Source organism: Akebia trifoliata, chromosome 6, assembly GCF_017979445.1.
Source record: "Akebia trifoliata isolate Shusen 1 chromosome 6, ASM1797944v1, whole genome shotgun sequence".
NCBI lineage: Eukaryota > Viridiplantae > Streptophyta > Magnoliopsida > Ranunculales > Lardizabalaceae > Akebia > Akebia trifoliata.
In genome coordinates, this window is record NC_141380.1 from 28,359,448 (window position 1) to 28,495,264 (window position 135,817).

The 135,817-nt window shown below is 33.7% G+C and overlaps 6 protein-coding genes and 2 long non-coding RNA genes across 16 annotated transcripts; 4 read left to right on the forward strand and 4 right to left on the reverse strand.

The window, feature by feature from the left end:
* The first annotated feature begins 10,855 nt into the window (after nucleotides 1–10,855).
* LOC147400632 (protein argonaute 4B-like) lies at nucleotides 10,856–23,683 on the forward strand. The gene is made up of 23 exons (XM_086446401.1): nucleotides 10,856–11,027; nucleotides 11,868–12,095; nucleotides 12,832–13,037; nucleotides 13,124–13,348; nucleotides 13,762–13,898; nucleotides 14,954–15,051; nucleotides 15,141–15,238; nucleotides 15,657–15,822; nucleotides 16,341–16,457; nucleotides 16,556–16,663; nucleotides 16,746–16,808; nucleotides 17,049–17,162; nucleotides 17,258–17,423; nucleotides 17,522–17,634; nucleotides 18,473–18,607; nucleotides 18,674–18,801; nucleotides 19,418–19,483; nucleotides 20,736–20,799; nucleotides 20,921–21,032; nucleotides 21,261–21,334; nucleotides 22,639–22,733; nucleotides 22,822–22,853; nucleotides 23,296–23,683. Exons 2-23 carry the CDS (start codon nucleotides 11,871–11,873, stop codon nucleotides 23,469–23,471), a joined length of 2,718 nt encoding a protein of 905 aa, XP_086302527.1. The 5' UTR covers nucleotides 10,856–11,027; nucleotides 11,868–11,870; the 3' UTR covers nucleotides 23,472–23,683.
* Nucleotides 23,684–26,754: 3,071 nt separating this feature from the next.
* LOC147400633 (la-related protein 1A-like) lies at nucleotides 26,755–45,668 on the reverse strand. Of its 4 annotated transcripts, none has more exons than XM_086446403.1 (14): nucleotides 44,987–45,667; nucleotides 39,967–40,528; nucleotides 39,577–39,736; nucleotides 39,172–39,262; nucleotides 38,594–38,665; nucleotides 37,827–38,434; nucleotides 35,698–35,767; nucleotides 33,408–33,512; nucleotides 32,938–33,254; nucleotides 32,649–32,789; nucleotides 31,897–31,960; nucleotides 29,677–29,822; nucleotides 29,301–29,405; nucleotides 26,755–27,312 (listed from the first exon to the last, which is right to left on the reverse strand). In XM_086446403.1, the coding sequence occupies exons 1-14, from the start codon at nucleotides 45,344–45,346 to the stop codon at nucleotides 27,078–27,080; spliced, it is 3,036 nt and encodes a 1,011-aa protein (XP_086302529.1). In that variant the 5' UTR covers nucleotides 45,347–45,667; the 3' UTR covers nucleotides 26,755–27,077. The 4 variants fall into 4 exon arrangements, with proteins under 4 accessions (XP_086302529.1, XP_086302528.1, XP_086302530.1 ...); XM_086446402.1 differs by having other exon boundaries at nucleotides 32,649–32,798; nucleotides 44,987–45,665; XM_086446404.1 differs by lacking the exon at nucleotides 26,755–27,312 and having other exon boundaries at nucleotides 29,297–29,405; nucleotides 44,987–45,668.
* An 8,858-nt stretch (nucleotides 45,669–54,526) lies between these two features.
* On the forward strand, nucleotides 54,527–59,784 carry LOC147400634 (UBP1-associated protein 2B-like). 4 transcript variants are annotated; one of them, XM_086446408.1, is made up of 3 exons: nucleotides 54,527–56,170; nucleotides 56,722–56,740; nucleotides 59,448–59,784. In XM_086446408.1, the coding sequence occupies exon 1, from the start codon at nucleotides 54,644–54,646 to the stop codon at nucleotides 56,156–56,158; it is 1,515 nt and encodes a 504-aa protein (XP_086302534.1). In that variant the 5' UTR covers nucleotides 54,527–54,643; the 3' UTR covers nucleotides 56,159–56,170; nucleotides 56,722–56,740; nucleotides 59,448–59,784. The 4 variants fall into 4 exon arrangements, with proteins under 4 accessions (XP_086302534.1, XP_086302535.1, XP_086302533.1 ...); XM_086446409.1 differs by having other exon boundaries at nucleotides 54,527–56,158; XM_086446407.1 differs by lacking the exon at nucleotides 56,722–56,740 and having other exon boundaries at nucleotides 54,528–56,170.
* Nucleotides 59,785–75,790: 16,006 nt separating this feature from the next.
* LOC147400635 (arogenate dehydrogenase 2, chloroplastic-like) lies at nucleotides 75,791–81,957 on the reverse strand. Its single transcript, XM_086444618.1, has 2 exons — nucleotides 80,748–81,957; nucleotides 75,791–76,300 (listed from the first exon to the last, which is right to left on the reverse strand). The coding sequence occupies exons 1-2, from the start codon at nucleotides 81,864–81,866 to the stop codon at nucleotides 75,881–75,883; spliced, it is 1,539 nt and encodes a 512-aa protein (XP_086300744.1). The 5' UTR covers nucleotides 81,867–81,957; the 3' UTR covers nucleotides 75,791–75,880.
* A 2,494-nt stretch (nucleotides 81,958–84,451) lies between these two features.
* Nucleotides 84,452–87,085, forward strand: LOC147400636 (uncharacterized). The gene is made up of 3 exons (XR_015179454.1): nucleotides 84,452–84,652; nucleotides 85,436–86,065; nucleotides 86,715–87,085. It is a non-coding gene; the product is annotated as an uncharacterized LOC147400636 (long non-coding RNA).
* Nucleotides 87,086–87,873: 788 nt separating this feature from the next.
* On the reverse strand, nucleotides 87,874–90,219 carry LOC147400637 (cell division topological specificity factor homolog, chloroplastic-like). The gene is made up of 2 exons (XM_086446410.1): nucleotides 90,020–90,219; nucleotides 87,874–88,862 (listed from the first exon to the last, which is right to left on the reverse strand). Exons 1-2 carry the CDS (start codon nucleotides 90,043–90,045, stop codon nucleotides 88,271–88,273), a joined length of 618 nt encoding a protein of 205 aa, XP_086302536.1. The 5' UTR covers nucleotides 90,046–90,219; the 3' UTR covers nucleotides 87,874–88,270.
* Nucleotides 90,220–99,739: 9,520 nt separating this feature from the next.
* On the reverse strand, nucleotides 99,740–103,235 carry LOC147400638 (uncharacterized). 3 transcript variants are annotated; one of them, XR_015179456.1, is made up of 8 exons: nucleotides 102,979–103,235; nucleotides 102,790–102,870; nucleotides 102,508–102,662; nucleotides 101,907–101,998; nucleotides 100,384–100,543; nucleotides 100,167–100,258; nucleotides 99,894–100,030; nucleotides 99,743–99,782 (listed from the first exon to the last, which is right to left on the reverse strand). It is a non-coding gene; the product is annotated as an uncharacterized LOC147400638 (long non-coding RNA). The 3 variants fall into 3 exon arrangements; XR_015179457.1 differs by having other exon boundaries at nucleotides 99,740–100,030; nucleotides 101,907–102,012; nucleotides 102,979–103,234; XR_015179455.1 differs by having other exon boundaries at nucleotides 99,741–100,030; nucleotides 102,979–103,232.
* Nucleotides 103,236–112,323: 9,088 nt separating this feature from the next.
* Nucleotides 112,324–119,284, forward strand: LOC147400639 (uncharacterized). Its single transcript, XM_086446411.1, has 3 exons — nucleotides 112,324–112,830; nucleotides 115,532–116,047; nucleotides 118,890–119,284. Exons 1-3 carry the CDS (start codon nucleotides 112,579–112,581, stop codon nucleotides 119,118–119,120), a joined length of 999 nt encoding a protein of 332 aa, XP_086302537.1. The 5' UTR covers nucleotides 112,324–112,578; the 3' UTR covers nucleotides 119,121–119,284.
* The last annotated feature ends 16,533 nt before the right edge of the window (nucleotides 119,285–135,817 follow it).

Below are 135,817 nucleotides of genomic sequence, written 5' to 3' on the forward strand. Positions count from 1 at the left end.
CACTATACTCATTTCAACAAGTTGCTTCAACAACGACCTCCTCTCAGCTTCAACAACTTTACATACAGCTTTTCCAATAGACCATGTATCTCTCCCCCATGATTTAAAAATAAAGTTGATATTGGCAAAGCAACTTTTACTTATTACACCCCAATTTCTTAAATTATTTATTGCACTCTAATTAATTAAAATAATTAATTAAGATTAAAGAACACTCAATATCCATTTCGAGCATTGAAAATGACAAAATTTCAAGCTCGTTACACTGTTCATTTTAATTCCCAAAACATGTTTTTCAATGAATCCGTCACTTTTATAATCGTGATCTCGCTGATAAAATATTTGCAAACTTGTTGTTAAAAATATCAAGGGTATTTGACTTTAACATTAACTATGATTTCATTGGTAATTTACCAATGAACTTGTTGATTATAAAAGTCACTTCAAAATTGTTTACGATCTTGCTAGTAATTTATCAATGAATTCGTAGATTATAAAAATAACAAACTCGTTAGAAACTATGTTTTGGGAATTGAAATGTGTTGGAATTTAGAGAGTTGAATTTTAAAAACCTTTAATATTCAATGGGTTTAAACCATGGGGTATGTAAAATCCCGAGTTTTTTATTCGTATCTCGAGAAAAAATAAATAATGGAATTTTGAGAAAATCATAAAAGTAAACTTAGGGATAAAACTTTAGGATGTTTCTGATCGTTTTTAATTGAATATGACCTCACCATTAGATTCAAAATTATCGAAAAACATACTTTAGCCTATAAGCACGCTCAAATACCAGTCCGAACAGAAAAGTTACAAAATCCTTGATTACCGAGTCGGACTAAGCTAAAATAATGACTTTTTACAAGAGTAAAAATTATTAAAATTCGATCATACCATTTGGTTCGTAAAAAATTATAGAAAATAAACTATTTACTTATCAATTTCGGAGTCCAAAAAGTCGAATTATCGTAAAAAATGAAAACGACGTTAATTTTAGGGTCACATCGGACTAGAAATATAAATTTTTGTTAGAGATATAATTTATATAATTTGATCATACCATTAGATCCGGAGCGAAAAATTAGACAAAATAGAATATTCATTCGTCACTTTTAAAGTTTGGACGGTCAAGTTATCGTCAAACGAAACAATAGATAAAATACCGATTTCGTCCCAAAAATTTATATAAATAAATTATTTTTTTTAAAATCACTATTCATCTTCCAAAGTCGTCCAAAAATTAGCCAACAAGTTTTTTTTTTAAAAAATTTATTTTTTTCTCCAATTTTCTACCTCAGATTCATCGCGATCGGGTCACCGTTGACTTCCGCAGCAGAAGAGAAAAAGGTCCGCAGCCTCGACATCTACAAAACTCACCCAACTTCTTTTCATTTCATCTTCTCTTTCACCTCTTATCATTAAAAATCAGTTGTATATATATACGGAGGTTTCGTAACTTCAACCTCAGATTTCGCCTGTTTCGGGGTCAAATCGTTCTCCATCGCAGAAGGGAGAAAGGACGACGACGTCGAGATCTTCGAAACTACCGGGTCAAATTCAAAAAACAGCCATCTCGAAGTCCGATCTATCTCTATTTTTGTGCTAACCATCTCAATTTTCGCGCACGCACTTTAATCATTTTGTATAGAGATTGTAAGGACTCTCAATCTTTATCGGTAACTGTAGATTTATAAAAATTGCATTCAGGATTTTATCGAAAATTTGTTATATATTTCTAAAATATAGAATTCTTTTTCGTTGTTTGAAATTCACGTCATAACTTGTATATTTGATATATTTAATTGTATTTTATAACAAATTATACGTGGATAAGATATTTCACTGGGTTATTTCCGTCAATTGGGTCCTATACACTACTCAGACCCCGTTTTGATCTAAGTTTTGTACTTTTTTAATGTTATTTATAAAAATGAATTTCATAGTTGAAAAAAATGATTTAATATTCATTAAACTCATATGAGTTGATGAATATCAGAAAGTATATATTTTGTTTGAGATATTGAAAACTGTAAAAAATCAAAAAAAAAATATATGAAATGGTAAAATGTCAAAGTCACATCCGAGGGGTGATGTCTGCATTTTACATTGTTGTGTTGTGTGTAGGTTGGTGAACGGATATCCAGGGTTAATGTTACTGGTTGCATGTTTATTTACTTTCTGTTAGCGCGAGACGTTATTTACTTTTTCGTTCCGTTATTTATTTTAGGTCGGATGGCCAAAGTTGCATGGTAGGAAACTGGATATCCATTCTCAACATTGTATTGTTTTATATATATATGTAGTTGTTTTGTGAACTGTTAAAGTATCTGTGAATGCTTGAAGGGATAGTGCGTCATATCATCTGAAGTGGTGTACTATCTTGGGATGTACGGTAGGGACCACCAAACTCATACGTGGTATGAGACGCGTATGAGAGTGGATTCACAATTGGAATCCTAATTTATTCCTCTCTATCTTTATCAATGAACTTGTAATATAAAGGTGATCGTATACGAATGATTTGTATATTTGAGAATCTCATGCATGCCTGATAAACATAGACGAAGATGATTAGTCAGTGATTACTAACAATCTATAGTAGTCGAACGTTCTGACACATCGAAAAGAGACCCATTGCTTACGGTCACCTCAAACAACCAGCCTGAGCCGAATAAATAGTCCCGCAAGTGTGGTAAACAATGACCAGCCACAAAATCAAAAACTAATACTTTATTATGAAACATCATGTCCCGACTGGGAGCGATCCAGTCGTGAATTTCAACTCTCTAATTCTACTACTCCACCATTGTGTATTATGTATCTATTGCCTTATTTTGATAGATAAAATGAAATGCATGTTTAATATTTCCATTTGGTCAATTAGATTTATATAAAAAAAATGCTATAGTGGGTACTATTGATTGATATAATGTGAGTTTTAAAATGTTTAGTTGCTCATCCCTAGATATATATACCAGTTAATCGTATTTTCTTCTATAAAACTTTGCATATTTTAAAATGATTCAGTATATTTATTCATTCATATTAGGAGAGGTTATTGGTAGAACTTGTTTGATTCCCTACTGGGTAACCATTGTTACTTACCATTTCCTTCTCTATTTTTTTTAGTTTCAGATCTAGAACTTGACAAGGCAGGTGTAGAACACGAGTGAAGACTATCTGGTAGGTCAGATAGATGACCTAAGTCCGTTACCTGGTGAGTAATAGAGGTATATCCCCTAGTGATGAATGTTCGCCTAGAAGTATTATAGATTCTGTATTGAATGTTAGGACTTTTGTTAGAGTAAGAAATTTTTGTATAATCTTGTGTTTTATTTATCCTTTCGAATTCTGATCTATCGTACGTTATTAAATGTATATACGTGAAAGCACCCTCGATCCGCAGGGTGTACATATCCGCTTTTGATTTTTGAGGTTTGGGAGTCGCCACCTAGTTATTATAGTTTAGGAACCAAATATTGACTCTAAATAGATGAAAATAACTAATCTATGAATAAAAAGAGACTATGATTCAGGGATCACGTTACGGGGGTTGGAAGGTGTTAAGCACTAACTTCGCCCGGCAAACGCCGGTCTCTACTATTTTCCAAAAAAAGGATTACATTGCTAAAAGACCTAAAATAAAAAAAATAAAATACAAAAGTAAGAAAATATACCTAGATGATTGCAACGATTTGTTCCCTCAATACTAACAGGAAACATCCTTATACGAGTTTCCTTGCTTTTCCTCTGTCACTAGATCTGCTTCAGATCTTCAAGTTAAGGTGTATTCTTCTTAGATCTAAGTATTTTTTATATTTTTTTGAGAGTTTTTGAAAATTTTTGAAGGACTTCTGGGTGTTTTTTTAAGTAAAAGCTGGGGTTTGGATGACAGGTAGAGAGTTAGGACTTCAAAATTAGGGTTTGGATAATGCTAAGGAGACTTTTTGACCTACTTTTTCTATAGTTTATTTCGAACTGCGAAATTAGGTTATGGAGACTCTTATTTATAGATTTTTTTGGAAGAATTGGTGTTTAATTAGGTTTCTTTTAGATAAGGTGAATTAAGGTTTAATTAGGATTTTGACTTAAGTCTTATTTGATTGACTATGTCTCTTTAGATTAGAGTTTTAATTAAGCTTTTGACTTAAGTCTTATTTGATTGGTTATGTTTATTTAGATTAGGATTTTAATTCTTACGTACAATAAAATAATATATTTTTAAGTTTTGTAGAAAATCCCCCTTAATTATATTTTAATTCTTTAGACCCTCAAATGGATCGGTCTTTTAATAAATATCAGGGGCTCCACTTAAATAAGTGGGCAACAATCAACAATTTTACCTGAGGGTTTGATTGATTAATTTTCTTAGTTCAGATTTTTAAATTAATTTTATTAAAGTTTCACTTTACGTTAATTAATATTTTATTTATTAATTTTGAAATTTTAAAATTAAAAAATTACCATTTTGTCCCTAAAGAGAACTTTTGTGTTTCAAGTCGTTTTTTGATATTCCGGGATGTTTTGGAATCGGTTTTTCTTAAGGAATTCAATGGAATTATGGGATTGTGTCATTTACACATTTTTTGCATGAAACGATTGTGAATCCTATGAGGGGTATTTTCGTAATTTTATCGAATTTGGTGAAAATTAACGAACTGATTTATTTAGTTTCATTTTGTTATTTTATGTGTTCAAAAGGATTTTCCTAAGCATAAGGGGGGACTCTAAGAATGTTTTGATGTTAGGAGTATTTTGATAATTTGATCATTTTTAGTGATTTTTATCATAAAATTTCTTTTTATCTGCAAAATGATAATTTATATATTTTTGGGGTTATATTTTCCTAGCGTAGCGTGATTTTTATAGTTTTGTTAGTTTGTGATACTTCATCCGAATTTTTGAAACATATCTAGTAACAAAATAGAGCATTGAAATAATCATCTATCATTGAAAACCGTTGCAATCAGGTTGACGAGTTGACTAATCAGGTGAATACAAAAATGACGTGTCTACAATAGGTTTTCGCTAGTATTATATTCTGTATGCATATATGCAGGATAATGTATGTCGTTTATCAGATGCAGATTGAACACCTTGGAATACTAACATAAACAGAGGAGACTATGTTGAAATTTTGAGATGCTACTTAGTGCCTCGCGATCTGACATGGGATTTTCTGTTAATGTTTGACAGGGTGGCACAGGGTAAAAAATCCAATCCTAACTTTATGCTTTATGTTTTTTTACTTTTGTTTTATGTTTTATGTTTTAGTTGTTAGTATTGTTTTTGCCTTGTGTAATTTTAGTCCAACATCGATTAGGATAATAGTTGATTTGCAATTCTTAAATAGTTGTACTTCTATTAGCTTTAAAGTTGATAGAAGTAGTGGGCGGGCTCACGCGTGCATACAAGACCCAAAAGAAAAACTCAATGTTTCAATTGGGATTTGGATCCATCGTTCCGAAAATCTTAATGTGTATGCGCAGAGAGTGCAAAATCTCATATTTATACCTCACGTGGGTGCGCGCAAAGGCCTGTTTTTTTACTTTAATTAACAAGACTCATTTCATTTAAAATTTTAGTCATTCTTAATTTGTTTGTATTGGTGTTTATTGTGAATCAGTGTTATATGTCTGTTTTAAAACAGTTTGTGACTGTTTTAAACAGTCACTTTCTCTTTTATTTATATGTTTCTATTTAGTCGATTTAAACTCAATTTCTCTTATCTCTTACTTTAAAAAAATTATGTTGTTTTATCACAATCAATATACTTATATTCTTCATTGTGAGAGCACATAATATCCTCAAGTTCAAAGTTACATTCCAATTGTACCCTCTTGAAAACGTGAGTTTTTTGTATTATAGAGAACGAACGCCTATATATTGTGATATCGTAGCAAGGGCAAATTTCATTTTAGGATAGTGCTTTATGCATGCCTTAACCATTACTTTTAGGTAAAGTATTTATGTTACATTCAATCCATAAACCATGAATTATTTCAAACTTCTTATCTCTCTTTCCATAGGAAATTAGTACACATTTAATAACAATCTAAAATGAAAATTATTAGTTACTAATTTCTATAGAGATAGTCTCCAATTTCGTGCATAGTGAAAACACTGAAAAATTTGATGGCAAGAGTTTTAAATTCTAACAATAGAAAATATTATTTTATTTAACAACATTACGTTTGACTCATATCATCACCTAAGAAGCAGTTTCTTTGGATGATAATGAGGAAGACCAAACCAAAAAAGACAAATATCAGAATTGGGAACACTATAATTTCATGTGCTCAAATTATATCATAAATGGATTAAGTAGTGTTTTCTACAAAGTTTACTCTTCTGTTGAACCTACGAAGACTTTATAAGAAAATATTTAAAAGAAATATACTCTAGAAGATGCTGACACAAAGAAATTTGTTGTTGGCATTTTTTAGACTTTAAGATGGTAGATTATGAGTCCATAGTATCACAATCTGAAGAGCTTCAAATTCATATTCATAAGATTCATGCCGAAGGCATGAGTATAATGAAGGATTCCAAGTTGGATCGATAATTGAACAATTATCACCGTCTTGAAAAGACTTCAAAAATAATCTGAAATATAAAAAAAAATGGAACTCGAGGATCGAATGGTAAGACTTGGAGTTGAAGAGGATAACCAAAAAAATGAGAAGAAGAATGAGACAAATTCTATGATTTTTAAAACGAATGTAATGAAAAAAAAAAAGAACCTTCTAAATCTACTAGAAAATTCAAATCTAAGTTTTAGAAAAAGAAGGTAGAAAAAGAACTTGCATAATCCAAAAGTCAATATCTAAAAAATCAAGAGAAATTATTATTTCTGTAATAAACCTGAACACCGTGTCAAGGACTGTCACAAGAGAAAAAATCAACAACATCATTAGAAATAAAAACAACCCAATGTAATTGAAACTCAAAATTTATTAGTGATTATTTCAAAAATAAATCTAATAAGAAATACCAATAATTGGTGGTTGGATACGGGAGCCACCAAATACATATGCTCTAAGAGAGGCATGTTTTCCTCTTGCAATAATGTTGGAGATGAAAAATCATTCATGGTAAATTCATCCACATCCACTGTGATTGAAAAAGAAAATTTGAATTTGAATTTCACATTTGGCAAGATTCTAACTCTGAATAAAATGTTTCACGTTCCATACATTTGAAGAAACCTGATTTCGGGTCTTCTTTTAAGTAAGAGAAGTTTCAAAATGGTTTGAGTCTGACAAATATGTAATCACAAAAAGTGAAATGTTTGTTGGCAAAGGTTATCTACGTGATGGGTTATTCAAATTCAATGTAATTTTTGATTTTATTAATAATAATATTATTTTTTACTTATGTTTTTGAGTATTTGAATATTTGACATGTTAGATTAGGCCATGTTAATAATAGTTCGGTTATTAAATTAATGAATAGTGATATGATTCCTAAAATGTATATAAATATATTAAAAAAATGTGAAATTTGTGTTGAATCAAAATTTGCTAAAAATTCTTTAAAAAATGTTGAAAGATCTACAAAACCTTTAGAATTAATACATTTTGATTTATGTGATCTTAAATATGTTCAATTTAGAGATGGTAAAAAATATTTCATAACTTTTATTGACAATTACACTAGATTTTGTATGATTTATGTTTTAAGTAGTAAAGATGAAGTATTAAAAATGCTTAAATTTATAAATCTAAAGTTGAAAATCAATTTGAAAAGAAAATTAAAATTTTAAGATCTGACCGAGGAGGAGAATATAAATCTAATCCTTTAATTGTATTTTGTCAAAAAAATAAAATTATACACCAAACAACTATTCCTTATTCTCCCCAACATAATGGTATAACAGAAAGAAAAAATAGAATTTTGAAAAACATTGTTAACTCTTTACTTGTTAGTTCAATTGTATCTCTAAATTTATGGGTAAAAGCCCTTTTGACATCTAGTTATATTTTAAATAAAATTTCATTAAAGAATTCTGAAAATTCACCTTATGAATTTTGGAAAGGTAAAACACCTACACATTCCAACTCAAAAGTCCTCTTTGAGGGTAAAGTGGTAATTTTTCAATCCTAAAATTCAAAAATCTAAAACTAATAATTAAAATATTAATCAATATAAACTGAAATCTTAATAAATCAAATTATTATTTTTGAATAAATAAATTCAATTAATTAAGTCTATGGGCCAAATTTAAAGTAGTGACTCATTTATTCAAGTAGGGTCCACATGTTATTTAATAAAGAACCTCCATCTGGGGTTTTAAAGAATTCAAAATAATTTAATAAAGAACCCTCCATTAGGGGTTCTCCAAAATTTAAAAATTCATTTTATGTAAGTAAAAATAAATAAAAATAAAATATAATTGAAATCTTATCTGAACCACTTAAAATATTAGTTAGAGATAAGCTTTATCTTTAAGAAACCTAATCAAACCCTAATCTTATCAATAAAATTCTTTAAAATAGGAACTCTATCACATAATCTCGCAGGTCTAGAGAAATCTTAGGAAATAGAGATATAAAACTCTTCAAAACTTATTCAAAACCCTAAATTTGGAGTCCTAAGTCAAAACTTAACCCCAAACCCTAATTTTCAACCTAAAAGAAACTCAGAAATCCTAAAAAAGTCAAAAAATATTCAGATCTAGAAGAAAAAAAAATCTCATCTCAAAAATCAAGAGTAGATCTAGAAACAAAGATAAATCTAGAAGATTCATACAAAAAACACTCACCGCTAGTTTCTGAGGAATAGATTGTCACAATTATTCAAGTAAAAACAAATGTAAATTTTAATTTTTATTCAAGATTTAGACTGTTTTTGCAATGTAAATCTTTGAAAAGAGTAGAGATCGACTTTCACTTTACGGGATTAGTGTCTAATATTTCTAATCATGTAACATGATCCTCGTACTCATAATTTCTTCGCAATTCTGTCTTTCTTGTCTATTTAGAGTCATTTTTTATTTCTAGACCATAAAACTAGGTGGCGACTCCCAAAAAAGAAAAATCAAATCCATACCAGCGGATCGAGATCGTTTTCATATACATATACATGTTAATAATGAAAATCTATATGTCAACAACTTTATTCTCATTTTTAAACTTTCCATAACTACCATCTAGTTATTCAAGGTTCATGTACTACGAACAATATAGAAAAATGTGTAAATCAAGAGAATTTAAATAAAAAGTATATAAAGAAAGACTAATGATAATTTGACGTTCTTTTCAGATGTCCCCCATATACTCCATGACTTGGCAGTTACAGAACCATAAATCTTTTTCTTGTGTATCTCGAAAAAAAGGATTTACGATTCTGTGATGGGGGCATCTAAAAAAAAGAGTGTCAAATTATCACGACTCATAAATAAAATAAGAAATCTTCCTAGAAAACACAATATTTTTATTTGATATCAAATCTTAACAATTACGGCTTTGAAGTTGGTTTTGAGACAATTCATTATTATTAATTATATACATATTTTCTTATCTCTCTCTCCAGTATTAAATAATAAAACAACCATTTTTTTAATAAGGAAATGTTTTATGGATTGCATTGTTTGTCGCCAACCATCTTTATTCACATTCCATATTTACCTCCCATCCCCTCTAGATTTATGTATAACAATCAATATAGGAAAATGTGTAAATCACGGGGACATGAATAAATGTGTATAGAGGGTAAATAAAAGAATTAGGAATAATATAAGGTAATTTTCCTTGGGTTCCATTTCCATCTCCCAATTATACCCTTGAGCTTGATTTATAGTAAATCCACTATTGCCTCCCCCGTACATATTTATGTAAAAAAAAATTTAACAAGGAATACCTATTTATCAACTACCTTAGTTAAACGTGTTCAAATCGTCTATCCCCCCAAAGTTCTGGTGTTAAAATTAATACAAACAAATATAAAATCAAGAGAACTTGAATGAAAAGTAAAAGGAATAAGAAAAATTGAGAGAAAACATGAAATATTTTTTAAAATTTTTGATGACTACATATTTGAACTTATCTTAGAAGCAATCTATTATTACTAAATACATATTTTCTTACCAACATTTTCCATTATATCAATCAACAATTTTTATTTCTTTTTTAAATAAGGAGAGCCCATTCACATTCCATAACTATCATCCTTAATTTACCAATTTACACCCATTTTTCAAAACTATAATGGGATTGGACGGTTGTGATCTTTTATAAGGTTTAGAAAGTGGGCCCTCCATTACTCCATTAATGACTTCCTCGACCCCACGATCTCTGGTGGGTCAACTTTAACCATCTATCTAATTTTGAACCAGAATCGAAAGTGGCTAAAACCGGTTACAAAATTAAGGGTAATTTCGTCATTTCATCTAGAATATAAGAGGGTGCTGATCATAAGTCGTTCAACATTTACCCGATGTGCATGACAAATCAAAATAAAGCACGTGGAAACAATAAACAATCTCGAGACGACTTAGCTTTCAGATTAAACATGTACGGTTGAGATTTCTTCATTCTTGCACATTAAAACTATCGGGTGTACGCTTCACAGAAACAGCGTCGACCGAAAGTAGAAAGATGAGCTGTAATCCTGTAAATTATTTTTTTTACTTTACGTCATCTAAGGGATATTTTCGAGATTTCATACTTCATTTGGAAAGAAACTATTTAGACGAAACGAGAAATTGATGTTATCAGCTACGGTAAACCATCATCCCAAATTCAGGACCGCTGGATGATAACCCCATGTTGGAAGAAACGAATCTGGAGAAAAATAAAATACGGCAATTAAAGATACGTGAGATCGGAGAGATATAATTGCATGGAGGATGTCCGTACGTTTCAGTTAGCGAGTATATAGGAGGAGCGCAACTTACAAACAACAGCGCCGAGAGAGAGAGAGAGAGAGAGGGAAATCGAAGCGATTTGAGTAGCAGAGAGAGAGAGAGATTGAATAGTGATTTAGGGTTTCGAACATTCGATCTTCTTTTTGATTGAGACTCAAAGGTACGTTCGAAGGCTTCCCTCTGTGTGTTTTTAGATTGAAAACTTGGTTTAAAGATCTCAAGATTTGATTTTTTGCCCTTATCGATCACTTCTGAAAAGATTTCAAGTACGTTAAGATTTCAAGTCCATTATCGACAATGTCTCATAATTTTTTGAGTTTTTTTTTTTATATCGATTTTAGGCAGATTCTTTAGTTTTTGTATGTTCAAGCGCTTTATCGGTGATCTTGAGATTGAAAGTTGAATCCCTCTATTTATGAACTAATTTAAATATTTGTTTTGGATTTTTCTATGGTTCATCGACGCTGGACAATGAGAGTAGAACGAATGGATGAGATGGGAAGAGTTTTCCTAGGGATTTCCATGGATTACTATTCTAGCAAACTTGTATTTCTCTTCCTATCTCAGACGTTGAACCCTAACGATCATCGAGTGTTCTTGTATTTCTCCTTTTATCTCAGTCATCGTTGGACGCTCAATGTCCAACAACGTTGGATACTAGAATTTGCTTTTAATGGAAGGACGACATCTTCCCCAAAGTACACCCCTTGATGATGAGTTGATGTTACCCTTAGTTAGATTAATGTTGAACGCATCTCGAGGATCATCTAACATTGTGGACAGTAGGGAACACATCCTCCTTAGCAGTAGTACACTTATACGCGATAATGTATCTTTTATGATGTTTGACATTTGAGTTCTTTAGTTGTTGGTTTTTTTTTATATCTAATAATGACAAAGGTTTTAAACTCGGAAGAGTTGGACTCGGAGGCAACCGAACTATGACTCGTTCACCTTATTACTGACTCATTCGATATTTTGATTTACTTGGCTGATTTAGGAGATGGACTCTTCTTCTCATCCAGAAAGAACAGAGGTGCCCGAGGCTTTGCCACCACCACCACCTGTCCCAGCCAATGTAGTTCCATTGCGAGCAGAAGCAATGAAGCCCAAACGTGTCCCAATGGCGAGGACTGTTATTGGACGAAAGGGGCAAATGATACCATTACTAACTAATCATTTTAGAGTTGGTATTACAAAAACAGATGGCTACTTCTATCATTACAGTGTATGTATTTGCATTTCTTTAGTCCTTCTATTTATTTATTTTTTTCAATCATATTAATGTATGTATGATTTTGAAATTACTGATCCAGACAGTTTTTAAAAAAATATTTATCAAAAAGGGTGCATGCCCATTTTGGTATTTATACATTTTTACCACAGCAGCTACCTTTTGTACTTTCATTTTTCTAAAATTACCATTATACCCTTGTTTGGAATGGTCTTCTATATGGGATTCACAAGAACAGTATAAAACAAAAGTAAAGTCATATAAAATCATTCTATTAATGTATGTATCATTTTACTAAAATTACCTTTATACCATTGTTTTGAAAGAAGAGTATAAAATAAAAGTAAGGTCATGAAAAGGTAAAAGAGTGGACATATGCCTTTTTCAATAAATATTTTAAAAACATGTCTGGCCAGTAATTTATGCAGAATACTTGTCTGGTTTGGTAAAATGCCCTTGTGTGTGAAGGGTTTATTTATAGTTTAAAATATTAATTAAAAGGTTACTTTGAAGATTACATTAAAAAAATGATATTTTTTATAATTTTGAAAACTACCAAAAACATGATCTTAGGGACGTGTTATTGTAATTTTTTTATCAAAATGACACTGATTATGTTAAGTTTTAAGTGTTAAAGTGAGGGCATTTTTGAAATCGAAGCTTTGGTGTCAGAACCACTTCTACTTCTCTCTTATAATGGTAAAGATGTATTTATTTTCCATTGGAGCAGGTTTCCATGTCTTACGAAGATGATCGTCCTGTGGAGGCGAAAGGTATTGGAAGAAAAGTGATGGCTAAACTTTATGAGACTTACAGTACCGAGTTAGCTGAGAAGAGATTTGCTTATGATGGAGAGAAGAGTCTGTTTACTGTTGGTGCTCTGCCACGAAACAAACTTGACTTCATTGTTGTGCTCGACAATGTCTCATCAAAGAAGTAAACATTTGATTTATGTTTGGTACTTTACTCCAAAATATCATTTTGGATCTACACATGAATTTAACGTGTGATTTTATGTGTAGAATTGCGGGAAAGGGAAGCCCAAATGGTTCTGAAAGTCCAAATGAGAATGAACGGAAGAGGTTCAAGCGTCAATACCAATCCAAAATATTTAAAGTAGAGATAAGTTTTGCTGCCAAAATCCCAATTCAAGCCATTGTCAACGCATTACGTGGACAAGAAACAGAGGACTCCCAAGAAGTTATAAGAGTTTTGGATATCATCTTAAGACAACACGCTGCAATACAGTAAGTTGAAGTCAATGTTACCTTGACACTTACCATTAACATGGTAGAACAAGTTTTTCTTAATTTTTGTTTAAAATGAATTTACATTAAGAGTGACTTGGGGTTATCCTACTCAAAACTTTCTCTGTGTCCCAGTCCGGCCCACACGTTTGCGGGTGTGTTGAGTTTAGTACCACATCAGACACTCATTGCCTTGTCCCTCTCTATTATAAGCTCTTGGGCCTCTCCACTCATTGCCAATTGGTTTTGAGTTGTACCTCCAAATTTATCAATTACGAGATTATCCCGCAGAAGATCTGTTGTACACAAGTTAATATTTTCATGTCTCCACATTGGTTGAAGTTATGTTTGGGATCTTTTGATGAATCTTGATTTATTTGGCTTGTCATTCCACACTCGCTCTTTCTGTATAGGGGTTGCCTCCTTGTCCGACAATCTTTTTTCCATAATGAGCCAAGGAACTTTACTGACCTCGGAGGTGGTGTTCTGGGATGTAGAGGGCTTCATTCCAGTTTTAGAGCAACACAAGGGGGCTTATCTCTAAATATTGGTACATTTATTTTTCTTTTTCTTTTATATTTTTTTTTGGTTTGGGGGGATACAAAATGGGAATGATAACTCCAAAATTGCTGGCCTAGAAGTTTTTAAAATACCTATCAAAAGGGAATGTACTCATATATATGGGTCCCGTTCCGCACCCTACGTGTTTCGTCCTACATGGGTTAGAAGTTTTGGAATAGATTGGTGAGGATGATCTCTATGGTGAGGAGATCATCCTCACCAAAAATCAGCCCATTCCAAAACTTCTAACCCCATCAAAAATGGTTTACAAAAAATGGACGGTCCACGATTTTTATTCAGAATGGGCTGATTTTTTATGAGGAGGATCTTCGACCGTAGAGATCATCCATACCACAAATCAGCCCATTCCAAAACTTCTAACCCATGTAGGACAAAACACGTAGGATAAAGTGTAGGGTGCCGAACATATATATATATGTGTGTGTGTGTGTGTGTGTGGGTGGGTGGGTGGCGTTCGGAGGCCCTAAAGAGAGCCAAACATTTTTTCAATCTATGGGTTAGAAGTTTTGAAATGGGCTGATTTTTTGTAACCCCTATTTTGAAAAATGTTTGGCTCTCTTTAGGGCCTCCGAATACTTCCCTATATATATATATATTTATGAGTTAGGATCCAGAACAGTGTCCCGTTCCTACAATAAAGGTATGGTATCTACATGGCATGTTTGTTGGTGTTTAAAAAACCTAGGGCTCTTGACTAAGCCATGCATGAAGCCCGTTGTGTTTAATAAAAATGTGACACGTAGACACCATACATTGTTATAGGAACGTGACACCGTTCTGGATCGCGACTCTTTATTATACCAAAACAGGTACCATTGTATGGTTAGTTCATCATGTTTCTCTTTACACTTGTTTTGAATAGTCTTTTATTTGGTATCAAATATATAATTATAATTATGAATGACCGTATAGTGGATACCTTTCATGATAAAAATAAATAATTACCAAACGAGTACATACACCTCTCCCCCTGCTTATTCAATTGTTACTTATGGTTAATGGTTCTGTTACCGTCAAGTGCAGACGTATCTACTACAATGATTATACGGCCTGGACCCGTTATTGATTTTCTGGTGGCTAACCAAGATTTGAGGGATCCCCGGGATATTAAGTGGGACAAGGTAAGCAATTTTTATGCTCAAAATTTTGTCATCCTGTGATAGAACCATTTCTCACATCAAAAGCTTTTGTTACTTGTCCGTATCAACAGGCTAAAAGATTGCTAAAAAATCTGAGGATAACAGCAAGTCCCTCTAATGTGGAATATAAAATCACTGGATTGAGTGATTTACCCTGCAACAGACAATTGTAAGCTTTTATTCCTTTATTTAAGTGCATATACTCATTTTAGTATTTATTTATATTTTTTTTAGAGCTGTGCTAAACTGACTAAATAAAAAAGACACTCAAATAAACTCAACTGAGTTAGAATGTGCACAGAACCATAGATTTTTTCCTCGAGATACACAAGAAAAAATCTATGGTTATGTGCACATTCCACGTCAATTGAGTGAATTTGAGGTATATGACCATTTTCATGAATATTAAAAAGAAAGAATAATGCTGCTTCAGTAATTTTCATAAAATACATAGCTGTTTTAGTAATTTCCTCTTATTGTAATTTTCTTTGAATGTCCTCTGTTAAATTGGTAGTATAAGTAAAAGGGGGATGTGCTTTCTTTGAATGTTGCATTTTGGTTATTTTGTCTTGTTTTTCATGTTGTAGGTTTACTTTAAAACAAAAGGGAAATGGAGGTGGAGAGGTCCAAACCATTGAACTGACAGTGTATGACTATTTTGTTAATTACCGCCATATAGAACTACGTATGTCTGCAGGGATGCCTTGCATTAATGTCGGGAAACCAAAGCGACCAACTTACTTTCCAATTGAGGTGTAGTTTATTGATTTTTAATCGTGTTTGCTTTCTTGTGGTACACATGGTTTTTAAACTTATGAGTGGACTTGAAATTCCGCTGAGTCGACTCTACACATTGGATTTTGATACATCTCAATCACAATACTTGGTGGAACAACTCAAAGTCTCATCAACTCGGTCGAGCCAAGTAGAAAATACCTTGAATTGGGTCAGATCTCTATTGAGAGATACACAACATATCATTGAAATACATGTTTTATTCTGATTGTTGGATTTTATGTTTTAACGATTGGGATTTTGTGCTTTCACGGGTAACAATATTTATAAATATTAAAAAAAAATGTAAATATTATTATTTTTGTAAACTACTAAAAACCAATTTCAAATATTTATAAAATTAATTAATTTTTATTTGAGTTGGACATTGATTTGACACAACGTGATGGACATTAGAGCCGAGTCTAGATTTTGAGTTGTAAAACAATTGTGGTACGTACCTATAAAGATCAAATTTGCTTCCTGCATGTTTTCAGCTTTGCTCGTTAGTTTCCTTACAAAGGTACACAAAGGCACTATCCACTCAACAGAGATCCTGTCTAGTAGAGAAATCGAGACAAAAGCCCCAAGAAAGGATGAATGTTTTGACTAATGTACGTTTCTGCTCGATGCTCTTCACCATTCTAGGTTGGTTTGTTTTGATATAAATATGTTCAAGTTGTTCCTCTTAACATTGGCTCTCTTTTGGCAGGCTTTGAGAAGCAACAATTATGATGCGGACCCAATGTTTAGTACTTGTGGGATTTCAATTAATTCTCCCTTTACTCAGGTTGAAGGACGTGTTCTATCTGCCCCAAAGGTATATCTATTTGTCTATATTTTATTTTTCTGATGTACCTTGGCAAGAAAGGCTTTTGTTAATATGTAAAGCTTTGCATTAGTTGAAAGTGGGAAATGGAGAGGATTTCTTCCCTCGGAATGGGCGGTGGAACTTTAATAACAAGGTGCTCTATTCTATTTCCACCATATTTATTTTACCAAAGTGTGCAAGTATTTTGCCAAAATAGCTGACCAGAAAGTTTTTTTAAAAAAAATCTAAATATAATTATAATATTTATGAAAAGTGTATATATCTGTATGAAGTTCAAAGTTAATTTCAAAATCATATGTGCCCATTTTTGTTGTTTCTTCATATTTGATGGTGTTGGTCCTCCTGGCAAGTAATCCATATATGCACCGTGTAGAAACTAGTGAATCCCATAAGGATTGAACGTTGGGCTGTTGTAAACTTCTCGGCTCGATGTGATACACGTAGTCTTGTTCGAGATCTAATCAGATGTGGACAACAGAAAGGCATTGTAAGTTCTGTCATTTGTGTTGAATCAAACATTCCCCCTTCAAGAATATTTTTTTTTGCTCAGATTTTCTGATGTTTTATTCATCTTTTTAACAGTTAATAGATTCTCCATTTGATGTACTTGAAGAGAATCATCAATTAAGACGGGACTCTACCACTGTTCGAGTGGATACGATGTTTGAACTAATAAAGTCAAAACTTCCTAGTGCCCCTCAATTTCTTCTTTGCATTCTTCCAGAGAGGAAAAACTCTGCTATCTATGGTTGGATCATTTTAAAAAAAATACTTTTTCTTCCTTCGTATAGGTAAGTATATCTCTAATTTTAACATATGAGATATTGTTTGATGATCCCTTCTAAGGTCCTTGGAAGAAGAAGAATCTCGTGGATTTTGGAATCGTTACTCAGTGCATCGCACCTACGAGAGTCAATGATCAATACCTTACAAATGTTCTCTTGAAGATTAATTCCAAAGTAAGCTAAAGCTTTAATTGAGATATTTCATCTGTGTCTTAGTTGACAACAGTCAATGGATCATATCAAACCTGAAATACGATCCAATTACTTCAGACATGATAACCTATAAATTGGTTCTAGTTTAGCCACGATCTGATAGGGGACCCTACCCAATAAAATGTGAGTAATTATGTATTATGTCATGGGTCGGGTTCCGTATACCCCTATTACGACTCACATTGCGACACACCGTTTTGTCTTATATGGGAAAAAATGTTTGGAATGGGCTGATTTTTTGTGAGGATGATCTCTATGGTGAGGAGATCATCCTTGCCAAAAATCAGCTCATTATGAAATTTCTAGCCCCATGTTTACAAGTTGAAAATTTTTAGACCGTCCAATTTTTGTAAATCAATTTTGATGGGGTTAGAAGTTTTGGAATGGGATGATTTTTTTGCCATGATGATCCCCTTATCACAGAGATCATTCTCACAAAAAATCAGCCCATTCCAAACATTTTTGCCCATATAAGACAAACGGTGAGTCGTAATAGGGGTCGTAATAACGCCATCCTTATGTCATATTTTAGTATGTTTTATTTTTACCAAGGCGTGTTCGATGTATGTCATTTTAATGAATTTACCCTTGTACCCTTGTTTTTGAACCTCAATAAAAGGCCATTTGTATGAAATTCAAAACAAGGGTATAAAAAACAGTAAAATGACTGTACAACCTGTATCCATTTTGGTAAAAATTAATAAATACAATAAATGATATTTTGTACGTTCTTAATTATTTTTTACAAAGTGATTTGCCATTTTCTTATCTTGTTTTGTTTTTTCTTAATATATTACAGCTTGGCGGGATTAATTCATTGTTGACTGTTGAACATGCTTCTACCACTCTTGTTTCTAAGATTCCTACTCTTATCATTGGGATGGATGTCTCACATAGTTCTCCTGGCCAGTCTGATGTCCCATCTATCGCTGCGGTAACATACTTGCCCTCTTTGTTCATAAAAATACATAGCTGTATTTTAATCTGGTGAAATTATTAGGTGGTCAGCTCGAGACAATGGCCATTGATTTCTCGCTATAGAGCATCAGTGAGGACACAATCACCAAAGGTTGAAATGATAGGTTCTCTATTTAAACCAGTAGGCAATGTGGATGAAGGCATAATTCGGTAGGTTTTACTGCATAAATACTTCAATAATTTATATGTATTATATCATAATTTTATTTAAATATATCATGCATATGAGGCCTACACTTTATGCCTCAAAGGTTTTTTCAACATCTTGAAACAATGACTGAGAGTGAGTCATATCTACAGTCATTGTCTCAATCCAAATTCTTTTGGTCGGGTCTTCCTCTTGATGGTAATCAGCCTTTGTGGAACTCAATACTGAAATATGATAAATTAAATATAATTATAATATATAGTATGAGTCGGGTACCCTTGACTCAAGAAACAACACAGGATCTTGACCGTATAAACAAAATTTCCAACAGTTTGGATTGTCTGCATATCCTAGTAATACACATCCGTATGTTATGTATCTCGAGGATAATTACTAACCATTAGATGTTGTGTTTAAATGGTCAGTATCATGTATTATTTCTCGAGTCAATGGAACCTAACCCATGGTGTAATACATATTTTAGAATATGTTGCATTTCAAGACTCTTGAAGCTCCTGTGTTAGATGGGGCAGATTGTTAGATATATTTCCTGGAATACTCTTACTGATTCAGTTATCATGGTTGACCAAAAGGGCTATGATGTTCTTTCAATTTCAGGGAGCTTTTGATTGATTTTTATTCGAGTTCAGGGCAAAGGAAGCCTGAACAGATAATCATTTTCAGGTATATAATTGCTTTTCTTCTTGGAAAGTTTGAAGGAAATTTTCATTGTTTAGGCCTTCATAGGTTTGAGGATTTTGCTATAGCTGGCCTGGACCCCTTTAAAATAAGGTGCCACACTTGTTTTTAAATAAATAAGTTATCGTTTTAACTAACACAATACGCCTGATGCACGAGACCATTTCTTTAAGTTAATAGCTTCTTGGGTATTTGGAGACAAGGTTGGTTTGGCTTGTACCACCAGAAGTTGCTTGCTTTGCCAACAACGTGAGTGAGTAGTTCTGCATGATTTTACAGTAAATCTAAATTTTTTGTAGAAAATTGGGTATGAGGAAAAATGGTTACAAATAGAAAAATACACAAATCAGACATTAAGAGAGAACATGACACAAAAACTTATATGGGATCCTACTATTTCCCTGAAAAATCAGGGTTACTCTCAACAGTTTCAATTCCTCTATAAAAAAATAAAATAAATAAATGAATACCTGAACTCAATATTAAGATCCAAATCCGATCCATTAACAATCAGGTCAGACCCTTACCGGATCGATTTTTTTCCGGAACTCATTATTAAGATCCAAACCCAATCCTTTAACAATTGGATCCAGCTTATATACTTTCTAACATATTATCGGATCGGGACATGGTTGATCCAAATCCGATCCAATAAGATATCAAATCCTTATTGGAATCCAAAACATCAATCCAGACCCGATGTTATTCAGAACAGATCGGATTTCAGGTCTGATCCTATCGATTCACAGCCCTATGAATTTATTCCCCTAACCGTTCCTGGTGGGCAGTCCATTCTGCCAACATAATACAACCAATAGAATAGAAACAAGTCACAAACATAACAATTTTATTTAGTCTTTCTAGAAGGTGGCATGTGCAAACACAAATGTATCAAAAGTGCTTGCCTGTAATTTAAAATATTGATTAGATTACTTATTAAAAAGGATATTTTTGTAATTTTGAAAACTAAGGAACGTGATTATACAGTGGTAGATTGCATTTTTTTACCACAATGACCCTGATTATATTAATATATTAAATTTAAATATGAAAGTGGGGGCATTTATGGCCCCTCAAATTTTGGGTCGAACCACTTCTACTCCGCCTTCTCTCATTATAAAGATATCTCATCCCATCTTTAAAGGTTGTAATGTTGTATAATAGCATTAATCGAATCAATCTACCTTCTTTGCGCCTTTTTTCTCTTCATTATTCATTTATTATGCATTCTTATCAGGGATGGTGTAGGCGAATCACAGTTCAACCAAGTCTTAAACATGGAATTGGATCAAATCATTGAGGTTATCTTGCTAAAACAGAAACACTGCAATAGCAATTTGGATTAAAAGTTATTTTTTCTGTTTAGTACTTAGAAGATGTGCTATTATCAATGTTCCTTTTTTCACACTTTTGCTGGTACAGGCCTGTAGGTTCCTTGATGACCAGTGGAATCCGAAGTTTATGGTGATTGTTGCACAGAAAAATCACCATACAAAATTCTTTCAGCCCGGATCTCCTGAGAATGTTCCACCTGGTTAGCCCACTCTGAACTCCTTCATCGGTAGATGAAATGCTAATTAATTTACGTGAGATTTTATTGCCACACCAACTTTTGACAAATGCCACCCCAATTCGAATGTAAGTCACCAAAGAATTATTAGCACACATCTTAGGGTGGTGTTAGCAAAAATGTTAGTGTGGCAATTGAATCTCTCTTAATTCATGCAATGTAAACTTTTTTCTGTGTTTTTCATGTTTGCAGGGACAGTTATTGACAACATAGTTTGCCATCCTCGAAATAATGATTTCTACATGTGTGCCCATGCTGGAATGATTGTGAGTTTTGAAATATATATCATTCATCCAACGTTTAAAATCTCATTTCGATGCAATGTTTTTGGTCAAGATCAAAACTGAAATGGTATGAGCCGAAACATTCTGAATTCCCTTTAACATTCAATGTTTCAGAGTCAATCGGATTTGTTCTGGTTTTGGCCAAATCTGGAATTTTCTGTGGAAACATTCTGAAATGGCTCAAGATTTGTGCCATTTATTTTTGTCAGAAGGCCTTTTTTTTTGGTTATTCAAATATTGATTAAAGGAAAATTATGGATTAACTTCGTTGGACAATGCGCTTACGTGGCAGTTGTTTTTTTTTTTTTTTTTTTAACTTGTATCTCAAGAAAAGATATCTATGGTTATCTGTGTTGACAACCATTTGCCCCAAAAGACCGATCTGATGGGGAAGGCGAAACTATGAATATAAGAGGGTCATGGGCACGATACGTGAACACATGACGCCCGGGAGTGGAGGCGGATAAAACAACACTCCCCCTCTCACCTATAAGGGTGGAAAATTCCTTCGAGGAGACTCGAACCCATGGCCTAAACAAACCTAGCGCTCTGATACCATGTTGACAACCATTTGCCCCAAAAGACTGATCTGATGGGGAAGGCGAAACTATGAATATAAGAGGGTCATGGGCACGATACGTGAACACATGACGCCTGGGAGTGGAGGCGGATAAAACAACACTCAACTGGTTGTCAACAATCTGTACACTGCCACATCAGTGCAGTGTTGAACGCAGTGTCCAACAAAGCTCTTTATTAAAGGGTTTTGAAGGATTACATAGTAAAAAAGGATACTTTTGTAATTTTGAAAACTAAGCAACGTGTCACAGGCTTAATCTTAATGTGGTTTTTTAATTACCAAAATGACCCTGACTATATTAAATTTAAATATAAAGTGGGGGCATTTATGATCACTCAGATTTTGGTGTGGAACCACTTCTATTCTACCTTGTCTCATTATAATAGACTAGACTACCAAATCTATCCTTATTTTTGGGTTAAGCTATGCTCTCATGAGCGTATGTATACATAATATCTATATGAATGATAAAACACATCCGTGGGTCCCACAATTACTACAGTTATGGAGGATAAGCATCCCATCTACCTTTTGTGTGGACCTCACTTTATTGTCGTTCCTCCCCTTCCCTTTTTTCATTAGTACCCCTCTAACTACTATTTTCCTCTTTTAACCCTTGTAGTGCATCTATATTGTCCAAATGCATGAGTGATATCCATAAGTTATTATGTTTTTGTTGACTAAGGACCCCATTTTTATTGTATAGGGAACGACTAGGCCAACACATTACCATGTTCTATTAGATGAGATTGGCTTTTCTTCTGACGATCTTCAGGAGCTTGTGCACTCTCTATCCTATGTGTAAGTAGATTTTATACCTAACCACTTATGTGAAGAATGATGTTTGGATCTGCAATATAACATGGAGATGTGTCTTTGGACTTTGCAGGTACCAACGGAGCACCACAGCCATTTCTGTAGGTAATGAGATTTTCTTCAGACTGTTTTGTTTTTTGTGTTGTGGGGACTTTCATCATTCTAAGAACAATAGTATATGATGCTCGGTTTTGATCTGATCCATGACAGCCCTACACTATACAGCCAAGATCATTTGGTACCCAGTAATAGTAGTAAGAATCAGGATCACATATGGTATCTACGTGGCATGTGTTTGGTTGGAGTTTAAAACACATCGGAGTCCTAAAAAAGCCTTTTTTTCTAAGCGTGCACAGCCCGATGTATTTATTCTACAATAAAAATAGTGCCACATAGACACTGTAGGTTGCTATAGGGTAATCGGTGAAAGGTAAATGATACCCGTTTGGTGCGGTGTCTTGAGAAATGATGAATGTTTCACTCTCTCAAAATTCTTGCAAAAAATAAAAAATAAAAAAATTGTAAACGTATGGTGTGTTTCCTGCAGTTGCTCCAATTTGTTACGCGCATCTTGCGGCAGCGCAGATGTCTCAGTTTATGAAGTTTGATGAAATGTCAGAGACTTCTTCAATTCCTGCTGGGCTGACTTCTGCTGGGCCTCCCTCAGTCCCTGAACTTCCCCGACTGCATCAAAATGTTTCCCACTCCATGTTCTTCTGTTAGTCAAGAGGGGGGATATTTATTTTTCAAATCCTGATTATTTTTCTTGGCAACTTGGATTCTTTTTTCTTTTTTTAAAAAAAAATTTATGATTGGTTCATGATTAGTCTTTGGTTGGATTTTGAGAACGTTATAATTCATTTGATTTGATTTGTTAAGATCAACATTGAATTGTTAGACACAGAAAAGTGAGTCAAATATTTGCAATTTTTTTGATGTGTTGTTAAAAATATTCTTTTAATCTGCATCAGTACTTAGCAATTTTGAAGGAAAATAGTTTTCAATGTCATCATGAGACTCTGTCCAATGAACAACTGAGATTTGAAGATATGTCCTAGGGATTCCCTAGAAAATGCACAGACTATAATATGTTAAGGTTCACATAATACTGAAATTGGCAACCAAGAGATGATCAATTTTCAAGGTTTGATCTCGGTCTTCTCTTATTGACTAATACAAAAGGACCTCAATTCCTTCATCATTTTCAACCTATAGGCAAAATCCCTTGGTTTTTTTCTTCCCAAAAATCTGTAGTCTTCAAGCTCTTAAACCACAATGGTAAATTATTTTCATTTTATTTAACCTCATCTTTAATCCACATTTTCTTCCTCTCCTACCCAAAACTCCATCATAATTCTATCTTGTTCTTTATACTTGGAGGTTGAAAGGAAAAAAATTAAAATGGGAGATGACGATTAAATCTTGCCTAGGATTGAAGATGACCATAATTAAGGGTTTTTAGTTAGGAGGTTGAAGAGAGGGATATTAATGGGGCAATGTTCACCAACCGTTGGGGGTTGTCGTAATCACATTTTCAATTTTTTTTTTTTAATTTTAATTTTTTTTTTAAGTGGGAGGTTATGTGCTTTATTAGAGATGTCTTATAGACTTAACTACCCCTATAAAGAAGAGTCTGACCAGTCTTACTAACTTAACAAGATTTCAACTCTTACTAAGGATTGTTGACCTTGTCGAGGACAAAATTCTATGAACTTTTGGAAAAAAAAAATTCAAAAAACAATTATTGTTTACCATTGAATTTTAATTTTAAATTTTGGAGTTCCATGGAAGTTCAGTAGCTATCTATTATCAAAACCTTGGATGAAGCCCTATTTATCTATTTATTATTATTTATTTTTGCTATCTGAGTTTTCCATGAAATCTGGAGGGTTGTGGTGTTTGATTGCCAATGTCGCAAATCATTTTAGGAACAGGACCCTTGATAAGACTTAAAATCTTCATTGGTAACTAAAGTGGGTTTTCTATTAAAAGAGCCTGACTAGCCTTACTAACTTAGTAAATCACCTTGTGGCATAAAAAAAAACATGATCTGATCCCACAGGATTGTAGCGGACAAAATTCTATAGACCATGAAAGAAAAAAAATTAAACTCTTACTGAGTTAGGATGGAAAGTGTTATTATATGAAAAGAGTACAACTAACCTTACTTACCACTGAAGTTCAATAGTCATCTATTTAAAAAACTTTGAATCAATCCCCATTTATTTATTTATTTATTTATGTGATCTGAGTTTTCCATGAAATCTAGAGGGCTGTGGTGTTTGATTGCCAATGTCCTAAATCATATGCGCAAAACCACCCTTTGTAAGACTTGAAATCTTCTTTGGTAACTAAAGTGAGTTTTTTTTTTTTATATATTAAGAGTGATGTTAAATGCACATTGTTTTTTGCCAACACCCCTGAAGCCCTTTTCTCTCTCCTGCCCATAGTGAAAAAAGCAAACTTTCTGATTTAATCACCTTGTGACATTCAAAAACATGATCCAATGTAATGGAGTTGTAGAGGACAAAATTATATGAACTTTTAAAAAAACAAAATTAAAAAAAATAATTATTTTTCATCGTTGAATTTTATTTTTAAATTTGGGTCGGTGGCCGTCCACTTTCAACAACAGGGATCAAACTCAAAAAATGATATTTTTTTACATTTTTTTTTTTTCGAATATGAATATTTTCATAAAATCTAAAATGCTATGTTGTTCGATTGTCAATGTGATAATCAATGTGGGCCCAACGACCCTTTTCAAGATTTGAAATCTGAAAAAATAAATATGTGGGCAGAGGGCAAGAGAGATGCCAATGTACCACATGTCAAATGCTTGTTGGGTTGTGAGCCAACACGTCATAGGGTATCCTAGGCGTTTGGCCAAAAACGGCTCTCATTTAGCATTTCTTTTTTATTAAAAGAGCCCGACTAGCCTTGCTAACTTTTAAGAAATCACCGTGGCATAAAAAAAAATGATCTGGTCCAACAGGATTGTAGAGGGCAAAATTCTATAGACCATGAAAGAAAAAAATTAAAATCTTACTAAGTTAGAAAGGAAAGTGTTATTATACAAAAGGAGTCCGACTAGCCTTATTTAGTAAGATTTCAATTTTTACTATGGATAGTTAAACTCACATTCTATTGACTTCGAAGGGAAAAAGAGTTCCGTGGAAGTTCAATTGCTGTCCATTTTTAAAACCTTGAATCAAGAATTATTTTATTTTATTTTTGTGACTTGAGTTTTCCATGAAATCTAGAGTGCTGTGGTGTTGGATTTGCCAATGTGATAATCCATTTGAGCAAAACGGTCCTTACTAAGATTTTAGACTTAAAATCTTAGTAAAGTATTTCTATAAAAAAGAGTACCAACTTAGGTTATTTGGTACGATATCTCAATTCTTTGTAAGGAGGTTATGACATCCAAAAACATGATCGGATAAAAAAATTGTTTTCAATGTTAGAATTTTAATTTTAAATTTGGGAGTATAGATGGATTGACAAAAACAAATTTAAGCATCATCATAACTCATCCCCAATACTTGAAGAAAGCTGCATCAGTCCCAATTCACTACTCAATCTGTCTCTCAAAGTCGTGCATCTTCATATTTTTAGAAAAACAAATGGGAAAAAAAAAAAAACTTACATGCGGTGGGGAGATCCTCGAAACAAAACACATGAAAAGGAGCATTTCTATGCAACTATCAATGATTCCATCATTTTAGAAATAACAATGAAATCTTACTAGCTTTAGAAAAGGAAGAGAGATGGATTGTGAAAAATGCAATAAGATTTAATAAAGAGGACATGGGCGGACCCCATCATAGTTCCTTTTAGGGTTAACTCTTGGATCAGAAAGAGTGTGTTGCTTTTGAGAGGTTTCAAAATTGTTCCTTCGACTCCTCCAATTTCAAACACTCCAACGATCAACTAGATTGTAAATAGCCTAAACTACAGTGGGAGAGGACAACAGCACAAGGAAGGATGATTTAAGCCCAAAAAGTAAATAAATAAAATGACATCACCCAGCAAACACAGCCAAGTTTCAGTCTCTTATTTCGTCAATTTCAACCAATTCCAGATACAGCCACCCCACCTTTTTTTTTTTTTTTTTGGTTTTATCTTATGTACAGTGAAGAGAAAAATTGAACCACCTCTCTAAGCTTGCAGAGAGCTCAAAAATCTGCAAAAAAAAAAAAAAAAAAGGGCGAAAGAGACCGAAAACGAGAAGGTTGTTGCAGTTGTCAAGTTCGATCGCCCAAAAAAGTGCAACTATCATCCCAAATACACAACCCACCCAACTTATTATGGCCTGGGTTGGGTTACTCACTCCAGCTCCCTAGCCAAGTTAGACTTGGTTTTAGTCTTCTGCCCTAGAAGTGAAATCTCTCTATACTGTCGGTCAGCAGAAGGACCAGTATTACTACTGCTAACCTCTTGTGATGCTTTTTCTTTAGCACGGAAGTCATCTAAGCCATGATATTCTTCCCTCAGCAATCTCTCCAATTCTGAATGCTTCTTCAGAGGTGCTGCTTGTTGGTCCCGATAATGATGGAATGCCCTGCCACATACATAACTCAACAAGGATTAAAATGGCAGCAACGGTTTCAATGGTGAATATTATTTATTATAAAGATGTGTGTGTATCAACCGTATCCCAAAAAGAAATTAATGACCAAAAATAAAAATAAATAATATTATCAACACTTGTATCTACATCCTCATTCACTATATCAGTACCCATCTCGCTGTAGTAAATAGCAGGACAACAGAAGTCGTAACAAAGGAGGTAGCAGGGATGGTTGCTAAGGGCTCTTTGGGGAGCCTCTATTTTGTGCTAGTGTATCCATGAAGATTTCGAATAGGTATTTTGAGGTGTACGTGCCAACTAAGAATTTTAAGAGAAAAAAGTTTTGGGAGGGGAAGGCTGTGGTGTCTAGGAGGTGATTTCAAAGTAAGAAGATTCTCATTTGAGAAGCTGGGGGAAGCGAGGCTTTGTACCAATAAGAGACTATTTGGCGAGTTCATGAATCGAGATTCGTTAGTAGATATTATGTTATGTGGGAAATCTTTGACTTGGCCCAATAACTAGAGTAGACCGACCTTGATCAGATTAGACAGGTTTTTTGTTTCTAGTGAGTGGGTAGGGTCGATTGTGCGGGAATCTATTCCAGGCCTGAGCCTGAATCATTGCCCAATCTCCCTTGTTGTTGGGTTTCCTAGGAATCGTCCCCTCCTTCCGGTTTGAGAATATGTGACTTCTTCAAGAGGGTTGTGTGGAGTTGATTCGGAAGTGGTGGAGAGACTTTTACTCATTGGGAGAGTGGAGTTGAGGAAGAGGGATACTCTCAACCAGTTGGAGGCTATTGATGGGAAGAAAGAGGTGAGGTTAACAGACGAGTAAAAGGCATCCAGAATTAACCTATTTTTGGACAATTCCAGAATGTGTCTCTAATGGAGGAGGTAAACTGGAAGCAGAAATCTTGAATTAAGTGGTTGAAGGGAGGCAACAAGAATTCCAAGTTCTTTCACAGGATAGCAAATTATCAAAATCGGGCGAATTTTATCTCAAAGCTTAAGATCAACGGGGAGTGGTTCCAAGAGGAAGAAAACATCAAAGGGCATTGTTAAGTACTATAAGACTGTATACTGAAGAACATTTGCTTCTAGATAAACTGGCTTTTATTACAATCTTGTTGAAGGATAAGAGGTGGATTGACTTTTGAGGAAGACGAGGTCTTCCAAGTGATCTCAGCCTTGAGCAGTGATTAAGGCTCCATGTACAGGTGGCTTTTCTATGGGTTTTTTAAAGCTTGTTGGCAGGTTGTGAAAGATGATTTGATGGCTATCTTATTGGATTTTTTTCCACAATGGTGTCCTTGACTTTGGTTCTAACAACACCTTTGTGGCTCTGATTCCTAAGAAAATCAGGGTGAAAGACATTTTCGACTTCAGGCTGAAGGCTAGTGGGAACCTCATATAAGATCATTTCAATATTATCTAGAATAAGGACAGTGATGGAGGATGATATCATTAGTCCGGCTCAAAAGACATTTGTGAGAGGAAGACAGATTTTGGAAGGTATGTTGAATTGCTAACAAGTGTACTGATTCAGGGCAGAGATCGCAGTTGCCAGGGGTTTGCAAAGTTGATCTAGCGAAGGCTTATGACCATGTTAGCTGGAACCTTTTGACGTATTTGTTCAGCTGTATGGACTTTGAGCAGAAGTGGATAAATTGGATAATGAAATGTGTCTCTTCTCCATCATTCTTGATCTAGTTCGCACATTGGGTTTTTCAAAAGTTCTAGGGGCTTTAGGCAGAGAGATCCATTATCTCCATTCTTATTCCTCATTCCGGAAGAGGTTCTTATGAGAATGGTGTCTAACGCAGTAGAAAACAAGGGCATTTCTGGCTTTGTGGTTAAAGAAATGGCACATGCCCACCCCAAAAAAGCAAGTGGAGGCAGCTCTATAGTAAAAAAAAAAAAGCTTGGATATTAAAAAGATATAGAGGGGAAAAAAGATATTAAATAAAAAAAAAGGCTTACCAGTATTTCTCGAGACCATACAAATTGCCCTTATTGTAAAAATCAAGGGTGATATGTTCAAAATCCTCGTACAGGTCTTCTCTGAAATGCTTCTCCAACCCGTAGCTAGAAAAGGTACAAAATCAGGACAGACCAGCAATAACATGGAGCAAATGTGGAAATTAAAGTAGGGTCAAAATTTAAAATTCCCCCTTCTCTATAGTGCACCATTAGAGGGCCCCTCTAGTAATTATTTTCCTTGTTTAATGAATTCTCACCCTGACAAAAAATGCCAAAAACTGAAATGCCACTTTTAACTTTTCTCTTGAAATAATTAAGAGCTTAACATGTTCTCAAAATTTTAAGAGCTGGAAACTGAATGATTAGAGATAAATACCTGTAAAACCTGAAAAGGCATTCTAAGCCATAATTATAATTAGCAGCTGCATCTTCCAGAGCTAATTTCTGAAACTCATTGTACATTGAAGGAATGAACCTGTTTCTAAGGAAAAATGACCAGAACCAGTATAGTGTATTCATTTCCTACAAGTAAACAATAAACACATCTTTCAATGATATTTAAAAGTTATCTATCAAAATAAATAAAGAAATAATCACTGAAATAGACCAAGAATTGTAAGCCACTAAAAAAAGGTAAACATTGTCTGTAATGGTAAATTATAAATTTGAAAGAAATTAAACACAATTTTCAAGTTATAATATATGCTAGATGGTACATAATATACGGAAGCATGGCTAACAAACATGATCACTAGATGAAAACAGGCTAAAGAAACAACATGATGCTGGAATTTAATTTTTGTTCAGTCAAAGAGTTGATCCCATAACCACTAACCCCTTACTTGCTTGGGAAAAAAAAAACAGAATGTAACTAGAAGAAGTATATAGTAGAGAACAGCAATATGGAAAGAATAGTAACATATGACATTCTTTCATGCGCCGATTGTCTCCCATAAAGCTATGAGCCCTCCACGGATTGTGTCAATAATCTTGATGTCTCTATGGCAAATGAGGTGCCAAATGTGTAAACCAATGTTTTCAGACACTGGAGTGTGAGACAAGGCGCTTGATTAGCATTGAGCCTCGAGGCATAAAGTGTAAGACTCACGCTTGATATTTTTAAATAAATAATATAACATATAAATAAGTATTATTACACAATTGAAAATTTAGGATAGCCACCACATATTCTCAAATCTCCAATCCACATAATTGAATATTTTCTACCCAACAAAAAATATTTTATATAAGAATAGTTAAAATTTCTACAATAAATAACTATTTTATGTTTATTGCAAAAATAAAAATTAAAAAAAAAATTATGTTTTCAATAACTTCCTATACACAATACTAAATACCACGAAAATTTATTTATAAATCAAATCAATTTAAAAAAAAAAAAATTCTTTGCATATATAATTACTTTGTATTCAAATTTAATTCTAAGTACTCCAATTATGTTGTATGCTTACACCAAAGAAATGGAAGTAAATAAGAAATGTATAAATCTTACTTACTTATTAAAACAAAGAAGTAAAGAAGAAAGAAAAGAAAAAGAAGGGATAAAAATAAATTACTTTAAAAAAAGAAAAAAAAATAACATGAGGCATAAGCCTCGGCTAAAAGGAGGATGCCACAAACTGAGGCATGTGCCTTTGCGAGCCTCTTGGTCAAAGGTGTAAATCCTTAGCTGCTTTTAAGTTTCAACCTTACAATTGAGGGCCTTTCTAATGAGCCTCATCGTAAGACGTAAACCTCACACTCCTCTAAAAACATTGGTGTGAAAATATCTTCTAAAGCATTGCCAGAGGAGCATAGTCACAAAGTCGGAGTACGGGTTTAAAATGGCAAGGGAAAACTTTGAAAAAAAAAAAGATAAAAGCGGGAAAACAATGGGAAAAAAACGATAACATATAAAAATAAAAAAAATATAAAAGATTATCAATATTTATCATTCATTATACATTTATTTTATATCATCTCTATCATCCAATAGATTGAAGATGATTGATTTTGGAAGGAGAAAATCAAGGTCTTTTTTCATCAAGTAGAAATTTTTTATTAATCTATAAGACAAGATCAAGATCAAGGGGACTCTAATCAATTTTTTAAAATGTGGCGAGGCCTTTCATAAAAAAATGTAAAAGTTGATGTGGACGTTTTTTTGTAAGCTGATTCAAGGGTACTTCAGGTGTTTTATTAAAAAATTAAAAGTTGATGTGGTCCAGATTTTTTGTAATGGTACTTTTTAGTAAATATTTTTTAAAAATAAGCCTCCATGGTCATTGTTTTGTACCTAAAAGAAACCACAAACAGAACTGTACTTCTGTGTTTATCAGCGTGTGGGTGTGAAAGTAAAAAAAAGAAAAAAAAAACATAAAAAGACATTTTGATGAGAAATTGAAAATTTCGATCTTTCAAAAAATTGAGATTTTCGCGATTTAAACATTAAAATAGAGTTTTTTTTTTCAATGTTTCACGAATTTTTCAAAAAGTAGCATTTTTTTAACGTTTTAAACGGTTGCCTTATTAAACACGGCTTTTGTTACCATGCAGAGGAGATGATCAATGAAAAAGCTCAAAAATAAAGACTTACCTTACTGCAGCCAATCCCTAATTTCTTTCGATCATTTAGGCAACGTTTGTGGTACTTCAGGTACCTGAAGGAAACAACCACGACATGAGACAACCTTCATGACATAGGGAATCCAATGCCCCGATAATGTAATTCCTCTTTCACATTAAAATTGTGTTCAATAAACGTTGGTTCTTATTCATAAATTTACATAGAAAACTGTTTTTCAAGTGTTAAATGTTTTAAGTTATAATTAAAAACACATTTTTTTCACCTTGATTTTATTACAAATTTCCCAAAACGCTCTAAAACAATCGTAGGTACCTCCAAAAATGGCATTTGATGAATATGATGTTAAAAAGTTCATTTTATCTGATTAAATGAAACTTAGAAATTATATATCTGCTTAAGTTAGTATCAAAAAACACCAGTGACCTAATGAAAGACATTATTTTTTCCCCTGTAAATATTGATATATTTAGGTATGTTATCCAAAACATTCAAATTCCAGTGAAAGATCTTTTTTGTATGCACTAAGATGATATGCTTCCATTTGTTAGGCAAAATATTGCAATAGACGTGAAATTTCCAAACATAGATCGATGTTTTATTCAGTCATGTCCAAAAACTGGAAAGTTTTGGCTGAACATTCCAGAACAGAACAAAGTTTTGAACCGTTTCATGAGCTCCACGCACTTTTTTTTTTTTTTTTTGGCCTTTTCTACCTTGTTGCAAAAAAAATCTTTATACAGATTTAAAAAAAAATCCCTTACTTTTGCTGCTTGAAGCCATTTTCTTCCAGAAGCTGATGACTCGGATGCTGAAATGGTGGGAAAGGCTTTGGCATAGAACCCACGGGTGGACTACTATCAGAAGGGAACCCGTGAGGTGAAGGACTCAGCTTTGACCCAGGGCTGTGAATTCTAGAGATTATCAGGAATTATAGAATTAGCATAAACAATAAGAGAGCTGCTATTGGCACCCCAAAATCTACTTATAACACCCAATAAAGCAACTTGACAAGTAATTTAAAGTAACATGGAAACACTACTCTGAACTTACCCATGACTTTCCGGAGGCGTTGACCCAAAGAAAAATCCAACTGAATTGCTCGGTGGACTTTCTGTTATGAAGACACCATGAACATTACGGCCATTGCCATAGTTCCTAAAATTGCTAGGAAATAACCGCTGATTATGGGACGATTGTTGCTTGTGTCCTTTGTTTTGCTTCCTTCGGAAATTCGCATGCCCAGGCTCACTTGATGAACCATTGTTTCCAGCCGGACTCACACTGACCTTTGACTTCAGAAATCCTCCATCTCTAGTCCCTAAACCAGAGTTAGTCCTCTGATTATTAGTTTGTTTAGCTCTCAATTCCTATCAAAGATGGACAAGTTAAAACCCTTTCAAGGAAACAACCCTGGAGTTTTCAATCAGTTATTGAAAGAGAACAGTTTGAAATAAAGAAACAATTGCAACAAGGATGATTCTGACCATAGTCAATTAAACAAACAATGGGGGCCTACTAACCTGCTCATAAAAGTAAAGACCGTCATTTATTGCAGAAGCAAGCTCATTCGAAATGTGTTTTGATTCTCTTGTGCTAGTTCTATCAACTTCGCCTATCCTTATATCCTGCACAACAGTTACACAATAGAGGACAATGCATTAAATAAAAAGAACTAATATTTAACACAGTTATGGATAATTTGGTAGCATAAGGGAATGATGTTAATCTGCTAGATTTGAGACAATGCATCAACAAGATAAAATAAATACAACAAAGATTTTCTACTCTATCCAAAAGCCAGGTCTTCTGTAGTGCCATGATGACAATAGTCACAAAATTCGCCGAATTTTTTAGTAAATTCAGAAAAAAATCATAGATTTGAGGGTCTGCCGAATTAATTGGCGTTTAGTCATATATATTATTAAATTGCTGACCAAATCAAAAATGCGCCAATTAATTTCATAAAGCTGGTTAATTCGGCTTCTAAATTACCTGTAATCACAGTTTTAAATTTCAACATATTTCCACGAAATACACCGAAATATTTCCATTTCCACAATTTCCGACATGAAATTTAACCGACAATTTCTTTTTGTACATGTTTCAGTGGAAATCACTATTCATTTCGTGAAATATTTTGATGAATAGTGAATTTTGGCCAAAATTATCATTTTTTAGGTATAAAATGCAATATTTCGAAGGAAATATTTCGGTGAATAGTAAATTCCGACCAAAATATTTTCTTTTTTGAAAAAACTTATAATTGCTTTTAGGAAGAACTTGTAAATTACATATACTACTTACTAATTAAAATTGCATAGAACATTCATCCATTAGTATAAATGAATTATGATTAGTTAGTTATATATATCATCTTATTTTAATCTATTCTAAGCATGTTAGTACACGTTTATATAAGCACATATACAATCAACGATGTTTCAATTAGTTAGATACTTCCGCAATTTATTCAAACCTATTCAAAAAATAAAAGAAATGCAATTACACATGAATGCAATAGTTAATAGTTTCTTCATTTTAATGTCTTACCTATTAAGTTGTATGTAACTAATGCAACATTATTATTCTTATTTCCACTGTCAGCCTCTCAATATATGTGTGTATGTGTAGCAAAATGTTGTTAATATTCAATTTCTCACTCCATATGGTAGTTTATTGTATTTTGATGACTTAATGAGTGTGTTTTAATGCCTATTTTATCGTTTCCTACAGGGTTAATGAAAATTTCATCAATATTTCTGTCATTTCCAAAAAATGTATTCATTTCCACATTCATCGAAATATTTCCATTTCCAGATTAACTGAAATAGAGATCGAAATCGAAATTTAATACCTTGCCTGTAATGCATCCTCCAACGCATAATCCTATTTTTTTAGGCAGTGATCATAGCAACCCAGTTAGTAAAAAATCTTTACTAATGCCCTTCACCCCATAAAAATCTTTATTTCTTAATGTCCCCTCACTTTTCTTTCCTAATGCTCCCTCACCCTATAAAACGTGCAAACTCAAATCAAATCCTCTATGTTGTCACTTTAAATAGTTGAGATGAATTATTTAAATGTCGTGTAGTGTATGTGAAAATATGCACCAATTTTAAAACACAGAAAAATATTATTTTTACAGTCACCGAAATTTTTCTAAAAATTTTCCGAATTTATCCTACTCAACCAAACTGACCCCTTGCCGAATAATGGCCTAATCCGCAAGTGGTTTGGGTGGGAGTCAGATTCCCTTTGTGAAACCCTCATGCCATGTGTGCAATACCCTAGACCATTGTTCTTACCTCTTTTTGAAAGATGCGTTTGCTATTGCAAGGTCATATACTATCACGAATTCAAGTATTGTAGTTCCCACTTTTCTTTCACCCAAATCCAAATCCTTCGTAAACTCCACTTTCTTTTCATTTCATGAAGATATATAATTTTAGAAGTGTATGTTATTCATTTTAATTTGGATTACAAAAACTGATACACCATCCAATGGAACCATATGCAAAATAAAATAGCAAGTATCTATCAAAAAATAAAATAAAATACAACAGAAAGTGCACCATTCTCTATGTTCGAAAAGCATAATATAGTATGTTTGTCATTTACTAAATGAATCACTAGAATGATGTAATATGTCTCACCATAAACAAACTTGACATGTTTAGGGAAGAACTTACACTACAAAAATAGAATATAGACAACAATTTTTTGTGACAACATACACCATTTAAAAATAACAAAACAATGCAAACAAATTGATTCTCATCAACAAATGACTAATTTTCTCAACAGCCTTACCTGTGTGACAATCATTAGTTTCTGAACATCCTGATCGTTGAGATCTATCTCATCATCTTCATCATCAATCCTTTGGAAAACAATACCATTTGGCAGATGCACAAGCACAATAAATGAAAGCAAGTAAGCGCTGGAAATGAAGCAATATAAACAAAAAAGTAAATGCAGACAATGTGTAAGTTTATTAAATATTATACAGACATCTGATTCAAAAATGCCTACGCCCTATAAAGGCATAGTAGATTAAGAAAAAGACTAGTTTTACTAGTAAGAAATTAAGAAATACTATTTTTATAATTCTGAATCGCCGGGAACAAGTGAAAATACCACCACTGTTCGGAGATGATACATTTTGGATTAAAAATCATAATATCACTGTTTTTCTAATGCGGAGTCGGTGGACCACATCCTTCTTCATTGTGAGTTTTCTTTGTCTGTTAGGGCTCATTTTCTTTCCTGTTTTGAGGTCCACTGGGTAACTCCCAATTCGTTGGGAGGCTCTTTTCCGGAGTTGGGATCATTCTATGTTTGCTGGGAGGTAGAGAATCCTATGGAGGTTTCTTCCCTTAGCAATCTCTTGGGGGTTGTGGCTTGAAAGGAATAGAAAAATCTTCAAAGATGCATAATTTTCAAGACAGGATATTTTGTTTGAGGTTCTTGGGCTCCTTTTCTATTGGTGCCAACTTTGTATGGAATTCCAAGGGGTCTTTTTTGAGGATTTTTTTTTTGTTGGGAGCCTTTGTGTGAGGGCTAGTTACTTTTGTCCTTCTCGGTTGGTCATCTCGACCAGCTGTTGTACATTCTTTTCTTCTTTTTTCTAATAAATTTTTAAGAATAGTGCTGAAGTAACCTCAAGATTGGACCTCAAATCACACACCCCGACATGAAAGTGTATGGCAACCACAGATGCTTTCCTCGAGACACGAATGAAAAAGCATCTATGATTCCTATCCACTTTCACGTCAAAATGTGTGATATGAGGTTCAATCCTGAGGTCACTCCAGCACGACTCAATTTTTAATTATCCAAAAAAAAAAAAAATGTCTCGATGAAAGTTCTAAATTACCCTAACATCGGGTCAATTTTTCGAATTAATTAGGAGAAGTTCAACTCAATTAGGAAAATCTCCATAATAATTCACCATTTGGAGAATCTTGCCGAAACGTTGTTAAAAGGATGAGTCTTCAAAATAACACCAAAAAAATAAAACCACACTAATTACATAATAAAAACAACCATTTGATCAATAGTGCTAGGCACGTGCTAACACAATTATCCAAAGTATTGTAAGCGAAAAATAATGTCCCTCAATATAAAGCCAAAATCCTAACCTATAACATGAGGTTATAGCCACATCATAGATCTATGCCCCCCCACCCCATCTCTCCATTTTGGCCTAGGGCTTCATAAAATTGTTGTGCAAACTATCAACATATGATTCAATTAGAGTCTTACGGTGTTTTATACTTTTAGGCATTTGTTTATATCATCCCAACATTACAATAGATTTTATAGTAAAATTTATTTTTATTAATAATTTACAATGTAAAAGATCACGGTAATTCTTAATTTGTTATTGAACCTAGAATTATAGATAATTGGTGCATATATTTGTTGCCTTATGAATTTCCTAATCATTTTTAATTTATTTAAAAAATTAATTTTGCTAATTGAAATTAATAGGAGAGTACCAAAAAACTATGATCTATCGTAAATAAGTAATCAACCATTTAAATTCCATTTCTTCATTATCAACATATGTGATTTTTGTATTTTAGGCTTCCAAATTTTTTTTTTAATTTATGCTTCCAAAAAAATTTATTTAACAATATATTTAGTATAAAATATAAAATTTTTAAAATATGAAAATATATAAAAGGTACTTAACCCACTAATGCATAGAATAATTGAATACAAAGGAGGAATGCATTTGTATATGTGAGATCCATTTGGTGTATACTTCAAAAACACTTCAATGAATGTACTCCAAAGTGATAAAAATTGTTTCAAAAATAATTAAAAGTAATACTACATGAAAGCGGATAATAACTACATGATCAACATGACTTGAGTAAGTAATCATTAAACATGTGGAATAAGAACATCTAGAAAAAGAAAAGCATGTCTACCTCATCCTAGTTGAAATTTGATCTTCCCTAATTGTTGATTGCTCCAATTCCAGCTCCTCATCAAGCATAAAAGTGCTCTGCACCGTTGAATCTGATAACACTCCCATGCTTTCAGAATCATGATCGGTATGATTTGCAGGTTTCGAAGCTCCTTCACTTCCTCGAGAACATTCAGAGCCGACACAGCAATTGGTATACTCCAAATCATGGCCATCAGTTGAATCCTTGTCTGATATACAGCTATAACTAGTATCAAGCTGTGAAAACTTGATTTCTAAACTTGTATCCGAATTAAAAATGTCGCTTGCGTCTCCAGTTTCTCCGCGGCAAACCTCATTGTTGCACTCTGAACTACACACGCATGCAACATTTGACATACCATTGTTCGAGGATAAGTGTTCACCCAAGCTTTTATTACTCGAAGGAATCTCCATGATCCCTTCAGAGATGCCCCTTGCATTAGCTCCATTGCAATCACTATTCCTAATAGCAACAGCAGCATTCTCATCAACTTCCCCCAGTGGAGTCTCAGATTTTGATAAAGACGTGTGCCGAACTGAGGGCGAAAGCCACTTTGACCAGTCATCACGTCTCCGTACCTTGTCTCCCTACCAAGATAACAACCAATCAAAGTAAAGAGAAAGACATCGTGCAACCAATAGAAGAGAGTGGTATTTGAAATAAAACTAGAATTTGTGGCACAATGCATACGTAAAAAATTGGGAATTCACACAAACCAAACACTGGATATATTAAAGATTACTAACCTGCACCTCAACGGTACTTGAGCTGCGCAATGCATCCAGAATAAAAGCTATATCAGTAGTCATGCTCTTAACCTGCGGCACATAAATATAAGACATCAGTATGGCCTTCATAAATTTACACCACTACAACCAACATAAAAAAGAAAAATATTGGGTATTTTAGAAACACCCCATGTAAAATTGGTGATATAAGATTTACCCCATGGCAAAATGCAAAATTAGGCTTACCCCCCTTGACCGTAAGTCAAGGTTGCATTTTCTTGATGACTTAACGGTGAAATTTTGATTTTGATTTTTTTTTTCTCCCCAAAATGCTCTTTAAATTAAATACTTAATTACTAAATCAAAATTAGGAAAATATCAAAATTTCACTGTTAAATCATCAAGAAAAAACGTCGACCTAAGGTCAAGGGGGGTAAACCTAATATCACCAATTTTATGGGGTGTTTCTAAAATACCCAAAAATATTTCATGAAATGTCTCTGTCTACCACAATAAATATAAGAAAATTATATAGTGTTGTATAGGCCATTATAATACACCAGAAAAATTAAATGCGGTATTATACCAAACCTTACCCTATTAAAGTTGGCAACTATGGATATTGAAACCCATCCTTGACCATCCATTAAGGAGCGCAAGTGATGATCCTTCGGCAAATTTTCATCACTGCCAATGAAAAATGGAAAATAAGTTTGTTGGACAAGAAAAAATGCCTGCAAAATTATAAGCACAATATTGAATACATTACTGAGATAAAAGTTATCTTTTAACAAACAAAGCAATTACAAATGTGTGAATATAATGTTTGTTATGTACTAGTTCACATGCATATATGAGTTTTTTTTTTCCAATCACTAACTTAGAGATAGACAAGAAAGACCAACAACCTTTTTCATCAGTACGTTAGACCATAGAAAATATTTCATTTCACCAAAAAAGCACTTAAATATAGCACACGACTTGGTTCTGAGACCACTAACCTGAAATAATAATCAAACTGTTTTACTATTTTAGCCCTCAAAGCTAGCATCTCCGATGTTGGTATGGGAAACCCAAGATGTGGAGGATTTGGAATAAAACGAGGACCCCTTACAAAGTCTGGATGTCTTGCAGGAACAGGAAGACAGTACATAGGGGGACCTATATTGAACATACAAATAATTTCAGCCATGAAAAAATAGCAGGACTAGATGTCATGTTTTGCACCATTATAACAAATGGTATGTAAAATTAAAAAGGATATGAGGAAGAGATAATGATTTTTGTGATCTTTAGAGAGGGAACAATGATATTAAAAAATGCAACAGAAGAAAAAGATTAAAGAAGTCAATAGGGAAAGGCACAATGTAATACTACAATCAAAACATTACCAGGAAAACCAGGTCCATTTACGAACCCAGGGGCTGGACCAAAAAATGGAGGTCTAACAAAAGTCCTTGGCCCTAAATTTTGTTGCATATTAATATTGTCTCGGGGAATAAATGCCCGTTGATGACGCCATGTATGATTAAAACGGCCACTGGGTTCTTGTACGTTGCGGCGTTGATTGGAAAAATTTCCAGCATACACATTGGAACCTCCTCTTGGTGGAGGCTGAAAGCTTTTACCGGTATCAGCGCCACCACCATGACCGGATGCAACAAAAGCCTGCATGGGTCCAGGTTTTACAATAAGAGGTTCTACAATTGGGAAGGGTTGAGGACGAGGCTGGTGAGCATACTCATGTACTGGAATATGCGGCACAGGTACAACTGTGTGAAAAACAGGTGGTATTGGCGGCGGTTGGTGGTAAGGTAAGGGTACAGGAAAGGATGGTACACCATTGGGCATATGATTACGCTTAGAACCAGCTTTTTGATGATGTGATGGTGGATGCTTATGGGAAGGATTAGGGCTTCCAAACCCATTGGATTTTTGTTTCCCAGCTGGTCCCTGGCAAAAGATAATCAGAATATGCAATCAGTGAACATCCGAAAAACCAGAGAGGGAGAAAAATAAATTCATATAAATTCCATGCCGAATGAGGCTGCTTATATAAATTCTTGTAACTGTTCTCTATGCACACTAAAAACATGTTTGATTGCAAGGAAAATCACGTGGCAAATCAATTGCTTGGAAAATACATTTTTTGCCCGTCATTTGATTTTCAAGAAAATTCTCATATTCCTGGAAAATCGTTTGCAATGCAGATCTATTGTACAAAAAGCATACAAAATATTTTCCTTGCCATACCCAGGGAAAACTGTGCCGCGACTGTAGATACCATAATTGTGAACATTTGCAAAACGTTCTTATATCTCTCATAATTAGAAAGGAGCCTCTTAAGCCATAAATGATCCTCACAGATCAATAGAACCTGATATCTGGAAATGGGCATCCCACAATCCAATCTTGAGTTTAACTAAGGTTCGAATCATCCAAGTGATCCAAGCCAAGCATTGGGCTCACACACCCAATAAGACTAATTGACACGTAATCATAGTCACTAAATTATGCGAAATATTGAAAAAGTCACAATTAAATCGTGATTTTTTCCTTCATCGATTTTTCAATAAGTTGCAACCAAGGTATTAAATTTCTATTTCGGTGTCTATTTCAGTTAGTCTGGAAATGGAAATATATCGATGAATGTGGAACAGACAGAAATATTGATGAAATTTTCATCAACCATGTAGGAAACGATAGAATAGGCATTAAAACACACTCATTAAATCATCAAAATACAATAAACTACCATATGAAGTGAGAAATTGAATATCAACAACATTTTGCTACACATACGCATATGTATTGAGAGTTTGATAGTGGAAATAACAATAATAATGTTGCATTAACTATATACAACTTAATATGTAAGACATTAAAATGAAGAAACTATGAACTATTGCATTCATGTGTAATTATATTTCTTTTATTTTTTGAATAAGTATGAATAAATTGCTAATGTAGCCAACTAATTGAAACATGGTTGATTGTATGCATGCTTATATAAACGTACAAATATGCTTAGAATACATTAAAATTATATATATATAACTGACTAAACACAATTCATTTATACTAATGGATGAATGTTCTATGAAAGTTTTATTAGTAAATACTATGTGTAATTTACAAGTTCTTCCTAAAAGCAATTATAAGTTTTTTTCAAAAATGAATTTATTTCAGTCAAAATTTACTATTCATTGAAACATTTCCACCAAAATTTTGCATTTTTATACCTAAAAATGATAATTTCCGCCAAAATTCACTATTCATCAAAATATTTCACGGAATGAATAGTGATTTCCACCAAAATATATACAAAAAGAAATTGTCGGTTAAATTTCGTGTTGGAAATTGTGGTATATTTCATGGAAATATGTCAAAATTTAATACTATGATTGCAACTAATATGAACTTTGCAACTATATCACAAACTTTGCAATTAAGGCCCTGCTTGGTAGGATTGGAAATCACCGGAAAAATGCGGAGATGCATAGTTTTACCGTGGTTTGCAAGTCGCGCTTGGCAACTCAAAATTCAAGTGGGCCCCACTGGATTTGACGGTAAAATCTAGGTTTTTTGCCGTAAAGTATTACACATCTAAAACCACTAAAAAAGTTTACCAAACACGAGCAATGAATCTACTAGAAATCAATCCATGGCTGCAACAACATGTACGTTGGTCGAATCAGATTTCTAAAACCTTGATCGAGAGGAGTCTGTAGAGAGAGAAAGCCATCGCTTCTACTTCTCTTAGATCTCTAAGACCTTGATCGAGAGGGGTTTGGTCGTATCAAATTTTTTGTAAATAAAGAGAGAGTTCGACTGAAATTTTGTGTGTTTTGAGTTTGTATCAACGATTTTGATTCTATTTTAGTTTGTTTGAAATCAGCCTCTCTTTTTATTTTTAATTATAAGGGTTCTAATTACACCCTAAATTATTCTTTATGTGAAGTTCCATCTTTAAAATTTTCTGTAAATGCTTCACTTTGAGAATGAAATTAACACTCTAATTGTTCTAGAGTTCGAAATCAATACCTTATGTTTCTGTTGATAACCTTCCTTTGAAGGTAAAAGAAGTTCCTAAATGAGGAAAGGAACTGAGTTTGAAACTAGACTTGTAAATTAGGGGGAAAGCCCTTTGTACAGTTTCTCTATTAATCAATTCAATTGGTTTCTTAGTAAAAAATAAAAAATAAAAAAGGGTGTTGAATTGTTTCACTCGATCATACTGTTCAATTTTAACAAAAGCAATGGGATGGAAATGAACACAAAACAGATAGACTTCAAATTTCAAATGGAAAAAAATTATGAGACAATAGTCTAAAATATTTGATGAAATTTCGGGAAAAAGTTTCAATTGAAATTAAGCCTTACATTGTTTCTTAGAATGTGGAGACAACTGTGTTGAATTTTTGCTCAAAATGCCTTCCTAATTGGGACCGAAAAAGCATACTGGTTGATTATTATATGTGTTCATATGCTTCTTAGCTTAAACTAATTTTGTGGATAACACTAGTGAAGTCCAACCATAATGCGAACAGTTTGAATGCGTACCAAAATCAATGTTCAGCGAGTAAACTTGAGACAGATCCACAAGGGACATGGTTGTGGGGATCTTGTTGTTTATGAGTAGTTGTATGTTGTTTCCTATGAATTTTATTTTTTCATGCTGTGTTTAGAAAACCTAAGACCAACTTGAAAGTTCATGTTTATGTTTTGTTTGTTCATTTTTCTTAAGATAGTTTGGATTAGAATTTTTAATTGGACATTTATTAGTATTTATGAAGATATCCCCTGAGAATTTTGTGAGTTTCCCACTTCTCAATTTTATCATCATTATGATGACATTCTAGGAAACATGTGACGTTCATAGGTAAAAAATTTCAAAGTCAAAATTTTAGGGGATATGCTACTGAAATTTGAAGAATATTATGATAATTTTCGAGGTTATACGTTGCCAAAATCAATTTTTTTTAGAAAACTCAAATAAATATGATAATAATTAAAAAAATCATATATAGACTTTTTTGGGGTTTTAGGTGTTAGATTATTGAATAGGTTTTAAAAGTGTTTAATTTCATTTTATTTTATGATTTTTTGCATTTAATGCAAAACCAAGCAACTTCAAAGTTTTACGTTGACAGGAAAATGAGTCTACCAAGCACTGCAATCGCAAACAGCCGCGAAAGATAGGAAATGCAAAGTATTGCCTTTTCCTATCTTTTGCAAGATACCATGCAGGTCCAAAATCGTAAAACAAAACAAAAAAGAAAAGAAAGATGACCTTGATGCTCCACTAAGAGAAGATGACACCGATGAAGATGAAGGTGATCATTTTACTGATGAAATGTCAGATAATGAGGATGGCATTGACTTTAATGATATTGATTGGTTGATGAATCCTAACTTTACCATTACTTCTTTATATATTTTGAACAATATAAATCTTGAATGTGTTGTGAACATGTGGTTACTTGTTGTGGATGCATGAATGACATCAATATGGGTTTGGTGATATATTATTGTACTTTAATATGGCATTAAATGATATAATACAAACCACCACCTAGTAGGAACACTTATACAACCCTAACTCTAACTCAATTCCCAACTTGGAGACTATGCCCATAATCAAGCCGACAAACCTATTAAAAAGGGTTAGACTCCAAACCTCTTGAGAAGTTCAATCAAGCAATCCTTCATCCCTATAAATGGCAAAGTCTCCTTAGCTACAAGACTTAAAGTCCATCTTAAGAGAAGATTAAACAAACAAGCTCTTTTCCAAAGAAGTAAAGCCTCTCTAACAACATTTGGACTCCAGCCCTTGAGAAAATCGAGCTCATAAACCCTTCCCCAGAGACCAAATCATTCTCAAGAGATCATTTGCGAAGCCTAGTGAGAAGAAAAGTTGTGCAAAATTTGAAACATTACGATGTATTTCAAAATTTGAAACACATAACAATGTCTTGCTTCAATAAAACATTATAGGATGAAACCAAATTTCAAATCGTATAAACATGCATGGTCTAATAATCCTTAGATTCTACGGCCCCTAATTCATTTGCAAGCCACGCATTGTAGTTCTCTAGACCTAAGGCCAATACACCTGGATTAAATACTAACAAACACTTGGAGAGGTCAATAATCAATTATCAAAATGTCATAAATATTGTCTGATGTTCCGCTTCCAAAAATAGAGAATTCGTTAGGTCTACTAAACATTGAGGCAACTTATTTGCATCTCTAGGTTTTTTTCAACTTCCCGAGTTCAATTTTTTTTTTCCTTTTTCTTTAGATTCTTTCAGAATTCCCGATAAAAAAAATCACCCATACTACGCACAAAAAGGCATAAAATAAATAAATAAAGAAGAAAGCTCATCCATTTAATATCAGACTAATAACCTGCAATGGAGTTTGAGTAACAGGGGTCTCCACGGGCGGCTTTACAGAATCGCGAGGAGAATCTGAATTCTTCACTAGTGCTTCGGCAAGCGCTGGCCATGACTCCGCTCCCATGACCTTAGTCTCAGCTCCCTTCGCTTCGGCTACCGGTTTCTTCCAAGGTGACTTCACCCTAATTTGCTCTTTCTGACAATCTCCATCAAAATCTCCAAATTTCTCTCCTTCACGTTCTGATAGAACCACAATCGCTCCAATCTGACCAATTTTCTCAGAATCGCCGTTATTCGAACTCTCTCTCGAAGAAGACTTGGTAGAATCTTCGGTTACTGCTGAAACCACCGCAATTGATGAAGAATCCATCACCAGATTTGTGATTTAGTCGAAAAATTATTAGATCGAATGATCTATTCGCATCTATAAACTCCAATTACAATTTTTCTCTCTGCATTCTTCGGGCGAAATCGGATTATCTTTGGATCAGTATTTGAAGAAAAGAGGATTTCCACGCGAAAAATCTAGTAGTGTTTTAGGGTTTTGATTTTAGGGTTGAAGTTTTAGGGTTTTGATTTTAGGGTTGAAGTTTCAGTAAGAGCGGGATTAGGGTTTTTTTTTTAATATAGAGGAGAGTGACAATTGCAGACATCAAGAAAATAGAACTGCTGAACAAGACGCGGTTTTGGCTTTCTTTCTATTTATATGTTACAGGGTGGAGGGATTCTTCAGTGAAGATGCATATTTGGACTCCGTACAAGCAAATGACCATAAGGGTATTAACGGCTACCATAGTAACGGAGTCCACCATAGTAACGGATGTGAATTAGGGTTTCAACCAAGCCGAGTTGGAGGGTAAATCAAATTGCTCAATTAACCCAATCTCAACTCAAACTTCGGATCGGATTGGGTTCCTTGAACAAATCTAATTTTGTTTTAGTTAGAAAAGAAATTTTATATCTTAAATAATAAATTTTAAAAAATATTATATATATATATATATATATATTATATATATATATTATTAAATAACCTCGAATTCAAGTTGAGTTGGATTGCATTGAAACTTCAACATAGCTCAACCCGACCAATGGGTGAGTAATTTGGATTGAACACTTGAGCTCAAGCCAACCCGTTCAAGTTACAACCCTAATGTGAATGTGATGTAAGAGCAACTTTAAACGATCACTAAATCACTAAGGGTATGTTTGATTGCACCGGAAAATAGGGTGGAAAATCAATTTCCATGGAAAACGACATTTTTCAAGTGTTTGATTGCACATGGAAATGGAAATTCATTTTCCACCCCAATCAAAAAGTCCACCAAAACATGGATTTCACTTTCCCACCTATATGGGTGAGAAAGTGAAATCCACCCATATTTTCCATCCCCAATTCTTCCCCACTCATATCTTCTTCCCTACCACCACAACCACCATTACACTAAACTCATCGTCATCACCGTCGCCGTCGTCGTCTATGTCTCCATCATCACCATCTCCGGCCACATTTTCTTTCATTTTCTTTCTCTCTCTCTCTTCTTCTTATCCTTCTTCTCCATCCCTTACCTCATCCGCGACAACCACCACCACGTTCTCCCCCCATCTTCCTCATCATCTTCTTCCTTACTTACCTTCATCGTCACCACCTTCACCACCATCACCATCACGTTCTCCATTCTTCTTCCTCACTTACCTCCACCGCTACCGTCATCGTCACCGCCACCATCTATCGATGCCACTGTCGCCACCACCTCCACTGTAGTTGTCGCCCCACCGCCACTGTAACCACCGTTGTCGTCACCGCCACCACATCCTCCCCCTCACTCTTCCTCCTCATCTTCTTCTTCTCCCTCTCCTTTTCTTTTTTCTCATATTTTTTCCATAATTTTATCCAAGTAAAATCAAATAATAGAATTTGATTTTTCAATCCTACCTATTTTTCACAATTATTTTTTCATGAATTTCAAATTCCATGGAAAGTCACTTTCCATGCAATCAAACATACCCTAAATTTAGAGATAGAGACATGCGAATCTTGCTCCAATCAATCTCCAAATCTCTAACAATCCCTCTAAATCTTTATTAATTAGAGTTTGTCTTTAAATCACTATTTATTACTTTTAGATACCATTTTGTCCCCACTTTTTTACATAAATGTTATTTTAATTTTCTTTTTTTCATAATACATATTTTAAATATAATTTTTGTCATTTATTTATTTTCATTTTTTTTTCATTCACTTCTAGAGTTAGAGAATAAATAATGATTTAGAGGGGGGTAGTTGGAGTTCAAATTGGTTCATAGGAGAGCATCCTCTCTAAATTCATAGAAATACCAATTTGGAGCCAAATTTTATAGACATAGGTTAGAGTTGCTCTAATGGACTAAAGTTGAGACAAAAATGTCAATAACACATGGAAATTTTAGGAGTTGTTTAATAATCATTTTGGTAATTGATTATGGGATTGATATAATTATCACTCTCATAATCGATTCTGAGAGGTGATAATGAGGTTTGGTTCAATATTTTTAAATTTTTTAAGGTTCTATTGGCACCCTAACATTTATTTATTGTACCCTAACTTCTTAAATTATTTGCCACACCCCAATTAAAGATTAAAACATGCCATTCAAACATTACAAAACTTTGGTTCAGATTTTCACCTTAACATTACAAAGCATTGTAACACATTAAAACAACTTGAACATTTGTTTACAATAAGCATTAAGCTCATACAAAATCCTAAATCTAATCAAATATAGAAACCTAAACAAAAAATGAGAGTTTTTATTGGCTCCCAAACTTTTACTTATTATTAGCTGTTGACTTTTTAATTCAAGTATAATAAGTAAAGTCGAGGTGGCAATAGCAGCTCTCAAAGAAAAAGAAAATGATTTATTTAATAAATAAAGAAAAATATTGTTCAAAGAAATAAATAAAAAAATGAATCATCATTTTTTACTATCGAAATATATCAAACAATGACACTCCCCACTCTCTCGTTCAAAATTAGAAGGGAGAATAACCTCAAGACTAACGATAAACTGACTCGCAAAAACTAACGATCCAAACGTGGCATTGCAATCTCGGTTAGGCTTTCCTATTCTATTTATATGTGTGACATTCTAATGTTGGAGAGATTCTTCGTTGAGCAAATAGTTGTTGTTGCAGTGGTTGTAGATTGTAGGTAGCTTATCTATGATTCTGTTTGTAATTTTGTATCCATATTTGAGTCTTTATTATAGTGTATTAATGAACATGAGGGTATTAATGATTGCGAGTGTGATGTAATTAGGGTTGGCAGACTGAACATGATCCATGAACATGACTCGAAAATGATGCGGTGGGTTTGAGTCTAGTCTAATTGGATTTGGGTTATAATAATGTCAACCTGTCTGACATGATTATTAAATGGATCACGTCTAGGCTAGGGATGTCAATCCACTTAACCCGTTTTGACACATTTGATTATCGTGTTAGTAACTTCTTGTTTTAAATCATGAAAATATAAGAAATGTCTCAAATATCAATAATTATTTAAAGGTTTTTGTAATAATCAGTTTTTACAAGAATTTTGTTAAATTTTTTTTTTTTCAAAATTAATAAAATATACAGTATTTTAAGATATTTTCAAATAATTAAGGGTGAATCTTTTAGTTGAGTTAAGAAAAACACTTTCCTTACCAAGTTAGTAAGGAAAGTTTCATAACTGCATTACATAATAAAATTCTATGAATGTTGAAAAAATAATTTGGTGGTGGAAATGAAATTTATTCTTTCTACTTAAGGTTAGAATTTTACTGAATGTATGACATAGGTCGAGTCAGGTTACTTATTTAAGAAGTGTACCGGGTTCGAGTTTAAATTTTTGACACAATTATTAAATGGGTCAAGTTTGGGTTGGGTAAAATTTCAGAGTACCCTTACTTCAACATGACACAACCTGACCAATTGCCATGACTAGATGAGCAAATAGTAAGACTTGGATTTCAAAGACGTATGGAGATAGAAGTATAATTTGATTTTGATAATGGATTATGAGGTTAATAATCAATTTATCAATCTCATTATTGATTTTGGAGATTTGCTATTGCCACCCCTACTTTCTTAAATAATTTATCATACCCCAATTAAATATTAGAACACATTTTTCAAACATTATTAAGGTTTAGTTCAGATTATAATCCCAACATTACATAACATTATAACACTCATTCAAACAATTTCAGTAGTTGTTTACAATACAATTTGACTCATATAAATCTTGAACCCAAAAAATATAAATCTAGTAAAAAATCAAGAGAGCTTCTATTGGCACCCCAACTTTTACTTATTCTCAATCATTCACTTGTTTTTTGGGATGAGTTGCCATTTCGTGAGTTGAATATGGTAAAATTTAAGTTTTTTTGTTTTAATTCCCAAAACATGTTTTTATAGTAAATCCGTCACTTTTATAATTAATGAATTCAACGTCACTTGCAATTTGGCTAGTAATTTATCACTAAATTCGTAGATTATAAAAGTGATGAATTCGCTAAAAAACTTGTTTTGGGAATTAACATGAACAGTGTATTGGAACTAAAATTTTGTCATAAGTTGCACACGTTTTGGGAAATATCTATATTTTATTTTTATTTTTAATTGTGGTGTAATGAGTAAGAGTTGGGGTGCCAATAACAACTTTATTGATTCGAGAGGTCATAATGGAGTTTGGTAAATTATTGCTAAATCAATAACTTTGAAAATATGAACATTGGTTATTTTATAAATTAAAAAAATGTTGTTTAAAGAAATAAAAATAAATCATTTTTGCAACACTTGATGGATGTACGGAATGCATTATACTATTTACAGACCCCCATTTTTGCCTAAGCTGAACCCAAGAGCACCAAAAATTTTTCGAGAAAGGACTTGACCCAGGGTAACTTTCTAGAGTGATTGAAAATCCCAATTTGCAAGTAACCTAGGTTTGACGATCAATTTTCATGCATTTTTTACCTGGCTAAGGATGACCCTACTGCCAGAAGAATTTTTAAGCCTGACCACCTGGCCAATGGTCGCCCACGGTTTGACACAAATTTAGTTTGGTCCAAGAATGACCCACGGCCAGGCATAAAATTTATTTAGGTCGTGGGTCACCTATGGTCAATTCTGTTGGGCAGATTTTCTAACCCATATGCACTCGAAATTGGTTAATGTTAATTACCCATTAACCCTCTATTTAATATTGATTTTCCTCGAGAAATCCTACCATTACTTTAATTACCCAAATAATTTTTTATTTTGTTCTTTTAGTAATTTACCAATTCCTCTATTAAAGACCTTAGTCTAGTTTGGTCTCCACTTGAGGCCAATTATCCCATTAACCTTGATTTGTTGAGACTTATCAAAGGTTAATCTCCATTTTACCCTTCTTATTCTCTTCACAATTCAAAAGAGCTTCCATGACATTCAATGTAATTTGAACAATTTCAAAAGCTTATGACTATTTTGTCCTCCCAATATAATTCTCTAAAATTAATGCCTAATGACCAACTTATCTCTAATTTGTTAGAGATTCTCTCAGGGAAAATTACCAAAGAAGTCAAAAACCTATCATGTAATTACATGTCATTTGATTTGTTTCTTTCACAATTGACCTAAGGTTAAGGCCTTAGGACCATTCTAACATTCATTAAGAATTCTTTAGAACTTTTTGATGTTTACCACCATACCTATTGATGATCAAGATTAGTAAGACCCAACTAAAGGGTAAAGACCATCAAAGACAAGGTTAAAATGAGCAATTGATATCTTTCATGGAAGTTTTGTTGATAATTTGGGAACCCTGTGATTTGGGACAAATTTATCCCCAAAGGTCTCATAAAATCTTATAAATAGGACTTCCATTTAAGATAAAAGGGAAATGAGCTCAATAAACTAAAATTTTATTCAAGTCTCTTCTTAAAGCCTCTAACCTACCAAAATTCAATCAAAATCCATTTCCAAATCTCCAAGAAGCTCTGATTAAGAAGAAGAAAGAGTAGAGACTAAGGTGAGGTGTTAGTATAGATTTTTTGTTTCTTCATGTAACTCCTCTTCTAATACTCACTCTTCTACTAATATTCTTTTATTTATTTATATTCTTGCAAGTTATTTCATATTCTTTTTACTTGTAATAATGCAGATATATATTTGTTTTGGTGAGGCAATGAGGTAGAGAGTAAAACCTCATAGAGGTAATCTCCTCATATAAGCCTTCAATAAGCTCAATGAGTACTATAATAGGTTAGTGGTCATTTTACTATTATTGAATGTTTAATTTATAGATTAGTTACTTTTGTTTACTTTCCTTACAAGTTTAATTTTTAGAATAAATGTTTTGCTATTTTCAATCCTAATGGCTTAAGAGCTAGAAAGTAATCCCTTATTGGAAGTAATATTCTCTTTTAAAGTCAATTACATGCATACACAATAAGCACTCACACACCCATTTTGTTTTTCTTTAAAATAACTAAGGGTCAAAGGTATAGATCTACACCTAACTCTTTAAGCTAACAAAAATAGTCTCAAAGAGAATGCATTGCATGCATAAAGTCTCTAGTCTTTTCATGATGGTGCCCAACTCATGAACACCTCATAAAGGCTAAACCAATAAAAATATGTTTCCAAGTATGCACATAACCTCTAAAAGAGCCTTTGGGTCCCAAAAGATGAAATCCACATGGATTCTTGTCAAAATCTTAGGCTTATAACAAATTTCAGCAAGCAACATTTTTGTTTTAGCTTGCTCATTGTCTTATTTTGTCCACCTTCTAAACTTAGACTATAGATCTTCTAAAAGAGCATTTGGATCCCAAGAAATGAAATCCACATGGATTCTCATCAAAATCATAGGCTCATAAAAAATTCCAACAAGTAACACTTCTGTTTTAGACTGCTCATTATCTTATTTTATTCATCTTGTAAAATTATACTAAAGATCTTTTAAAAGAGTCTTTGGATCCCAAAAGGTGAAATCCATATGAATTCTTATCAAAATCCTAGGTTCATAAAAAATTATATCATTGTCTTATTTTTGTTTGTTCATTGTTTTATTTTATTCATTTTCTAAAATCAGATTATAGATATTTTTCCTTTTAAATTTCTCTATAGTTTATTCTATTTTCAAAATCCAAAAAGAGTTTATAATCTTCAACTTTGGTCATATATTAGTAACCATCTTAGGATGGGGGGACAAGGTGCCTAACACCTTTATTGTCCCTCAACCGAACCTCCTTACCTTAAAAATCTAGGTAGACCATTACTCCCTTATCCTTTTGACATGTGAGTCACTACAAGCCAACAAAACATAATTTTAAAAAATCATTTATAGTTCCCATTCACACTTTAATTGAATGGTAATGACTGCTGAACCTGTGTGGATGAACTTAAAACTTTTTCAAAGATTTTGAAGCCCATGTATCTACACTATTTATTTATTTTATTTTATTTTTTGCAGGGCAAGCAAGGGAATTAGTAATCGACATGATGATGGATTCAAATTCCACACGCCTTTACCAACCTAGCTAAGATTGCACCTTCAAATTCATCAAACTATAAAACTCTCCCATTCTTTCTCATTCAAAACTAAAATGGATGAATAATTGCATACAAGTCCAACGTCATTTATCTACCTCTCTTTCTCTTTCCCCTTTGTCTCTGCATTTCTATTTATATACTAAAGTCTAAAGGAAAGAACAATGGCATAACATGTCATTGTCATCTCCCCCCCCCCCCCCCCCCCCCCCCCCCCCCTCTTCTATCTATTTGAAAAATATAAGATTTGGATACTATGTTCGACCAATGACCAAGATCATCATAACTAATTAGCCAAGTTTAACGATATCAATGCAACATTTATTTGTGAAACTCCATTCATTGAACTAGGATATCAGTAGAGGATCCTCCAATAATTATAAATTAATGTTCCAATAAAAGCAAGATACATATCCATTCAATTTGTTGTAATGGTTAAGATCCAGTGGAGACAATAAACTTTATACCCGTCAAATAGAAAAATGAAATAAGTTGTTTTTAAGGTAAGTTGGATTTGGACCCATAGCCTCAAAGTTGCATTGCAATATGTCAATTAATTGAGCCATTAGTTATAAGGAGCAAGAGTTGTCTCTCTATGGAATCCCCCCATGGACGAGGGTTAAATCCAGTCGAATCTATTAGGAGACTATTGTAATGTCTTAATTGTCTATTATGTATCTCGAGAAATATTAGTTAAAGGATAGATTTGACCACTCAACAATATATTTTTTTTAAATGATTATTGAAAATCTGGAGACACCATTAAGTTCATATCAAAAAATTATCCAAGTAGACTATAAGTTTGTGAAAATCAAAGCCCGGGACATACACTTTTTAAACAAAAGAAAATAAAACTCAAAAATAATATTTACGTCCTTAGGTTTCTATAAATACTAAAGTTAAAGAAAAATTATAGAGTATTTATTTATTCTCTAAGAACAAACCTTAATCCTAGCCTCCCTAAAATTCAAATTTAGATCTGAAGATGTAAAGCGAGATTCAAGACTCAACGAAAGAAAAGAAAAGAGTCGTCTTGTTGAGGACTTCACATCGATCTAAAAAAATGTGTGTTCACCGGATAGGAAGTTGGAAAGTGAACAAAGATGACATTTGGGGCTAGATCTTGTAGCTTTTTCCCACTTGAAATAGGAAATCCTCCCTTCTACCCTTTAGTTATAATAATTTTTATAGAAAAACATCTTACTTCAAGAACTAGATTTGAATTTCAAACAAGGGTTCACATTCTTAAAAAATCATGCATTATTAGATGGTTTCAAAACTTTGATATTGTTTTCAATTTGTAAATCTTGCGTTAGAAGGTAAGAAATGAATCTATCTATTAGTTTTTACAATTATCTTGTGTATCCAAAAGAAATAGATCTATGATTTTGTGTTCTTGCCACGTTAGCCGTGTATATTTTTGAGTTAGAAACTTTATCTATATAGGGTTCGACTAGTCTTATAAGTCTCCGAAAAAAACACCGAGATTCATAAACAACTTATCGAGATACATAATAAATATTGAGGTATTGCTTTATGCATTTCATGACTTTTTGACGATGGATGAGACTTAAGAGCAAATCCAACGCATTACCCTTCCTTATACACCCATCAACTCCCCAATTGGCAATATGGGTAATAGAGTCTGAAAATTTCAACTCCAACACATGACTCATCCCTTATCAATTTTTGGGTTTAGATATTTTCGATACCAAAAAAAGGTACTCCCACTTGGTTATCTATCGCTTTTAGGAAAAAAATTAAGGCTGAAAAAAAAAGTTAATTTTGAAAAGTTTTAAATCTGAATTGAATTAAAAAATTATTAAACAATTTAAAGGTAACACTTATGGATAGCACGATTCAAGGGCATATCATGGAAATACCCATAATTACTACGTACAATACCTAAATGATTCGTTTATGGGTATGGGTTTATCTATATAAATGAACACACGGGGCAATTTCGTCATTAAGTTGCCTTTATAAACAACCCCAACTCTTACGCAACAAACCCTAGCCGATCAAAACCTCCCTTCTCTCATCCGAACCAGAAAAATCCTATATTTTTTCTTCCTCCAACTACAATTCCTTCTGTTGTTTCCCGCCATGGCCAAGAAGAGAAAGCTCGCACCCAAATCCGAACCTGAACCCTCTAATGTATCCGAACAACAGCAGCAGCAGCAACAACAACAACAACAACAAGAACAAGAAGATGAAACCAACAACTTCAATCAAGAAGAAGAAGAACAGATAGTTTACGAAAAAGTAGCAGAAGTCGAAGAAATTGAAGAAGAAGTCGAAGCTGAAGATCCCGAAGTGGAAGAAGAGGAAGAAGAAGAAGAAGCCCCAACTGCATCTGGACCGTCAATCGTAAACACTAATCCAAGTGCTGATCCCGAGGAAGAAGAAGATCATGACGAAGACGACGACGACGATGAAGAAGAATCCGCACAGAAGCTCATAGAACCCTTTTCAAAGGATCAGATCGTCAATCTTCTCTGCCAAGCTGCAGAGAAACATCCCGATGTGTACGCTAGCATTCGAGAACTCGCTGATTCTGATCCATCTCATCGTAAGATCTTCGTCCACGGACTTGGTTGGGATACAAATGCCGAAACCCTAACAAATGTGTTCAAACAGTATGGCGAGATCGAAGATTGCAAGGCTGTGTGTGATAAAATATCTGGGAAATCTAAAGGTTATGGATTCATTCTGTTTAAGCGTCGTAGTGGAGCTCGTAAAGCTCTCGAAGAACCCCAGAAACGGATTGGGAATCGAATGACTGCATGCCAATTAGCTTCGGCAGGTCCAGTCCCGCCTCCTGCACCACCCACACAGGTGGCGTCTTCCGAGTATACACAGCGGAAGATCTACGTGAGCAATGTTGCATCTGATATCGATCCTCAGAGTTTACTCAATTTCTTCTCCAAATTTGGGGAAATCGAGGAAGGTCCGTTAGGGTTAGATAAGCAGACTGGAAAACCTAAGGGTTTTACCCTTTTTGTTTACAAGTCACCCGAGAGTGCAAAGAAGGCGTTAGAAGAACCACATAAGAAATTTGAAGGGCATATATTGCATTGTCAGAAGGCGATTGATGGTCCGAAGCCCACAAAGCCTTACCAGCAACATCAACAACATCATCACCAGCATCAGAACCGGCAACCTGGAAGTGGGCACGGTTCACATTTTCCGAGGAATGAAAACGCCAATTTTATGGGTGCTATGGGGAACACTGCACAAGCAGGACACATGATGGCACCGGCGGGAGTGCCATTCAATCAGGGGACACAGCAGGCGTTGAACCCGGTGTTGGGACAGGCTATTTCGGCGTTGCTTGCGACCCAAGGCGGGACTGGATTGGGTTTGACAAACCTACTTGGCACGCTTGGATCGGCTGGAATGGGTGCACCGGTTAACCAAAATGTACCGCCGATGGTGAATAATCCAATCCAGGGTGGGTATGGGAATCAGCCCGTAACCAGTGTGATGGGTGGTTATGGGAGCCAGGCTGGGGTTCAAGGTGGGTACCAAAACCCTCAGCTGGGGCAAGCCAATGCTGGGAGATCGCAACAGGGCGGTGCTGGTCATATGGGTGGTGTCAATCCTTACATGGGTCACTAGGTAAGAGCACAGGTATAACATATACAATTTTACATTTTTGATCACATTAGTTATCGTTACTTGAAATGTTTAATTGTTTCTTATGTTGTTGCAAGCAAATACCCATTTTTTCCCCCAATTCTTTGATAAAAAGATTTATTCTTTTCATAAAAATTAGGATGGAGAACTAATAAAGAACTTGTTTTCGAGTTGGATATCCTATTCTCTAGTCATTAATCTGTTAAACGATACATGACTTGAGAAAAAAGGTCATTTTTAGTAATATATTCTTTCAGTTCTAGGCGAAGTGATGGATGGCATAGTTACCGATATCCTAAAGTTTATTGTATGCATAATTTTTGTTTTAAACCCATTAAGTTATTGGGGGTTCTTTTAATGGTTTCAGTAACAGCAGGGTTATTAACAGTACCCTTTTTGGAGAATGTTAATAAATTCCAAGATCAATTGCATCGTCCACTAGCTACAACCTTATACTGATGTTGTATTTCAATGTTTTAGAATGCTTTTCATTCATTTATTTTTTGTGAGAATTGACTTGATTTCTGTTGCCATAATTGTTACAGACCTCAAGGTGCCAGCTTGGTAAGGTTGTAAACTCTTTGGGTGGTACTACCACAGCCCAGGGTTCAATGCCCTTTTGCCTATGAAAGTAGTTTCCGACATGGTCTTATCTGATATCATGGGGAGTGGAAGGATTATAATATGTGATTATGATGTTGGAAATTACGTAGTTAAAGAAAAATCAAGACAACTTGAAAAAAATCGATAAATCTTTTATTGGGTTCATGACTTGTTTTCAAATTTCAACAATTCTTAAAACTTATTGTAGGATTGGTGATGTGAATTTTGTTGGGATAATTATAAAGATTAACTTGATAAAGCAAATAAGCATGCAAAATAGACGGACTCACATGTAGGTTGAGGATACCTTCCTAGAACTCAAAACTCTAAAGCACTGTCATAGCATTGAATCTCATAAAAAAAAAAATCGTTGTAAAACACCTGTTTGAATTCCTTTAGAATCCTAGACCATTGAAATGGAGTTTCCTTGATGTCTAGTATGAAAGCCTTCACACAATTTTTTGCCTTCCCTTCACAAACTATTGAATTTTTCTCTCCAAGCACACCAACAAATCACAAATAAGAAAGAGAATCTATAGTGTTAGCATTGAAAGCATAGCATTATTAGCTACCGAACAGGTCTGCCATGGAAGAAGGAAGGGTCTAAAAAATGGAATAACACAAAGAAATGGGTCTAAAGAGAGCTATTTTCTTTGTGGGGGGTGGGGGGGGGTTGACATTTTCTGCTTTTTTTTGTACACTGGAAAATTTGTAGTACTTTTCTTAGACTTTCCAGTAGATAATACAACAATCAGTTTGGGCTGATTGCAATGTCTTCATTAAATATTTTTTCATAAAAAATCCTAATTCAACTCTTTGGGGGTTGGAAGACAGCGAATAATTATCCTCTATATAGATTTGACTTGTTGGGTCTTCATAATCAATGCTTGGGAATTTCAGTCTTAATACTCTTGAATAGATTATTTAGCCAAAAATTTGCAAGTATTTTCTTCTGTTATGGCGTAGAACACGGCGGCGATGGTGTTAGTGTTGACAATAATGATGGTAGCAGCAGCCAACAATGATGGTCGCATTACCAATGGCCACATGGTGACGAGTGGTGACAACAATGGTGGTGGTGATATGGTGTCAATAATGATCGTTGGAGAGGATGGGATTGAAGAAAGAGGGGAGAGTGGGAAATTGAAGTTGCAAGAGATGTTACACTTGGAAAAGCAGCATACCATCAAATGACTGCTTTTTCTTTCTTTCTTTCTTTTCCCCCCAGTTTTGAGGTTCCTTTGCTATATGAATTTGCCATTAATTTTTCCCATAAAAGAAACATGGATTTATTATAACTCAAAAATTTGCCTCTTGGAATGTGCAAACTAAACGAAGCCTTGGCGTTCCATGCCTGGATGCCCACATGAAATTTGAGATAGATATCAAGAGACAGAACATGATTGAATTTGTTATTATTTTTTCTTTGAACATGAATTCTCTTTAACTGCAAAACTTGTAAGATTGTAGGTTCGTGCATTTAGTTCAACAATTAGTTGATAATTATGGCACATGGATCAGCATGTAAATAGTTGTACAGGGCATAGTTGTCATTTATTGAGGTGTGGGTAGTATTTGGTCTACAATGCATTGCTTACTGCCGTATATGCGGTTTCTCTTTGGTTGTATTTGGTCTCATCCAGTTCATGAAGTGTCTTGCATATGGTGAAAATATTACCATGGGTCACATAAAACGGTAAATAGTAATACAAGGCGTAATTGTCGTTTATTTAGGTGTGGGGTAGTATTTGGTTTTCAATGTTTCGCTTTCTCCCATGTATGTAAATTTCTCTTTTGTTGCATTTGGTCTCATCCAGGTCATTTTGGATATAATAATGAAATGTTTTGCATATGGCCACAAGGTGGCCATGGGCCAGTATAAAATGGTATATGGTTGTACGAGGCATAGTTTTCATTTATTATGGTGTGGGTAGTATTTGGTGTACAAAGTATTACTTACTTCTGTGGTCTCTCTTTTGGTTCATTTGCTCATCCTGTTCACTTTGGATATGATAAGCAAATTTTTTAAGTATGGTGATAATATCTCCAAGGGCTACATAAAATGAATTTTTTTGTGATCTTTCTTTTGGTTCATTTGGTCATCCTGTTCATGATTTATGATGCTGCTGTTTTAACCTTCATTTGCATTGTGAACTCAATCTTTCACTACAAAAATGAAATTCAGTTTGGTCCTGCTTCAATTACTAATGCTACTTTATGAAGCCAACTTTGTATGGTTATGTGACTTTTCAATTTTTCCTTAAGTGATGTCAGGCAGTCCCTCTGACTTACCCCTTTGGCAAGGTGTTTTGAAATATTTTGTAAACTCAATTTCAATTTTGTTTGAGCTCACATCATTTTAAACTGAGAAGATATGGGTTTGTAACTTTGTAGATTTTCGGTTCAGTACACTCTTGCATACCTTTTTTCATATCAAAACTAGATGCCCGCATGCTAATTTTGTTAAAATATGTTTATACTAATAAAAAAAAATGGTTAAAATATGAGATTCTTCTTTCAAAGTTCTCAATTTAAAATTAAATGGCCCAAAGTAATTGTATTTGTTCTCCACTGGGTATGCAAGTTGCAAGGCTTCTAACTTGGAAATCCTTTTTTTTTTTTTTGGTTTTTGAAACTGGTTTTTATGTTTTACTTATTCATTTTGCAGATTCCTGATAGGTGCATCAATCTATTTAGAACTGGACTGGTGATTCTTCTGAAGTTTACGGAGCTCATGCAAACACCATCTTTACATTTTTAATGAAGTGTTACTATTTGGTTACTTAAAAAACCAGAATTTCAGGCCATTCAAGTGGAGTCAAGGTTTTCTATGTTCTTTTCAACAACCCCTTTTCGTCCTTAAAAACTATGTATTATTGTGACTTCTTTCATTTGGTTTCTTAAAAGTAGAACTTTATGTGCTTTGTGGAGTTTGAGAGTATTATGAACGATGTTTTCCCTATTATCTGTTTTTATGGATAAAAATTAGTGCCTGCCTTTTTAAACTTATGGGATTCACATGGTCATATAGGCTCACGTCCTGAGTTAATTCTGTCTTCTTTAGCCCAATTTAAATCTCTTTATTTGTCAGTGATTCTATAAATGGTTGTTCGATTATCAAGCAGCATGAGTTATCATTAACGTAAACTACGATCAATCGAGTCTCTGGAACTGGATGCTGTTCTCACTTGTTCATTGTTGCTTACACTGTTGATGTGCTTGACTTGAAAATATCATTACTGATAGAAAAGGTTTGACTGGAAATTATTATACTCATGCTCGTAGTTTGCTTAATGAATTTGTTGTTGCAGGTGTTGTTTTGAAGCCAGTGCAAGCGGCCTTATTTTGTTACTATCATAACTACATTCCCACCTTTTCTCCATAGGTTTATTACAATTAAATTGAATTTTTAGGTGAATATAAAATGTTCCACAATGGATTACTTGTCTCCCCTTACTTGCTTAGGATTGTCGTGGTCTACAAAGCTCTAAAACATGATTTGTTTCTTCAAATCAATGTTCAAACTCTGAGGCGTGAGGTGAGGTGCTTGGTTGGCCAGTGCGTCGAGGCGTAAGGTGAAAACCTCACAGGCATGCAGTTTTTTATATATATATATATATATATATAAAATCAATACTGAAAGTAGGAAAAATAGGGCAAACATCACAAATTTTCAAATTTCAAGTTTCAAATCCACGAATTAGATTCCCAGTTTTATCCTCTATATTATTTTTTAATATTTCAGTAAGGGAGACATTTTATAGCAAAAATATAAATAATACTAGTTTTTTTTATGACTTTCTCTGCTTAATACTAAATACTACAATTTTTTTTATTCATGAATCAAATTAATTCAACTAATTTCCTTGCAAATATTTTCTTTTATATTTGAGTTTATCTCTAAATGACCCAATTATGTTGCAAGCCAATAACAATAAAGAAATAAAAGAAAGAGGATAGAAATAGAAAGTACAATAAATTTGGAGTTTTAAAAAATTAGAAAAATTAACATGAGGCATACACCTTTTGGGTGCCTCTTGGTCTTAAGCATACAACATAATTGCTTTTATGTTTCTTCCTTGAGCATCAGTTTTTTGTTTTTTGTACGAGTCTTGCCTTGAGGTATGAGACTCACATGCCTTGTAAAACACCACTTGAAATTGTATTTTCCAATCAACATTCTGCTTTGAAGCAACTGATTGTTTTGTTGTTGGAACATGACTTTTTGTGCTTGTTGAGCAGTTCCACTAGAGCACGTCCACTGGTCAAATTTCATCCAAAACACTCAATGCTTGCATAACAAAATTATTTTTTCTGTGGAGTGCTTAGCTTGAGAGGGAGTTGTTTGTCCCATCTATGAACCTTGTTTTCATTTGAGGCCCTCAAAAGATTTCCTTTCAAAATCCGACTTTTTTGGGGCATGTGATTCATTCAAGTTACAAAAACTTGGGAGGTTTTCAGTTGTTTTCCCCTAATCTTAATACATTGGTCTCGTGACTCACAAAGTGGATAGACTGGGCATTAAACAAAATTGAATGGAGGAACAATATTCATTCGGTTTGCCCCAAATTTTTGAGATAAAGCTTTTATGATGACTGTTGTTAAGCGGATGGACATGTTTCACCACTAAGATGGTCACAATCTTTTATTTTGCATTCATGAATCTACTCCCTTCTTTGTTTGCTTGTGGTGATCAACTTCATAGAACAGAGAAGCGATTCAAGTGTTTGGCAAGACTTGTGTGTTCTCCCAAGATCTTCATTCAAAGAGGTGGTTAGACAATTTCCATTTGTGAAGGTATGAACTGGACCTACAATTTTGTTTGTTGCTCTAATTGGAATAAAGATTTTGATATACAAAAATTGTGGTTGCTCCATAGATAGTGAAAAGTTTTCCACTAGCTAGGTACACACAATAGAATTGGATAATCTTATATTATTTTTTTATAAGGTTATGTTATTCCAAAGGTATGGATTTATTAATAATTCTTTTTCAAGTTAGGATGCTATATTAAATATGATTTTAGTTGACCTGTCTACCTAACTGAAATTCCATCCGTTTACTTGGAGCCACTTTCCCGATTTTTTGGAGCATTTATCTTTTTCCACTATCTTTGGCATTTGCTTAAGAATTATGTTTAGGACACTCGACAGGTCCTTTTATTTAGTTTTTTTGGGTGGTGTTACTTTCAATTTTGATAATCTCAGAAATGTTAGACTTCAGATGCTTGAGTTAAAATATGAGATTGTTTGGGATGAATGAAGTTGGGGTTAGGGATTGCTACTGAATTTGGAAATACTTTTAAAGCCTTTGGAGAATATGAGTATCTCACAAAAATAGAGAAATAATCCATTTTGATTTGGAATATATCTTTTAATTTGGATGGTACCTCTACGTTCCTAAGAGTAGATTGCTTGTCGGCAAATTTTGACAGGATAAATATATCGCTTCTAGAGTTGAATTGAATAATGCTGGATGCTTTGATATTTTCATGAGTTATAGTCAAAATATCTGATGTTCCTCATTAAAGAAAAACATAAGATTTTTTTTTTCACTCATTTTAATGGTATTTGAAGATCTTTATTTCGTACCCTTATTAGAATCGGTTTTATTTATCCTATTTAAGAGAACCTAAGACTGTTTCTGTTGAGAAGTTAAAACTAATTCTTGTTTGTTTAAAGCGTTTCTGTTGCAGTAAGTATTTTGGGTTTTTTAAGTGGAAATGGAATTGGAAATGGAAATGGAAATGTTTCTGAAGGGAAAATGAAAGACGGAAAGGTTTTAGTGGTGCAGTTCAAATCAAAGGTGTTTGTCATTTGAGGAAGTTGAATTGCATGAAAGCTGGAAGAAAATTTTGTGATGTGGCAAGTTTTGTTTGTTTAGTAAGTCAAGTGATTTTGAACAGCATTGCCATTGAAAAGAAAGTCTTGAGTAGATTCTGGTTCGATCGCACCCATTAAATCACATCTAGAAGCCAGTACTGATGTTTTTTAAACCCACTTTTTCAGAGTAGTATTAGAAAATTTCTTAAAAGGGTTAGTTGGCAAATTAAGTGACCAATTCTACACATTCTATCTTATTAAGGTTAGTAATGAAATTTTATATCAATTATGACCATCATTCTAGAGGAGCCTATTTATTGGGAAAATTATGTAATGAAGGATTTGGTGGAGGAATGATGGCTTTCAAAAGGTTATTAGAGAAAAAGGATTCATTACAAATTTTGGTAATTGAAGCTAAACATAAGGCATTTGAGGATATATAATAGATTGGGTATGATAGAGGGTGTGAAAGATGTCTATATATTGTAGGTGTCACTTCAAAGATGTGGTAAAGTATGCGTGTTAATACCATAGACCTAGGATCAAAATCTGCCTTCACCTGCTTACCTTTGCAAAGGAAGCAAGAGAAACGTGGCCACATGTTGGTATGAATTAGTGAAATGAAAACAGAATACCCAAATAATAAGATAAGAATCTTGATAAAAGGTAATGAAATTAGGGAAAGATCATGGGGGTACTGGGGTTATTTGTAGAAATTATTAAATGAAGACCCACATAGATTTAGGACTGAGGAAACACGAGAGATCTACACATGTTTTCGTAGAATTAGGGGATTTTCAAAATCAGAAAAACAATGCTAGCAAATATAAAATGGATGGGGCATTTGGACCAAATTGTATTTTGATAGAAGTATGGAAATACAAAAGATATATGGTATTATTCTGATTTGATAATATTTTGAAGACTAATGATACCGTAGAGTACCTGAGCACCAAAGTTATCAGTTATATTATAAGATTATGGGAAAGACTGATGAAACAAGGATTAAGACGGAAAAACAAGATATCAGATAACCAATTTGGATATAAGCTAGGCTGAGCAACAATTGCGGCAATCTTTTTATTTAGATACATGAAGGAGAAGAGTTAAGGGAATAAAAGAAGACTTCTCCATGTGGTTTTTATTGACTTAGAGAAGCAAATGATGAAGTACCAAGGTAGTTAATTTGATGGGTATTGGGACAATTAGATACATTAACATAATCAAAGGCATGCATGAGAGGATTGTGACTAGTGTGAGAACAAATGGTGTGGAGGCAAATGAGGTCTTGGTTTCAAACATCAGTTCTATTATACATTAGAATGGAAAGATGAGGGAGGTTTTTGTCTATAGAAGTAGAGCTGGATAATCAAAATGCATGCGTGCTTTTGAAGTGCAATGTGATTGATGAATCCCAATCATTAACAGAAAGAATTTATAAGACGGCACAATAAGATCAGTTATGCTTTATGGAGGCGAATGTTGAGTGGTCAAGAAACACAATAAATTGTGTTTATCATAGATGAAGAATAAAATTGTGTTTGGCTGGATGAGTGGAAAGATGAGGAATAAAATTAGAATTGAATGTGTTTGTGAAAGTGTATAGGGCAGCTTAGGTGATAAACCAAGAGATAGTCTGCTTATTCATGTGCAAACGGCCAAGTAGGAGGTTCTAAAAGAGAGAAAGTCCTGCAAGAACGTGGATTTAGGTTGTGAGAATGGACATGAGCACACTTAGAGCAACAAAAGCCACGACTTTTGACAGAATCGAGTTGAGGCTCATGATTCATTCTGCTGACACCGAATTTTTGGGAATAGAATTCAATGATGAAAGATGAAATCAAAGTTAATATCAATTTGTGCTTCAAAATAAAAGATATGTAGCAATAGATATCCGTATAAAGAAAATTGTCGAAGTCTTCCTATTGTCATCAACATTGGTTTCTCCTATTCCATGTATATCTTACAAACATCCAGATTTCAAACCTAAAATCTCATACAGTCTAGTCTCATCCTTTTTCCCTTCACTCACAACTTCATATCCATGAAAATGCCAACTGTGTGCATTTAGATGTCTAATCTAAGGATCACCATAAAACTTTCACCTCCTCCCATAGAACCCACCAACCTTAAAAGTAATGAAAGACATGTTCGGAGATTATAGCATTGCCACGTATGCTTCCCCCCCCCTTCTTAAATAACAATTTTAGTTCCTACATTAGATAGGAAACTAGTAAAATTCTTGTTATTCTCGGTAATTATTAGATTTTGACTGAATGATTGCCATGCAAAATCGGGATTGTTATGTTTCTCTTAAAGAAACTATGCTTGCTTCCCCCACCATTTGAGTTCCTGTTTTTTGATGATTTTAATTTGAGTTCCTGTTAGTTGCTTACTCTATGGTTTTTTTGTTTTGGGTTTTCGTCACATTTGGATTCAGGAGGGCCTTTTGACCCCCCTTGTTTTCTGGAAAATATGCAAATACACCCATGCCCTTGTAATGTCTTCTACATAACATAGACTTTCCTATCCTTATATCACTAAAATACTCATGTTTCTCCTGTCACTGGTTTCTCGAATCTAAAATTTAAAAATTGCTCTATTGTGGATTCCAGCACAAAAGGGTTTATTTATAGTTTTCCAAAACTGTGACAATGATTTGATGCAATTACTCTGGTGCTGCTTCACACAGCCTTACTACTTGTACCAGATGCAACTTTTGAATCCTGGCATGTTGGGAATTTTTTTTTTTGCTTCAGCAGTAAAATGGCTATAATGTTTATGTAATCTGCCTCATAATTGTCAGAAATGCCATCCTCAGAACAAGCTTTTGTGGCAGAGGTTTGTTTTGCAGATTGCAGAAATAGCCTTCTCTTCATCTGTCTATGAAAGAGAGTTTCAGAGGATCATCAAGGGTTCCCATCGGTCCTGAGTGCCAGGTTTAAATTCTTAAGATATCTAAATAGATAGTACTAGTTCTTGGAAAAAAAATTCTGGGGAGAAAAGAATTCCCAAAAAAAAAAAAAAACAAAGAATATCCTCTTTTTGGGAATGGGTAACCAAATAGGTTTTTATTTGGGTAATCCTAGTATTAGAATCAATTTGCCCACCCAAAACCCCACTGATATTGAATCAAAATAGATTGGGTTTTTGACCTGATCCTGATCCTGATCCGATTCACTTACTGCATTAGCCGAATTCTATCCACAGGAGCAAATCACTGTTGATGTTTATTTAAAAAGGGATTATGGGACATGGTTTTAAATCTCTCGCCTGAGTCATGATATGGATATGAGCCACATCATCTTTTGAGACAAATAAGATCACTTTGGATGATATTTTGAAAATCTCTACTCTAACTGGTATTTGTTAGATTTTGATTAAAATAAATAAATAAATAATTAATTAATTAATTTTTTTTTCAGAATTTAAACATTTGTCATATAACTATTACATTATAACTAAACATTATCTAATCTAAATTTTTTTTATTAAAAATTGTAATCATTTTAATTCAAATATATGTAAATCAATTATTATTAACCTAGTTAAATGGATTGTCTCATCTCGGTCACTAGACATCAAACCAAGTTTTGAAACCCATCTTATGGGATGGGAAGAAATGGTGCATGAATAAACATTTAAAAGTAACATTGAAACTAAATTTTATATTCGTCCATGTTTGGGCCACAGTAACGGTTACATTGCATTTCAATTAAATTAAATCGTTTTGAATTTTTTATTTTATTTTAATTAGACATCTTCCAAAACTGACTATCCTGACGTGGCACACTCAATCCAGAATGTGTATCCCGAGGTGCATAGATCTATGGTTCCCAAACTTGTTATGTCAGGATAGTTTATTGAGTGTGCCACGTCGGCTAGTCAGATTATCGAAAAAAAGAAAAAACCAATCCAGTTTCATTTACAAGGTTTACACGGGCAACATGGTAGATAGTTCAATAATAACTCATGAGGAGATGTAAAATATATCTTTGGAAAAATTATTTAAAGGATCCTGGCTGAGGGATTTCTTTTTAATTAGTTTTAGTGAAAATAAACTAATTGTGAGAAGCCTCTAAGTTTTAGGGCTTCTCTTAATAGTTGATTTAGAGTAACTATTCTTTCTAATCATTCCTAGACCCTGACTTCCACGCGATTAAAATGTTGAAATTGCTTTTACGGTTGAAACTCCATTTTTCATTTAAAAAAATTGGAATTTCGGCATTCCAATTGAGTTTTGATATGTCATGCCTTTAGAAAGGATCTAAGAAGGAAGAAGTCATTTGTAAGGGTTTTGAAGATGCATATAAAGAAGTGTTCTTCAATTTTTTTGTTTCGATTTTGGATAAAAAATTGATGGTTATTTTGATTTGAAATCATCTATACAAGTCGTTATATCAAGATTTTGGTCAATCTTACCTTGTATTTTAATATATAAAAAAAACACGAAAAATGAAAACAAGTGGTTTTATCAACATCGAGCTCAATCAATTGTTATTGTCTGGTTCAAAATTTTATAAAAATTGTTGAATTTAATAATAAAAATTATCCACTTCAAAAATAAAAATTGTTGAGCTTGATAATAAATAAAAAATGGTGAATTTGACGATAAATAAAAAGTGATGAGTAGGGGTGCCAATGGTTGGTTTGGTTCCTAAGAAAATTAAAACTATAAGCACTATATATATATATATTTTAATTTTTGGTTTCGATTCTAAAAAATTATTTTCTAAAAAAGATAATATATTATCCACATAGTATTATCTTAATTATTATTTGCTCCACTAATTATTTAATGATTTAAAAAAAAAATTAAATTCATCTTCTTTATAAGTAATAAACTTGAAGAAGATACCACTCATTTTTACCTTCAATATTTATTTTATATGAAAAATTGAAGAACTTCATATAATATAAGTTTACTTTAAAATATAGAAAAATTGTAAATCCTGCATAATGTAAAAAATGAATGACAAATTAAATTGGTTCCAATTACCATCGGATAGACCTAATAGTTCCAGTTCCTATTGATTTGGTTCATATTAGACTATGCTCTAATTGGTTCTAATAAAAAGGGAATTGTTTCGGTAAATGGGTACCCATTGACACCCCTAGTGCTGAGCTCGACAATAAATAGAGTTGAACTTGACAATAAATAAAAGAGATGTTATTGCCACACCAATTTTTATTGGTGAGCTCGACATTGTATCAAATTTTTGGAATCTCAACTAGTTCTTCATTTTTGTTATAAATTATTGAAACAAATAAATACATCTAAATGTTTGACATTAAAAGTATATCATTTCCATTCGTCTTGGATGATAAAAAGTTGTCGAAAATGATTGTAATTGTTGTTGGAAAACCTAAAATTTGGGTATTTCAAGACCATTATAACTTGAGATCTATGTTACCCAATTCGTTTCTACTAGTTTGAACCATGAACGAGTTTGTGATATAGTTTGCACTGGGTTCGTAGAATCAAATAAACCACAAACCCACCGCATTTTGGTTGGGTTCAACGAACCAAAGCATTAAGTTCTATGAACTCAACAATTTGGTTAGAGGAACCTAACCAATTTATTTTATTTTTTATTTTTCATATTTAAAATTGAGATTAATTTATTAATTTATTTCTATTTGACTTATAATTTTTTTAACATTATAATTGTATTTAAAACTTTGTATACTTGAATTATATATACACAAATGAATTGATCTAAGAAACCAAAGCAAACCAAGTAACGAATTTTCTCTACCTACCCCTATGAACTAGATTCATTCTAAAATAGTGAATCACTAACTCCGAACTTTAATTTGAATCGAGCGAACCAACAAAGCAAGTAACATAGCTTGAGATAAGATTGAGGGGAGTGGGATCATTAAAAAAATAAAAAGTTTACTAAATGAATTATTAAGTTACGACCCAAAACTTATAGACTATTTAGAAAGAAATCTTACTGCCACAATCCTTTTAGTAATTTTCCCTAAATCTTTTGACTCTTGGGTGGAACCTCCAATTTTTTTTTGAAAGGTCAACAGGGTTAAGGTAGCCTTAGACCAGCAATAATCAAAGAATCAAGACACCACAGGCATCCTAAACGAAATAGAGACAAGGTTGCTAGAGAGCAACTCAATCTAACTTAGTACAACCCAAACTAGCCTTGTAGGAAGTAAGCATGACACCACAAGCATCCTGGAATAAAATAGAGACAAGGTTGCTAGAGAGCAACTCAATCTAACTCAATACAACCCAAACTAGCCCTGCAGGAAGTAAGCATGTCGACAGTCTTGTTGGCCTCTTTGAAGACATGGGAAAAGGAAACTTTGTTGAATTTGTCAAGCAAGTTCCTTATAGCAAGGACCACGTGAAGGACACTCCATGGGGGGTTTCACATTTCCTTTAGGACTTGGATTACTAGCAAGGAATCATATTAGATCTGAATCTTAGAGTATCCTTTAGAAATTGCTAATTTGATCCCATGAAGAATGCCCCGGTGCTCATGAAAAATAACAGAGATTGGGGCTTCACATCCAGCAATAGTTGCCAACACCTCTCCTTCACAGTTTCTAATAATGGCTCCAAACCCACCTCTACTCGTGGAGAAGGAACTTCATTATCGACATCATTAGGATTTAGGATTATTCACCTTCTCGTGACTTCATTTTCTTTGTTTGTGTAAATTATAAACATGCTTATTACATACGATCAAGTGTGTCTTACAAAATTTATTGAACCAACAATAATTTATTTATAGTTTTTATAAGTGAAAAGAATTTATTGAAACCAACAATAATTTATTTGAGTATGGTGAAGAACAAAAAACAAAAATCAACAAGGAGCAATAATTTTTTGTTATATATTTTGAGTGCAATCATCCAAATGGAGTGCAAAGGGACATTTTTAGGAACAATGACGATGAAGGACTTTTTATTGAGAATATGTACTAAATCGTCCCCTACCAAACATTATGGACCATTTGACTCCTATTTAATAAAATATTAACCTATTAAGGATCTTTTAAAGAAACATTCTTTAAATACCCTTTTAACAACTTTACAAAGTGATTTGATTTAAAAATATATTGAGTCAAATAAAAAACTTGACAAATTTATTTGATTATTAATATTTATGTGAAAAAAAATTATTTGTTAAAAGCTATTCATAAATTCAATATAATTTTATTTAACTCTTTTAAGTTACCGAACATTCAAGTCAGGTTTTAAAATTAGGTTTTAATTATTAAAAAAATTATATATATATAACATACATAGGTCAAATATGTTTGATGATAATGATGACCATACTCATCTCCATCATCATCTTTGTTATAATAATCATCATCATCTATATGAGTTAAAGATTATTAGTTTTGGGAAGAGAAAACCTGAATTTGTTTTTTCATCTATATCAATTTTTTCATTGTTCTATAAGAGGTAACCATATTCAAGGGATTGTTAATTAATTTTAAAACACAGGAGTACCTCAAATATTCTCACATAAATCTATTTCTTTAAATCTCGAAAACCGTTGAAAGGGTAATTATGGTATTTTTACTTCAAAAAACCTTTTAGATTAATATTTGGTAAAAAGTGTACTAAAGTCCAATTTTTTTTTAAAGGGACTTTTTGGTACATATTTTTCGAAAAATAGGTCTTTGTGGTCATTGTCCCAAATTTTTAAGTGATGGAGTGCAATTAGTAGTGAGTGGTGTGCAACTAGTCGGTCCCATTTAAACATGTAAATTTGTAACAAAAACATTCACGTGAGATGTATGCCTGTCAATGCCTTGTGCCTCGGAACGTTTTTAGTAAAAAGTATCCTTTTAGGCACAAATGTGTCATCTTCACTATGTATTAAGATTTCTAAAACTGGACTAGTAATAAATTAATGGGCAGGGGAAAACCAAACATGAGACCATTTTCATTGAATGTTGTTATGCTTGAATCGATCCAATGCGTGATCTATTTTCTGCCATCACGAATTCTCACTTTGTCGATCACTTATACTTGCCACCAAGTGATCCTTCATACAAGTGGTTGAGTCGAGGGGTCAAAAAGACCCTACAGGGTGGCCCCAAGGAATTCATAGCTTCATGGGGTTTCGAACACTTGGCCTACCCTTCCTAGAAGGTTATTAAGGCTTGACTTACCACTATTACATTTTTCTAATAGAGTTTTTACATGACTCCACCATGGTCAATAGTTGTTATATTTTCACTCGCCATGCATCCATTGCTTGTTTGTATTTTTTTATATTATTTATATAGCTTGATTATATTACTGTTGTTACTATGCTACTCACCACCTCCAATTAGTTACAACAAAACAATTCTTGATCAACATAATTATTACCAATTAAATAATTTATATATGTTTTAATGATTGAAGTTCCTTCTATTTTGAAGGATTCAAATTAATTTTATAATTAAAAAAATATTTTAATTTTTTAATCATTACAATATTGTTGTTTTCAATTGTAATACTTAGTAATAATTCATTATAATAATAATTTTTTAGGACATACATGACTAATAAATAAAAATACTTAATATTGATAGATGAAACGAGATTTTTTATGTGAACGGATTTCAACATTTTGAGAGCAGGAATTGGAGAAGGATTCACTCTGAAAACACCAGAGGGAGGTTTGAGAGCATAAGCGGTACCCTTGACAAAAGGATTGGGTCACTAAGGTTATAACAAACACACACACACACACACACACAAAATACAACTTATGCCCATAGTGCGAATGTCTTAGTCAAGGCGTCTTTAAATAAGGTGCAAACCTTTGAGTCCCAAGACCTTCTCTTAAGCCATCGCATGGCATGAGCTTCCAACACCTTTGTAAACATTGATTCATTGATTCACACAATATAGACCTGGAAACAGGGTTTTGAACTTTACCCATTCACCAAGCAGAGACTTTTCAAACCAACATCGGCAAGTCTTTAATCACTAAACCACTTGCTTTGTCTTAAAATATTTGTTGTAGCTCACCCCTTACAAAGCAAAAAAATACGAGAAAAGGGAGAGGAAAACCAAAAGAGATCACACCCATCTCAATCACGTATTACATATAAAGCAAATCACTTTTGATCACAAAGAATCAGCCTATTCCCTATCCTCTAACCCACGTAGAAAGATGGTTGTCAACTATAATTGTCAAGGATTGCCATTAGATCCCAACCCTGAACCCAAAATCTTTGAAAAAACAACTCCACCGAACTCTTCCTTTAACTTGATCCAATAATAAAACAGCCCAGTATCTCCATGATTGCATCACGAGTGGTGTTTTCTAAGGCTGGCAATGGGTTTGATAATACCCATTTACCTGACTCATCCAACCTGAATAAATTGGATATGGGTAAGGTTTTTCTATCTGATTACGAATTTGGGTAGTATTACTCAATATCTGTTTACTGATTTTTTTTTTTTGAAGCATCGTCCGACCCGATTACCTGTTTAACCGAGGGCAAATTTGGAATATGTATTTGACATTATCTTGAGTCACAGATTATTCCGTTGCATGTTGTTGGGATATGTATTTGATTGGATGATATTGTATTTGTAGAAATTGTTGTTAGAATAAAAAATTCAAGCGAGTGGATAAAAATTTGTGTGACCCAAAATTGATGCTAAGTGGGTAAGAAATCGGGTTTGGTTACCCACCTAAAACTTGTGTAAGAATTTGGATTTGAGGATCACCCTAAAATTGGGATGAAAAATCAGGTATGGATGTGTGTGTCTTAATTCTGGTATGGAGTTGGTAGAGGCCTTACCCAACCCGTTTCCAGCCCTAATCATTTCTTCGCCCTGACACACTCTTTATTCCTCTCTTTCCAAAGCAAAAGGAAGAATAACCCAAAGAAGTCTTTTCCTGTTGGAGAATAAGTTTTGAGATCAATCATGAAAGAGGATAACACCCAATCTGGGAAAACCCACTCAACATTGCAGAGAGCGATAAAATGGGCCATAATCATTCTTCAGCTCTCTTCCATGCATGATTTCAAAAGTCGTCTGAGACTGAGACTGTCATCTTGGTATCAGGCATGGATGAGCCGGACGGACAAGTCAATTTTTTGAACGAGATTTAGAATCCCACGTTCATTTTTCAAAATTTTGAACGAGACATTTCAAGCGTATCAGAAAACTCATCTGAGACGACTCAGTATCTGGCATGGATGAGACGAGACCGAAACCGAATTTTAAAACCATGCTTCCATGTCGTGCCACAAACTTGTTCAGCTGTCTCTATAATCAGACTTTTCTTAATGATAGTGTTCTAATGATATTTTGGTTGCATTATCCATGTTCATTGCTGCTATATATTCAAAAAATAGCTAGTCATAAACTCAAAATTAATTTAGAGCCTTAATACAACAGCTTTTCCAAGCAAAGGCTTAGTTTCCTCCCTCCTAAGGTTAAAAAAGGAATCTGTAACAGATCAATGTTAATGCTAAGCTGGTGGAATTTAATTATTTCTTTGATAAGACTATCGACACAGAGCAAACAATGTGAACTGAGCACCATGGTGCCGACGATGTTCTTTTTTTTCATTCTCTTATGACCCCAAAGTTGCAAATAACAATGGAAGTCCTCCAACTGAATGAGGGGCAAAGAATTGTGTAAATATTAATAAGGTGCTATATACATTTTTTTTTATAAGTATATATTCATTAAAAAGGAAGAAAGATATAACAATTGGTCGAGATAACCAACCAGAACAAAAGATCAACTATCACAGAAGGAGTCCCATCGATGCATGAACTCCTCGAAAAATACCCCTTTAAAGTTGGGATAGAGTTTACATCAAAAAAATAACAACCCTAAAGCATTCAACACATTATCTCTAGTAGAAGAATCAGCCACTTTAAATATCCTCTTGTTCCTTTCCAATCCAGGTCATTGCAAACAGAAGTAAGTTCCAAATGATTCTCTTTTCCCCTAGAACAAAGTAGAATCCCACCCCTCAAAAATAGACAATGTCGAATTTGAGTTGACCCAATACACTTTGAAAAGTTGCAGAAAGTGGGACCAAATGAGATAAGAATAATCACAATAGAGTAATATATGGTCAACTGATTCTCCATTTGAGTAACACAGTTGGTATGTACAATATGACTCAGAATTGATAAAGATAGGCATCAATTTTGAGACATCATTGGCTTTGATAAGTAACTACTGCAATTGGTGGAAGAGTATAGGGTGATGATGTAGATAGGGTCTTACTCATGTGGCTTAATCACTTGGAATAGAATAGTCCCAGCTTCTGCCTAAACCAAGTTTGTGGTTGTTCGGTTGCCGTGGCACCAAGGAGAAGACAAGGGAGATGGATGGAAGTAAGGAACGAGAGGAGGAAGCAACAACAGCAGTTGCTCAGGGGATTTTCCTTGGAGAGCAAGGTCTGTCCTATATATGGAGTTATTAACACCCAATGATTTTACCCATTCACCCACCTGAAACTCTCAAACCAACATAGACAAGTCCTTAAACATATAAACTAATTGATGGCTCACCAAAATGATTGATGAGAATGAGTGTTATTATTGATGACTACATTTCTTTAATGTAATTTCCAAGTCAAACATGTGAGAGTTTTCTTCCTTTCTCATTCATATTTCCCATTATGACTAAACAAAAAAGACCCATTGTACACGGAAAGTATTTTCTAAATGGGTTTAGATTAGATTTTAATAGACTAACTCAAGCATCATTTTTATTCTATTTCACTCATCTAAAATGAGATATAGAACTCAACGTACCAATGGAATAATAAAAATAACAATAATTTTGAAAATACTAAACCTCCATAAACAAATGCAGTATATGATTTCAACCATAAATTGGTCTGGTTAGGAGATTGATTTACTGGGCTATGTTTTCAATTTGACACACTCAGGAATAGAACCCAGATTATTCCAACTCCTAGAGAATTAAATATCAACCTTATAAGGTACTCAATAGGTATGGGTGAGAGGACTCTATTATGGCACGATACATAGCACCCTCTTGGTATTCTGAAGCCGTGGTTTAGGCAGGAATTCAAGTATGATTCCAGACTCAACACTAATGCAAGAGTTGATTCTCAGATTCAAGATGGGAAATGGTCTCCCCCAAGGAGGAAAACTGCAGGGATGGACAGTGTTTGGTAGGGCCTAGAGGCGGTAACGTAGGACAGGTCGATGGAAGATAAGACTGTTGGACAGCAACTGCAAAATGGGCTTATACAGTAAAGTCAGCACTCGAATGGATCTTCTCTTAAGGTTTTCAGGCTTGCTAGGAATTGCCTTCTGAAGGGCAGATACAGCAGTCCTGGACATTTCTTTGTCCTATGGATGACCCTCACCAATGGTTTGAAGACCCAAGAATGCCTTGGAGCAAGGAATTTGGTAAGGTTCTCTCAATATCCCGTTTGCTTCATAGACAATGACTGTGTTCAACACCTATTTGTGGGATGTAATTTTGGGAAGGAAATCTGGCAGACCATTCTGTCCAAGGTAAGCGCTAAGGAGCTGCTTTAAGGGATAAGAATGGGAGGGTGATCAGTACATATGCACAGTGTTGCCAAGGAGTCTCTGTGCTTCACAATGAACTAGAAGCCATTAAAAAAGGGCTTGAGATGGCTGGGGCAATGGGATGCCTCAGAGTAATAATAATTGTTGATTCCCTATTAACTATCAATTGCTAAAAAGAGTGTGGGATACCCCTCAGAGGGTCAGAGGTATGGTGAATACTACTCCAAGCAATTTTTTTTTTTGGGTGATAGGTAAAGGGTAAGTGGTTAGCAAATCAGGTTGGGTTCAAGGGGGTTTGAACCTAGGACGTGGGAACAACACTCCACACGTCTTACTACTTAGCTAAGTTTATGAGCGTTGTCCAAAGGTTGGAGTGGTTTTCCCTTGAGTTCACTTATAGAGAAACTAACCAAGTTGCTGATTTTTTAGCTGCCTTTTTTTGCATGCTCATGATGTCCTTGTATGGGTTACCCCTCTGTATAGGGAGCTAAGTGTCTTAGTAGATAGAGATGCCAGAGGGCACACTTATTTAAGGATGTAATGTGTTTCCCCCTTTTAATATAGCAAATTTGGGGGTCTGCCTAATCCCCTGATTACCTTCCAAAAAAAAATCAACATTTTGAACAGTAGAAATTTATGATAAAACATTACGCAATGAATAAAATATGCATTCCTATAACAACATAAGTACCAACAAAACCGACATAAAAATTAATTACTTTTTACTTATCAAAAAAAAAAAAATTTACTTTCAGAGTTCATCTCATACTCTCTTTTGTTGGTGGTTCAACATCAGCACCATCTTGAAGTAGTTTAGGCAATATTGGCTTCTCCTCCAAAACTTCCAACTCCGCCTCATTCTCGAACAACTGCTTCCTAAGAATATTGTGCAAATGCCCAAAAAGCTGCTGCTTCAACGACTCAAAAGCCATGTCCAACCTCTCTAAATGCTCCATAGCATTCTTATTATACATAAACAACCCATAGTAAAGATCAAAGCTATCCCCTGACGTATTCTCCACCAAATTCAACAAAGTCTCGTACCCTTTTGTATTTATCAGTGTTGACTCCAATCCCAACTTCTCCAAAACCCTCCCCATTGTGTGGGTAATAAGCTGTGAACCGGCCGCATGCTTATCATGCTCGGCACAGGACATTTCTTCCATCAAACACCCTTCCTAACCCTCCTCATTCATTGTTTTCCCTCTAATGTAATGCATTGGTCTTTTAACAGTCACCAAGCAGATAGACACAGCTTTAGACTGAATTGAAAGGGAGGACAGGATTCATTGAGTCTGCCAAAAATTTCTGGAATAAAACTTTGATGTTGTTGATGACTACCATTCCCAAGCGAATAGACATGCTTCACCGTTTGATGGTCACCGTCTTTTCTATAGCATCCATGAATCTACTCTCTTCTTCGTGTGCTTGTGGTGATCAACTCCATAAAAGAGATAAGCAAATCAGTTGATGACATGACTTGTGTGTACACTCCCATGATCTTCATTCAGAGAGGTGCTTAGATAACTTCCATTGGGAAGGTATGAAACTGGACCTTCAAGTTTGTTGGTTGCTGTAATTGGAATCAAGGTTTCCTATACAAAGATTGTGGTTGCTCTACGACTTCAATTGCTTGGCAGATAAAATATGAGTTAGTTAGGGATGAATGAAGTTGTGGTTAGGCGTTGCTACTGAATTTGGAAAGATTTTTAATGCTTTTGGAGAAGCTGACTCAGAGAACTGGAGAAATTATCCGTTGTTGTCAGGAATATATCTTTTTATTGGGATGGTACCTCTACATTCTAAAGAATAGATTGCTCGTCAGTATTTTTTGACAGTATAAAGACATCACATCTCCTTTCAAGAGTTGTATTGAATAATGCTGAAAGCTTGGTTTCTTTGATATTTTATGGAAGCAATATCTGATGTTCCTCTTAGCTAACGAAAACATTTGAATTTTTTCTTTATGAGTTTTTAACGGCATTAGAAGATCCTTATGTTGCACACTTAACTCGTTGTTCCATTGTTTTAGAATCAGTTTGATGCATCTTATTTTGAAAGAAATCTTGTTTTTTAAGCATTTCTGTTGCAAAAAATCTTATTTTTCCCGGGAAACGAAAAATGTTTCTGAAGGGGAAATGGGGTGTAATGGTGCAGTTAAAATTGAAGGAGGTTGTCGTTTGAGAGTTGAATTGCATTGAGGCTGGAAGAACCTTCTGCGACATGAGGTAAGTTTTGTTGGTTTATATGAAGTAAAGTTATAGAAAAGCACCACCAGTGAAACTTAGTGATGCTGAATCAATGTTTATCTATTGACAAATATATGAGCTTGAATAAATTCATTAGTTGAACAATTCATAGGAGGGTAAACATCTAGAAATTCTTGAGTAGATTCTGGTATGACCGCACCCATTAAACTGTATCTAGAAGCCATTACTGATTCTTTTAATTCATATGAGTATTAGAAAATTTCTTAATAGGGTTAGTTGGCAAATTAAGTTACCAATTTTAAACATTTTATCTTATTTAAGGTTAGCAATGGAATTTTACATTAAATTAACTATTGTTCTTGGGGAGCCTGTTGGGAAAATTATGTATTGAAGGAATCCACCAATGGAGGAATGATGATTTTCGACAGGTTATTAGAGAAAAAGAATCCATCACAATTCTGGATAACTGAAGCTAAACATAAGGCATATGAGGATATACGTGTTGAATGTTCCACCTCAAAGATGTGGTAAAGTTTGAGTGGTAATACCATAGACCTGCGATCAAAATCTACCTTCACCTACTTACCTTTGCAAAGAAAAAAAAGGAGAGAGACTACATATTGGTATGAATTAGAGGAATGAAAACTAAAGACTCAAATAACAAGATAAGAGCCTTGCTTAAAAGTGTCGAGATTAGGCACTTTTGTAGAATTAGGGATGCAGAAGAGGGGGAAAAAAAACACAACTCTAGCAAAGATTGTTAAATAGGTATGGATTGTATGGCTTTGCAACCAAATTGTATTTTGATATAAGTGTGGAAGTAAATAAGAGATATTGCATTATCCTACGTTGACAATATCTTTAAGACTAAAAAGATTTCAAATGAATGGAGAAAAAGAATCATAGTATCTATACATAAAAATGAAAAACATGCAAAGGTAGCTGCTTTGACCATTGGGCACTAAACATATGGGTCACATTATAAGATTAGGGGAAAGGCGGATGAAACAAGGATTAAGACCAAAAACAAGATATCAGATCAACCAATTTGGATATATGCTAGGTTGAGCAATGATTGTGGCAATTTTTCTATTTAGATAGATAATGGAGGAGGTAAGAGAATAGATGAAGATTCTCCATATGTGTTTTATTGGATTGAGAGAAAGCATACAATAAGTTAATTTGATGGGTATTCGGAAAGCAAACAGTCCGGATTAGATTTATATAATAAACCACAACAGTGGGGCCCAAAGAGGATGCCCATGTCGTAGGCATGGGCAAACTCTAGTATATTAACATAGTCAAGGGCATGTATGAGAGGGTTGTGACTAGTGTGGTCTGAGGCAAATAAGTTCCTTGTTATAAACCTCAGTTCTATTATACATAAGAATGGAGAGATTAAGAAGGATGTTGCCCGTAGAAATAGAAGCTGTATAATTAAAGAGGATGTGTGCTTCTAAAGTGCTATGTGATTGATAAAATCCCAATCCATATTAGAAGGAAAAAATTTATAAGAGGACAATAAGATCAATTATACTGTATGAAGGTGACTCTGGGGTGATTAAAAAACATGTAAATAAATACTGTAGCATAGCCTATCAAAAAAATTGTGTAGCACAGATAAAATTAGAAATGAATGTGTTCGATAAAATGTAGGGGGTAGCCCCAACAGGAGATAAACCAAGAGAAAACCGGTTTATTCATGTGCAACAATGTCTATTGCAGCCTTAGAAGGAACAGGCAAGTTGGAGGTTCAGAGAGAGAGAGAGAGAAGCCCACACAAACGTTGATCAAGGCTGTGAGAACAGACATGAACACACTTGCAGCAGCAAAAGGCACGATGTTAGATAGAATTGAGTGGAGGCGCATGAATCATTCAGCTGAACCCAGATTTTTGGAATAAGAGTTGGATGATGATGATGGAATCAAAATATCAATTTGTGCTCAAATAAAAATATATAGTAATGCATATGCGAATAAAAAAAATTTGTCGAAGTCTTTCCATCATCTTCAGCTTTGGTTTGTCCTCTTCCATGCTTCTTGTCTCATAGTTTAATATCCAAATTGAAATTTCGAATTCTTGAAAATCAAAATAAAATTGTACCACAATACCTCCATCTTTCAAAGTTGCAATCCCTCCCCCTCCCCACTCCAAAAAAATTAAGTAGTTATGATTATCATGATCCCTCTAACTTAAAAAACATAGCACCACTATATAAGAAAAAAGGACAGACTTGATAGAGTGAGAAACAGAAACAGGGAATAAACAAAAAAAAAAAAAAATGTTGATGCGGATGAAGAACCAAAGATTTCTGGATTTGTAAATCGACTAGGGCTAATAGAAAGTGTGTAATATGATGACACCACAAAAACACAGAAAAAACTACAACTTATGTTCCTAGAGTGTATGTCTTAGTCAAGGTGCCTTTAAATAAGGTGCAAACCTTTGAGTTCCAAGACCTTTTCTGACAGTCATCACCCTAAAAGGAGAGCCTCATGGCATAAGCCTCCAACACCTTAGTAAACATTGATTCACATTTTAAAAAAAAGGCGGGTCGAGGTGACCACCCCGAGGGAAAAGATAACAGATACAACAACACGACCAACAAAACCAACCTCAGAACAACCTACGCAACGACAGCAGCAGCTCAGAGAGAGAGAGAGAGGACTGCCATATATGTCGAGGTATTAACACCCAACAATTTTACCCATTCACCTAGCTGAGACATCCAAACCAACATGAGCAAGTCCGTATTCACTAAACCTACTAGCCAATGGCACATAAACTATTTGATGGCTCACTAAAATGATTGATGCTAATGAGTGTTATTATTGTACATTTCTTTAATGTGATGTACAATTCACAACCCACGGGTGTGAAATATGTGCGAACCGTCTTGGTTTCCCTTTCATTTTTCCATTATGACTAAAGAAACAAGACCTATTGTACACGGAAAGTATTTTCTAAATGGGTTTAGATTGGATTTTAATAGACTTACTCAAGCATCATCATCTACAATGAGATATAGAACTAAATGCACCGAGAAAATAATCAGTTGGTTTGATACATTGCAAAGCATCTTTGAGGTCATGGGTTCAAGTCCAGCTTACCTATCTAAAAAAAGAACAATAAAAATAACGATAATTTTGCAAATATTAAACCTCCACTAAATGATGCAGTATATCAGTATATGACTTCAAATCTAAATCAACCTGGTTAGAAGAATGTTTCACTGGGTTATGTTCTCACCTTGACATACTCAGGAATAGAACCCACAATATTCAAACTCGTAGAGCATTAAATATCAATATTTTGAACAACAGAAATTTATGATAAAACATTTAAATTATGCATTCAGATAACAACCGAAGTATAAGCAAGGCTGACTCGAAAATTAATTACTTTAGGAGTTTATCTAATACTCTCTTTTGATGGTGGTGATTCCACAGCAGCACCATCTTGAAGTAGTTTAGGCAAAATTGGCTTCTCCTCTGAAACATCCAACACCGTCTCATTCTCGAACAATTGCTTCCTAAGAATATCGTGCAAATGCCCAAAAAGCTCCTTTTTCAACGACTCAAAAGCCAAGTCCAACCTCTCCAAATGCTCCATAGCATTCTTATTATACATAAACAACCCATAGTAAAGATCAAAGCTATCCCCCGACGTATTCTCCACCAAATTCAACAAAGTCTCATATCCTTTCGTGTTTATCGGTGTAGACTCCAATTCCAACTTCTCCAACACCCTCCCCACTGTGTGGGTTATAAATTGTGATCCGGCTGCATACTTATCATGCTCGGCACAAGACATTTCTTTCATCAAACACCCTTCTTGCGAAAAAATATTCAGAAATAGTTCGCATCGGTTCACTCTCGTCTGCTCATTCCAAATTCTCACCTTATCGTACACAAAGGGGAGACCTTTCCACCCATTTCGACCGCTTTCGGGTCCAAACATTGGATGGGTACACAAAATATCGAATTCTGTAGGCAAAATTTGAAGAAACAGAGTTTTTGGAAACTCTTTCACTGAAAGAACATCAACAAAGAGAGTACTTCTCTTCAATCTCTGAAAGGGCAAAGATCGAAGAACCGATTCTGTAAACATTATTGCAGTACTGAGAAGAATAACCTCCGGATGCTCTTCGCAAAGATCATGTGGATTCAAAAAGAAGGAAACACCCAATTTGCGAGCGATTTCAGTGTAATTCGATCGAGAATAAGCTAAAACAGTATGGCCTTGACGAACTAGGGTTTTAGCAAGAAATTGACCAAAGTTTCCAAACCCAACAATGGCAATCTTGAGTTTTGTGGATTTCTCGAAATGGTTGAAGACCTGAGTTTCATAATCGTAGGGTTGAGCGGCATCTACGGCTCTGATTTGGAGATTTTGATGTCGATTTGGTCGTTTTTTTAGATTAAAGGATGAATTTTGAAGTAGGGATCGGGAAAGAGAATGAGAGATTGGACAAGGGTTTGAAGGGAGAGACGATTTGGTTCTTGAAGGTTTTAGAGATGAAAACGAGAGCATAGTTGCCTATATATATATATATAGAGAGAGAGAGAGAGAGAGAATAGCAGATTGTGAGGTTTCTTCTCGAGTACAGACGACTCGAGAAGAAAGAGAGAGACGAAAGAATTAAAAGAAAATTACTGAAGGAGAGTTAAATATTTTAATATTTAAAAAAAAAAAACTATTTTTTCAAAAATTACCAAACACAAATTAAGTCCGTGGACCGTCTAGCGTTTTAACTAGCGGGATTGTACAGCGTTTTAAATGTAATTATAAAAGCACCCCCACGAATTAATAAGGGCAACCCACACCATAATCGAAAAAGTCTTATATGGAGTTAAAAGTTTGGAATAAGCTGATTTTTTATGTTAGAGATAATTCTTACAAAAAATCAGTCCATTACGAAACTCCTAACCCTGTTAAAACTGATTTATAAAAAATGGATGATTTATGATTTTTAAACTTATTTTGATGGGGTTAGAAGTTTCGTAATGGGCTGATTTTTGGTGAGGATGATGTTCTCATCATAGGTATCATCCTCACAAAAAAATCAGCTTATTTCAAAAAATTTAAGCCATCTAAGATATAAAAAAATTCGGTAATGATGTTGTCCTTATTAATTTGTAGGGTACTTATATAATTACTCCTTTAAAGCAAGTTATTAAAATGCTGGACAATCTAGCGTTTTAACTATTCTAAGGGCATTTTTGGTAAAATGATGAATTTTAAACTTATCAAAACATTGGACGGTCCAGCAATTACTAAGACGTTGGATAGTCCAACGACTTAATTTGTTTTTGATAATTTAAAAAAAAATAGATTTTTTATATATAAATATTTAACCCTCTTTTAATAATTTTCCTAAGAATTACAGGGTTTAAGTCTTTTAAGGACAAATTGCTTGTTATGTATAGGTTGATACTGACACGTGGCACTTGCCCTCACATGCATTTGCTAAAGAGTCGTGATAGTCTAACACCCCCCATGAGTGCGATTTTGGAGACGCGCGAGTTGGAAGCGGATCCTCTATGGCACATGGTTTATGTAGCACCTTGTAGCACAGATCCAACGGATAAGAGAGTTGTCTTGGAAAAAAAAATGAGCATCTCAGTCTCTTGTGATCATGATTTAGATCTAATCTATAAAACAAATTTTAAAAAAAATCAAAAACACAATTTTTCCTCCAATTCCATGTCTTTGAAATGAACGGCTATTGAACAACAAATATTTGAAGTGTGAGTTCTAAGTTTATGGCTGATGTCGTGTTCTTTCATATGTTGACTTTGTGGTACAAGGTGTTATAGGAACCGTGTGCTACAAAGGATCCGCTTCCCCATGAGTTGGAGACCCTCAGAAATCCCACAATATCATTAGACCACATGGCACCATCATTCTCTCTCTTTTCCCTCTTTCACACGTTTGTGTTTGTTTTCCAAAAATGACTTTTCATTTTCAAAATCTTAGATCTAGCCAAAAGTAATTGGCTTTTGAAACTTTTGTAGTCCGAGTTTTTCTATGAAATCTAGAGGGCTGCTGTGTTGTTGGATTATCGATGTGGCGATTTTTATGGGTCAACTACCCTTAGTAAGATGTGAAATCTGACTATGTTAATAAGGCTGGGTTGACTCATTACAAACATGTGAGGGAGGATGGAGAGAGAATCTAGGAGAGTTTTTCTTGTATTAAATGCGTGAGGGTTAATTTGGAAAACAAAAAGAATAATGATTTTTTTTCTATATATAATTGTGTATCCCGATAAAAAGATATATGTTTCTGTGTCCATGCCACATCATCCGAGTATTGATTGAGTGAAGACTTTCTAGTTAGAAAATCAGCACTCAAACAGAAAAGAAACACATGAGAGACGGATAAGAGAGAGAATGAAAGTGCAACGTGGTCCAATAAAATATTGGGATTTCTGACGGTCTCCAAAACCGCACTCTACCCCCTCGTGGCATACTCAAAATACTCACCATCATGGCATGTGCTAGAACCATCGTTTTCTTCATCGAGATACACAATTGCACAGATTTATGGGGATGTGTAGTTGTAAATCCCAGGGCATAAAATTTATGGTTCTAGCACGTGCCAAAGGTAAAGAGGGGTGTCAAACCCTACCCTCTGAATTAGTATGCCACATCAAACCCTCATTTTAGTAAAGATCTGCTTTGACATCCCCAACTTTTACTTATTACATCCTATGAAAAAAAATAGAAATATTTCCTAAACATGTACAACTTATGACAAAATTCCAATTTCGTTACAATGTTCATTTTTGTTCCCCAAACATGTTTTTTCGAGGAATTCGTCACTCTTGTAACCAACAAATTTGTTGATAAATAAGCAACGATATTGTAGGTAACTACGAGTTTGTTGGTATTTTATCAGTGAATTCGTTGATTATAAAAATGATGAATTTATTGAAATATATATATATAGGGAAGGGATCGGTAGACAAAATCTCAGACCAACATCTATACAAAATATCGTGATCGTTGGATCACAATAGATCTAACGAAATCCGGCCGTAGAATTTGACAAAAACAACATGTGATGTTTATTCACTTAAAACTTTCATTATTTAGAAATACCTCGCCGCATTTAAATAAAATCAAATTTCTCTCTTCCCCATCGTCTTCTCTTTTCTTCTGTGACTCAAACCCTAACCATCTCCATTCATTGAAGATGACACAGATCAGGTGAAGACGCCAGGCGAGAAAAAATTGTGGCCCAAGGGGCATATGATATGCGCAACATCTTCCAGTCGCTTGATTTGGCATGGACACTACTTCGTATTTTCCCCGGTAAGCTCCTCCACCGCATACCAGCAAAGACCTTAGATAAGTTCTACATTCGAGACACAGCTAACTGACCAACTCTTGATCCTAGTATTTGCTTAAAATCTGTGCCCTTAGTCTATTTTTCTGCTTCCTTCATCCCCAATAGGCCACATAGTTTGTCAGATTCGGCATAAATAAATGTTGGTTTTTCTATATTTCTTCTTAGAATCGTTGAGTTTTCCGTAATCTGTACTTTATATTTCTTTGAGTTAACCAGGAATGGCATGGGTAAGTAACAATTAAGGCTTTTTTGATATTCCGGGTATAATGCACTTTTATGTGTCTTGCTTGTTTTTGGTTTGCCTTTCTTGAATGTATTGAGATCTTTGGAAATTATTTTTGTTTAAAAAATCAAAGATTTATTTGGACGCAACAGATCCTTTACTTGTACATTAAAGGTGGTTGCTGCTATTTTCCAATTTATTTGCACAAACTCTATTTCTTTGAGATAATATTTTTTTGTTGTAATTGTATACATGTACATCTTTAAAAAAATAATAATAAAGTAATAATCAATGTGTTTCAAGTTAGGTTCTCAATGTTTATGTGTGTGTTTTAATTTGTTTTCTGTTAGACCCTTTTGAATAAGGTTTAAGCCTTTCAAAGTATTTAGATCCTTTTCTCATGCTGGAAAGATTGATAAAATAGAGTGTTTTCTAATTTTGTCTTGATTTATTAATTTATCTATGATATCAAATTTAGTTTCATTTTTTTCCTAGGTTTTATGACCGTTTTGTGTTCTATCAGGGTGGTGCACAAAATAAAATGGGATCAGTAGCAGCTCTATGGTATGGCATGCATGTGCATTGCACGTGTAGGACCCACTAGTAACTATTGATAAGATCTCACTTAAACGAGAAATTTAAACCACGTAGATGAGGTAGCATCATATTTCTTTGTGGGTCTTTAATTGATGAGTCATGTTGGAGTGACCTCAGGATTGTACCTCGTATCTGACGGGGAAGTGTGCAGAGATGCTTTTTCACTCGTTAAGCATCTACAATTTATGCACACTTCCCCATTAGGGATGTGCGATATGAGGTACAATCTTAAGAGTCGTGACTTTCTTACTCCACATATTACATATTTTATATTGATATTTTTATCAGTTCATATTGGTACTGCAGAACCCCATTTTAATAGGGCATGTATTCCTTGATTCTTTTCCTATTTTTATTTTGGTTTCCTCAAGTTCAATTTCCCTTGGATACTCAAGTTCAATGTTGCTCAACTCCTGATGTTACTCATTATTGCTTGCTCTATAGCTTTCTTTTCAAATGTGGACAGACAAATGCAGGAGACCTTGAATTCTAAGAAACATGGAGACACTGCTTTTTGAGCAAAAGATTTTGCGATGCCATCGATTGCTACACTCATGTAAGTCCTTAGCAGGAGAACCCACCAAGCTGTATAAATGATTATTAGCCATAGTGTTTGGCTTTGCATTTTAGAAATGTAGATAAGAGATGAGTTGCTGGACATAGTGATCTTGGTTGAAATGTGACATTTCTATATATTTACATGAAAATTTAGATAGTAACATCTTGTGTGGATATTATTTAAATATGCCTTTTAGCCTAGACCAATAGAAATGCATTTGTAAATATGTACCATATACTTAATGCTAAAGGACATCAAACGATGAAATGAAATCTTGTCTGTAGCTTTATTTACATCCTTTATGTTCTTGACAATGAATCATTTTCAGAAAATAGTTTCCGTGTCACATAGTTGCCTAGAACTGAATTAGATTGACTACTTGAGGAATTCTCCAATAGGTGCCACTTAATCATGATTAAGGTTGAGTTGAAGGGGTACCTCAGCCTTTATAACATTAAAAACCAAAAGACTTATTTCTTTTAATATAATAAGACTCCTGTTAGTTCGAACTAACAAGTCATGGTTTTCTAGCTTAGAATCCTTGGCTAAGTTTCAAGTTGCAACAGCTTAAGCAGCCCCCCTAGAGTTTGATCTGTTCATTCATTTTGTAATGACACAAACTATTTTTTGCATGTCTTTTGTACAGTTCATTGATGATGAAACCATGGTTTCCCGACGGCATTTGCTTGGTGTTGCTTGTCTTACTTGATGAGTGACATGCCACGAGAAGCCCTTGGGGATGTAATGCAAGCCCAAGTCATATCCCCTGAGTGGCCCACAGCCTCCTATCTGCATGCTTCTACCCTTTTCAGCCTCGGGAGGGAAATTGATGCCCAAGAGGCTCTTAAAAATGTCACAGCTTGAGATGCCAAGAAGAATAGCTGAAGCTGAAGGTGTATAGTATTTTTTATTTATTTTGTGGTCTTGTGTTTTGTGCCCCTTTTTTTCTGTATCTATTTTTTTTTTTAAACCTTTGTATTCAAGTTTTTGTCAACCTAAGGGATTCTTTTGATCATTTATTATTGTTGTTCAAGTTTATGGAATCTTGGAGGAGCTCCAACTGAATTCTTCATGCCAGGGATGGGGAATAATCAAAATTTTGACTTATGTTAGCATTCGGAAAACAGTGATCATAAGGATAAATGAGTATGGCAGTGAAATTATACAATTTTCCTCATGTTTGTATGCAGACTTTGTTTGTTGTGCCGTGAAAAGCATTCAATTTATTGTCCCCACCAGATAGTATGAATGAATGTTCTTAATCACCAAGTTGCTTTAGTTCCAGTTTCTCCACTCTATGTAAGTCCGTTGAGAGTGTACTTGCACCCACAAACCAAACATTAACTGGCTTGACAGGGAAATAAGGCTCCGACCATCCTCCAAAGTCCCAGAATTCCAGATTGCCATAAAATAAAATAAATCCACTTTTGGATTTATTTTTTCTTCCCTTTTTGGTAAACATCAAGCATGCTTAGCCGTAGTAGTGTAAGTTGGCAACTCTCGTTCGTACCACCATATGTTCAGTCTCTAACTTTCTCCAACGATTTAGTATTTACAGATAGTCACTGATTGGTTGTGCTCTATGAATGTGTTTTACACTGTCGTTATATATCAAGAAAGAAGATTTTCCATTTTTGGATCAGCACAATTTTCGAGTACTGCACAGATTAGGTAACAATGTGGTAAACTGGAGATGGAACATCCCATATCTTCTCTATCATGGACTTCAACCTTTCAAATGTACATATTACCAAAAGAAATCACCAAAAATAATAAATAAATAAATAAAAATCACCAAAAGAAATGCTGAGAAAGTTATATCAGACATACAATTGATTTCATTAGAATGGGTAAATTTCAGTCAAGTACAATATCCAACTACAAGATGAATGATACAATCATAAATTCAATTCATTTATATCGGGAATGATTTCATAGCACGAACTTCCTCACAGCAGAATCAAAGATATCTCTCAGATTCTTCTTCACAACTTCATCTACTACAAATTATTTGCTGAAATTTCGTAAGAATTTAGGTGATCCATGCAAATTGTTTGCAATACAAAGGCCCCAAGAAACAATAGCTACAATGGGAAGCAAACTTTTCTGACAGAGGAATGGAATGTTTTTCATCTTAACCTTAGATATGACAACTCTATTTCCACACCAAGAAGAATTAAAACATAGAAATTACTGTTTTTCTCATTCATTGGGTATGAAGAAATCAAAGATAACATCAACAGAGCCAGACCTTTCACCAGTATCTTTGTACTCAATATTTGTTATCCCCCCAAATTCATCCTGGTCTTGATATTCAGGTTTCACTCGCCAAATAGAAACTGTGACAGAGTACATGGTCCCAAGACCCGGATGTGTCGAGACACTAAGCTGGACCTTATCTTGTGAGTGTATCTCCGCAAAATCAGATAAAGCACTTACTATGTTGCTTACAATCTTTTGCTTTGCCTCGTCACTAACAGCACATCGATCAGAGTAGAGGATCATCTTCAGGCGTTGCTTGGCGATATTCACATTTGAGCTTCTTTTCGTTGCTAGTGGTGGGAATAGAATCTTCCACGCCAAGTTTAAATGCTTGAAGAAACTCATATTTATGGCATTGAGGAGCAAACCCTCGACCTCCTTGTTTATGGCTTTGGGAGAGAAACTATTCTCACCTGTAATCGCAAAAGACTTGTGACAATGGCATGTTATGGGATTCGACTTCATTTTGAGGCCAATTGGATGTAAACTCAGAAATGCTAGATACTCCGGTAAGGAAACCATTGAATCTAATCTGCAAGGCAACAAGAAAAAAGAAGAAAAGATGGGGTTCCGCAGTACCAATATGAACTGATAAAAATATCAATATAAAATATGTAATATGGGGAGTCAGAAAGTCACAACTCTTAAGATTGTACCTCATATCGCACATCCCTAATGGGGAAGTGTGCATAAATTGTAGATGCTTAACGAGTGAAAAAGCATCTTTGCATACTTCCAAGTCAGATACGAGGTACAATCCTGAGGTCACTCCAGCACGACTCATCAATTAAAGACCCACAAAGAAATATGATGCTACCTCATCTACGTGGTTTAAATTTCTCGTTTAAGTGAGATCTTATCAATAGTTACTAGTGGGCCCTACACGTGCAATGCACATGCATGCCATACCATAGAGCTGCTACTGATCCCTTTTTATTTCGTGCATCACACTGATAGAACACAAAACGGCATAAAACCTAGGAAAAAAAATGAAACTAAATTTGACATCATAGATAAATTAATAAATCAAGACAAAATTAGAAAAGACTCTATTTTATCAATCTTTTCAGCATGAGAAAAGGATCTATATACTTTGAAAGGCTTAAACCTTATTCAAAAGGGTCTAACAGAAAATAAATTAAAACACGCACATAAACATTGAGAACCGAACTTGAAACGCATTGATTATTACTTTATTATTATTTTTTTTAAAGATGTACATGTATACAATTACAACAACAAAAAAAATATTAATCTCAAAGAAACAGAGTTTGTGCAAATAAATTGTAAAATAAATCTTTGATTTTTTAAACAAAAATAATTTCCAAAGATCTCAATACATTCAAGAAAGGCAAACAAAAAACAAGCAAGACACAGAAAAGTGCATTATACCCGGAATATCACAAAAGCCCTAATTGTTTCTTACCCATGCCATTCCTAGTTAACTAAAAGAAATATTAAGTGCAGATTATAGAAAACTCAACGATTCTAAGCAGAAAAACAGAAAAGCCAACATTATTTATGCCGAATCTGACAAACTATGTGGCCTATTGGGGATGAAGGAAGCAGAAAAATAGACTAAGGGTACAGATTTTAAGCAAAGACTAGGATCAAGAGTTGGTCAGTTAGCTGTCTCTCGACTGTAGAACTCATCTTAGGTCTTTGCTGGTATGCGGTGGAGGAGCTCACCGGGGAAAATATGAAGTAGTGTCCATGCCAAATCAAGAGACTGGAAGATGTTGCGCATATCATATGCCCCTTGGACCACAATTTTTTCTCGCCTGGCATCTTCACCTGATCTGTGTTGTCTTCAATTAATGGAGATGGTTAGGGTTTGAGTCGTAGAAGAGAAGACGATGGGGAAGAGAGAAATTTGATTTGAGTAGTTATAAATGCGGGGAGGTATTTCTAAATAATGAAAGTTTTAAGTGAATAAACAGCACGTGCTATTTTTGTCAAATTCTACGGCCAGATTTCGTTAGATCTATTGTGATCCAACGATCACGATATTTTGTATAGATGTTGGTCTGAGATTTTGTCCATTGATTCCTTCCCATAGATATATATGGGTCCCGTTCAGCACCCTAAGCTTTACCACACACTTTAACAAACGTGTTTTGTCTTACATGGGTTAGAAGTTTTGGAATGGGCTGATTTTTGGTGAGGATGATCTCTATGGTGAGGAGATCATCCTCACCAAAAATCAGCTCATTTCAAAACTTCTAATCCCATCAAAAATGGTTTACAAAAAATGGACGGTCCACGATTTTTCAACTTGTAAACATGAGGCTAAACATTTCGGAATGGGCTGATTTTTGGGGAGGATGATCTTCTAATCATAGAGATCATCCTCACCAAAAATCAGCCCATTCTAAAACTTCTAACCCATGTAGGACAAAAAACGTTTGTTAAAGTGTGTGGTAAAACTTAGGGTGCTGAACATTTCCCTATATATATATGGGTCCCGTTCGGCACCCTAAGTTTTACCACACACTTTAACAAACGTGTTTTGTCCTACATGGGTTAGAAGTTTTGGAATGGGCTGATTTTTGGTGAGGATGATCTCTATGGTGAGGAGATCATCCTCACCAAAAATCAGCTCATTCCAAAACTTCTAACCCCATCAAAATGATTTACAAAAAATGGACGGTCCACGATTTTTCAACTTGTAAACATTGGGCTAAACATTTCGGAATGGACTGATTTTTGGGGAGGATGATCTTCTAATCATAGAGATCATCCTCACCAAAAATCAGCCCATTCTAAAACTTCTAACCCATGTAGGACAAAAAACGTTTGTTAAAGTGTGTGGTATATATATATATATATATATATATATATATATATATATATATATATATAGGGAAATGTTCAGCACCCTAAGTTTTACCACACACTTTAACAAACGTTTTTTGTCCTACATGGGTTAGAAGTTTTGGAATGGGCTGATTTTTGGTGAGGATGATCTCTATGATTAGAATATATATATATATATAGGGAAATGTTCAGCACCCTAAGTTTTACCACACACTTTAACAAACGTTTTTTGTCCTACATGGGTTAGAAGTTTTAGAATGGGCTGATTTTTGGTGAGGATGATCTCTATGTTAGAAGATCATCCTCCCCAAAAATCAGCCCATTCCGAAATGTTTAGCCTCATGTATACACGTTGAAAAATCGTGGATCGTCCATTTTTTGTAAATCAATTTTGATGGGATTAGAAGTTTTGGAATGAGCTGATTTTTGGTGAGGATGATCTCCTCACCATAGAGATCATCCTCACCAAAAATCAGCTCATTCCGAAACTTCTAACCCATGTAAGACAAAACGCGTTTGTTAAAGTGTGTGGTAAAACTAAGGGTGGCGAACGGGACCCATATATATATATATATATATATATATAATATATATATATATAGGGAAATGTTCAGCACCCTAAGTTTTACCACACACTTTAACAAACGTTTTTTGTCCTACATGGGTTAGAAGTTTTGGAATGAGCTGATTTTTGGTGAGGATGATCTCTATGATTAGAAGATCATCCTCCCCAAAAATCAGTCCATTCCGAAATGTTTAGCCCCATGTTTACACGTTGAAAAATCGTGGACCGTCCATTTTTTGTAAATCAATTTTGATGGGGTTAGAAGTTTTGGAATGAGCTGATTTTTGGTGAGGATGATCTCCTCACCATAGAGATCATCCTCACCAAAAATCAGCTCATTCCGAAACTTCTAACCCATGTAAGACAAAACGCGTTTGTTAAAGTGTGTGGTAAAACTTAGGGTGCCGAACGGGACCCTATATATATATATATATATTATATATATATATATAGGGTGCCGAATATATATATATATATGGGAAATGTTCAGCACCCTAAGTTTTACCACACACTTTAACAAACGTTTTTTGTCCTACATGGGTTAGAAGTTTTGGAATGAGCTGATTTTTGGTGAGGATGATCTCTATGATTAAAAGATCATCTTCCCCAAAAATCAGCCCATTCCGAAATGTTTAGCCCCATGTTTACACGTTGAAAAATCGTGGACCGTCCATTTTTTGTAAATCAATTTTGATGGGGTTAGAAGTTTTGGAATGAGCTGATTTTTGGTGAGGATGATCTCCTCACCATAGAGATCATCCTCACCAAAAATCAGCTCATTCCGAAACTTCTAACCCATGTAAGACAAAATGCGTTTGTTAAAGTGTGTGGTAAAACTAAGGGTGGCGAACGGGACCCTATATATATATATATATATATATATATATATATATATATATATATATATATATATATATATATATATATATATATATATATATATATAGAACAACGTTCCTAAGACTCATATTGGGACTTACATTGCGACACACCGTTTTGTCTTATATGGGCAAAAATATTTGGAATGGGCTGATTTTTTGTGAGGATGATCTCTATGGTGAGGAGATCATCCTTGCCAAAAATCAGCTCATTATGAAACTTCTAGACCGTCCAATTTTTGTTGAAAAATTATAGACCGTCCAATTTTTGTAAATCAATTTTGATGGGGTTAGAAGTTTTGGAATGGGATGATTTTTTGCCAGGATGATCCCCTCATCACAGAGATCATCATCACAAAAAATCAGCTCATTCCAAACATTTTTTCCCATATAAGACAAAACGGTGTGTCGCAATGTGAGTCTCAATATGAGTCTTAGGAACGTGACCCATATATATATATATATATATGGGTCACGTTCAAAGGACAACCATTTCAACACACATATAGACAACGTGTTTTGTCTTATATGGGCAAAAATGTTTGGAATGGACTGATTTTTTGTGAGGATGATCTCTGTGATGAGGAGATCATCCTTGCCAAAAATCAGCTCATTATGAAACTTCTAGACCGTCCAATTTTTGTTGAAAAATTATAGACCGTCCAATTTTTGTAAATCAATTTTGATGGGGTTACAAGTTTTGGAATGGGATGATTTTTTGCCAGGATGATCCCCTCATCACAGAGATCATCCTCACAAAAAATCACCTCATTCCAAACATTTTTGCCCATATAAGACAAACACGTTGTCTATATGTGTGTCGCAATGTGTGTTGCAGGAACCCGACCCTATATATATATTTGATATAATATGGTGGTTAAAATGCAGTTGAATATATAGATTTTGATTATACATGTATGTCTATACAGGTCAAATTTTTTGAAAATCCATTTTTAAGAGAAATTTTGTTAAAATTATTTAGAAAAAATTCATATCGTATTTAAATTTTGAATATCTTGAAATTTTTTTTCTGCTCCATCCTCGAGATTTAAAAAAAGTCTAGACCTAAATTAAGGATGTGATAGCAACTCTTTAAAAGAAACCATCTTTGATCAATTAAAGTATGTATTTATGACTTTCTAAAAACACAACGGGTGTAAAAGTACTTTTAAAAAGTTGAAGGGCATTACTATAAGTGAGCTACTATTAACACTCCTACTTTTACTTGTTACACTCCAATTTCTTAAATTATTTATCACACCCCAATTAAAGATTAAAACAAAACATTCAAACAATACAAAGGTTTGGCTCAAATTATTTTCTCATCATTATAACACTCGATCAAACAAGTCCAATAGTTATTTATGATTATGATTAGACTCAAATAAATTCTTAGACCCAAAAATAAAAATCTAGCAATAAAATAAAATAAAAATAAATGAGAGAGTTTCTATTGACACCCCATCTTTTACTTTTATTGCATACTATATACTTATTTTCTTTATTTTTAAGGTTGAGTTATCATTTTGTGCGTTGAATATGGCAAAATTCGTTACCAGTACATGGTTCATTTTAATATATATATATATATATATATATATGAACAGCGTTCCTAAGACTCATATTGGGACTCACATTGCGACACACCGTTTTGTCTTATATGGGCAAAAAAATTTGGAATGGGCTGATTTTTTGTGAGGATGATCTCTATGGTGAGGAGATCATCCTTGCCAAAAATCAGCTCATTATGAAACTTCTAGACCGTCCAATTTTTGTTGAAAATTATAGACCGTCCAATTTTTGTAAATCAATTTTGATGCGGTTACAAGTTTTGGAATGGGATGATTTTTTGCCAGGATGATCCCCTCATCACAGAGATCATCCTCACAAAAAATCAGCTCATTCCAAACATTTTTGCCCATATAAGACAAAACGGTGTGTCGCAATGTGAGTCTCAATATGAGTCTTAGGAACGTGACCCTATATATATATATATATATATATCTATAGGGTCAGGTTCAAAGGACAACCATTTCAACACACATATAGACAACGTGTTTTGTCTTATATGGGCAAAAATATTTGGAATGGACTGATTTTTTGTGAGGATGATCTCTGTGATGAGGAGATCATCCTTGCCAAAAATCAGCTCATTATGAAACTTCTAGACCGTCCAATTTTTGTTGAAAATTATAGACCGTCCAATTTTTGTAAATCAATTTTGATGGGGTTACAAGTTTTGGAATGGGATGATTTTTTGTCAGGATGATCCCCTCATCACAGAGATCATCCTCACAAAAAATCAGTCCATTCCAAACATTTTTGCCCATATAAGACAAAACACGTTGTCTATATGTGTGTTGAAATGGTTGTCCTTTGAACCTGACCCATATCTATATATATATATATATATATATATGAACAGCGTTCCTAAGACTCATATTGGGACTCACATTGCGACACACCGTTTTGCCCATATAGGGCATAACCATAAAAAAGAAAGCCTGCTAGGTTGAAAACCTGAAAAGGCGACCTAGGCAAAAATCAAGGTATCATCAGAAAAAGAAAGAGCAAAGCCCGCTAGATTGAAAACCTAAAGAGGCGATCTAGGCAAAAATTAGGGCATCATCAAATGGGAGGAAAGGTCCGTCAAGAAGAAAAATCAAGATATCATCAGAAAAAGAAAGAGCAAAGCCCGCTAGATTGAAAACCTAAAGAGGCGATCTAGGCAAAAATTAGGGCATCATCAAATGGGAGGAAAGGTCCCGTCAAGAAGAAAAATTCAGAAGGAAGCTTGTGCAGAAACTGCAAAACCATTCAAGTCACGATATTTGTCTTTTAGCCAAGAGCTCACATCCGACAAAGACAATATTGAAGTCGAAAAAATTAGAAGTCATCTTGAACATTGTAGGATCTTCAAAAGTATGTTTACTTGTTCAAGTATTCGCTAATGGAAGATGTAGAATCATCAACCACTTTGAAGAGGAAGATCTTTTATTCTAATATTTATCAAGATTTTTTAAGTCCAGCTCAAGCATTTTTCAAAAGAAATTCGAAAGAAAATGATCAATTCTTTATTGCACATATGATAATCTTAAGAGTCTTAAATTTAAGAGAATGTCAGTTCTTCTATCTATCATACATCAGAGTCCATATTTTTCAAGCGTAATCCATTCCATCAGTCTCGTAGTCAAGTCCCAATTAAAGCCAACCTTGAAACTAGGGGCATTTTTGAAGGTCATTTAATTCCAAAATTTTTGTTCTTAATCACATGATAAAAAGAAAATCATACAAAAGCTTAAAAGTCCGGCGAAACCCAATGATAATTACGAATCCAGATGCATGATAAGCCAATAAAGGCCTGATCTTTCAAACTTTGAGCTCGATTTTGAATCATATAATCAATTAATAGGATTATTTAAGTTCCTATAAATCTAAGCCCGAGAAACGTGGCTTAGTAAGTTCGAGTCCGAGAAACGAGACTCCAACTTTTTGAATCATAGAATGAATGGGCTTGTTGAAGTGCCTACAAACCTAAGTTCGAGTCCGAGAAACGAGACTCCAACTATTTGAATCATAGAATGAATAGACTTTTTGAAGTGCCTACAAACCTAAGTTCGAGTCCGAGAAACGAGACTCCAACTTTTTTGAATCATAGAATGAATAGGCTTTTTGAAGTGCCTACAAACCCAAGTTCGAGTCCGAGAAACGAGACTCCAACTTTTTGAATCATAGAATGAATAGGCTTTTTGAAGTGCCTACAAACCTAAGTTCGAGTCCGAGAAACGAGACTCCAATTTTCGAATCATAGAATGAATAGGCTTTTTGAAGTGCCTACAAACCCAAGTTCGAGTCCGAGAAACGAGACTCCAACTTTTTGAATCATAGAATGAATAGGCTTTTTTGAAGTGCCTACAAACCTAAGTTCGAGTCCGAGAAACGAGACTCCAATTTTTGAATCATAGAATGAATAGGCTTTTTGAAGTGCCTACAAACCTAAGTTCGAGTCCGAGAAACGAGACTCCAACGTTTTGAATCATAGGTTTTTTGAAGTGCCTATTAACCTTAGTTCGAGTCCGAGAAACGAGACTCCAATTTTAATAGGATTGTTTAAGTTCCTGTAAACCTTAGCCAGAGTCCGAGAAACGAGACTCCAGCTTTGTTTGAAATCATATTGAATTAATGGGATTGTTTAAGTTCCTTAGCCTGAGAAGCTTGGCTACAATAGGCTCCAGTCCGATAAATGAAACTCATTTTTTTTGAACTCTAAAAAGAATTTCAAATAGGATTTAACGAAGTTCCTACAATGTTAAACCTTACTATGATGGTTTTCGTTGCATAAGTGCATCTCAATTTTGAATCATCATTGTCAGTGAGAGAAGATCTCTGGGACCTGGCACATTTTTACTCAGTTTCACACAGTACACACACTCACACTTGCACTTTTTAGTCAAGGAGAATTCTTTAAAATTCAAGGATCTGACACTGTCAGTGAAAGCTCACGCTTGAGGACCTGACAACCTTTTAGTTCGAGGAGAGTTTTACGCTCAAGGATCCGAACACCCTGACGAATTGCTAAATCAGGCTGCAAAATGAACTGTCACTAGCTTTGGCATTCGGATATCGCACTATCTACCAAAATAGATTTGCTATCTAGTTTGCTTCAACCCTCTACCAAAGAGGGGCATCTGTAGACACCCCATTTTTGCACTCGCCTGATTAATCAACTCGTCAACCCGATCGCAATGATTCCCAATGATGGATGTGTATTCCGTTACTTTATTTTGTTACCAGATATGTTTCAGAAATCCGGATGAGGTATCTCGAACTGACAAAACCTTAGAAACCACGCTACGCTAGGAAAACACAACCCCAGAAACATAGAAATCATCATCTTGCAGACCAAAAAGAAGCTTCACGATAAAAATCACTAAAAATTGATCAAATTACCAAAATACCCTTGACATCAAAACAACCCTAGAGCCTACGTTACGCTTAGGAAAACTCTCTCGAACACATAAAATAACAAATCGGAACCAAATAAATCATTTCACATAAAAATTTTCATAAATGACACAAACCAACATTTTCATTGAATTCCTTATGAAAAACCGATTCTAAAACATCCTGGAACATAAAAAACCGACTTAAAACGTGAAAAGTCATCTCCGGGGGTAAAACGGTAATTTCACAATTTTCATGATAAAAAATTCTGAAATTAATAAATAAAATATTAAATAATTAAATTTAAATATTAATGAAATTAATTTAAAATTTTGAACCTAAAAAATCGATTAATCGGACTCTTAGGTAAAATGTTGAGGGTTCGTGGGATATTTCTTTAAGGACCCCTCCATTTGGGGGTCCAAAGAATTAAAGAAATAATGGAAGGGGGTTCTCCAAAAATTAAAAGTAAATCAAGCAAGACTAAAGTCAAGGTATTAAAGTCAATCAAGTGAGACTGAAGTCAAAATTAAAGTCAATTAAGCAAGACTGAAGTCAAGATATTAAAAGTCAATCAATTAAGACAAAGTCAAAACATTAAAAGTCAATCAAATAAGACCTAAAGTCATAATAGAATTCTAATTAAATAATAACTCTATCTAATAGAGTTCTAACTTAAAAATAATTCTACCTAAAACAATTCTAATTAAAACACAATTCTACCTAAAACAATTTTAACTAAAACACAACTCTAATTAAAAGATCTCTAATTAAACACTAACTCTATCCAAATCAACCCCTAAAAACATCTATAAATAGAGGTGCTCACACCCTATTTTCGTATCAAATCATAAACCCTAAGAGAAGTAGGTCTAGAAGCTGCCCTAGCCCTCCATAAACCCTAGTTTTGGAGCCCCAACTCCTTACTTAACATCCCTCCTTCAATTTTAGTCTAGAAAACACCCAAAAGCCTTCTAAAAACACCCCCAAATCCGCAACGAACTTGAAGAGTTCAGATTCAAAAATAAGGAGATACCTTGCCTCGGAGATCCGAAGTCAAATCCGGAAACAGAACGAAGCAAGGGAGCACGGTACAAGGAGCTCTTTTTGTCAGATCTGAGGGAACCAAGTCCTTGCCATCGGAAAGGTAAATTTTTATTTTTATTTATTTTTTTATCTAGGTTTTAGCAATGTAATTTACTTGGGAATTTAGTAGAGACCGGCTTTGGCCGGGCGGGGTTGGTGCCTAACACCTTCCAACCCCGTAACTTGATCCCCGAATTCAGATTTTTTATGGTAGATTAGTTCTTTTTATCCATGTTAGAGTCAGTATGGTTCCTAGACCACAATAACTAGGTGGCGACTCCCAAACCTCAAGGGTCAAAAGCGGATCCGCGCACCCCGCGGATCGAGGGCGCTTTCAGTTATTGAATGGGTCACTTTCTCAACAAACAAAAAAGATGAGAGAATTACAACTCACACATTGAACTTGATCCAATGTTCACCTTTAGTTACCCTTGCACCTGACCTACTTCAGATTTATGATCCACTCAACATGACCATTAATATCAACTGAATTCCAAGGTGCAAAATACAAACAAGCTGATTAGTTTAAACATGACGATACATAAATCACAAATGAGAAACATTTTAGACAATGACTTCACGGCCTAAAGAATATAAGTACAACACAAATGGAAGTCTGGACTTAATCGAAAACGCTCCAACTATGGTTCTAAGCTGATCTAGGAAAAGCTTGAACTACCACACATCTGTAATTGCAACACAGATGCCAAGTCTCTCATGTCAGAATAAACATGCATCAACCCCCTAAAAAGCCTATCATCTCTCTATCATATTTACAAAAGTTTACAACCCCTACAACTTCATCAATTTTTTTATTACTGAGAACTTCACGGTCTGATATTGTAGAGCCACCAGACTCAGTCCCCTTGGCGACAGTAAGCTTTGATATCAACCCACTCGTTCCCCACCCAATCCATAGAACTCCTTATATCCCTTCTTTGGAAAGTTGAGAACCTATCCTCACCTAACATTAAAGAGAAAAAGATGATTATTTTGGATTCATCAATTTTATTACCTTTTCTACATGTTTGATGAAACAAGATGCAACCTGTGTCTAACTTTTCCTCCATAATAATTTTTTTACATTGAGTCAGAAGCTAACCTTTTGAGTGATGGATCAGCTAGAATCTCAGCACAAGTTCCGTCAGCACCTCTTCCCAGCCTAGCGGAATTAGTTGCTCATCAACAAAAAGATAGCTACATTGGTTATTTCAACTCAAGTAAGGGGAAAAACAAAATTGGAAATTCACATATCTTCTCTAGCAGTTCTTACTTGTGTGATTTGCATGCTTCAAGTGCCATGATTGCTTTTCTCAAGTTCTGCTTTGACTTGGTTGCAATCTTAGCAGCAAAGCTCATGGGTAGATCAAAATTCTCCTTTCTTGCGATCTGAATAAGAACCTCCATGATCTGAGAAATATAAAACAACGAGAGATTGACTTAGAATCAGTATTTCAGTATGTCTTATTACATAGAATACCATTGTAATTGAAATAGGCCTACATAGCAAAATGGAGGTTGTTATTTTAATGAAACAAGATGCAACCTTGTTTATGTCCACTGTTTGGGTTTCTCCTAATACACATATTGCCACTGATGCAGAAACCTCAGAAGGCCTAAATTCCAAGAATTCAATCCCTATATTTCCCATCAAACAATATAACAGACCTCAAATTCACCATTTAAAAAGAGACATAGTGAGATAGACCTTTAATTGTGTTTAAGATGAGTTTAATGGATTGAGGAAAAAAGCTTTGAATGACCTTTGAATAGAAATGGACACCTCAGCCTTAGCTAATGCCTCTTCACTGTGGTGAACTTGTTGAAAAGAGGAGCTATTAGAATTGGATATAGTGTCATCATCACAATGGACAGAAAAAACATAAATGCCCAGAGATATATGGCCAAGTACGGACCTCCTTTCTGCAGAAATGAAATTCAATATTAGTGCCTTTCAATTGCAGGATGAGCATCCCACAGGAATTCAAATATAGAAACTCGATGAAGACAAAAGCTGTAAACACTACAGATTTAGAGTTAAAGCAAAAAAAACTTCCTCCAATAGTAAAGTAAACAGAAGCAAAAAGTATGTGTTATCTAAAACAAAAAGGACAATGTCTGCACATACCGATATAAGAACTTCCAATCAAGCCCAGATTTGGCCTATTTCTAGTAAGTGACGTTGGAAATATTAAAACCTATTCTCATTGATAGTGAAATCAGTAATTAATACAACAAACCAACCCTCACTACCTACATATCCTTAAAACTCAACCCTCACTACCTACATATCCATTCATCAAAACCTCATCAGATCTTTAATCTTCAAACCAACCACATTCCCTCCTTACCAAATAATAACCCATAGTGGAAGAACACAAAACTAACTCATATTTTCCAACATCAAGAAACAATACAAACTTTCAAGAAATATAAAGCTATAATCTAAGAAACCAACCATTGATGGCGTGGACAGTGGTCATGAGGCCTTCAACAATGCCAATTCTGAAAGGCAATGAAGATAAACAATTGATGAAATTGTTGGAAGAACTTGCAGTTCATGCACAGAAGGTTTATTAGCCTGATCTCTTTGTCAGATCTTCATTGACCCTTCTTGTGTGCAATATAAGCCAAGCCACGACACTGATTTATGTCTGTTTCAAATTGAGTTTATTGACCTATATAGAAGGCCATAACATAACAGATGAAAACACTAGGCCACTTTATTATACTGCACTATCTACATCCTTGAAGTGAAGAAAGGATTTAAATACAAAATATTTTTTTTCCTCTTTCAACATGTTAGATAATAAGGTGACTACCAGTTTACAGAACCAGAGAATCAGTTTACTATCATTCGGACAACAATCATATCGACTCACATCTCTACAAATCAACTTAGCCGTTCGATATTGAACGGATAGTCACTTTTCTAAAAGGTTAATGAAGATCAGACCCTAAAGTTATCCAATACTCATTTCTTAAAATTATGTTCACCAGACCTAAAATGCCCCAGTATTTGTTTCTACCAATTGGTGGAGACAGATAATGAATATTGGCTATAATATTTCAGTGGTGAACTAGAGTTGCGTATAAACAAGCCAACAAAATTCCAAGTCCCAAACAGACCATGATCTTGAACAGGATGATTAACTATTGCCAAGCATCCTACGACACACTTCCTAAGATAATTCTTTAATAACAGAGGCCTAATAGCATTGAAGCAAATTACCAATACCATCAAGACTTGAACTACTTAACACTGGTATGTTTATGAGAAAGCAACCTGAAGCTCAACATCTATATAATCAGCTCCCAATTCCATGGCCAATCGAAGTGCATCCAGTCTCCTGTTTTCATCTCCTTCGTACTGATCACCTTCCCATTTCGGTCTGAGAAAATACATAAAAGTTAGAAGATCCGATAAGAGCTTTTTAAAATAAAAAACTGCTGTTTACTTATACGAATTGACCAAGGTCACGAAGTTGGATCAATCAATTCATTTTAATATTTAAATGCAACCAAATTTGTTTTTATTAGTTTGGGTTTCAAAACAAACTCATTTATTCCCTCTTCCAATACAACCATGGGACTATATAATAAGCTAATGTATTTGGTACTTCTTTGAAACAAAAACAACATTTTTTCTATGCTTTAATGCATATTTTATGGATATATAATTAAAATGGCATACCTATGCAAAAACATGGCACCCAATTAAGCTTTACCCAAATGTAAAGCTTCTTTATTGGGGGTATGATTATTTCTAATTGGGTGGACTAACACACCCAACATGAGTGCCACTACTAGCTTCAACAAAGAGGTCAATCATCGAACAATTGGTGTTCAAACAAACAATAATTTCCAAGATTCTAACAAAATCTTACCGTCGATGAGTGTCTTTTGACGCTTTTAATTTTTTGTGCACCCTTGGTGGACTAACACACCTAATAGAGCTCTACTGCGATAGACAACAAGTTAATCTCCTGATCCTTGCAAAAGCTTATTCGAAACCCTTATCTCAATTATCTCAATCTCCTGGCTAGAAATACAGAAATCTTCAGTTAAAAATCGAATCAAATACTTGTCACGATGACTGCAAATTAAAGAACCATTAAAGGAGACAAACAATAAACAAAGCAGCTCAAAAAAGGGGAAAAATAGTTTACCGTCGCAAACCCTAGATTTTAGATGCTCGATCAGGTTTTCCGTCGCAAACCGTCGTCGTCATCGCCTCAATAGTTTACCATCTATTAATAATAAGAAATTAAAGATAAAAAAAACTCATAATCTCAAAAATAAAAAAATAAAAAAACAGAACTAAAAACCCTAGGAAGATTTAGAGATTGTCCTTGAACTTGAGAGTATTATTCGCAAATCGTCTGGAAAGCTTGGGAAGAACTGAGAACGAACAAACATTGAGAGTGCTGAATTTATAGAAATGGAGAGAAGTTAATTTGCGCGAAGAATCAATATGCAGACGCTGTGAGTCATCGAATGAGAGTTTTCGAGAGAGAGAGAAGGAATGAGAGAGAGAGTGAGAGGGAGAGAGAGAGAGAGATGAGGAAGAATCGTCTTCGTTTCCTGCAGATCGAAGTGAAAAGATGAAGTCGATGTGTTTCGATGAGAAGAGGAGCTGAAATCGAATAAGGATTTACGGGAGGTAGTTGTAAATATGTAAAAATCGTTTGTTTAAAGTCAGAAACGATCTGGACCGCAGATCTCGAATTAATCGGACGGCTTACACGGTTTGTCGCGATGTGAGTCGCAATGTGTGTCGTAGGAACCCGACCAATATATATATATATATATATATATATGGGTCGCGTTATTACGACCCCCTTTGCGACACACCTTTTTGTCTTATATGGGCAAAAATGTTTGGAATGGGGTGATTTTTTGTGAGGATGATCTCTGTGATGAGGGGATCATCCTGGCAAAAAATCATCCCATTCCAAAACGTCTAACCCCATCAAAATTGATTTACAAAAATTGGACGGTCTATAATTTTTCAACAAAAATCAAACGGTCTAGAAGTTTTGGAATGGGATGATTTTTTGCCACGATGATCCCCTCACCATAGAGATCATCCTCACAAAAAATCAGCCCATTCCAAACATTTTTGCCCATATAAGACAAAAAGGTGTGTCGCAAAGGGGGTCGTAATAACGCGACCCTATATATATATAGGGTCAGGTTCAAAGGACAACCATTTCAACACACATATAGACAACGTGTTTTGTCTTATATGGGCAAAAATGTTTGGAATGGACTGATTTTTTGTGAGGATGATCTCTGTGATGAGGGGATCATCCTTGCCAAAAATCAGCTCATTATGAAACTTCTAGACCGTCCAATTTTTGTTGAAAAATTATAGACCGTCCAATTTTTGTAAATCAATTTTGACGGGGTTACAAGTTTTGGAATGTGATGATTTTTTGCTAGGATGATCCCCTCATCACAGAGATCATCCTAAAAAAAAATCAGGCCATTCCAAACATTTTTGCCCATATAAGACAAAACACGTTGTCTATATGTGTGTCGCAATGTGTGTTGCAGGAACCCGACCCATATATATATATATATATATATATATAGGGTCAGGTTCAAAGGACAACCATTTCTACACACATATAGACACGTGTTTTGTCTTATATGGGCAAAAATGTTTGGAATGGACTGATTTTTTGTGAGGATGATCTCTGTGATGAGGAGATCATCCTTGCCAAAAATCAGCTCATTATGAAACTTCTAGACCGTCCAATTTTTGTTGAAAAATTATAGACCGTCCAATTTTTGTAAATCAATTTTGATGGGGTTACAAGTTTTGGAATAGGATGATTTTTTGCCAGGATGATCCCCTCATCACAGAGATCATCCTCACAAAAAATCAGTCCATTCCAAACATTTTTGCCCATATAAGACAAAACACGTTGTCTATATGTGTGTAGAAATGGTTGTCCTTTGAACCTGACCCATATATATATACACGGGAAATGTTCAGCAACAAACATTTTGGCAAAACATTTTTCAAAACATGGGTTAGAGGTTTTGGAATGGGATGATTTTTGGAGATGATGATCTCTACGGTGAGGAGATCATTCTCACCAAAAATCAGCCCATTCCAAAACTTCTAGCCCCAGTTTACAAGTTGAAAAATCGTAGACCGTCCAAAACTTATAACCCCATCAAAAATGATTTACAAAAAATGGACGGTCTACGATTTTTCAACTTGTAAACTGGGGCTAGAAGTTTTGGAATGGGCTGATTTTGGTGAGGATGATCTCCTCACCGTAGAGATCATTCTCACCAAAAATCAGCCCATTCCAAAACCTCTAACCCATGTTTTGAAAAATGTTTTGCCAAAATGTTTGTCAAAATGTTTGTTGCTGAACATTTCCCATATATATATATATATATATATATAGGGTCGGGTTCCTGCGACACACATTGCAACACACATATAGACAACGTGTTTGTCTTATATGGGCAAAAATGTTTGGAATGGGGTGATTTTTTGTGAGGATGATCTCTGTGATGAGGGGATCATCCCGGCAAAAAATCATCCCATTCCAAAACTTGTAACCCCATCAAAATTGATTTACAAAAATTGGACGGTCTATAATTTTTCAACAAAAATTGGACGGTCTAGAAGTTTCATAATGAGCTGATTTTTGGCAAGGATGATCTCCTCACCACAGAGATCATCCTCACAAAAAATCAGCCCATTCCAAACATTTTTGCCCATCCAAGACAAAACACGTTGTCTATATGTGTGTTGAAATGGTTGTCCTTTGAACCTGACCCATATACATATGGGTCAGGTTCAAAGGACAACCATTTCAACACACATATAGACAACGTGTTTTGTCTTGGATGGGCAAAAATGTTTGGAATGGGCTGATTTTTTGTGAGGATGATCTCTGTGGTGAGGAGATCATCCTTGCCAAAAATCAGCTCATTATGAAACTTCTAGACCGTCCAATTTTTGTTGAAAAATTATAGACCGTCCAATTTTTGTAAATCAATTTTGATGGGGTTACAAGTTTTGGAATGGGATGATTTTTTGCCGGGATGATCCCCTCATCACAGAGATCATCCTCACAAAAAATCACCCCATTCCAAACATTTTTGCCCATATAAGACAAACACGTTGTCTATATGTGTGTTGCAATGTGTGTCGCAGGAACCCGACCCTATATATATATATATGGGAAATGTTCAGCAACAAACATTTTGGCAAAACATTTTTCAAAACATGGGTTAGAGGTTTTGGAATGGGCTGATTTTTGGTGAGGATGATCTCTACGGTGAGGAGATCATCATCACCAAAAATCAGCCCATTCCGAAACTTCTAACTCCATCAAAAATGATTTACAAAAAATGGACGGTCCACGATTTTTCAACTTGTAAACTAGGGCTAGAAGTTTTGGAATGGGCTGATTTTTGGTGAGGATGATCTCCTCACCGTAGAGATCATTCTCACCAAAAATCAGCCCATTCCAAAACCTTTAACCCATGTTTTGAAAAATGTTTTGCCAAAATGTTTGTTCCTGAACGGGACCCTATATATATATATATATATATATATATATATATATATATATATATATATATATATATGTATACAATTCAAAAGTGTTACATGCATCAAATACTCATCCTGCATCAATCAACAGTTATTTACGTCATAAACACTAATTATCACTCTTTAGATATATACATACAACAATACACAGCACACATAGTGCTAATATATATAAAGAAGTCCAATATTACATAAAAATAATCCCACTAAACTCTAATCTCAGCTCAATATAACAATAATAGTGTGTATCATCCTGATCTTGCGATCTTTCTAAATAATGTTTCCCGTTAGGAATATACATCTTGGTAGCTGTAACATCTATAATATTTTGTTGGTAGGGTAAGTAATGGGAAAGTTAATTAATAATAAACTTACATTTCAAAGTAATAATCATAATATAAATGGATAAACAAGCTAATCTATTACAAATATTACATATTTTTATATAAATAAATAAAGCGAATAAACTTGAAACATGCTAATTATTAATAAAACAGTAATAAAATATCTCCATCTTATAAAAACAAATAAACATAAACATGTCATAAAAATATCAATCCTGATTATGTATTTGATAAAAATGACAAGATACACGACCGATACAAAAGTATTGATCTGTATACCGATGCTCTAATACTTTACCAATGTGGAATTTATGGTCGGTTTAACAATTTACCATAATTGGTTAACCATGTTTTTCGACTCAGGTTGGTTGTTGATCCCTAACGAAGATCAATCTTTGACTATTATAGATTGTAAATGATCATTTAAGAAATCAACTTCATCATATTTTTGTGGTATACATGTGTCTTCAATAAATCTAGTCATCTACAAACCATCTTTACATTATAAATTATTATTTTCCAATAAAGATAAGATAAGAATTTTTCGAAAATAGGTATAATGGTATTATCAAGTGATATCTCATACTACCGAAGAGAATATCAAATTCTTATTATTCTAAATTAATTAGTTTCTTCCAGAAAAAAAAATCATCGATTAATCGTATAAGCATTCATTATCCCTTTAATAGATAAAAAATAATATATCTTTTTTAAAATTCATTTTAAATAAATTTGCAAGTGTGATGGCCTTCTCGAATATTCTAGAATTATAAACATGGAACAATACATTATAAAACAGTAAACATGCAGGCACACCATCCCACAATTACTATCATAATTGCATCCCATGTTCTATTACACAATACTCAAAAACACTTTAAATATAGAAATTTCTCAACACAAACACATATAACTGAGAATCTTATTTTCAATTCTAAATAATCGAGACTTTCATTATCGATTTTAAATTTAAACTTAAACATTTTATTTTTTTATTAAAAATTATTATTCAATGAGAATACGCTTTCAAAATATGACGTCTTGACAATTTTTGAAATGAACACTTTATGAAAATTACTATGTTCTGAATTAATTTTCTGGTTAAACTCGCCTAAAATCATTTCTTTTTATTCCACAATATTAAAATATCTGAGAAATGATATAAAATGGATTTTTTGCAATTCGATGAATTTTGAATTTAAATCATAATAAATTGAAAAATAACTATTTAAATTAAAATAAAATAGATTTCATTTAAAGCTATATGACGAATTTGAAATTATAAGTTTTGTACCTTTGTAATTGGATTTTACACGTCTTTTAGAATTAAAATAATTTTTCCACTTATTTCCTTAGCAATTTGACAAATATTCCGATGATTATATAGATCTCGAAGTCGTGAATATTTTATTTTTTAGTATTGGATCTTAATTCTCATCCAAAATACATTTAAATCGTAATTGAAGACTACCTATACAAACCCACTATCAAAACTCACTTGTCTCTGATTTCTATTTTTCTATCACATGAATAAATGAACATTAGGTAACATTATAATATAATAATATAAAATATTATATTATAGTATATATAAAATGTGATGCTTATTGTTAACACAACACATTGTTAATCGATAATTTATAATATAATATATAATATAATAATAATAATAATAATATTAATTATATAAAATCCTTTAACAATTCAATAATTTCAAATCAACCCCTCTTTTATGAATAACTATACTTAAACTCAATTTTATTAAAAAAAATTATTTTAATAATAAAAAATAATTAAATAATACATATTTTTTTCTCCGTTATTTACATTGCGTTATATCAATTCGAATTGTGTATCTCGGATTTTCGAAATTTCTCATTAATTTTTCTCTATTGATCAAAATGCCCCTTAAGTCCTAAGTTTTATTGATAAAATTAATATTTTCGTAACTTATCCAATTAAATTCAGATTTAAACATGTTTATAATCTAAATTATGTTTTTCGATACTTTTGATCTCAACGGTAACGTCTATTTTACCAATAAAACTTCTTATAAAATTTTAAATTTTATCTACTTTGACTAAATATTCTAATTCTTTGATCATAGTCATGGTAAAGTTCCTCGAATTGTGCATTTCATTTGTTAAATTCTTTTTCTAAAAATCTTTATTTTAGATCAACAATATTACGATTTATTTTTAATATTTTTAATCTAAACTTAATAGAGAAACAAGTCAACATAATTAACTTAATTTCTCGATATACTTAATAAATTTTTATGGCATTACAGTTATTATTGCCACACCAACTTTTGTTAACGCCACACCAAATGTGTGCAATTTTTTGAGAGTACAATTATAAGGAATTTGTTAAAAAAAGACTTAATATAGGGAATTTGTTTGCAAGGGAGTACAATTATTTGGAAAATTCATCATGAGAGAATGATAATGAGAAAAAAGAATACCTTCATTTGATGGAACCAAAGAAAATATTAAAATTGAGAGTTCTAAGAGACTCAAAATTCCATTTTTTCAAGAGTCGTGCTGCAAGTGACCTCAAGCTAGAACCTCATATCGTACTTTTTGATGTGAAAGTGGATAAGAACCATAGATACTTCTTTACTCGTATCTCGATGCAAGCATCTATGGTTCCCATACACTTTCACATCAAGAAGTGCTACATGAGGATCCAGTCAACATTATTGTTTTTTAAATTGAATCTTGGACCACACAATATCTTTTCAAACTTGTGGGAAAGTTTTCTAAACTTTGTTTGAATTTTGAGAAGGAATCCCAATGTAGAGTCCTCACTTGTTGACTTTATTCATTTAATTATTTTCATGAATTCTTTAAATAGTCTAATATGAAAGAAGTCTGTTTTCTAGGATTTTTTTTAGAGCTAGATCTTCATAAATTCAAAATCGCGAGAAAGAATTTCGTGGTAAGGTCCATTCTAGATTCAACTAATAAGCATGGGGCCTATGTTTGGTTAAATTTTATTTAGATTGGTTTAATTGTTGATTGATTATTGGTTAAGATCAAATTATTACTTTTATTAAAAGAATTTAATAATTAGTTAAACGAATTTAATTTAGAACAAAAACTCATGTATTTTTATTTTTATTTTTCAAAAAAGAAATAAGAAGAAGAAAGAAATACATACTTTTAATGGAATTGATAGAGATGGGCATGCAAGTATTTAAAATGTGTTGGTACTTGTAAAAATTGGGGACAATAACATGGTGGAGTTTCCATGAATATTATTCAACCTTACTCTTGTGGAGCCACATACACAAAACAACTCAATTGATGATAGGTTTGAAAGCCAAAGGAGATGGAATCTTGAGGTTCAAAGTGAGGGTAAAATTAGAAAGGAAGGCACTTAATGTCACTTTGATAAAAATTAAGGGTTTTTTTTTTTTTTTTTTAGGTGGGTGGGTGGGTGGGTGGGTGTCGGTGTGTGTGTGGGGGGGGGGGGGTGTTGGGTTAGAAATTAGGAAGGAAGCCATTTATGTCACATTGGTATAGTCTCACATAGAAGACCCTCCTCCTGATCACTTTGAAAATATTTATCTAAAATTACATATCGGTTAGAAATTAGGAAGGAAGCCATTTATGTCTTTGGTATAGTCTCACATAGAAGACCCTCCTCCTGATCACTTTGAAAATATTTATCTAAAATTACATATCCCTTGACCTAAGTCTTCTCTAAGTGCCTACTGGCAAATGAATGTCCTTTTCTTTGACCATGAAGTTGCTCCCCAAGTAAACTTCAACCTAGGACTGGCAACTAATTGGTTCAATACCACTCCGATACCAGTCCAACTTTTTTTAAACATGTACTCGATCAAAATGGATAAATGAATATGTGAACCGAATCATATCCATTTTATTTCATCCTTAATCTGAAATCGATCCGATCCGAATACATGCCTTATTTTCAAATGATCAATGTTCAAAATTTAAAAAAATCTACTTACCTACTACAAATATAGAGGGAAAACAAAAAGATTAAAATGTTTTTATCTATATGCCTTTATATGAAATTAATAATAAATTTTATTATTATTAAAATATGTTTAGATTGGATTTTTTTCAAAACGGATTGGGGTAGATCCAAATCTGATCCGAAATTATTTCAGATCTAAAATTCCAATATGATCTGAAAATCAGGTTTTTCATGTTTTTTATGATCGGATTGGTTCAGACATCTGGTATGTTTTGAATTATTGCCAGCTCTACTTCAACCTCTTTTCAATAACTAGACATGATTTTGGAAGATTAAAATATGATTTCGGACAAAGGATTTTTTGGGTAGAAGATCTAGGATTTTCTACAAGAGGTTGAATAGATTAAAATAATTTAGAATAAAAGGTGAAGAACTTGAAGATGATGGACTTTTGTGGGAAAAATTAAGGGATTTTTTAGCAAAAGGTTGAGGATGAGGGTATTTAGGTCATTTCATAATAGACTTAAAAGATCAAGGACTAGGAGTAAAAGAAAAAAAATAGTTATTATTGCCACACCAATTCCTATTTAAATCACCAAAAGTTGGTGATTTTTTTTTCAAAAGTAATTTAAAAATAATTAGCGTTCATAATTCTTCAATTTGTAAATTGGGATTAGAAGTTTCAAAATGGACTGATTTTTGGTAAGGATGATCTCTATGAATTTTTGGTGAAGATGATCTCTACTCCTCACTATAGAGATCATCCTCACCAAAAGTCAGTCCATTTCGACACTTTTAACCCCATTTTACAAAATAAATTGTACCACTCTTATCCCAAATAAAATATATAATATAATTTAAATACTTCCTCGTATTTATAGGATTGAGGTATGGTTGATTCAAAAGCGAATCGGTAGATTATCAAATTGGATCCTTCTTAAAATTGAATCCTCAAGCCAATACATTTTATTTTTATTTTTATTTTCATAACCACCCCCTATCTGATCAAAACATGGTTGCTTTAGAAGGGATTCGATAAGTTATCAAATCGAGAGCCTTATTCCCTCTGCTGAGTGATTCCTCTTAGGATCCATCATTTGGTCTAAGTATGTTCCCTCTAAAATATCATTCTTTCTTTGGTTAGCCTATCTCGGTAGGTTACTCACGTTGGATAACTTGATTGTTCAGGGTTGGATCACGCCTAATTGTTGTCCCCTTTGCTTGAGGGATGAGGAATCGGTGGATCACATTTTGATTTATTGCTCCTTTACATACATTATTTGGTCAACTTCCTCGGTCTATTTCGTATTAATTGGGTCTTCCCTCGTAAGTTTTCATCGTTGTTAGTTGAGTGGTCTAGTATTGCTTTCCATTCCAGAAAGAAACTCCTGTGGGCTATGCTGCCTTCGACTGTTGCTTGGGGGATTTGGAACGAGAGAAATAACAGGGTGTTCAATAGTAAGATTAGAAGTACTCATGCGGGTTTCTTGGAGATCCTGGGCTCAATGTATCTTTGATCGAATCAATACATCGAGATCGTAGGGTTTACTTTTGATAACTTTCTTTTTAAATAGAACTCTTTGTGTAATCTTTAATTTCTTTTAGTTTTCTTTTGCTTTGCTATTATAGAGGCTTCCTTAGCCTGATTGTACTCTATTTTCCACCCCTTCTTTCAATAGATTATACCTTTTCAAAAAAAAAAAAAAAACTCTCAATCCAGATCCAAAACTATTGGATCGGTTTTCGGGTCCAATCCAATCCATTGATGGCCCTACTATTTATGAACCTCATGACAAATAAAAACTCTAAACCAATATCTCACCTAAAAGCTTGCTTGTCCTGGACTCCTGGTTTAGGAATTAGGATAAGAGCTTTTCTGATTGTTTTTTAACATCCAAACAAACCCTAAATCCATCCACCAGGTTCTAACACTTTCCAGTTTAGAGAGGTAAAATTTTTCAAGAACCTTCCTTTATCTGATTCTCTCTCATATTCATTTCCCACATAAACAGATTCTCTCATTCACTCCCTCTCTCTCTCCGTGGTTTCTATTTATCTTTGCTTTAATTTGCATCCAAATGGGTACAATCCTAAGAGCTCCAGCTTTTCTTCAACCTCCACCAAAAGGTCTAAGTGGCAAATCCTTGGAAACCCACAAACGTTTATTGGGTTTTTCTTCTTTAAAGCAGAGACCCATATCAAAACCTTCTCAGATAAACCTTTCTCACCTCTTCAATTTCAATAAATCTCTTTGGGTCCCAAAGTTCATAGCTTTTGCTGCTTATGGAGAAACTACAGAGACCAACCAGGTTGAAGAAACTCAAACAGAGGTATTATTTCAGTAATTTATTATTATTATTATTATTATTATTATTATTATTATTATATTATTATTATTATTATTTGTGTGTGTGTGTGTGTGTGTGGTTGGGGGGGAGGTAGGTATTGGGGTTTAAGGGTTTGTTTCGATAAGATGAAGTTTTGTTTTTAAGTTTATAGATATAGATTCCAATGTTTTTTTTCTTTTATGTGGTTGCTTATTATGTTAAAATGTGAATGTGTGTGTGTGGTTGATGGTCTGTTAGGATAATTATTTTTTGCTCCAAAATATATATATTTTGCTCAAAAAAGCTATTGCCCAATTTATGCTCAAAGGCATGAATAGTTGGTATTCTCAATTCTATTGCATTTTTTTCATCATTTTATACTTTGGGTATTTCTTTGGTAATTCATGGGAATGTGTTTTTTTTAATGCAAAATTTGATGTGTTTTTAAATTGTGAACATTTATTCTTCTAATGAAATTCCATGGAGCAGGTTTGATTCTTAGAGCAGACTTCTCTCCTCTGTCGATTGAGTTTTGAACAAGTCTATCATTCTCCAACCAAACCTTTTGGCTGTTAACAAGCTCTTTGTACTTTCCTCTTCGACAATAAATATGTGTATTAGTTCTTCCATGGCTTGGGAAAGTCGATTGAGTTTAGTTTTCAACTTTTGAAATTGAGTTTCACAACCGCCACCGGCCATGGATTTGATGCCAAATGTTGCGATCAGATGATCAATGTGTCTAAAATACACACAAAGAGATAGTAAAGCCACAAAGCTACTTAACTTAGAGTCCTGGCATAGGATGATACATACCCCAATTTCTTGTCTCGATACCTTACTAGAACAAGAGTTATCATCCAAGATGGATTGGGAAATTGGACCCCAACTTTCTCTTTAATTTCCATTGAGGCGTCCTAAAGGGCATTAGGACTCTCTCCTTCCAAGAAGTATGATGACTCTAGTTTTTATAGCCCCTTTACAATATTGTACCAATTTTTAAGCATCAAAATAACATTGGAAGTTTAGCTCTTGGTTTAATAGAGACTAGAGAAAAACACTTTCCTTACTATTTAATAACTTAGAAAGATTTTAACTCTTACTAAGGGTCCTTGAGCTCAAATGGATAACCACATTGGCAAATCCAACACCATTATCCCTTTAGATTTCATGGAAAAACTCAGATCCATTTTTTTTGGGCTTGATCCAAGGTTCTGAAAATGAATGGCTGCAAAACTTCCACCACGGAACTCCCAAATTGAAAATTAAAATTCAATTGTGAAAAATAACTGTTAGTTGAATTTTTTTTAAAGTTCATAGAATTTTTTCCTCTACACCCTATGGCATCGAATCATATTTTTGGATGCCAGAAGGTGAGGTCAACGACCCTTTGTAAGAGTTGAAACCTTACAAAGTTAGGAAGGCTAGTTGGACTCGAGATTATATGGGTACTTTAGTCACTTGATATTTAGGTTGTGGATAATGGGCCATTGATCTTATTTACATGAAGAGTGATTGAATGTAATACACAGATTTAAAGTGGGAGCAATAAATAAAATAGGTTTTGAATTGCTTTGTATTAAGAAACATGACCAGGAGTGTCACTTAGAGAACAAGGTTTGTGCAACTTAGCTATCAAAATTAGTTTTTAGTCTAAAAGCCGGTATAAGTAATAGTTATCATTTAAAAAAAAAAAAGACCCTTTGTTTTGGAATTAGTGAGAACTTTTTGTTAGTCTCTTACTTGTTACAAGAACTCTAAAGTGATTATGGGGGAACTGATATAGGTTGTTGTACCTTGGTTTTCTCCCAAGAAACTTTGATTCTTACAAACAATTGAATATTTTTTTTCACTTTGGCAAACATTATTCTTGTCACATAATATAAATTTCTATTGCTTTCTACCAAGTTCATTTAAAGGCCGACACTACTTATATTAAAAGAAGGTATACTTTTTTTTATAGGTAAGCTGAACTTGAACCCATGATGACTTCAAAGTTGCATTGCAATGTTGACTAACTAAGCTGTGGGTCTAAAGCCCGTAGAGGGTATACACATAGTAGTAAAGGACATACTTATAGCATTTTTTTTTTTTTGCCCACCAAATACTTTTACCAAAGCCATGTTACGATGCTACCGAAAACTTTGAATAACATGGGTTTGTTTAGCTTTTTTTTTTCTTTTTTTCTTTTGCTAAATTGGTTTGTTTTTTCTGTTTGCTTTCTCTTTGACATTTACTTTGGTTCCTAAATGGTATTGAACATTTTAGTGTGCAATTTGATCGATCCTAACAATTCGTTAAAAAGTCAATACAAAAAATAAAAGGATGTGTAATTATATAATATATGTACTTGGCCAATAATTAGGAAGCATCAATACACATGGAATTTCTTAACTAGGATGCTTTGAAGTCTTGTATGAAGATAGTTTTGGAGAAGTCTTCAGTGTTTTTGTTAATAAATTGATTTTTTTTTTGACAAGTATAAATTGATTTTTATTTTCTTTATATTTGCATTTGCTCCGACTTGTTTAGTTTGGTTCCATATTGAGTTAAATTTTTTGAATATGTTATTCCTCAGTTTGTTAAAATCTAACATATAAAAATAGAAGCATGCACACTTGTTTATACTAAAAGAGCAAGAGAAAATCTCAAACGAACTCTCTCAATGAAGAAGTCTTGTTGCTTTCTAATATAAATTTTTTTACAGGAAAGTTCCGATGATGAAGTTCCCATGGATGGTTCAAATGATGGTGTTCATGTTGATGCAGAAGAAATACCAACTTCTGCTGTTGTGGGACTTCTGCAATCATATAAAGATGCTTTGGCAAACAATGATGAATCCAAGGTTGCTGAGATAGAAGTTTTTCTTATATCCATTGAAGAAGAGAAAAAATCTCTTGCCATCGAAGTGGCAAGTTTGTCTGAAGAATTGGCATCTATGAAGGATCGGGTTCTTAGGATCAGTGCTGATTTTGATAATTTTCGAAAGAGGACTGAGAGAGAACGGCTTTCATTGGTGACAAACTCGCAAGGGGAGGTAGTGGAGAGTCTGTTACCCGTTTTGGATAACTTTGAGAGAGCTAAAGTCCAAATCAAGGTGGAGACTGAGGGAGAGGAGAAGATCAACAATAGCTATCAGAGCATATATAAACAGTTTGTTGAGGTTCTGGAATCACTAGGAGTTCTTCCTGTGGAGACGGTTGGACACCCATTTGATCCGCTGGTGAGTTTTTCTGTTTTCTTTTGAATGTTTGGTAAAAGAATACTTGCTTGGATGGGGTGATTTAAGAAGCCTTACTTGTCCCTCCGTGCCATGCCACATGAAAATGGGGTTGGGATTTACCTGGTTCATTGGTTTGCTAGGTTCAAATTTGGGTTCGCCGTTCATGGTTCGCCACTCTTGAACAAACCTGGTTCATAGAGGTAGTTCATGGTGGAAAAGTCATTTATGTTAATCTCATAGAAGAAGACTCAAGTCAAGGGGGTGTATCATCAGTTAAAAAACAAAGGGGTATCTTTAATATTGACCAAATCTTGGGATTTCTAAAATAAAGGTCATCTCTAATATTGACCAAACCATGGGAGTGTCTCTAAAATTCACCAAAATAAGGGGGTTTGTTAGGTTCACTGTTTTGGACAAACCCACTACGATCTGAACCTCGAACTGGTTCGGTTTGTACCAGTTCGCGTTCGCTACTATATTAGTGAACACGGTAACAAAGATCCCACCCTTTAGGAGATAAACTAGAATGTCTTGACCGAGATTTCTCATTTTTGTGGCGACCAGTAGGATACAATGGATATTGTCTTTAGTTTGTATTCCCATTGTCTCAGCGTGTACTTTATTATCCCCACGGTATGTTTCTGTCTTTCAACAGGTGAGACATACTCAAGACCAAGATTTTAGATCTTTTGTATGATGCATCATCCCATCTATTTGGGGTTTGCAGCATGTATAGTATCACATTAATTACTTTTCAATTTTATCTAAAAGTTGTGTCCTTTATTCTTCTTCTAAGGCGTATTTCTCCAAATCGTTTCTCACTATAACAATCCACACCATTTGGGCCTTCTTCTTGTAATTTTAGAGCTTTCAGCTTGCAACAGTCCCTACTTTCTCATGGGTGCCTTCATTGGTCTTCATTATGTATGCCCAACTCATCTTAACTGACTTTCCTTTATTTTCTCTTATTGGGGCAGCTCTCTGATTCCCTTGGCATGCTCCTTATTTCTTGATGGCCTCTTATTGTTGACTTGTAAATTTTTTTCTCAAGTTTGAACAGACGTGCTGGTTATAGGACCATTGAAGCATCTCTAACTCCTACACATACCCTCTCTTCTTTTTTTACCCATTCAACAACCTCTGGTTTCTAAGGTATCCCTCTCTATGTTACTCGTATACTTGACAATGGGTGTTGTACACGTACCCGATATTTCAATTTTAAATGTAGATACCATATCTGTATCATATTAAATTTTGACGTATTTGCACTCTGTACCAAAATATTTCCAGTTTTACAGTTCTTCACATAAAATTTAACCAACAATATCTTTTTGTATATATTTCGGTGGAAATCAGTAACTGTTTCACGAAATACTTTTGGTGAATATTAATTTTGACCAAAAATATCAAATTTCAGGTATAAAAATGAAAGATTTCAGTGGAAATATTTTGATAAATAGTAACTTCGACCATAAATAATATCTATATCTATATATATATGGTGTTAGTTTATATAATAGAACACAAATTCTCATCCCAATGTTTATCCCCCCATAAGTGGTGGTTGGGATTTAATCCCACCACTAATCTCAAGGAATAATTTCAACTTTATTGCCTTCTTTCTCCTCCCTTCTAAGAATACCCTTCAACTTTATTGCCTTTTCTCTCCTACCTCTTTCCAATAATACCCTTACAACTTTATTGTCTTCCCCTCCTCTCTTTTACCCCAAAGAGGATCAGCGTGCCGTAGGCATGGTCAAACTTCTTGTACAAAGGACTTGTAAATTTCATATGATATTTTATTCATTAGTGCAAATCAAATATGGTTAGTTAGGCATCTATATATCATCTTAATATGAGGTATTTTTAAAACATATAAGTGCATTCACTTGACACACTTGTATAGTCGTCCATATTCTTTTCTTCTTTTTTTTTCTGATCGGTCTATCGTCCATATTCTTATTAGTTGGTTATATTAGTAAATTAATCATATATTTTAAAAATTAAAAAAAATGTATACAACAGTAGCACTCAATTGTTTGTTCCTATATATAATAAATTTTTGGTGAAAATTGTATTAATTTCACACTTCCATTTCCAGCCTGACCAAACTGAGAGTTAATGCATTGGTCTCTCTTCGACAAATTAGGATAATAATGCTAGAATTGACATTGGTACATACCCTTACATGAGATGGCATGACATTTCAGTTCATATTCAAAACCATAATGTCCCACCATCCCATGCATGGCACCAAGAGATCTTCCAACCAAAAACTAAGCCAAGATGTTCACAAGTTTTGATCAAGGAGTTCTCATTTGTGGGCCTATTGAAAAGTTTGTTTCCCAATCCCCGCGGGCATGTTGTGTGGGTGTGTCAGAGACAAAGGTGCTTCATCTTCCAGTGTTCCTTAACTGATCAAACTTGTAGGAAACTTTGAATCATTCATTCCTGTTGAGGCACATCTATGGGCTATATTTCAGTCAAGTAGCCGACCAAAACATTAAATGTTTCATTCCAGTCTCGGCCAAAACCGGAATGTCTCAGACCAAACATTCCAAAACAGTATGAAATTTTAACTCATGTGTGCAAATTATCTTGTATTTTTGGTTTTTAGTTTTTTTCGTTTGCAGAGTATAATTTTCTGAAAATATTTATAATGTCATTTCATACCAAATTATGTTTTGCTGCAAACCAAACCAGGTTCTTAGTGCAGGAAATGAATGTTGGGTTTTTAGACCATTTGAAACACTAAGAAAGACTTTGTGAATCATAACTACGTACTCTGCTAAATTATAATTTTCTTCTCGAGTATTAATAATCTTTTGATTTGTTGTAAAAGCTGCATGAAGCAATCATGCGAGAGGATTCGAACGAGTTCGAGGAAGGTATTATAATTCAAGAATTCCGCAAAGGGTTCAAACTTGGAGACAGACTCCTGCGCCCATCGATGGTGAAGGTGTCTGCAGGACCCGGCCCTGCAAAGCCCGCAGAAGCTGGCCCATCAGAGGATGATGCAGAGGGTGGCGGAGAAACCCGTGAGGAGAGCAGTACAGAAGAAGAATCTGCTTAATGTTGTGGATTATTAAAATAAATTTTAGATTCAGTTTTGTAAAAGCATGTAGTAGTGTTTGAAGGATAGTTGTGAAAACTGATTTTTGAGGGAATAGCAATTGTAACAATAAAAACTTCGCAAGGAGAAGCTGTTCTTTTTGTAGTGTCATTTTTCTGTTTTTATTTCTGTTTCTTACAATATGATCATTTGGTTTACTCATATTTCACCATGTTTACTTCTATATCTATTATATTGGTTCTTTCAGGACAAGATCATCTTAGTAGACCCTGATCAACTACGATCTTGTCATCATTAGGTCGTGAACGATTTACATCACGACCATGCATGTGGGGAGATTGCCTACATTTTTTCATCTTGTCTCATCAAATTATTTAGTGCAGATGCGAAGTTCGAGAAAATGTGATAGTAGTTTTAGACTTGTAGTAAAGTGGGCGACGAGTTAAGAGAAAGTTGTCTGAGATGGTTAAGGTCGATTAAAATCCTAATTAGAAGAAATTAATATTCAATTTGAAGATTCTGAAAGAGAGGGTGAGTTTACTCTCAATATTGTAAAGACTTGGCTTTGAACATGGTGGAATGAAGGAGTTTGATTTATTTAGCCTACTCTAAATCTTTGGGATAGGAAATGCTCTGTCGTATGTTCTTGCTAATAGCTTTAGGAAATTATGAGATAAATCTGACTTGCCATGGTATATGTTGATTGTACAATTGGGCTCTAACTGTTTCTTGCCTTGAGAAACATTTCGATCAAATCAACAACGACGTTAAACGTCTCATCATTTAAAAATTGTGGGAAAAGCAATCAGCAAGGATGCAGTAAACATGTATACACCAAACTCAACGTATTATATTCTTATACATTGTGATGTGGCATGAATGATTTGGTCCCACTTCTTGGCACTTTGACATTGTTGGGTGTGTTCCATCATCGGCTACGGAATTATTTCAGTCTTGGCTTCAATGGGGAATTCTATGGAGTATCACCTCGTTCACAATTTGTTGGAATATTTGGAAAGAGAGAAACAACCGCATCTTCAAAGACAAGGAGTAGCTAGAGGAGGAGTTGATCATTACAATCAAAGGGTTACTATTCTTGTGTGCCAAATAATTCAAAGGAGTCTTTTTTGAACATTTTCCAGTTGGATGGGATCAAGTTTGTAAGATAGAGTTGGCATGGTTGCTGTTTTTGTAATTCTATTTTGGTGGGATGGTCTCCTCAACCTCCCCTTACTTTTTAATTCAATTAATTTTACTTACAAAAATTCAAGGGAATGCTCTTGTAACTACTGGACTTCTTGTAAAATTGCCTTTAGAAATAAACATCAATTTGTACTGTTTGTCTTCTTTCTTTCTTTTTCTTTTTTTTTTTAATGGAGGAAATTTAGCTTTTATTATTATTATTATTATTATTATTATTTCTAATTTTTATTGAGTTTTGGCCCTTATTATATTTTCTGAAATTTGGGATTTTGATTTTGGTGGCAACATGGTGATTAAGTATATATAGAAGTGGTTTGTTACAGATCCTTCTATGGAGGAGATATACATAGAATATATAAAGAATACAATCTTTCTAAAAATAATGGAGGAAAAATCTTTGAGGACCTTATAAGAAGGTTTTTAAATGTAGAAATCAATTAGTGAGGATTCTTGGTGGCAATGAGGGGATCATGATCTGGTGAATCTCGATCATGATTTTGTGCTTTCATAAACAGAAGATTAAAACAAACTAGTTTTCAATTTCATTGTTTTGGATCGATTTTAATATTTGAATTATTGGTGGGTTTTAATGGGTAATTTACTATACTTCGGCTGAAACTCAAATAATGTTTGAATTGTGTAATTTCAAACTTATGGAAATGCTAACTGAGCAAGGTTTGTAATTTTACCAAATTTGTGTCTACAAAATTGTTTTTGCTGGCTTGGATTGTTAAATAAAAGCAAAGACAATTGAACCAAGAACCAAATCAAAATAAAAACAAATCATACACAAAAATACAAAGATTTTACGTGATTTCCTCAAGATTAAGGTATGTCCACAGATCACACCGATTCCACTATAAAGAGAAAACTCGCAGTTATAAATTACAGGTCTTCACCAAAAAAATGAGAAATATAAATATCTCAGGAAACCTATCTAAGGTTTCACACAATATTAGTGAAATCACATGTCCAACACGATCGACGTGAGTGCGTGGCTTGATTCACAGTACCTCCTTGTTGACCGCTTCTATCAGGCTCCACAAGCCATAACATGGATAATGATAGAACAATGAGGATTAAGGTTCAAGATACGTGAAGCATCATTTGGAATTCTTGTAAATGTTTGATTCTTATGTAAAAAAAAAAAAAAATCAAATATATATCTCATAAAGGTTTATTTTCATATTTGATGTTCTCACAAATACATGATGCCTTAACCATAATATAGAGATACGTACATCAGCCAAAATACATCTTAGCAATTAATTGCAAATTTAACCCTCCTCCATGGAATGTAATGTTATTCCTTCAAAGATACGAACTATTTTGCTAATTTTCCCAACCATTTTACACCATAACCATGTGTGTGGTCTTGAACTAAAACAACTTTGATAAAGACTAAAAGTAAAAATTACTTAAAAGACCTTTATGAAGGGAATTTTTTTTAAATAGTTCCTAAATTTTGGGCGGTCTCTTAATTGTTTATTTAGTAAAATTTTATTTTCTTAACGGTCCTTGGACCTCATCTCAAGGTATCAGATGTTTGAAAGACTGAAACTACCCTTTTCTCATCTTCTTCACATAGTTAGGTTTTTAACGGAAATTACAATCATTTCCGAGGATCTTTGATCATGAATGACGAATGGAGAATGATATTCTCCTACTTTTGAACATTTAGACGTATTTATTTTATTGTGATGTTTCATCAAGAAAATGAAGAATAAAATTGAGATTCTAATTTTTTTTATGATCACGTTGTAACTTTTGATTTGCAATTATGGTTTATGCATTTTGGGTATTTCAAGGAGATTTACCAAGTATTGAAGTTGGAAAAACGAAAAAAAAAAAAGTGAAAAATCATGTTCACATTACCACATCGAGTTCACCACTTTTTATTATTGAACTCACCACTTAGTGTCGAGCTTACTACTTTTTAACTTAGTGTCAAGTTCAACATTTAATTACTTAGAGTCAAACTCACCACTTAGTGTTGATTTCACTACTTTTATTGTGTAGGTCAACATTTAATTACCGTTGAGTTTGACAATATTTTTATAAGAAAAAAATCATCAAACTCAACACTAAGTGGTGAATTCAAATATGTAAATGTGAATAAATTTTTTTTCATATTTTTTGAGTTTGATACTGGGTAAATCTCCTCGAAACACTCAAAAATACATAAATCATAATTGCAAATAAAAAATTACAGTTTAATCATAAAAATAATTCAAATCTCAACTCACTCCGTTATTCATTTTCTTAATGAAACAACTATTATGAAATATATCTATTAAATATATATAGATATTACAATGAGGGACATGTGTCCCTAAAAGATGGAAGAAATATTATCTTTTATAGAAAAAGTAGGGATCCAAAACGGTGTCCTGTTCCTGACCAAAGTTAGGTGACATCTTATTTTATACCACGTGGAATTTTTGGAACCGTATGGATATATGGTCCATCCCTTGGTGAACCTCCGTATAAAAAAATCATAGTGTTTGATAACTTGTATCCACTAGATCTAACCTCTTAAAAAAGAGTTTAAATCCAACGATTATAAATCATTCTTAAGACAATGATATTGTCAATGGATGCACATCACCAATCAAATCGATCTTTTGCATTTAGATTCACGGAGAGATGGACCACATATCCATACGTTCAGTGAATCACAAAAAATGCCACATGGCATAAAATGAGGTGCCACCTTACTTTACACTGTTCTCGATCCCTACTTTACAGAAAAAGATAAAATTACAATCAAATATTCCATTATGGTTTTGTATATTTGTAGGAATTGAAATTAGCATTTTTCAAAAAAGTAAATAAATAAATAAATCACATCTGCATTTCATAAAATCAAGTAATCTCATAGAATCTTTAAAACAACTTTTCTCAAATGCAAAATCTGTAGGACAACTTTTCTTTATCTTTATCTTTATCCTTATCACATCAATCCTCTCAATATAAAAAGTTTAGAGAATCCAATTAGAGGACGTAAAGATGTCGGTTATAAGTATGTCAATGGGTCGGGTTCATATTTGATCAGGTTAATCCGGGACCAATCCGCTAAGAATCAGATTCAATCCTTGTTGGATTAGATTTTTATTGGATCTTAATACTAAGATCCAAATTGATCCAATGACAATTGGATTGGGTCAAAATCAAATTCAATTTGATATACAAAATATATAATATAACGTACATGATTGATCCAAAACTGATCCAATAGGTTACCAAATTGTATCCTTATAAGAATAAAAAAAAACTTCTTCAACCAAATCTGAAGTTATGATTGAAATAGATTGGATTTTGGGTCTGATCCAATCCGATCCGATCCGATGGATTGACAGATCCGGCATGTGATGCATGTGGCATCAAGTGGGTCCATTTTATATCCTCACATGAATGGTGGTCCTCATGCACGTGAGCGCATGTGATGCTTCTCTGTCAGTACTATTGGGTGGTTGGTATATAGATGTTTTCACTCATTGACAAAAATAAGTGAACCCTAGATTCCATGGGTCCCACTTAAGATATATGATTTGGATGAACTCAGTTATGATTAAGTCAATGGATCGGATCAGACCCAAAATTTGATCCATTCTGAAACGATAACTTTAGGGTATGTGTCGACGATTTGGGTTCCGAATCTGATCTTATAACTTATCAGATAGGTTCTTGATCAACCATGTCTCCATGGATCTTATAGGGTCTGTCCTGTAATCTATATAGGTTGGGATCCATATAGATTGTGAGGGACATTGGTGTGAAGAACCGAACGAGTACAAATATCACCAATATAGAAGTTAATTTGTTATTCTCGGAATTATAAGTCGTTCGATGTCTTTCTGAAAATGTTTATGATACAATCAATGGTCCACTAACATCATGATTTTAAAGGTCATTTCCTTTTAAACCAATAAATAAAAAATAATTAATTTGATTACGTGAAAGACTTAGAATCAATCAAACAAAATATCTTATGTAATAATTATATGTAAGTCATCAAAATAATTGATTGCTTGTCTTTATTCCAACAAAGACCCCTCTTAAAGGTTAGAAGGAACCAAGCATTCCCTTTCTCAGAGTTGGACTTTTCTAAGTATTTTTGTAAAAAAAAATAAAATATTCTTAATGGTCCCTCATTTTTGGAGAGATTACCAATTTTTATTTAGAATAATTATTTTTTTGACACTCCATCATAGAACTGTAAATCATTTGCCTCGGGTTACACAGAACAATAAAATCTTTTTCTTATGTATTTCGAGGAAATGATCTATGATTCTATGATGGGGTGTATGTCATAGGGGGCGTTAGATTATCACGACTCTTTTATTTATTGTTGCGGTCAACATTTTTATTGTCGAGCTAACTAATTTTTATTGTTGAATTCTATAATTTTTTTTTAAATGTCGATCTCAACAATAAAATGTGGGGAATTCGACACTGGTAAAACTCACCCAACTTCTTTTTTTGAGTTTTTCCGACTAAAATACATGAAAAATTTGAGATAATGACTTGTCTAATTGATTTTAAAATAAAAAATAAAAAAATCCTAGAAAATGGTTCTTCCTTTCTTCTTAATTCCTTTATGATAAAATGGAATCTCTGAAACTTGATTGGGATGTTGAAAAAACCAATTTCTTTTATGAAAATGGTGAGATCGAATGGTTAGGGCATTCAATCATTTGAACTGTGGTGAATGAGGTTCATGGAGTCATTAGAAAAGAAAGTTTTACCATATGGACTATTAAGAGAAGTCCTAACATCTATGGATTGATTAAAAATAAATCCTTCCACTAGGGTCTTTTAAGTAATTTTTCTATTTAATTATTAGGCCTCTAATTGAGAGGACCACATATTAGGTTAAATTTTAAATATGAATGATGCTGAAATGACCTAAAAATTAAACCTCACATCATACACCCTTGTATGAAAGTGAGTAAGAGACATAAATGCATTTTCACTCAAATCTTGGAAAAATAGAGTGAGAAAACATTTATGTCTCTTATACACTTTCGTGTCAAGGTTTGCGATGTGTAATTCAATCTTGAGGTCACTCCAACACAACTCATTAAAATTTTGAAAGAGGTGCATAACTAATTTAAATAGATAAGTATGATAGTAACTTGTGACATAAATCTCTTAACATGAGGATTCTTGAAATCACCTCTCACATATGCAATTCTTATATTTTTAGAAAAATAATAATTTGGTCCTTTTATAGATTTCGTGTCATGTAACAATGGCTAAGATGACAAGAAATACACAAATACCCACAAGGAACCTTTTCTTAAGAAACATATCACATCTCAGTTGCTCGTTAACGTAGATCTTTCAACTTCGTTGGATGTTAAAATTATTTTTTTACTACTTAAGTACAGTTAGAGTCATGCTAGAGTGACCTCAACAGACATGCGCATGCCACCAGGTCAAGATATCCCCCTCTAAGGTCAATCTAGCATTAATCGTATAATTATCATCCTTTATTATTTTTTAATAATACTAACGTTACCCTTGTGTTACGAATACCGCTATGCCTACCTAACTCTTTCCTTTTTAGTTTTCGTGAATATTTGACACACCCCTATACTTTTAAATTGTTGATGCGCTTGGATCCAAATATATATTATTTTTAAAATTATATTTTTAAAGTTTTTCAAAATTCCTTTTTCTACAATTGGAATTTTTTTACAAAATAATAAAATATAATAATACTATAAACTTGTAAAGAAGTAAATTAAGTAAACGAAAAGTCAAATGTTTCAATATGATATTGATTAATAGGATCCGAGCCAGATTCAAATTTGGATAAAAATAAATAAATAAAAATTGGATCTGAATATAAATATAATTAAATTTGATATACGTTCGATCCATTTTATAACATTACAATAATACGAGGGAGGGCATTAAGTTCACTTTCTGATGGTCATGATGATGATTATGGGGTCGATGACAACGATGATGACAATGATGATGATGGTGACGGCGTGGAGTCATTTTTCATTAATTTATAAAAGTAAATAAATAAAAAAATCTGATGAGGGTCATGTTATCAATTTCAAAACATGTCGAGGTATTTAGAATATTTAGTAAGATTATAGGTGAGCTGAGGTCCTTGGATTCATCTTTATTCAATGTTTTTCCGACCAAATTCACTGGACAAAGAAATAATTAATTCTTTCTATTAAAAAAATGGATTAGTAGATGTTGGAAGCTATAAGTCACAATCACAGAGATCACAATTTGTATATAAAATAATAAATATTTAATACTTAAAATATATTTAGTATATTTAAAAACAAAATGCCGATCACATTAATTATTAAAAAAATATATGTTCAACGTGCCGGGGTGGTCGTTGGTATGGGATTTTATTATATTAGAAAAAACTGACTTGGCCGAGTCAAATCGGGATCGACAGAGTCTGAATCGTTCCTGGCCCAATTAAATGAAGCTACCCAGCTACATTTTGGTGAATATTCGAGACATTCCTTATGTTTTAAATTGATGTCATGCCCTATTAGCCTTGGTCTTCTTTGAGAGACTAATTGAAATGGTGTAAATACCCTCAGTTTCAATTTTTAAGACGAATTTTTCTTACGTGTATTACCTCATCTTCTATCTATCGTCTACAATCTTTTGCGATGGAGAATGGTTAAATGATCTTTGATGCACAATCATTGATTGTCTAAAATTTGTTTAGGGTTCTTAAATTGCTCCATCATGAATATATGATCAATCGAACCGTTTTTCATCGTATCATGATAGATAAATTCAAGTATTTTTATTTGAGAGTTGTGATCAACGTTTCTAATTTTTTCTAATGTTTGTGTTTGGATGCCAATTAATTCTTTGATTGCATCGGTTTCCATCTCAAATTCTTAGTAGGAAATCATGCTCTGATATTAGTTGTAATATTTCATTTAGGAATCATTTAGTAGATACAAGTAGATTTAATCCCCAAGGTTGGCCTAGTAGCAAGCCAAGCCTTGATAAACTCCTCAGCAAAGAGTAGGTCAAATGTTTGAAACCCCATGAAACAATGAATTTCTTGGGGCCACCCTCTAGGGTCTTGTTGACCCTTGACTCAACTTGTTGCACGTAGGACTTTTCGGGAGGCGGGGGGCAGTGCATGTGATTGTGAGGGATACCCATGATATAAAAACAATAAAACAACAAATCAACAAATTAACAATCCTACCAAAATAGATATAAAAAAATATCACTAAAGTAAAAAAAAAAAAAAAGATGGAGTATCCTAATCATAATTATTGGAAGTTAATTTCATTAAAAAAATGAAATTATATGAGATTGATAAGACGGTTCTGAATCCCCTTTTATTATAATTGTTTAGTGTTGGTTATCTTAGAATTGAACTTATTGAGAGTTAAAACAGATAGAAACTAAGGATTTATTCTTTATAGAAGCTAGCTTAAGTTCCAGAAGCTGACTTCTAAAAGAAGCAAAAGCCCGGAGCATGAAAGTCATATCCAGTAGAAACTTGTTCGTTACATAAGCAAAGAAGCCAGAAAAGCATATTCGTTTTACATCTTTTTATTACTGGATTTTGATAAAATGACCAAAATACCCTTAATGTTGATAATGCACTTAGAATGCATAAAAAATTATCAGAATGCCTTAATAAATATGTAATTACACTAAATACATATATAAATATAATAAATTTATATTAAAAAATTATAAAAATAATTTATATTAATTAAAATAAATTTATAAAGTTTATAATTCTATCAAAATTTTGGCAGCAACTCTTCTTAAAAATGGACGTATGAAATTTTTTTAATAAAAAAAATACATGCATAATGCATTGCATAATACATAATCTACCATCCACGCAATATCTAATACACATTAACATTAAAAAAAACACATAATACGTACATCAATATGTTTTAAGTCATTATAGTTCATCATTGTTTTAAGAAAAATGTTACTATTAACATTATAATAAAAAATGACTAGAATATCTTAATAAATATATAATTACATTATATATATATATATATAATAAATTTATATTATAAAATTATAAAATTAATTATTTTACTTTAACATAATTTGTAAATTTTATAATTCTATCGAAATTTTGGTAGCATCTCTCTTAAAAATAGACATATGAGATTTTCCTAAAAAAAACTTGCATAATACATAATCCAATATCCATATAACATCCCATACACATTAGCATTCCATACATAATCCAACTTCCACATAACATCTCATACATATTAACATTCCATACACTATCCAATCTCCACATAACATCCCATACACATTCCAACATCCACATAACATCATATACACAAATCACATTTTATCAAATAAAAAGTATTACAATGTCATATAAAAAGAAAAATATAATTTTCATTAAGAACAAATCTAAAATAGATCAAAACTCTTAAGCTCTATTATAAACAACATATAATGCATTAGTTATTCCAGTCCTTGTCCTCTCAATAGTAACATGAGATCAACGATCTACAGGCTCATCATTATTATCATGTTCAGGTATACCCCCTTCATCTTCCATAATTTTTTCTTCTTCAAAACGTATGAATTCTTCATCTGCAATTTCATGCTTCCTTATGAAGTTATGGAGTGTCATGCAAATTAATGTAATATCTCGTTGTGTTTCGAATTTGTAACATGACATTTGTTTCAAAATTGGTCATTTTGTTTTTAAAACTCCAAAACATCGATCTATGACATTCTTAAGTGTAGAATGCATATAATTAAAGAATTCTTTATCTGTTCTTGACCTCAACTCTCTTATAAAATCTTGTAAATGATATGTTACACCCCGATAATGTGCAAGGTAGCCTTCCATCAATGGATATCCAGAGTCGACCAAATAATATTTATCTTGAAAAAAAATGACATATTAAGAACGAAGATATGAAAATTATATTTTAATATTCTATTTTATCTTAACTTCAAAATAACTAACCTGAAGGAGAATGTGAAAATTGTAACGATGATTTCATAATAGTGTTAAGGAACATTTGAGAATCATTTGTCGATCCCTTTCATCTAGCTATGACATGTGTAAATGTCATATCAAAAGCACAAGTAACCATAACATTTTGTGTTATGTCTTTGTATCCTCAAAATCTATTCTGATGCACGAACGGGATATATGCACTAATGTGTGTCCTATCAATTATCCCAACACAGTCCTTATATTTACATATTTCAAATATAAATAATGATATTTGACGTTATTAGAAATAATGGTAAATAAAGAAAAATCATTAAGAAAATACCTTGAAATATGGCCAATATCTTTCATTGGTTCGCATATGCATCGAGACTTCATTGAGATTATGAGGAACGATAAAAAACTTTGAAATTTCAATTAAGTTTCTTAAAACTATGTGAAAATATTTGTTAATTGTATCAAATGAATGTCTAAAACTAAGCCTCAATACCCTATGCCTTTCATTATGACCTACGGTATAAACAAATATTGCAAATTGTTATTGGACCGAGATCTTTTTTTCGTCTTTTAACAGATCCCTTCCTTCTAATATGTCACACAAATTTAGGAAAACATGTCGTTTCATCCTAAATAAATCATTGCATGTGTTATTCTCTTCATCAATGATATGACGTACATAATCTGCTCCAGTATAAACAAAACTCCTATGTGGTTCCCTGTAGATAAAGTTATCAGCGTATTGTTGTATTGCAACAATGACACCTGTTACCAAATATCTAACGATAGATTATCATCTACGGTATTCACGTCATGAACTTCATCGTTATTGGATATATCATCGTACGTGAAAATATCATCATCAAAATTCATAAGTCTGTATAAATACATAATTATAAATTATATAAATTCAAACCATAACACTCAAATAACATAGATAACACAATAGACATGTTTAACATTCACCACATAACGGGCATACTACCCAATCCACACAAAACATAAAAAAATAAATAGACATTGTCAATAACATACCACCATAGGGATGAGATATAGTCATAACCATCAATGAAAGATGACAGTACACATACATATCAAAAATTACACAAATACTACTTCGAACGATTAATTCGAGCATCCTCCATCTTACCATCCAACCACCCAATACGGAGTTCATCAGTTCACAACATGCACCGAATATCCCTTTACTCATTCATACTAAATAATTTCAGTGCAAACCGATAACGTTCACTATTAGGGATGATCTTTGTTGTTGCATCCAATAGATCAATACACTACCTAATACTATTAGGTTGTGTAGGTGGTGGTGGAGGTGGTTCACTACTCACGCTCATCCTCGACGAAATTACTTTAATCAAACGATCAATCTGTTGTCCCAACATAGTTGCATTCGTCATTTTTTATCATTTGGAATGGGATTGAAAATCATCAGATTTCTTGTGTGATGGTGCAGTAAATGTAGGGATACCATTACCATCAACATCAATATTAAGAAAAATATTAACAGGTGGCTGAGGACCTAATGATTGGAACTCTAGTGGTTGCGTTTCTTGAACAAATGCAAGATCATTATCACCACCACCACCACCATTATCATCATGAAGCTCATGCTCTCTAACTCTAAATGTCCCAATGGATTGACATGCACCAGAATTAGAAGAGCTTACGACATACTCTCCAGTAGCATAGGTCCCTTCAAATAATATGTTTAACTCTTTAACATGTTCCAGTCCCTCATAACATCATTGTGCATCAATTTTATTTTTTTACAAAATAAATAAATTTCTTTAATGGGTTTGAATAGGTAAACATGACTTTCCTATTTGATAAACTAATTGAAAATTATTTCCAACCAAGAGTTCCACCAGTCATCACTCGTTAACACCTTATTGTTAACAGCATCGTAACCCACACCACTACATGCCTTTAGATTAATCCATCTAGCCCACATAACTTTACTTTTATCCTAGTGATTCTTATATTGCTTCTTAGTGTAACTGAGCCCTGTCGTTGTCTGGAATTATTTCATTAGAGATGAACATCCCGATACATTCAATGAAGTATCGGGTCTTTTTTCCTTCTTAACTAATTTCACGCAGATATCAACCCAAATCTTATGAAAATAGGGTGTCCATCTTGTGGAATCAATTTTTGACTATGTTTCTTTTGATTCTGTTACTTTTTGTCTCAGCATTTGACAACTTAAAATAAATCAAATGAATCGAGAAGCATTTCATTTCAACTTACATCTCTAAGATCAATTAAAATTCAAAAGTTTATAAAAGAAAGTTGCATAAATGTTAAAAATAGATAGTCCATCTTTATATGCTATCATTAAAAATAATATCAAGGAACGAGAACACTGCATGCATGATAAAAAACACAAAGAATCGCCAAGAAAATGAGTAGCAAAATTAGTCAACTAATACACATAAACAACTATCAAGAAAGAAAAAAAAACATATAACCAAAATAGATTAAAAGTCTAAAATACATAAATGCTTACAAACAGATAATTCATCCTTATATGATATCACCAAAAATCAATCTAATTGGACTATTATGACCATCTGATCTAAATATTTTTTTCGATGATTTAAAGTAAAAAATCTTGTTATGCTTTCTTGTAGTCTAAAAAAATGTGAAACTTTTACATAACATTTACAGAAAGTTGGTGTGATAATAAAACCTCTTCAAGTATACATTGGTGGGCATTATCACCACATGGGTTAATGTTCTAGATTTATTTTGATTTAAATAAATCTAGAATATTAGCCCATATGGTGATAATGTCCACCAATGTATATTTGGAAAAGTTTTATTGCTAGGAACGATAAATAGGTTCGGGGTGCGGGGGCAATGCCCCCGTGGTACAGTACATGGGTATTATTGGAGGCGAAGAAAACATTCAAAAGGAATCCAACTAAAATCAAGTTAAAATAATAAATAAAAAAAATAACTCAAATTATCTTACTATGGGTCAGTTTTCTTAAATAAATGGACTTCTCCAAATATCACAACAATGAATGGTCTACACAATATCATGCCGACATGTGTTGTATTGTGTGGTGAATGTGCACACATGGTCGTGGTCATTATCGTGCCCGTGCCATCCAAAATGATGGCACTACGATTGGACGGTCAAAATAAATGGGCATGTCTACCCAATCTAGCTAAGATCAACATGTATATACCTTCTACAATATTTTTTTTCATCAGCACAAGACTTCTGCGTTGAACTCAAAATGTATATACCTTCTACAAGATTTATGTAAACTGCATTTAAAAATCAGTAAAATTGTATATCTTGTATATACCTTCTACAATATAAAATTAGGATTTTATAAAGAATTTAAAAAATCATGAGAATTTTGAATATTTATAAGATGAAACATAAAAAAAATATGCATTTAACTAAAAAACTAAAAAAGATGTCCTTTCGATTAAAAAAAATAAAAAATCCGCATGTACCCAAAGATGTCCTTTCGATTCTTAAAATTTTATTTGCGTGTACCCAAAGATGCCCTTTCGATTCTAAATCCATGATCTCGTCTGAAACTAATAAATCCATGATAAAATTTTGATTCCAAATCCATGATCTTGTTTAAAGATGGGTTTGATAGAAGAATATAAATAACCCTTTAAAACAAAATCGCAGGATACATCATTATTGTTCCATCCTATCAATTTCTAAAGAAGTTTGCCCTTCTTCCCAAATCTCTATAATTATAAGACTTTTTATTTGTAAGTTTGATTTTCCTATCTCTGTACCAATTGTAGACTTGAAGACGTAGAAACAACAAAATAGATAAGGGAATTCTGCTTAAACACCAAAAAAAAAAAAAAAATTAGAGAAAAAAAGAAACCCATAATAAAAAATTCATGAAAGAGAAATAAAATGGAGAAATGGGTTCTACAGATTAACATCAAATAGAATCAAAATCAAAATCGAAACACAAGAAGGAACGATAGGCATACCTAGTATTTTTGCGAAAGAACGACTTCTGAAGCTCAAACGAACAACCTCTTTGGTTTCAGGGTTTGTGGAGTGAGCTTCAATGGTGGATGAACACAAGAACTCTTCTAATTTCGTTAAGCGGACAGATTAGGCTTGGTATTGCTCAAATATAAAACCTAAAAGGTTTGGGAAAGAAGAAGAGATCACAAAGAGGCAACGAGCTGCAATGAGAAAGACGAGGAAGGGATTTACATTTGTTGAGAGTCAAACGAAATAGGGTTTAGGTTTATTCGTTGGAAATTCAAACAAAAGTGAAGGGTATTTCGTTATTTGTATATAAGTTGTTTTTAATGATCGACTCTGCGCAGAAGCAAATTAAAAAAGCTTCATTTAAACGTCTCTAAATAAGAGCTATTTTTTGGCTTTTGTTGATTTTCGTTGGAGTTAAAAGAGTTCAAACGAACACTGCTCATATGGCTTTTTTAGCTTAAAAGCTTAAAAAGCAAATTAAGCTGGCTTTTAAATTTCAAACGAACAGCCCCTAAACCATTTAAAGAGGATTTTTTTATTTTTTATTTTATTTTTTAAGATTCTACTTATGAATCCATCAATTTGATAATGGAACTGGTCCCTTGAGAGTTGACACCCCTAGTTTTTATGAGAAAATTAAATGGTTTCAACAAGATGTTTGTAGACACCCCAATTTGTACGAGTTCACATAAAAAAAATTTTAATTTTCAAGAATCTTAATTTAATTTCAAATAAAAGCCTAAAGACTTTAAATGGGCCCATAGTCCATTGTAAGTGTCATTTGGTAAAATTTTATGCATGTATCATATCATTTACTCATTTTTACTAAATCCTAATCCATTCCCCTAACCTTAATGTCCAAATTCGTTCTCCTTACCTAAGTCAACCCTTATCTAAGTCCAATACCTAGTCAATTCTACACCCAATACTTAAGTCTAATACCAAGCTCATTTTTGCAAGCCTAAACCATTTTCATATCCAATCTTTGAATCCTAACCTAAAAAACTTATGGTCTCACACTTTACTTTAAAAGTGGATACATGTCACCCTCTAATTGGTATAGTTTAAAATTTATATTATTATCATTGCCTTTTGGATTATTTACAAAAGAACTAAAGTATACGTTTTACCTGTTATATCATTTTTACATATGTCACTCTCTCATTTATCATCCCAAAAGTATTTTTTCACATTTTCTCATCTACCCTTGTTTTTATATGTTATTTATAAAACCAAGGTCTACTTTTTACCCGTCATATTACTTTACACATGTTACTCTCTCATTCACTATAAAAAAAAATATACATTTTGTCTCTCACCTCTATTTATAGAAAAAACTAATGATAACAAATACTTTTAGGATTTCATTTCACAAATTTCACCTTTACCTTTATAAAAAAAATTCAAAAAGAAATAATTTAAATCTCATGCCATTTTTTTTATTTTTAGGGTTGGACCATAATATCCTCAAAAATTCTTTAAAAACTTTATAAATAATCTTATTTTCTATGAACAACTCATGCTCTCAATCCCTCCATCTTCCAACCTTAAACTCTACAACTCTACTAAAATCACTACTCAACTCCTTTAACCTAAATCTCCACTAAAAAATCTTTAACCCTTTTCTAACCTTCAAGCTTCCAAATTAAAACTCCCATCCATCTCTTACATTCAACTCTTAGTCAATACTCAATTTTCAAATTCGTCCATTTGAGACAAGCTCATTGAAAGCGCCCTCGATCCGCGGGGTGCGCGGATCCACTTTTGACCCTTGAGGTTTGGGAGTCGCCACCTAGTTATTACGGTCTAGGAACCGAATACTGACTCTAAACGGATAAAAAACTAATCTAGAACAGAGAAAAAACTGAATTCGGGGATCATATTACGGGGTTGGAAGGTGTTAGGCACCAACCCCGCTCGGTCAAAGCCGGTCTCTACTAATTTTCTAAATAAATTACATTGCTAAAAAGACTTAATCAATAAAAAAAAATAAAAAATACTTACCTTTTCCGAACGCAATGATTTTTTTCCCTCAGATCTGATAGAACAACTTCTTGTACAGTATTCCTCGCTTCGTTCTGTCACCGGATCTGATTTCTAATCTCCAAGTCGAAATATCTCTTTCTTAGATCTGAATTCTTTGGATTTGTTTATGGGTTTTGGGATGTTTTTGAAGGGCTTTTAGGTATTTTTTAGGCTAAAATCGAATAAGGGATGTTAGGTAAGGAGTTGGGATTCCAAAACTAGGGTTTATGGGAGGCTAGGGGGACTTTTAGACCTACTTCTCTTAGGGTTTATGATTTTTTCTAAAAATAGGGTGTGAGGACCTCTATTTATAGATTTTTTTTAGGGGTTGATTTAGATAGAGTTAGTGTTTAATTAGAGTTCTTTTAATTAGAGTTGTGTTTTAGTTAGAATTATTTTAGGTAGAGTTGTGTTTTAATTAGAATTGTTTTAGGTGGAGTTGTGTTTTAGTTAAAACTCTATTAGATAGAGTTATTATTTAATTAGAAC

What these genes read in the sequence shown, in the direction of transcription:
- LOC147400639 (XM_086446411.1), top strand. Translation starts at nt 112,579, where the DNA reads ATGGGTACAATCCTAAGAGCTCCAGCTTTTCTTCAACCTCCACCAAAA. An exon ending in TTGAAGAAACTCAAACAGAG is followed by an intron (nt 112,831 to 115,531) that starts GTATTATTTCAG and finishes ATTTTTTTACAG; the next exon opens with GAAAGTTCCGATGATGAAGT. An exon ending in GACACCCATTTGATCCGCTG is followed by an intron (nt 116,048 to 118,889) that starts GTGAGTTTTTCT and finishes TTGTTGTAAAAG; the next exon opens with CTGCATGAAGCAATCATGCG.
- LOC147400632 (XM_086446401.1), top strand. Translation starts at nt 11,871, where the DNA reads ATGGACTCTTCTTCTCATCCAGAAAGAACAGAGGTGCCCGAGGCTTTG. An exon ending in AGACAACACGCTGCAATACA is followed by an intron (nt 13,349 to 13,761) that starts GTAAGTTGAAGT and finishes CTTTCTGTATAG; the next exon opens with GGGTTGCCTCCTTGTCCGAC. An exon ending in GGGATATTAAGTGGGACAAG is followed by an intron (nt 15,052 to 15,140) that starts GTAAGCAATTTT and finishes CCGTATCAACAG; the next exon opens with GCTAAAAGATTGCTAAAAAA.
- LOC147400637 (XM_086446410.1), bottom strand. Translation starts at nt 90,045, where the DNA reads ATGGACACTACTTCATATTTTCCCCG. An exon ending in ACTACTTCATATTTTCCCCG is followed by an intron (nt 88,863 to 90,019) that starts GTGAGCTCCTCC and finishes GTTGCCTTGCAG; the next exon opens with ATTAGATTCAATGGTTTCCT.
- LOC147400635 (XM_086444618.1), bottom strand. Translation starts at nt 81,866, where the DNA reads ATGCTCTCGTTTTCATCTCTAAAACCTTCAAGAACCAAATCGTCTCTC. An exon ending in CATCAAAAGAGAGTATTAGA is followed by an intron (nt 76,301 to 80,747) that starts TAAACTCCTAAA and finishes GAGGAGGGTTAG; the next exon opens with GAAGGGTGTTTGATGGAAGA.
- LOC147400633 (XM_086446402.1), bottom strand. Translation starts at nt 45,346, where the DNA reads ATGGATTCTTCATCAATTGCGGTGGTTTCAGCAGTAACCGAAGATTCT. An exon ending in TTACTCAAACTCCATTGCAG is followed by an intron (nt 40,529 to 44,986) that starts GTTATTAGTCTG and finishes ATCTTTTGCCAG; the next exon opens with GGACCAGCTGGGAAACAAAA. An exon ending in AACTAATGATTGTCACACAG is followed by an intron (nt 33,513 to 35,697) that starts GTAAGGCTGTTG and finishes ACTGTTGTGCAG; the next exon opens with GATATAAGGATAGGCGAAGT.
- LOC147400634 (XM_086446408.1), top strand. Translation starts at nt 54,644, where the DNA reads ATGGCCAAGAAGAGAAAGCTCGCACCCAAATCCGAACCTGAACCCTCT.